The following is a 126,874-nucleotide window of genomic DNA, read 5'->3' as shown; positions in this document are numbered from 1 at the left end:
CAGGGTCAGACACAGCTACATCTCTAAGCTTCTAAACCCCGTGGGAAGAGCATGTTTTGACTACACAAACGTAGCTGGGGCTGCAGTGGAAGAAGCTCAGCTTGGTAAGGACAAACGCCAAATAAAATGTCACTGCTTGTCACACACAAATCCACCGAGCAGTGGCTTTCTCATTGCTCCTCAAATATTTTATTTGCTAATTGGTTCCTTATCGATGTTTCCCATAGCAACAAGGGAGATGTAAGCAGCATAAAGTGGGCTGGATGGCATTATGTCTGCATGTAAATGTAACTCGGATTTGTGCATGGAGGAGATGATCTGAGGGAGGTTAAGGTAATGTGAAACCTCCAGCAGGCTCAGAGGAGGAGGAAGCTTCTTCACGCTGCATGAATGGTGAAAGAGTGAGGCAGGAAAGCGTATCTCAGCAGGAAAGATTTTTGACTGAATCAAACTGAGATTCTATAGAAAATTAATTCATTTGATCTTTTTACCTGCTGAGACATATTCACTTTACAACAGACATTTGTCTTCAGCTCTTTTTTCAAAGAAGGTCAGGAGCTTACTGGGATTTTTAAAGGTGTGATGAATAAGCAAAGGAAATAAACATACTTTATGGCAAAATAAAAGCTATAGGGAGATAGGAGATAGACGTTCATTCCCCTCTGCCCCTGGCTATTCCTGACTTTTGTGTATCCCCAGGCGAATCAGGCTACCTCTCTGGGTCTTCCTAGCCTGTAAATCTGAGATAATTCCTTCTCTTCTGGCTATATTAAAAGGCTCATTCTCCAGCAAACAGTGCCATAGAAATACAAATTACACTGTGCATCCGCATCTAAGAGACATAGCTCTGGAAAAAGGCATTCTAATGAAATAAAGAGGCAAACAGAGAGACCACTGTAACACCTCAGAAAAAAACAGGGAAAACAGGGAATAAAGGGATTCATAAGGGTGGGATGGCATTGATTGAGAAACAGTTGGACTGGCTGGGTCAACTCATTGACCTAAGATGCATGATTTAATTTTGTATTAACAAGGATTTGGGTTGGTCCAGCTAGAGACAGCCGAGCATAGGCAGAGCCCCCGGAAAGGCACAGGAATCACTCAAGAGTCCCACTTTGAGGAAGGCCTCGAACTATGCTTTAGGAGCTTCCAGCAATCCTACCTGGATTAAACTGTTCAGAAGGGTGGGCTTGTTCAGCTGAAGGATTTGCGAAGACCTAGTGATCCTCTGAAATCTTGCCGCATCTCTTCAGCTGTCTGGGCTTACACAAGGACTGCTTGGTTTTCTTGGATATTGTGTTCTTCTAAAGATCTCCAAAGAGAGCTCTGAAAGGGACATGCTGCGAGTTAACAGTGGTTGGGTGAATAAAACACTCCAAAAAAAGCACTGCTGTTGAAGTCTTAACACAGAAATCTTTTGGCTACCCCATTTAATATGACACACAAGGGACAATGAATTTTATGGCACTTGCAACACTCCCTCCTTTTCTTGGCAAGTGGGCATTGCAATCACTAGAATTTATGGGATATCTGATCCGCTTATGCCTCAGAGGAAGAAAAGGGGATAAATGGCCCAATCTTGCAAATCCAACATGAGTCACCTTATCAATATAATTGAACTGGTTTTCTCAAGATCAAGAATGTATGAGATGCTACTGCTAACATGGTCTATTGTTTTTAAAAACACTACTATATGCACTACTCGCATGCAAAACAGCCTCAAAAAGCAGAACCCCCTATTGTTATTTTAGGTTTTCTTAAACAGAAGTATAATCACATGAACACAGTGAAAAACAAGAGAGTTCTTTCCAGGGTCCCGTTACCCTCGTTGTCCCTGCAGCTGGGTCGTGTTGGGCTTTACTGGGTGAGAGCTGATCAGTGTGTGGTGACCAACACGGCCCCTGCTGGTGCCTGATCCCCTTTCTTATAAAATTCTGCTCCAACAACAGAGCTGGCAGAAGGGACTGTGTGCATCCACACTTCAACGCCTGCAGTGCAAAGTCCAGCATCGCTGTTTTAATCAGTGAGGGAGGCAGATGTGGGCCAAAGCTGAGCACAACCCTGCAGTCTGTTCACTACCACAGACACCACTCACCTCTGACTCGAGGCAGAGCAGGTTAGAGGGCAACAGCAGTTTAAACAACCATGGGAAGGTTTGCTGGAATATTCACTGCACCCTTTTGAATCCTCCTCCCGTGTGGCTGCAGACAGAGGCAGATGACTTTGTTAACAGGAGTAGAGATGGTCTGAAATGGTTGTGGCACATTTTTAGATCTCCCAAGGAAGGAGCATGTAAGTACAAAGCTGTGTTGGTTTAGTGCCTCCCTGCAATGACAATTCTAACACAGTATTGCTGACTCTGCTCTTAATGTGGCCTTTGTTACGCATACAGAACGAGTTTCTGATTCTCCGGTTATTTTGGAGCAGGAAAAATTGTTTGGTTTCATGGTACATCACAATATTCGATGAGCTTGCCCCTCGGGAACCCAGAGAGCTTTCAGTTCTTAATATAGACATCTCTCAAATGAGATCATTAATGTGCATATAGTGAGATTTAGGGCCAAGGGAAGCACTTTGATTTTTGCCTGCCAAATTTTCATTTTTGGCTTCACTTGCTTCCCACAGACTCACAGAACGGTACCACATGGAATCCTTTAAACAATACATGGGATAACATAATTTTTCAATTGCTCTTGAAAAGGTTTTTAACCACACAAACTATTCCAGGGTTCGCTAAGAAGTTCAATTGCAAATAACGTAATTGTTCCAGACTGAATTCCTTGCATTCCAGAGTAACTTCTGAAGCAAAAAGCATGACTGATTTGGGATTTTTAACCAACCTCTTTATGGTAATACTTGGATGAATGTCAATTTTCTCCAAAAGCTTTGCATTAAAAAGAAAAGACCAAAGCCTACAAACATATCTGCAGAACTAATACTTACAGCTAATGACCCATCAGTCTCCACAAAAGGAAAATAAATGTTTAAACATTAGGAAACTCTGAACAACTTTTTTTATTTTAAACAATAAAAAAGTGACAATACCAGTAGACAAACTCTGGCCAACCTAGAAAGATATAAAGCGCAAATGATAAACTCTGTTTTTCTTCTTCTTTTTTGCCAGAAGGACAGGTCTGTTACTCACCTTTCGACTGAACCCAGGATTTGCTGCCATGAGCATCCGAGTTCCTCCTTAAGGATGTACACAGCTTCTGTTTCCCTGGGCTCCACCTGCAGATAAGAACACACAATTTTTTCTGCTCCTATGTTTACTTTCCACATTCAATCCACCCTTGCTGCGTTCTCCTAAAGCCAATGGTATCTCATTATTTGGCCCATGAAGGAGACTGTTTCCACATCCTCTCTGTGTAACATCTACAGGTGGAGTCACATCTGGGACAAGCGAACTGTGGCTCTTGAAATCAGTGCTCCCGCTTGCTCAGGCAGAAGGTCCTCACTTCTGCAATTTTCTTCCTCTGCAAATGCAGTGGAGCCTGGTCTTTGCACCCCACAAAACCGCCTCCCAAATCTACCTTGTTGCTCAGCTTTCTTGGATGAACTGAATTAAACAGTGGGTGGTTTACGAGATGAACGACACTGGGAGCAGGGTCTGTAATTCACTGCACACTCCTTCCACACAGGGCACAATGGAATCAAACGTCTTTGTGGCCAGCAGGCCAGGAGAGCAGCACAAATGGGAAACAGCACACTTCAGAGGGTCTTTTTGATCTCCACTTTGATTCTGAGCTACAGGCCAGCTTCTCATTTCCCACACGTCGGCCTGTTGCCACTGAATTCACACCAGATGTAGACTTGGCCTTGCAAGTCCAGAACTTTAGTTTATCTCTATAAAGACTCTGGGTTTTGTTAAATTGCCTTAGTTGTTAGATAAAACAACAGCACCTTGTACTACTCTAAATGAAAGAAATTAGCTCTGTATTTTATCATCCTCACTTCCTATGAGTATGAAGCTTTTGTGACTGTAGTGGTCATTGTCTGATCGTAGCCCTGGCCCTCTGATCCACATCAAGGGACCTGCTGAAGCGCGCAGGGACTTCCCCAAAGCTGAGTACTTTGTGCAATGTACGGAATGGGGTTTGTCCTGACATGCATCTGGGACACAGCCAGGGTAACTCAACCAGACTTAGGATCCAGGACCAGTTTCATAGATAAAGACAGCGATCATTATGTTGTTCAAAGCCTGATGAAAACAGATGCTTCAGTTGAGGTTAAAGCGCCCCGATTAAAGGGAGGAAAAAAATAAAAAAGCAAAGCCATTCAAAGAAAAAACTTTCTATGTGCTCAAAAAAATGCAGGAAAAGTTCCCTTTGGAACTTGAGCATTCACAAGCACTGAAGCCAGACAACCACAAGACAGATCTATTAGGAAAATACAGTTAATTAGTTCTTTTGCTACTTGTTTGTTTTATTTTCCTCAGGCAAAAAGAAAATATCTCTCTTCTAGATGTATTAAGTAAATCACTTCACTTTGCTCTTTGCAGCTAAACAACCAGTCGCCCTCAGTTTACACCCGGTCCCCAGACAACCGCCGCGTGTACACACTGACTGCTAGGTGCTGGATGTTACTGTTTAAACAAAAGCTGCAAATTTATCTTTTTCAGCAAGACTGCGAGATTACGTTTCAGGCAGAGTGCAAGGTGACAGCTACTCCTCCAACTGGCACTAACGCAGCACGCGCTTCCCAGGAAGATGCATCTTCCATTAACTTGTGTCTGCTGCTTGTGGTACTGATGCTGAGAGTACCCATGTTAGGCCTTCAGGCCAAATAGAATTGATAAAAACACACAGGATTCTAGAAGTGTTATTATTTCTGGAGAAGCCTGTTCCAGAAATAGTCTCTATCTATGTGAAGTTCTCTGGGTCTGACCCACGTCTCACTGGTTCAGCAATACTGTGCTTGTCTAACATTTACAGTGTGGGGATTGATATTAAGAACATTCATTCTCTGCTGGTTCTGCCCCTGCAACCAACCAGTTTCTGTGAATGCAAACTGCTGTTAAACCTTGCTTATCTTTTGTAAGGTTTAGCTGAGTCACAGTGGGAAATCATTTGAGATCAAGGTTGTTAGGAACTGCAAGTGATTAGAATTAAATGGGACATTTTGGGAGCCACATAGGAAGTTACCCAATCGTTCCAGTTTCCAAGACATAGTAACTAGACACTACATAAATCTTTGCCTCTGTCAAGTGCAATTGCTGTCCAGAAAAAGAAGGAAAGATTAAGAACCATACCTATAAAGTTAGTACAGCTTTAGATTGGTGAACAAGAAAAAAAAATAAAAGCATGAGCCCCTTGTTCTAACTACTGTACAAATGCATTTCACATGTACGCTGAGGAGTTCTGACACACAGTTTGAAATGTTGCAATAGTCGATGTTTTGGCTACGGAGGAGATGGAAGGGATGTGATATTCACCCCTTAATAATGGTTTGTAGGTACAAGAGATAACAAGCTTGATATTATCTTACTTTCTGTTTGCAGCATAAGGGTTTGATTCCGGATCATGGGAGTTTTGTCTAGATACGAAGAAGGCAAAAGCGGCTATTAAAATGGGTGGTTTGGGGTACTTGTATGAAGGCACATGAGGACAGAGTTTGAAGAGCTCAGTTCCCATACTTAGGAATAGATTTTCAGAAGGACTTAAGTACTGAAAGCTTGTAACATCCAGCTGCTTCTGAAAGGGCCTAAGCAGGAGTTAAGTAACCTGGAAATGTACCTCAAGTGATAGATACTTAATCTTTGTAACTAAGAATTCTGTCAGCCATGGGAAGCTCTGGGTTTTCCCAATACCCACAAAAAGAAAGCACTGCATGCTTTAAGGCTGCTTTTTATGACAACAAAGACTGACAAGATTTACCTCAACTGATCAAAACAGGCAAAATATTAAGGAATAATTTTTACTGACTCCCTATTACAAGTTTGTATTTGGCCTAACTGAGCAAAAATTTAATATTAACAATAGATTCTCTGAACTGTTTAGGTTGGAAAAGACCTTTATGATCATCAAGTCCAATCCTTACCCTGAGACGGGTTTTCAGCAGGGGTTACTGCCAGGCTGGGAGAGCTGGGGTTGTTCTAGCAACCAGGTTCTAGCGAGGTGGGTGCCGGCCTCTTTTTCCAAGCAACAAGGGATGAGAAGAAATGGCCTCAACTTGCGTCAGGGGAGGTTTAGATCAGCACAGGCAACTCGTGCTCACAGCCTAGAAGCCAACGGTGTCCTGGGGTTTATCGAGAGAAGCGTGGCCAGCAGGGACAGAGAGGATTCTGCCCCTCTGCTCCGCTCCCCTGAGACCCCACCTGGAGCCCTGCGTCCAGCTCTGAGTCCCCAGCGTAACTGGGACATGGAGCTGTTGGAGAGTCCAGAGGCCATGGAGATGATGCGAGGAATGGAGCATCTCTGCTGCGAGGATGGGCTGAGAGCTGGGGTTCAGCGTGGAGAACAGAAGGCTCTGGGAGACCTTAGAGCAGCTTCCAGTATGGGAAGGGGCTGCAGGAAAGCTGGGGAGGGGCTCTTGATGAGGGAGCGCAGGGAGAGGACGAGGGGAACGGTTTTGAGCTGAGAGAGAGGAGATTGAGATGAGGACTTAAGAGAGAAACGTTTTGCTGTGAGGGCGGGGAGGCCCTGGCCCAGGCTGCCCAGAGCAGGGGCGGCTGCCCCCTCCCTGGGGGTGTTCGAGGCCGGGCTGAGGGCTCTCGGGCCCCGCTCCATGGAGGTTTCCCCGCCCGCGGTCGGGCCCGGCCGCCCCTCTGCCCCAGGCCCCCCCCGGCCCCCCCCGGCCCCACCGCCCCTCGCACCCCGCCCCGCTCCCCGGGCGCCTGCGCGGCGCCGCCCCCGCCGGGCCCGGGTCGCTGTCGGGATGAGGCGGCGGAGGCGCAGGCCGCTCCGGGCCGCCCCCGCCCCCCGCCGGGCCGCGCTGCCCTAGCGGCGCCGCTGCCGGAGGAGCCGCCATGGCCCAGCGCGGGGCCGGCGCCGCGGCCGATGGTAACGGCGGCACCGGGGCCTGCGGGGGGGGGGGCACCGCCGGGGGCGCCCGGGGAACGGGATCGGGATCGGGGATGGGGCGGGGGGGAGGCACGAAGGGAGCCCCGGGGGGTGGGGTCAGCAGAAGGGGGAGCCCCGTGGGGGGCTGCGGGGCCGCGGGCGCCGGGCTCGCCGTGCCGGGGGCTGTGGGGTCGCAGGGGCCAAGGCCAGGGTGGTGGTTGCCGCCATGCGAGGGGTGAGGGGCTGGGAGGGGAGGGTCAGGAGGGGCTGCGAGGGCGAAGGGGGTGTCATGGGTGGTTGTAAGGCTGGAAATATCTCCATGGGGAGCAAGGGAGGCTCCCCGCTGCAGAAGGACTTGGGGAGCTGGTGGATGAGAAACATGGAATGGTTTGGATTGGAAGGGACACCTCCCACTGGATCAGGGGGCTCCAAGCCCCATCCAGCCTGGCCTTACAAGCCTCACATGAGCCGGCAAAGTGTGTTTGCAGCCCAGAAGCCAAACCTGTCCTGAGCCACATCTAAAGAAGCGTGGCCAGCAGAGCGAGGGAGGGGATTCTGCCTCTCTGCTCTGGTGAGACCTCACCTGGGTACTTGTGTCCAGTCCTGGAATCCCCAACATAAAAGGAAGATGGAACTGTTGGAGCCGGTCCAGAGGAGTCCACGGAGATGATCCGAGGAACGGAGCACCTCTGCTGAGGCCAGGCTGAGAGAGTTGGGGTTGTTAACCTTGGAGAAGAGGAGGCTCCAGAGAGACCTTAGAAAAGCTTCCAGTGCTGAAAGGGGCTCCAGGAAGGCTGGGAAGGGGCTGTGGATCAGGGAATGCAGGGATAGGTTTAGAGGGACTGCCTATAAATTGGAAAGGGGAAAAATTTTTGGATTGGACATTATTAAGAAATTCTTCACGAGGAGGTAGTGAGGCCCTGACCCAGGTTGCCCAGGGGAGGTGGTGGCTGCCCCATCCCTGGAGGTGTTCAGGCCGGGTTGGAAGGGGCTTGAAGCAACCTGATCCAGTAGGAGGTGTCCCTGCCCCTGGCAGGGGCATTGGAACGGGAAGGGCTTAAAGGTCCTTTCCAACCCCAACCATTCCATGGTTCTGTGATAATGCTGCTGCTGGGAAAGGGGCTCTGGCCCAATGGGGCAGCGAGATGGAGAAAGTGTCTCCGCCCTGAAATGGAGGAACAGGATGGTGATGCTGGGATCCAGGTATTACTGCTTCTTCACCATCAGACTGTCTACAGCAGGTGATGCAGGACTGTCTGTGCTCTGGGTGTGTGGCAAAAAGACCCTTTGAGAGGTTGAGGTCAGGGTGCTTGGTGTGAGGGCTCATCCTGGGCTGGGGAAGACAAAGGCAATGACAGCTTTTCCCTCAGGATGGTGCTTACCTGTGGGAGAGGAAGATGAGCTTTTCCTGGAGGTTTTTGTTATGGAAAGGTTATTTGTGTCTGGTTTGGGAGGAATTACAGACAAGGAAGTATGTTTTTCCCTTGGAATAGGTTACAGAACTGTCTGTGTATTGGAAAACCTGCAGGTAATGCTTAGCTTGGACGATGGGATTGAAGGGGCAGTGTTTAGTGTGTGGATGTGTGGGAAAGGGTGGGAGAGGCAGAAATTCAAGTGGGTGCCAGTCATGATGTAGAAAGAGAAGGAGCAGAGGGGTGTGCAGAATCCTGAACGATGGGTAGGGCTGTGCCAGAGCTCTCATTTTTAGAGAGCAGATGAGTTTCCCTTGGAAAGCACTCTGTTAGAAAAGGACAATGATGGATTCTTAATTATGCATATCTAGGGAATTGTGTGGGCTGGGTTTTTTTGTGCAGTTATATGAAAAAGTGTTTGTCCTTGGGGATTTCAACATTTTAGTCTGCCTTTTCCAAGTTTTACTGATGAGGGTGCTTAGATTGTGGGGTGTTTTCCTGCATTAAGGGCAATGATTGCATGCTTGTCCTTCGAGAGCAGTAAGGGGAGGGTGAATTTACTTGCTGTCATGCTTGTAAGCTCAGTGTTGGTGTGGGCTGCTCTTGTGTGCTTTCTGGTGAATAACCATTGTTTATTGTTCTTTAGCTTGTTCTTCTGAGAGTTACAGAACAACTTCCAATGGCTTTCCTTCTTGGCTCTTGCCGACTGCTTGGCTGCAGGTGTGCAGTGGAGTGGAGCGCCGTGCACATGCACGCTGCCTCTTGGGCAGGAAAGGTGGTTGGTTCTATGTTAGTGATGTGTTAGAAGTTGCCCAGAGAAGGGGTGGCTGCCCAGTCCCTGGAGGTGTTCAAGGCCAGGTTGGATGGGGCTTGGAGCAACCTGATCCAGTGGGAGGTGTCCCTGCCCATGGCGAGGGGGTGGAACTGGATGGGCTTTAAGGTCCCTTCCAACCCAGCCCATTCCATAATTCTAAGTTACGATTTGGATGGATTTTATTTTGTTTAAAAAGAAGGTGTAGGACATACAGGTTGCTGTCCTTATGCCTTCTAGCTGTGGGAAGATGAGGATGTTGTAGATAAGGCACATGACAGGGGGAACCGTCTGCAGGTTGGATGGATTCTGGAAGTGGTTGCTGGGTTCTCACACTGAAGAATTGTGGCTTCTAAAATGGCTTCTTTCCCCCATCCTCCTGAGGCAGCAATAGGACCACTTTGGGTTTTATCCACTTGGATTTCTGTACTATTGTTGTCATGCATGTCGGTTTTATTTTTAAATAACTTGCCAAGAGTGTGCCTTGAAACTTCTCCACTCTATTTCAATGTGGAGAAAATATGGAAGACAGGAATTATTTAATATTTGTAGTTTTCTGCACTGAATTTATTGCTTAGAGTCGTGTAACCTCTGATTTAAGACTACGTGTGACAAAATAGAACTGGATTAGTATGTTCCCCTAAGGAAAAATAATGGCTTTTCGTAATTGACTCATATTGATTATAAATACCTTAGGCATTCTATACTTGTGCAACACATCAGCTATGATATTTTTGTTGAAAGCAAGTACAAAAGAAGGACTGTTACTACTGTAGTAGAAATAACTTATAGGAAGCAGCATGAGAGTAATTTAATATAGAGTGTGTATTCTATTCTAATGCCCATACTGAAATAAAAACAGGACTAAGAGGAGGGGAAGAAATAGCACAAAGGAATGGGGGGAAAAATGGACGTTGGATCCTACCCTGTTTTTGTACTTTGGCTTAGTGTAGATGTTAATAACCCTCTCATTTTTCTGTGTGGAGTAATAGCGTTTCCACACGATAACAATCACAGAGAGGCTGAGAGCAGAGTCCTCTGGCTGCCAGGGCAGCATTGTGCCGTGTACCCGTGGCTGATGATGGTGCCCAGTGTTACAAGGAGGTGGATGCTGCTGATTGATGCTGATCAATCTGCTTTTTTTGATGTTTTAATTAAACTATGTGTTGTTTGGATTGTGTGACTGGAGCAGTAATGCCTAATTTTCAAAACAGTTTTTATTTTGAAGGTGATGTGCTCTCGGCCTTTATGGGTTTAGTTTCAATCTGGATCCTTGCCATCTCTGAGAATAAGGTTCCCAAACAGAGTAGTTTGGCATATTTTGCCGCTATCAGAATGCTTGAGCTTTAGTATTATTCTCTTTCTCATAGCTGGAAAATGCTTCCATGAAGAAGCTGCAGTTACAGAAAACACTAATTCTTCAAGACTAAAAAATTAATTGCAGTGATATGCAAATTCTTAAACTCTTCTTACTGCACCGGTACAGTTAAGCCATTGGTACAGTCAAACTGGTAAGTGGGGTGTCCGTTGCTATTACTCTGTGGCACAGGAAACCATCGATGGCACAGTCCATCAGATATTGTGGTAAGCGTTTGCCAGCAGAAAGAATTTGTACGGTGTTGGAGTAGCTTGTTCTTCCTTCTGTACTTAGGAGGAAGGCCAGTAAAAGTGGTGTCTGTGTGTTGCGTGTTGAAGATTGTGCCAGCTCCCAGTGGAGAGAACCGCTCGGCTGCATGCAGAGGGCTGGAGAACGTCGCCGTATCGATCTTAGTACCTCTAGCAGCACCCTGAGCAGCACTGTTTCCCTGTGGCAATAATACAGGATCCCAACAAGAGCCAAGACTCACTGTTGCCGTAATTCCACGTCTCCTAGAGGCTGGATACCGCTGGCGATGGGGGTCTGAATGTCACCTGGGAAATCAAGGAACAAAATTTCAGCCTTAAATGCTTTTACAAGTCTACTTATTTTCTTTAGAGGCATCACTTTTAAATGGAACTGAAGTATCTAAAAATGCAATTACTCATCTTAGGAGCTTGATGTGGTTGGTAGGGGACTGAGTTTGAGCACTGAAGCTCAGCTTCGTGTTGTTGATGTAACTGTCAAATATTAAACTCTCTTCTCTTGGGGGGTAACTTCAAAATTCTTGGTACTTTCCGAGAGCCAAAAAAATTCTTCCCTCGCTTACTTTCACTTTGTTTCGCCTTAGTTTTATTATGCTATTTAATAGTTATTAATATTATTAAACAAATATATTTTTAATTAAAAACCATGAGCATTTGCACTTTTTTTTAAGCTGGAGGGTTTTCCATATTGGTTCAATGAACAAATCTGGGATTTGGCTTCCTAAGCAAACCAGACATGTGCATGTTTCCACCTTTTGGAATTTCTAAGGAACTTATGATCCACTCAGCAGGTCAGTTTGCTCCTGAGTGGAACTATATCCGTTTAGGGGATCTGTTTTCCTTTTGAAGCCAAGTCCCAAATCTCGCTTTCTAATTTTGAAAAATACTGTGACCGTGTTCTTTATAATTAGTTGTTGGCTCGCCTGAAGGCACAGTGGATGTACTTTGATGCATGGACCCACTCTCTCCTTCACTTTGAAGACTGGAAAATACAAACTCTGTGCCCGTTTGTGCTGCATCTTGGCCACTTTGCCATTGTCACTGAGAAGATGCCCTTAGGAGATGCTTTCTGCCCTTCCTGGCCTGATCCCTCACAAGCTTCATTGCTTTCCCATAGCCCATTGTGGGTGAAGCAGATTCCCACAGCAGAACTAGGTTGTGTGCATTCCCTTGAAAATGATTGAAGAAAGAATTTTGTTTTAAAACTTTTAAGAAGCTAAAACAAACAGTGTCTCAGTGTGGGAGAAGATGAAATCCCATAGGGTCTGTAGTATCTGATGTGGAACGGCAGCTTCCTGAGCTTTTGCTCTGGGGACTTCATTAAAAAACACTTGTAAAATATGAAGTTTTCTATATTATATTTAAGTATTTTATTATTTTGAAGTGGTTTTTTTTTTCTTTTAAATAGAAATATGTAGTTGCAAAAGCACGTGGTCACGGCTTTACTCTGACTGAAGTCTTCCCAGATAAGAACCAGTAATGTTGATAAGCAGCACGTACTGAGCAGAGTTCTGAGCAGCCTCTGACAGGGAGGTTGCCTGGCCATAAATGCCATTGTGTGTTTAAGGGGAACATCTTTCACTCCAAAGGTCTGGTGCTTCTGAGTACTGGTAGTCTTTGCTCGCAGAGTCGTTTTGTGTGCCTGGTTCAGGGGTGTCTGGGTTGGTGGTAACCGGCCTCTGCATGTTGTGCTATAAATAGGGGGAGCATTGTGCAATTTCAGTCACAGTACAGTCAGTTAAGCATGATGATGAATTCTCTCTGGAAACATTTAAATCATTTGATAGCTTTATATAAATTGACATTGGAGGAACAAATGAGCAGCCTTCCACTAGCTGATGTTTCTGTGCCTTTTGGGAAGAAGAGCATTGGTTTTTAGCTCATCACAGCAATATACTTAGTGCTTGAGAGAACGTCTGGGCTGTCCTGTCGCTTTCTTAGCGGTGACTGTAGCACCTCAAGAATGAAGAACTGCAGGATTATTGCTAATATAATGTGGAATTCCTGTTTATTTTATTTACTTATTTTTCCATTCATGTCTCCTTCAGCCAGCTGCTACCCCAGTTGGTGTTCGTGGGGCTTCTCTCCTTCCTGTCCCCATCCTGTGCTTGTCTTCCCTGGCCAGACTCCTCCAAATATAATGAAGAGGAAAAATAAAAGCTTTCAAATCACCCTTCACATGAGTTTCCATCTCCCCTGGTAGTTTCTGCTTCTCCACAGTGAAGCAGCAGAAATGTGGCCTTGCTTGACCTTTGGTCCTGGATTTTTCTCTCCGGTCAAGCAGCCGGTCATTTGACCTTGTCTTGGGCAACTGCTGCTCTTCAGCTGATCCTCCAGCTTCCTCAGTCCTTCAGCCATCGCCTCATCTTTAACTACTGCTCTCCCCCTCGCAGGCCTCTGGCAGTTTTCGGTCTGGGCTGTCCCTGTACCGTGTCCCTGTAGTGGCTGCTGTGGGCTCTGCTCCCTGCAGCTCCACATTCCCTCCATCCCTCTGCTCTTCTTCTGGAGAAGATTGTGTGACCGGACAGACTTCCTCTGTGAAAAGTGTCTTGTCTTTTCCAAACAGCACTGCTCCCTGGCTGTGTTGAGTCTTAGCTTCGTTGCTCTTTATTTAAATATTTTTTCTTTATTTAATTTCTCTCCAGCCTCTTAATAAGAAGGGAAGAGCTTAAATTGGGCTCCGTTAGCTCAGATCGTCTGGCATGCTGGCATCTTTGTGTCAAACACTACATCTTTTAAATTCTCTTTTAAAGATGAGTTTTAAGTAAGATTTTCTTAATTGTCAGCTTGCAGTGTCTGTTTATATCTGCTTCCTTGTGCTGTGTCTAGAGGTGTGTGCTAAATTAATGGGAAGGCAATTAGCCAAACTCTGGATCCTGTGCTTGACTGATGCTTCTAGCTGTGACCACGCTCTCGCTGTCTGTCCGATCCTCACAGCCTCTGCTGGAGTTTTAGAGGAAGCTGGAGATACAGATACTAAGTATCTCACTGATGTAGAGACCCCTGATGTTACAGAAGTTGGATTTGTTTGGGGCACTGGGGTTATATTTAGCTGATGGTACTTTGGGAAGGTCGTACTGGCAGTTTCTGATCCAGCTGCAGTTCTGTAGTAGCATGTTTGCTTTCAAGTAAGAATAAATATGAGTCTAACCTTACTTTGGAACACGAATGTTTTCTGCTCTGTTTTCTACAGTTCTGAGTGTTGTCCCAGTGTAACTGCGGCTATGCTGGAGACAGCCCTTCAGTTGCGTTTGTTCAAACCTGTCTATATTCAAACACTGATGGGAATCTGAGCTTTGGAATTGGTTTTCTGGTACTGATTAAGTTTGTAAGCTTCCCCTAGAGATTCTGAATGGAAGCCGGGATTTGAGGAAGGTCGTTCATCACTTAAAAATGACAGTCAGTAAGTCTTCAAGTGAGTTCCGTTGCATGGCTGCCGTGATCCCTGTTGCCACAGGGGAGAGTGTGGGGCAGAGGGAAGGCCAGGCTATTTCTTTTGGCGTGAACTTTGATTTAAACTGATTATCAGACTGTATAGGCTGTGGTCTTGTGTTACAGCTGAGCAAGGCTGCTGCTGTTGGAAGAAGGCATCCTGCTCTCCTTCCTGCTCCCACGATCGCATTCCCGTCATTTCCTTTGTCCAAGCTCTGCCCATTGGACAGAGCCAGTTCCGCTCAGTCACCCAGCTGCTCCCTGCTGGGTTAATGAGTTTAATTGATTTGGTGAATGACCTGATGAGCTGGTATGAAGGAAGGGGTGGAGACCAGACAGTAGTAATATGACTGTCCAAGGATACAGTTCAGACTGTTATTTTCACAGTTCAAACCAGTGTATATCTGCACTGTCATGTGTGTGCTCAGCCAAATGATAAGCGTGATCAGGATCTGGTTTGGCTGAAAATGGCTTTGACTCCCTCCCCTCCCGCCCCAACCTCTTGCTGTGTCACTTCCCTGATCCCATCACTGTGCAGCCTCGAAGGCTCTTGCAGCACGATGGGGACAAAAGGCTCGTGTGCTCAGGGTGAGGTGGGAGTGCTGAGTTACCTTTTCGGATGGCCGCCAGTGCTTAAGTGCATTTAAAACGATCATAACTGCAAGATGGAGTAAAGCCCGAGATACGCGATATCCCTCAGGCGTGTTTAAATATTTTTGAAAACTTTGTGCTGGAGGAGGATTTTCTGCCTTTTTAACTGTTCAGGAATTCATTTGCTTGACAAGTGGTAGCAAAAAAAAAGTATATATGAAATGATGGCAGTGTTTTCTGTCAAGAAATAGGTGATTGAGGCTTGGGGGAGTCATAGTCTGTCATTCTCAGGGAAACTTACATTGCTGGAGAAGCCTTACTACAAATGATAGGAATTATATCTTGGTCCTTATCAGATAAAGATGTTAATTATCTTCTAATATTTGAAATACTACATTTATCACCCTGGTGTCTCCATAAATACATCTGGCACTATATTTTCCAGGCCATTTATTAAGATTGATATCCTTTCAGTGGTTACTCTGAGGCACCGTGTTTTCACGCCTGCAACCTGCTTTCCTGACCGCTAACGATTTTAAGTAACTCTTCCTTGAAAGTGAGTCTACACCTGTTCCCTTTCTTGATCTATTCTCTGTCTACCAATTTGGGTGGCCAAACTATATATATTTCTTGTGTTCTGTGTGAGTTGTTGCCATTTCTGGTACCTGTAAAAGAACAGTGATGCTGTCTGGTGGCTGCACACATGGAATCGGGTTTGCCTACTCTTATCGTTTATGTCTGCTTTTGAACATGTCCACAAAGATGTGGATTTGCTTTAAATGAGTGGTCACGTACCTGGGGCAATCGTGAAGCCCTTGCCTAGTGACTTGGTTTTGGTTTTCTCTTCATCGTTTTCTTGGACTAGCTCTACGCTGATCTCTTCAATTGAGTATCTCACTTTTGTCACCTTCCTTTGAATTTTTAAGTGTGTTAGGTCGTCATTCACTGTTTGTTCCGCTTGGCATTTGGGAAGCAGAGTCTGTGGGATGATCTGTAGCCTGAACGCTCTCAGGGTCACCCCTCAGTGACTCCCTATGGCAGCCAGAGATCTCGGACTAGTGGCATCGGGAGCAATTTTTGCATTAATGGAATGGATTTGTTTTATATATTAAATTACCTCATTGAAGAGAACAATGTAGGGTTGAGGGAATTTTTCTTTTTTTGAGAGCTGAGTCATACTTTGTTCTTCTTTTCCCCTAAAAGAGGACAGGTTTTAATAAGTGGTAGGCGAAGTGATAAACATATTATAACGAGTCAAAGGGATTTTTTTTTTCCTCTCCCACTGAAAGTGAGTCAGCAATTAAGTTATCTTGAAGGAAAACAGGTATGGAGTTTGTTGTCTGGGTTTAGCAAATGTTTACATTTTAATAATACATTTATGCTGCTGGTGTTCAGAGCAATAAATGGTGCAAATGGTCTCCTGCATAGCGAAGCACATGTCAGAATACTTCCCTGAGGTCTGTCAGTCTGAAATATTGAATCAGAACAGCAGATTTCTGATGGTTTACTGAAATGGGCAGTGTCCTCTGCTCAAGTTTTTTTTTTCTTGCAAGGCAAGACGCACTGAAAACTGCACTGTAACTGCCACGTGAAGTTTAATCCTGTTCTGGAATTTGTGGTTATATCATGAATGCTGAGATGTGGTAGTGTGGGAAAGTTTGGCAGAAGCATTCCTGCGTAAACGTGGAGATTCATTCATATTTTCAGTGTTGCTTTGGTCAGGAGAACGAAGGGACTCACCATTTTGGGGGGCTTGCTTTAAAGGTGCTGCCAGAGGGGAATGGGCAGCTCTGCCGCAGGTCATGTCACGGGCTGAGGGAGCATCCTCTGTCTGCTTCAAATCCCTCATCTTGTAGGTTTAACTTCCCTGATAATGAGGTGGGACAGACTGATGAAACTGGAGGAGTAGTGCAAGCGTGCGTGAGTGCTGACATGTTTGACAGATCCGTTGTTTAAGCTGAGATATTTGAAATGCTCAAAGAGCTTTGCCAAGCGTACGTGGACCTACCTGGGGTGGCTTGGAGCAGATAGCACTGTGATCATAGCAGCAATGACAGCACATGGTGTGAAGCCTTTAGAGAAATGGGACCCGTACTTGGATACTTAACCTTGCCTGCGTGCTCTGCTGCCATCACCACGCTCTTGTTTGCTCAAACAGTGACTGGTCTGAGTAAATGGACCCAGCCTGCAGAGTAAATAGAGTCTTCATAAACCTGGGAGTTATTGAGGGCTTTTCCTGCAGTCATCTTGAAAAATTGCTCCTCTGGTAAAGAGCAGTTATAAAAATGAGAAATTGTTAAAGCTAGTGGAATAAGGTGGAATCACTGAGGGAGCAGGGAAAGCGCTTGTGGTTGTGATGAGATTGGTAACTCGGTTCTCTCCATTTTGTGTCTCTATAGATGAATGCAAAGTGTCTGTGTTCACCAGACTGTAGCTTGCCGGCGACTTTTGAGATGCTCTGATATGCACTCAAGCTCACCAGCACCACGTTTGAGAGCGTTCACTGATGGCAGCAGCAGGATGCAGCCAAAATACTTTCCATAGGATGCTGCCTGTTGTGCCGGCTGGTTGGCTTTTCCAACACTGCGATTCATCCACTGCTGCCCTATTTAATTTATCACTGAACTGATGAGGCACAAGGCGTGGTTGGTTCTCTTGAAAAGATGCTAACAAATAATGTTTGCCTGAAACTTCATGAGGGGATTCCCCACCTGCCAAAACATCCACAGTAGAAATGAAATAGAGTAAAAACTAATGATGGCAAAATCCCTCATGCCTTGAATTGAGACTTCAGAGGAGAAAATTAAGTGTGTGCACAGACCCAAGAGGCCTCATGGCAGTGGCAGTTGAATGGTGAAGGAAAGACCCAGTCGTTACAATAAAGGATGAAGAGAAAGCCAGGTTCTCATTGGAGGTAGGAGACTGTCCTTGGGAAGAAAAGGTACTTTTGGCAAATGGAAGATAAATTGCTGGAGAAAAATGCAAACCCACTTCTGCCAGCGGGGACCTGTGTAGTGAGCTGTGTTCCCGTGATAGCTGATGTGGGTGAATGCTGTTCTGTTGCAGTCTGATATAAATAATGTTTAACTAAGGATAAATTTAAACTAGGCTTAAGTTACCTGGGGCCAGAATGACTGACTGTGTGGGAGAGGTGAGGAGCATTGCTGATCACATGAAGCGGGTTTACTGGAACCATGGAGTCAAAGCTGGCAGTCAGGTGTGGTTCCACTTCACAGCGTGAATGGAGTGTCAGGGGGGGAGGTTTGGACCTCAGAACAGCAACTGCTAGGTTTCGTGTCCATGAAAGAAGATGAGGGAGCCAATAATAAAGCAAGGAAGTAGCAAATCTGTGAGCACTGTGAAAAGAGTGAAAAAGTAGGAAGTGGAAAAAATGGGGAAGGAGAAACAGTGTGCTGGCTATTTTCCTTGTAATTCTGCATGAAGATATTTGCTGCATTAGCAACTTTGAGGAAGGTTTCAGTGAAAATGGTGGCACGTCAAAGATGCAGGACAACACATTGTCTTACTAACCAGCACTAAGTAATGTTTTTGGTAATCAGTGTTGGACCTGAGCCTGGGAATGCTCTTGGGTTCGTTTGCCTGCATACGCTTGCACATCTGTTGGCCCCAGCAGCACCAGGTGGGGCTTTGGCTGCTTGGTGCAGGGTGGCTGCCCCGGCTGGTGGGAGCAGGGCCGAGGCCTTTGGGGGCGATGCAGCTGTGGAAGGCTGTGCAGGCCATCACACAAAGGGCTGTGTGAGTTTTTACAGTATCATGCCAAACATAACTTAGTTGTTATTGCACACGGCCGTTCAACTGTGCAGGATTTATTAAACCATTTAAAGGACCATTGTTGTCTCTTCCCTTTGTTTTTGTTCTCTTCTTGATTGGCTTATAGAAAAGAATTTATTCAACCCCCTCCATTTCTTTGGATTTTAATTATTTTAATTCAGTGTTGGCTTATTTTCTTTTTCCTGAGATCCTTAATGTAGCAGGTGCTACAGTCTTTTACATGAAAAGAGAAGAAAAAGAGTAGGAATAGGCACTGCTGAACCTACCAGTTACAGTGGAAAGGTGAGTTTAAGTCATTCAACTTGAAGGAAAAAGTAAGATTGCTTTCACTATTAAATAATATATCGCAAGCTCCCACTTGATGTTACTGCGATATTTACAGTGTGGTTAGAATGTGTGTAACGTGTAGTGCTCAGTCAAATCTTTTTGATCCTGCAGTTATTGATTTACTGCACTAAATACAAAGAGAGCGTAACGGATCCGATGCAGCAGGGCTCAGTTCTGCATCCGAAGCGATATCTGCGTTTGTCGGCATCAGCAAGTTTCTGTGTGCCTAGGACTGGATTGTTTGCTTGTGAGTGTTGAGTCAATAGAGAACAAAATGTAGATGTCAAATCACCTTCAGCTGTACAGTGAGCTAGAAATGGCTGGTGAAGGCGATGGTGTGTGTGAAAGCCAAGCTGCGAAAATGGGGAACTGCCCGAAAGTCACTTCTGCAAAACTCCTTACGGGCAGCGATGCTGGCGGGGACGGGCAAGGGCATGGACCTGCATTCCACAGCACCGCTGCAGCTTGGAGTCTTCTTTTTCTCCCCCTGGTTTTGTTGTCCCCCTGCAACAGAGTGCTCTGGAATGGAGAGGTGTGCCAATCCTGAGGGATTTGTTGCAGTCGAGAACAAAGGTGGCGAATGGGAAGTCTGATGCAATTCTTTATCCTCAAATAAAACCAGAAGCGTGTGTGCTGCCCAGTGAGCTCCAGCCATTGTCCAAGGCAGAATAAGCCTGGGTGCTTCTAAGTACAAGTTTGGGAAAAGCAGATAATCCTGTTCTTTTTCCTCAGTTTGGGCTGCTGCTGAATTCTGTGTGTAAGGACGAATGTTCCTTGAAAGTAAAGCAACCTCCTTGCATAAGTCAGGAATTGTTTCTGTTCAACGTGCACCTTGCAAGAGCTGTAATCGACTCCTGTGCTTCTGGGCACCTCTTAGAACAGCTCCGTTGGATCGAAGGGCCTCTAGGTTTGTTGTTGTTGGGTTGTTTGGGTTTTTTTAAATCAGCCTGTTTGAAGGCAGTAAAAAAAAGATTTTCACAGTCTAAATGCACATCCTGATGGCAGATAAAAGATTTATATAGTAACATAATTGTGGCTTCAGTAGGATGTTGTGATAGGTGAAAATTAGTGCTCAGGAGGTAAGCACGAAGAAAAACGGTCAGCCATGTATTTTTATTTTTCCGTAGTTCAGTCTTGAGCAATCATGGAAGGAGAAGGAGGAGGCAGAAAATGGCAGAACGATGGCAGAAAAGATTTCCTTTTTTTTTCCTTCTCCATAAATTTATTCTGTGCATGGGGTTTTTCCACTCTTTTTCAGATTTCAGATCTCTAAGACTGAACTCTTGATGTCATGTTTGACGCTTTAAATATCAAGTAGAAAGCTTGGTGGCATTAATTTTATAAATAGACCCAGTACTCAAAAATAGCCTTATTGATAATCGGCTTTACCCGTCTTAGCTCTGGGATGGTCGCTACGTGTTTGTGTAACGGGGAACTTTGTCACTCAGTAGGTAATCCTTTTGGGAGCCAATTTAAGTATCCGGTCAATGAGCGATGTGGGTTTGTCCCTGTGTGTGCCTTGAATTGAATTTCTGCTGTGCAGTGGATTGAGAAGGCTGTATCTCTCACTACAGTTTCTCTGTGCACCCCAGTGGTTTCATGGTTCCCGTGTAAGCTGATGGGCCTGCTCCAAACTGAATTTTGCTGCCCTCCTCTTGAGTCCCCCTGCGTGGTTAAATCTCATAAAAGCCGGCACTGTACTCTGTTCTGATGTTGGTGTTGAGCAGGGAGATGGTGATCCCTCTGACCTGAAGTGTCTCTGCAAGATCATTGCTCATTAGAAGCAAAGCTGGTAATTAAATTGGCGTGTCTGACTCTGTCATCAGTCATCTGTTTGCCCCTATACTCTGCAATAAAAAAACACTATTTATGGCTAATAAGCTGTTGGCCAAAGGGACTTCTCGTTTGCCTGTTTGGTTTCCCGTTTGGCTTATGAATTTGAATTTAAATTCTTCATAGTGCTATTTCAGAAGTTAAGAAATTGAGTCTTTATGGTGGTTGGTTGGTTCTTGATGAGTTAGCCCCTAACTAGGGAGTCAGATTTTGCCCACCACTGCTTTTCTGGAGCACAGTGTGTCCCATGCCTGTTCCAGTCGCGTGTGTAGCACAAGATCCTGTTTCAGTCGGGGGTAGCTCCACCAGAGCTGACTACCTCCCAGGCTTTGGTGGCTCTGTGCTCCATCGGTGTTGTTAAACATTGATAGCTGCACTGCTGTGCACGGAAACGGGAGCACAGGGACAGCACCTCCAGCCAGTTAATGAATTCTGGCGTGGCTCTGTGTGTGTGTGTGTGTTGGTTTGGGATGATTTTTCTGGTCATTTTAAATTGACAGCCTCTGATGGTGAATACAGTTTTCTTTTTCAGCTCTGTTGCAGTCCTGGTGTGAGTTGGACCTAAATTCAGAGCATGAAGTCAGCTATACATGACAATTGAAAATCTGTCAGAGTCCCACTTCCTGTCATTGACTGCAGTGCGTTTCCAGGCAGGCTTTAATCCGTGTGGTAGCTGCAGTTACCTGCATCTGGCAGCTGGGATTTGGATTCAGGCTTTCGTTTTGGGAAGTGGAGTGTCTGTATGGCCGTCGTGCAAGTCATACCCCAAACAGAGAAGCTAACTTTAGTGTAAACCTGTGCAGAGTGGAAAGGAGGTAGTTGTCACGCTCTGTTAGAAAATAAACCTTCTTTTGCTTTTACTCTTTATGCAGGTGTATTCTGGGGGGGGTCACATATCACATGGCTTGTTGTCCTCAAGCTTAGTGCCTTGTGTCACTGCTGTGTGGACAACAGTGGTACAGGCGAAGTCCTTCCAGCATGGTGGATGCCAAGGTCTGTCCTGAGACCTGAGTTCTTGCACTTGGTGACCAAATTCCTGGTGTTTTGGAAAGAGGCACCAATAGAAATAATTCTGGTGCTATTTAGTTTTGGGGTTTTTTTCCGTGTCTTCCATCATTGTATGTAGAACATGGTGTTGTTCTTTGGGAGATGGGTTGTTTTCTGCAGAATTAGTTTGATGCTACAGTCTAAGAACCTTCCTTTGTTGCTCTAAGAACTGTGCCTGGTTATCCTGATGTCTCATGGGACAACAGTTGAGCTGATGAATACAGATATTTTAAAAAGACCCAAACCTCAAACTGGCAGAATGAGATGCCTTAACTGTTAGTGACATACCTTATCTTCTGTTCTATTTTTAGATGCTCTTCTGCAACGGGTGGCAGAGTTGGAAAAGGTCAATGCAGAATTTCTGCGTACAAAGCAGCAACTTGAGCAAGAATTTAATCAAAAGAGAGCAAAATTTAAGGAGTTATACTTGGCTAAGGAAGGTAAGTTCTCAGTTCTCGGAATTATTCTAAAGTTTGATTAAAAAGTTGAGCTTCATATAATCCCCATGTGAAGAATAACAATTGTTCTGCAGCTGCTACTCTCCATTTGCCTATGCACACCACATAGTGTTTGGGGTTTTCTTAGGTTGGTTAAGGATAATTGGGATTGTCAGCTGCGTGATTGTTATTTCTTATTTGCCAAAAATGGAAAAGTTACTGTAATCTTTTAAACGGGCACATAAGAAAATAAGGGACAAGCAGAGAGTTAGTGGTAAATGTCAGTGGTGGCTGGTTAGCTTCCTGGTATGAATTTTTAGAGTTAATGTTAAGGTTTGCCTGCATGGATAGGATGCAGCTGAGCAACTCGATGTGCCCACAGAAACACCACCACTGCATTTTAATACTGGCATTCTGCAGTCGTGGTGTGCTCGTTCTCTGAACAGCAGCTGATCTGGTAAGTGGAAAAGCATCATCTGGATGGTGCTCTGTTTGTGTTTGTGGCTAGAGCTTTATGTAGTATTAATTTGCCCTAAATTTCCATCTGAGGCAGAATGTAAGCAGACAAACATTATAAAAGTTTTAATACCAGCCAAGGGCATCTATTTCAATAACGTTTTATAGGAAAATTTGAACCATGTGAACTCAAATATCTGATGAGGAACTGCAGAGTAGAGGTAGCTGCTGTTCTGAGAGCCAAATTGATTTATTTCTAATCCTGATGATTTTCCTGTCCTTAACATATGAAAGCAAAGCCAAAAAAATAATGCATTAAGACTGGAGCTGCTTGTGTAAGCTTATGAGAACAGAAATACCGCAGGCATAATGAGGATCAGATCATACAGGAGGCCTATTTCTTTGTGTTTCTAGCAGCTGGTTGAAAGGAAATCTAAGATATGAGACATTACAGATGAGATCAGCAATAATTCCCTCTTTTTTAAGAACACTAAGAAAATAAAAACAAATTCTGATAAGCAGAAAAAAAGAATCCAATTTTCACAGGTCCTTAAGTGAAAGAATGCCAGAGGAGAATAGACCAGTCATTACTTGTCTTTTTTTTCCCCCTCAAAATGTTTTTCCCCTCTGTTTTTGAGGGCCCTCTCCTAAATGTAAATTGGGACTGTGGCAGCCTGTCCTTAACGTTGTTGTTGGAGACTTATGCAAGAGAAATGCTGCAAGACCTTGATTTTTTTATGCAAGGATTGATGTCCTTTTGAGTACCCATTCAGCTCAGTTTCCATAGGTGCTGCCACGGAATAAGGTGTTGGACACCAAACTGATGAAGCGTTTTGGTACTGAGGGAAATGCACAGAGCTAGCTGGCTTTTTACTGTACACTGGACAGGTGTTTCTGGTCACAGAGTGTTTCTGTTCAAGAAATATGAAGTGTTCTGTCCAAATTCAGGACCAAGCTGATGCCAAAAATGAGGAAAGAGCTGTCTTCCTGTCTGTTGTTCTTATCTTTTTCCAGATTCATGACCAGAATGCATTTAATAAGGAACTCATTAAAAGCACAGTTCACTTTCATCAGGTGTATCAATTCATAGTTTGTATCTATATTGTCTGCTTTGTGGCTGTGTCTGTGAGAAGGTAGCTTTTCAATAAAAGGCAAGGGCAAACAAAGTCAGGAAATTGTTCCCTAAGATACCTCCTAACATTTGCTGAGTCGTTAGGGGTAGATGCTTTAATAGCAAGCGCTTCCTTTGCCTTCTTGTTAGACCACTGTTCCTTGCCATGGCAGCTATAGGTACTCATCAGACTGAATTTATTATTCAAGCTAAATGTAAATAATGCTTCTTTTCAGAGGACCTGAAGAGACAAAATGCAGTGCTGCAGGCAGCCCAAGATGATCTGGGCCAGTTGCGGACCCAGCTGATGGAAGCTCATGCTGAAATGGAGAACATCAAAGCTATCGCTACAGTGTCTGAGAATACAAAACAAGAAGCTATTGACGAGGTGAAGAGGCAGTGGCAAGAAGAAGTCGCTTCACTACAAGCTATTATGAAAGGTAACAACCAGGCAAGCGGCTGCCGCAAAGATCAGACACCTCTTTAGTGTATATTGTGTGATTCATACCTGCTCTCGCACAGAGTATGGACAGAACTGGGCTGTGGCAGTGACAGGTGGGGCACACGCCCTGAGTTGGTGAGAAGGAGCTCGGTTCTTCTCTTTTGTTAATATGGGGCTAGAATGTAGAAAGAGATACAGCAGTGGGAACTCCCACACATATGCCAAGCTTTTTTTGAGGGACTATGAATGTGATTCTTCGACCTTCCGCAAAGATAAGTTTAACGCGTGTAATTTGACAAGGCTGAAAACGGCTTCAGGCTGCCAGCGTGATTCTCTTCTCTCTTTCTGTGTAAACACAGGCCTGCTGTCAGGCAGCTCAGTGTCCTCCAGGGCTCTCACATGGACTTTTCAGGCTAGGGACTGAACATGCTGCACTCTATCAGTTCTGGGTCATTTTTCTCTTGATACTTCTGGGCTGTTCTTTGTTCTGTTTGCCCGTTACACAGCTGTTGATGTTTCTGAGACAAACTGTGTACAGGGAACAAAATGCAGGATGTAAAATGGGGACAGACTGTTGCCATAACTGGCAGTTTTCTTAAAGGTTGACAAGCAGGATCAGAATATTCAAAGCCTGCAGCCTTTAGGCATTTTTTCCATCACCTGATTATGCTCTTCCCCTAGAGAAGACAAATATTCATGCATATTGAGTACACAAATTTCTGTTTGTTTATGATATGCATTGATACATATATATAGATCAAGGCTTAGTCCTGCCAGCTGCTGTACATATGTAAACAAAGATGGCTCTTCACCTGATGGGCTAATATTAATAACAGGGACGTGAAAGCTATGTGACAAGTTCTAGTTCTTTTGCATTTTGGAGTAAATAAGTAGGGGCTTGGTAGTTTGTTTGAAGGATGTGCTTGGAGGTACAAAAGGCACTGCTAAATAGATTGTTAGACACATACATTGCTTTGAAATTAGGAGTTAAACAGTTTTGGTGGCTTGTTTGTTTGTGTTCTAGTGATGATACAAATTGAGGTGCAGTTGTTTCGGATCTTTTGCTTATGTAGTTGGATTTTGGGGCAAGAGTCAAAGGGAAGAGAGGAAGAGAGAGTTCTCTGTGGTCCTAGTTTGATCAGTTATGATAAATCATTGACTGGTTGGAGATGGAGTTCCTAAAGCTCTGTTTTTTAACTTACATTGAAAGTAAGTTTTGAAAATCCTGTTTTATAGAGACGGTTCGTGACTATGAGCTCCAGTATCATCACAGGTTGGAGCAAGAGCGAGCTCAGTGGAATCAATATCGAGAAAATATGGAACGGGAAATAGCGGAGTTAAGGCGTCGACTTTCTGAAGGTCAAGAGGAAGAAAACCTAGAAAATGAAATGAAAAAGGTAGGTTGGAGTCCAGTTCTTCAGTACCCATTTCATGATACACTTATGTTGTTATGCATGGCTTCATTTCTACGCCCTGCCATAATTCCTTGGAAACACAGAGCTTCATTCTGCCAACTTTCAGCTCTTTGTGCATGGAAGTCATCATGACCTGATCCTGTGTTTGAATTTGTGAAAGTATTGTAACTGATTATGTGGATTTAGCTAGAGGATTGCGCCGGGGCAGTGTTTGGCCTTCTGCCTGTAAATGCAGGAAGCCTTGTTGTCTGTTGAGTTTGGATTTTTGTTTTTATTGAGTTTGAAGGCTTGGTTTATTTCTCTTTAAAGCAGGAAGGACATTGAACCACTTATCATAGACCGATGCTTTGGAATTTTTGTTTATTTTATTATAAAATCTTGTATTTAAGTGACTTTGTCTTAGCAGGCTTACAGTGGTCTTCAAGATATTCTAAGACAATTTTAATGTAATAAATGATCCTATATTCAATGAAGGAGTAGATGAACATCTGCTTATCTGCCACATGCCTGTATTCCCTTGATTCTGCTTGCGGTCAGGAGAAGAAACACAATATTGAATATCACAAACATTCCATGTAATAAGAATTTTAGCTATTTTTACTGTGTCATAGCAAGCAATTGGTACTAGTGTTCTAAAATGGAATTCTTTTTCTCAGACTGATCGAGATGCTTGAATATTGCTTGTTGTAGCTGCAGGGCTGCTGTCTGGTGTTCAGTGAGACTGCTCCTCATGTAGTCTTGATCTATGAAGTCCCATTTGCAAACATTCTGACTACAGAATTACTGCCACTGGAATTTTAAGACATCAGCATCTCTACCGCAAACCAGTTAGCATCTAAAAATGTAACATAGCAGATAAGTAGCATTTTCAACTCTACCCTTTTAAAAGGGAAATGCTTGTCCCTTGTCATCCTAAAGGAGAAGGTGATTGATTTCTTTATCTGTGATTGATATGAGCCGAGGAAGCTCCCCAGCTCTGCAAAGCAGAGGAACTTTATGTAATATGAGGGGGAGGGGTAAATCTGGTCTTCAGAGTGAAGCTTGGAATAATTGCTTAAACTGCTTTGCGTGGGTTTTTTAATCTTCTTTGTCATTAAACCTGTGAGTTTTTTCCTCAAGGAGTCTAATAATTAGATCAAAATTAGTAAAAGGACATTCAGTTTCACGTAAAAAGAACCAAGCAAATATGGAGCCCACAAGAAGGTGTTTGGCTGTTGAAATAACAAATATTCGTGCATCAGCAGTCCCTACAAAAGGGGTAATTTTCTTAATCACCTGGGATGTGCTATTTGAACACTCGTGATCAGTTCCTTATGCAAAAGTGCATTTCCAGCCAACACTGTTTTATTTGTTCTCAATCCTTATATATTCCATTTTAAGGCATAAACATGGATTTTTTTTCAAAAATACCTTCATCATATTCTGGCCGGTTCTAAGGAATCTCCAGACATCTCAAAGAAGTAAAAAACATACAAGTACTTTTCTCTCTGGGTTGTATGTAGATATTGGAGCTCATTATCTATATATCTCTATATAATAAATTGCATTTCATAAAACTCAGAGAACACCATACCCTTGCCTAGCATTCTCAATGAGAGATGAGGTGAGAAGAATGGACAGAGCAGAGACAAGATTACAACCATGTGTTTCAGTCCAGGACACCAACCTTCTTGGCTCTCGTGACTTTATGTTGTCTCGGTTCATTTGTGTTCCATTTGGCTATAAAATCAGTTTTAAACAAAAATAAAAAATATGACATTTAATGCTGCTTGCATATAATTACTAACAATGACGCTTGTTGTCTGTATACTATTTTCCTCTGAAGGAGATGGATAACAAATCTGGGAACTCTGGCCTCCATTTGGGAGTCTCAGTAACTGTACTTCACCTCCAAAAGCAGAACCAGGGATCAGCACTCGTTTTATTAGCAGATACAGGCTATTCTGAGGGTTCAGCTCACATCCCGCTGACCTTTAACATGGATCCTTCCCCCCGCCACCTTTTATTTAAATGAAACCATTGCAATCTTGTGAACACAGCATCAAACCTCAGCCCTGTTTACCAGGTAGTAAAAGCTGGAGTGATTTCTGTCCTCTGCAATTCAATGGCTTCCCAGTTGAGTGCTGTTAAACTCTGATTTTACTTCTGGGGAACTTCCTGACTCTTCCTCTGCATGGCTGGCTCCAGTGTGAGTGTGTGTTGCTCTGTATTCAGTGTCGAACCGTCTGAAATCAGGCTGCTGATGAAATGGTCCTGTGGTTACCATGAGTCATTAGGAAAAAGCTTGTTTAACAGCCCTAAAACACGGGGCTGTCTTTAGTTCCTAGGAGCCGGCTACAGGTAGCGTAGAGTTGGTCGAACACATGACATAGAGCAGTCTTTGAAGCTGAACTCTTGCTCCCGGCTGTTCAAAGGATGTGGCTGGCGAGTTGCTGGCTGCAGGCACCGGGATGTGTGTGTATGTGTGACACTGTCACGTGTCCCTGGTGTTGAATTCACTGCCTCACGTGATGTCCCTCGCTCTCCTCGCAGATTTTATCTGTACTGGTTGGACAAGCAAGCTGGCAGTGACAGACTGCAGCAGCAGTTGATGAAACATGAGGAAATGCAATTTTGGTTTGTCTATAGATTTTTGTTTAAAGCTTTTTAGAGCCCGAGGGCCTGTTGACTTTTGTATGATTGGAAGGCATTGCAGTATTATTTGATTTTATCTATTGATTTTTAGGTTTAGAAAACATCAGTGGTTAAAAATATTATGTGTTACTCTTTCTGAAAGTCCTGTTCAGAATACAGTTCTCAGTAAGCTTACAAGAACTGAAAATCAAATGAGCAGCCTCTGAAACTTGCTTTCTAGTCTAGATTTAAAACAAGACGCGAGTCTTATTCTGCATTCTAGCCTAGATTTTAACCAAGACATCTTTTAGCGGGTGCCTTTGCTGATCTGGCTAGAAGTGTTGCCTTCTGAAGGTTTGGCTTTGGGCCCCAGGGTAGTCAGGCCTCCCAGAACAGACAAGTGCACGTATTTTGAAACACATGACCTGTAAATTTTCTCCGAAGTATCAAAAGTGATAGATTTACTGACATTCTCTTTAAAAGCAGATATTCACGACCTAATCCATAAATGGATTTAAAATGTAGCAGCCTTCTTTGAATGCACCAACAGTGGCTGTTGACATCGAGGTGACTGCTGAACTGGATAAACAGCAGTAAGATGAGTGTTGAAAATGGAAGTTTTGCCAGTGGGTTTTGTTGACATAGAGATTTTCTCCAAATGTGTCTGATAATGGAAACTGTTGTCACAGAAAATAATGAGTTATTCGTAATTTATCGCTGTAACCTTTAGGCCCAGGAGGATGCAGAGAAGCTGCGCTCGGTTGTGATGCCAATGGAGAAAGAGATTGCAGCACTAAAGGAGAAACTCACAGGGGCTGAAGAAAAAATAAAAGAGTTAGAGGCATCAAAGGTGAGGTGGAGCTGTAACTGTGTCCTGATTTGTATCTTTGATGCCAATAAGTAAAGTTAAATTTTGTAAGGTGCGTTGTGAGGCTCTTCATGCGCAATACAGCTTTTTCTTCTGTAGCTCAAATAACCTGTTTGGGCTATATGTTTTCCCATCTTTCTGGTTTGAGAGTTGAAGTGTGTGTGATCTGTGCTTTGCTTGGAATTGCACGGCTCCAGGTCTGCTAGCAGTGAAAAAGAAAAAGCCCTGGAAACACAGCTGCTTTGCACTTCTCCAACAGCCACTGAGACGGTGGATTTCCCTCTTTTATTCAGGTTAAAGAGCTGAACCATTATTTGGAAGCAGAAAAGTCGTGTAGGACAGACCTAGAGATGTATGTGGCTGTTCTCAACACGCAAAAATCAGTCCTGCAAGAAGATGCAGAGAAGTTGCGGAAAGAACTGCATGAAGGTACCTATCTAGCGATGATCCTTTTGACTCTTCACACTAAGGGTGCAAAACCCACCATAGCTGTTCATTCTTTTCTTTTTTTTCTTATTTGAATTGGATTTAAATAAATTGTGGGGGGAGGAAGCAGCACTTTTAAATGTGAGAGCCCTTGAAATGTGTACAGAAGAGTTGAATGTGGAGTTCTGTGACCAAGAAAAACAACAGAATTATTATTCTCTTGAGGGATGCTATTGAATTTCTGTTAACTTCTTACAATATTGCAAGCTTCCTTCTTATCAAAGTGATTCTAGTGATGTCTTTGATTTGTGTACAGCTCTCAGCATTATCCACTATGTATCACTCAGTCTCCCTGAGGTGTGCCGATCTGAATGCCCGGTGCTGGAATGTTCCTGCAGCATCACTGTAGAGCAAGGAAAACCAGAACCTTCTGCTGAAGTAAATAGGGGTGGAGAAGAGAGTCTTTTGAACCAATACTGGAAATATAAACTATTAATACTCTTGAATGAAGTTAAGGCATTAGTCTTCGGATTGGGAAATCTTAAACTGTCAGCACTGCCTCCCTAATCACAGGCTGAGTCTGGGAATTAGGAAAATGCTTTCTTTCATCCTAAACAGTTGTTGAACAAAGCCTGACTGTTTTTCATTAGAACAATGACTTTCATTTGTGAAAATGCTTCTCTTTGGAAAAGAAGTGAAAAAATGGTGGTTGAGATCAACTCTTTCTGCTTTTGAATAGTCTGCCATCTCCTAGAGCAAGAGCGACAGCAGCACAACCAGTTGAAACACACATGGCAAAAAGCCAATGACCAGTTCCTGGAGTCTCAGCGTTTGCTGATGAGGGACATGCAGCGTATGGAGATTGTTCTGACCTCCGAGCAGCTCCGACAAGTGGAGGAACTGAAAAAAAAGGATCAGGTTACTTGCTGCTTTCCTCTTTTTTTTTCTTTTTTTTCATCTTGTACATTTAATGAGGTAAAAGGGACATAGAAATCACATGTTGGAGACAAGTTATTTAACTGTTAATAATGACAGCTGACAGCTTTAATAGATATTCTCTGAATGGCAGCCGACAGGTACAACAGAAACTCTGTGTGTGCCAACCTTTTTAACATTAGTGTACACAGTAACTTTAAAAGTAATATTGCCAGTATTGTTAAATGAAAAGGAAATAATATCCAAAAGTCAGTCTTGGAGGAAGAACCAGTCACCTGTGCCACAGAACATCTGGGTCAAGGATGTTAAGGTAGCAAGTTTGCATTCTCTCTAGGTTTTCCCAATGCAGTTCAGACATAATGCAGCTCAGGCATAAATTGGGAGCTTCATTTTAAATGAGCTTATGCAAGTGATTGTGTACGTGCTATGTGACTTATGAGTTCTACAATGTCTTTCTTTTGATTCTTTTTCCATATGTTATATTCTGTGGTTTGTAGTGATCAAGGCACTTCTCGATTTCACGTTTTAATGTTCATGCTTGTATAACGGCTGTTGATAAGGCCATGGATGATGCAAATCTGTTACCAGGTTTTGTACAACAGCCAGTGTAGCAGCTGTTTCTGTCACTCTTTTTGGTAATCCCTATGAAAGGATTTCTATCTGGGTGATATATTCTTCAAATGAAATTATTCTAAAACATTAATTAGCCACTGAACTTGCAAAGTTCTTGTTTAAGTCAGTTTGTGTGCTGTGTGAAACGCACACCAGATTTTTAACTAAGAGAATCCTTATGTGATACACACTGGATTTTTAACCAAAACAGTGTTTTCCAGTGCTGCCTTTGTAGCTTAGTGAAAGCTGATGTCATGACTGCTGCAGCAAAACTGAATGCTGCTTATGTGTGTTCTCTATTGACCACTAATTTCTAGGAAGAAGATGATCAGCAAAGGCTCAGCAAGGGCAAGGAGCAGACGCAAAAGGATTCTGATGATGAAACAAAAACTTCCTGTTCTCTAGCCCATGAGGAAACCCTTCCCCAACTCTCTAATGAAGAGGTAAAACAGTTGGACAATTCAAAGTGAATCTGAGCACTCGTGCATTCCTCGGGGTGATGATTACAAATACAAATGCAAACTTAGTGCTCTTTATTCCCTGTAGCTTGTAATTTTGATTAAGCAATGAAAAATCTTTGGAGCTGTACTTGAATATGTAAGTTCTAATAACAGTTAAAGGTGATACTTTACAGGTGCTGTTAAAAAATTTATTTACCTTTTTGTATTCTGGGTATTCACTGCTGTTAAATTCCCTTGGGATTTATAAACATGTTCTAACACATGTAAATGTTCAGAATTAAACCAATTCAGCACATTCAGCAAGTGTTGTAGCCGCTTGGTCAACCTACCTGTTGAATTGTGTGCTAAACTTAACCTGGTTTGAGACGTCTGCAATTGCTGGTGGTGGAGTTGGCCAGTCACTTTGCATGATGTGTGTGTCTGAAGGTGTTGAGCTCCCCCCAGCTGTGGCAGCAGAGGGTTTTGGCCACATCTGTTCAGCAACTCAAAATAAGCTGCTTTTTAGCCAAGCCAGTAGTTTGGGCACAGCACCCAGTTTTTATGGAAGCTGCTTGAGCTATATTAGTCAAGTCATTATTAACAGCCAGGGGAAGCAATGTTGCTGGCTGTCACTAGTGAGCAAGGCTTCTGGGTGTAGTAGATAGTCACACATTAGGGCAGGCTGAAATCGTCTTTGGAATTTGCCAAAGCTTTTCACTTGTGAGAAAAAGAGTCCAGAGCACACAGGTTGTACCAAAACGTAGCCGAGATACTTCTACCTGTTACCCCACAGTAAGGATGCAACTCTTTCTATTTCAAATCCTGTGTTGTATACCAAAACTTCTGTGTCCAGATCTGAAATGAAACCCATTTGATGGTGAACAGAAGTTCTGTCTTCTGATGTTTTCTTTAATCTCGGTTCCTGGAATGCTCTTTAGTCTTTAGCATGTCTTTAATCTGAGGAATTACACATACTGGAGAATTTCTCATTTTGAGTAGGAGTATACCTTCAGAGTGCTTTTGTTTTTTCTTATGGATTTATATTTTGTTGTGATTTGCGACTTTTTTAGCCTACACAATGTTTAGGAGTGGTTGTGTGTTGGATTATGACTCGTACCTCGTACCTTCTCATAACTGGACTTCTGAGCTCTTCCCTGTGAAGTGCTTTGCCGTACAGACAAGTGATTTATGACTGTATCACCACACAGTTCTTGTCTGAAGATGCAGTGATTAATATTAAGTCTGTATTCTATTGACTTTTTGTTATGAACTTGAACTCTATATAGACATCTTAAAGTAAATATAAATATTATGCCAAGGAATGCTTAAAACAAGGCATTTACAACAGTCATAAACCCAGTAATACATAATATATTGTTATAAGTTATAAACACCTGTATGGACGTACCGGCTGCCTGCTGTCTCTATTTCAGAGTTCATTGTCTTTCTCAAGAGGCTGGTTTTATGTTCTTGTTTTCTGTACATGCCTAATGGCAAAGCAGAAGTGCATAATAGGTGGGGAGATATTTTGAAAGCAGTCATGTGCTTTTTAAATAAAGCCTTACTGTTCTTTTTTCAGTGCTACAAATAAATAAAAATAGATATAGACGTACTGTGCCTAACGTGGCAGTTAGTGTGAGTTGGGTGTTGGCATTCCCTGGGCCATTCTGTTTAAGCTCAGCCTTTTCTCTTTGCATTTTTTTTTTATGTAAAAGTAACGGCTTAAAGAAAATATATCTATCTCTTATAATAGCTTGCAAGACATTCAGGGGAGAAGAAAGGAATAGAAGAATATTCACTTGTCAGTGTAGAGCAGATTTTAAGTATATAATTTTCTTGATTTTTATATTAATGTAAGTTTTTTGTTTTACGGAAGCCTTCTGAATATACTTGTGGAGTGGAATATTTGCCTTCTGTTGTGCAGATGATAGTTCTAGAAGCAATATTGCAAATGTATCTTCAGTGGAAGAAGCACCTTGTTTCAGATATTGGAGGATGCAAGGTGACGGTGTCCTTGCTTGCCTGGCAGGAAGACAAATTCTCACAGATGATCCTTTTTCTCTTGCTTGTTTTGTTGTTTAATTGTGTGTGAGACATTTCAGTTCTCTCTCCTTTTCTCTGCCATCTTAAGTTTAGTGACCAGAAGTCTTGCCAAAGCCAATTTAAACTTGCCTTTACCATGTCTGATCGTTAGTGTCCGGCATTCCTCTTGCACCATGCTTCTAGAATGCAGTATATAATTTTATATTCCTTGTTTTTCAATTACAGGTGCACGTAAATAGCACCCACGGCTCAGTCCATTCACTGGATGCTGACTTGCTTCTTTCTTCTGGCGAATCTTTCAACAAATCCGATAGTGATATGTTTAAAGATGGACTACGGAGAGCACAGTCAACAGACAGCTTAGGGACATCTGGATCCTTACAGTCCAAAGCTTTAGGATACAACAACAAAGCAAAATCTGCTGGGAATCTGGATGAGTCGGATTTTGGACCACTTGTTGGAGCAGATTCAGTGTCTGAGAACTTTGATACAGCTTCCCTGGGGTCTCTGCAAATGCCAAGTGGGTTCATGTTAACCAAAGATCAGGAAAAAGCAATCAAAGCAATGACACCAGAGCAAGAAGAGACTGCTTCGCTTCTCTCCAGTGTTACACAAGGGATGGAAAGCGCTTATGTGTCTCCTAGTGGTTATCGCCTGGTTAGCGAGACAGAGTGGAACCTGCTGCAGAAGGAGGTGAGTGCCCAGTGCGTCTGCTGTGCCTGCTGCCTGCACGCAGGCCGCCTGCCAGGGGAAAGCTCTTCCCAATTTGCTTTACACGGAGCCAGGTGTGGAAGCATCCGTAGCATCCTAATGGAGCTGTTTGCTTTTCTGCCATGGAGTATTTCTGTTGGTAAAGCACAGCTGATGTAAACCGTGTCAGCAGACTGTTCTCAGGAAAGCCAGCTTCACTAAATAAAAGGTGGTTTTGCACTCGAGAGAGGGTCTGGCAGAGGAAACAGTTGATCTTGCAAATACACGAGGCTGAAAAAAGATGGGAGAGCTGAAAAAAAAAGGAAAAAATAGGACACTAAGGAAATGGCGCTGTAGTGCAACTGTGGGTGACTAGGAAAAGTGCAAAGGTTAACACAAAATGAGGCTCACGGAGCCGGTTTGTACACCAAAATGCTCCTGGGTGATACTTTATTTCCTCAACTTGCTGGAGTTCAGCTTACCTGCACATCATTACTTGAGAGTCTCTCTAAACCTATCTGGCAAAGCTATGGCATCACAAGAGCTGAGTTAAACCCTCTACTCCTGAGTATTTCTTTTCCCAATGACAGTTTACTCCAACCCTTTCCTGGAACCAGGAAAGAAATGCCCTGCTTCCCACACGTTCCTGGAGGCAGGAGGGAACGTGAATGCTGATCATTGTGGGTGGGACATGGAGCAGTGAATACAGATTCTTGGCTCAAACCTGACTTACAGCTTTGATAAAGCTTTCATTTGTCCCCTTGGCCAAAATCAGTACCATTTCAGAATGGAAGCTGGTTTATTCTTAGTTTCCCTGCTGCACACCCTAACACTTCTCTCCCCTTTGATTTCTTTTTATTCAAATCTGTCTGTCTTCTACTTTATTCTTTCCCAGTTGTTCTTTAGTTGATTGTTCAGTCTCTGGTACTGAGCAATACCGAAGGAGGGTATTAAAAAGTAGGTGAAGCTTGATGGCTGTTGTAGAACCAAATGATTATGTTTCATTTCATTCACAGAGCTCAGTTACAGGAAGAAAAAGACTTAAGGGAGTCCTGACCTGATGAGCTGACTGGCTTTTTAATTAGTTTGTGTTGATTTTAAAACAAAACCCACAGACACACAGAGAAACCCAAACACCACAGTGTTCTGTTTATATTTGGTTCATAATATAAAATAGTTGCATGAAAAATATACTCCGGTCTGTTGAAAGCTTTTCTGGGAGCTGTCTGTTGCTGTACGGGTAATTAAGTAATAGACTTTGAAAGGACGCGCTGAATGACTTGCTGAACTCTCATAGGCCATGGCTTATTGCCTCTGTGCTAACAGTGGGACTTGTGCCAGGAAAAGCTGATATCCCACAGCTGATTTACATTATCCTTTACTTTTAGAGCAACTTAATCTTGCTTCTATCCGTAGTATTTTGAACTCACACAATACAAGTGCAAGCATGAAGCCCATCTGCCTTCCTTGAAGAATGTGGTGATGTTCATGCAGGTGATAACTCTGTGTTCTCCAGGTGCAGAACGCAGGGAACAAGCTGGGCAGACGCTGCGACATGTGCTCGAATTATGAGAAGCAGTTGCAAGGTATCCAGATCCAGGAGGCAGAGACAAGAGACCAGGTGGGATTGTTCTTCCAGCTTTAGCAAGTCATTGCAGTTGTTCATATGACTGAGGGTGCAACTGTGACCCATCTGCTGGCTTATTCGTTGGTTTTAATTGAACAATGTCAGCATGCTTAAAGTCTGGATAACTTCTGATATTTTATTGATGTAACCTGACTTTTTATGTGGTCATGAGCACCACATGTACCTATTTCTTAAGGATTTGCTTCGGAGAACCACTTTATCTGCTGCTGTAAGACCATGCAGTGCAGGCACTGTTCTATAAAAAAACATTATGCTCATGCTGAAGTTGCCATCTTTCATAATTTATATACTAAAATGCTTTTCATGCATTAAATTTTATTGTCTTTGGTAATGCAAGAATTGTTAACAGCAAAGGGAAAATTAGAGGACCTTATCCTAGCAGTATAGTGACTAAAGGATTGGAGGATGTTTGTTCCCTGCAATAAACTGAAGAACGGTTCCCAGATGAGTATAGAAGGCATGAGTCACATTGTGCTTGGAAATAGGTGACTGAAGTCATTACACAGCGGTGGCCCAGGGCAGCTTGATGGCGCAGGGCAGTTTGATGGCCTCTGTTTCCTTACAGGTGTAACCTGGGGCAGAGGGTGTTCCAGGAGGACAGCAAAAGAACATCTGGGTTGCATAGTGTTTTGAGGGGTTTTGGTTTGTGGTGTAGGGGTGCTGTAGGTTGGGTTATATTTGTGTTCAGGAAACATATGCTCCCCAAAGGAATGGAAAATGAAGTTATTTTGTTGTATCAACACAGGTGAAGAAGCTGCAGGTTATGCTGAGGCAGGCTAATGACCAGCTGGAAAAGACAATGAAAGATAAACAGGAGTTGGAGGAATACATGAAACAAAGTGCTGAAGACTCCTCTAATCAGGTACTAGCATCTTGTAATTGGGGTGATAGGAATCTTATTACTAAGGATTTATTGTTGTAGAATAACTGAATTGTAAAATTTTGGAGAATCCGTGCTTTTGGAGAGGTACAAATATTACTTTACCTTAAAAAAAATGCTGAAATCGTAGGTTATAGCTCTGCAGTTTCCCTTCGGTATCTCTGAACTGGCTTATGTTCAAGTTTGAGTAGGATTAACTTGTATTTTTGTTCTTTAGAGTTTGATAAATAGAATATAAGTGTATTATTTGTTTAAAAGCAGAGTGTGTTCTCACTGACTTGGGCTGCGTTGCTGCTTTACTGAGTAGGGAATTGGCAAAATAAACTTCAGAGAATTAGTTTGAAATTTTAAGGTATATGTTAGTAACCAGGGAAGAGAACTTCAGGGGTCATTTCTTCAGTATCCATTTCATACTATATATCTTTGGGGGGGGTGTTCTTTTTTAAGATCTCCCTGCTCATGGCTCAGTGTCAGAAGTCGGAGAACTTCCTCAGTGAACTGCAGCAGGCGTTTCTGCAAGCCAAGAGGAGCATCCAGGAGCAGATGGTAAGGAGCTTTGGCCTCAAGGGCACTCGAACAGCACCGTCGGTCTGACCTCGGGAGGGAGCTCGCCTCGTTTGTAGCAGACTTGGTGTGGCTGCCCAGCCAGGCTTACCTAGAGAGAGCTCTGCATCTTAACGTGTAAACTTACTGACTGACAGCGCTGAGAGCAGGGCTGGTCTTGTAACAGTTCATAAGGTCAGTCTGACACAGATTCCTTGTGTGCACATGTTGATTGATACGGTGATTGCTAGACAACTTCCCCCCTTATTCCTTATGTACATTCCATGCCCATTTACTATCTTATTTCACCTCAGACCTGAAGACTACTAGAATAGATTTTCTCAGGACAGTTTCTTAGGATTCATCCCAGCTACTGTCACGGTGACTGTTTTCTGGAGTTGGAGAGAAGAATGTTCTGTGTTTTTAGAGGTCAGACCTAAACTCTCAGCCCTAACACCAGGAAGAGATAAGCCTGGGAACTTACTTTTTCTAAGCTATTTTAAGCATCTTGTAGGAATGAAGCCAGAGAACAGGAATAGGCCCACATATCCTAGGCCAGAACAAAGTCTGAGTTCCTTAGAGGCATTCATTCCATTCTGTATTAAAATAAAGTCTCTTTTTAGCTCCCTTACGCAGCAGTGTGGGGACTAAGAGTGTTCCTTCTTGTTAATCTCAGTATGGCATTTCTGGGCCCTGGGATTGCCTGTAGGATATCGGGGCAGTGCTTGCAGGAATGTTGTCTGATATGTGGTGCGAGCAGCCTAATGGAGATGCAGGGGATTCAGAAGATGTATTGATCTGAATATGCTTCTCACACTGCCCACCCATAACAGGCAGGGCAGCCTCTGTCAGAGTTCAGGTCCCTGTTTCCCTGCGCTGAAGAGATCACTCCCCTTGCTGGATTTTTTTCTTTTGTAAAGCAAGTAAAACCGCCTCCATGAGCACAGCTAATGGATAAATACGGAGGAAAACTGGGAGTCTTAACAATGCTGTATTTATCCCTGGCTTCCTCCTCTCGGCCTGCACAGTTAAGGTTGATCTTGCCTTTATTTCTAGTGCACAGGCCAGGCAAGAGAGAACAGATTGTGTGGATCCATACAGGTTTTTTTTTCCCTTATTAACAAAGAATATCAATCCTCCAGACTTTTGAAAGCAGTGATGGTAAACGGGGCATGAAGAGATCTGAGCGTGACCCTGAGTAAAAAGTTGTGCTTTTCTTTACCTTGGAGGCTGTCCTGACGCAGTCACGGGAGCAGGTTTCAGAAGAGCTGGTGAGACTGCAGAAAGATAACGAGAGCCTTCAAGGAAAACATAGCCTGCATGTGTCTCTACAGCAAGCTGAGGATTTCATTCTGCCAGAAGCACCAGAGGTAAAATAGTTTTAAATCATTAACACAGGTACTTAATGCATGTCACTAGATCTCGCTGAAAAAAATCTTTATCCAGAGCTGACCATATCCATATATATCCATAGCACAGTGAACAATATTTAATAGTAGACAGGTACAGTTGGACTTGATGATCTCAACGGTCTTTTCCAACCAAGTGATCCTGTGATTCTATGAATAATCTGGATTTTAACCCATTCAGTGATATACAGAATCCACAGTCTGATCCCATTGTGCCATGAGCAAACTTCAGGGTGTGGGTAGATAAAAATAAACTCAGTTACCTGTGGTCTGACAGCTCTTCTGTTGTCAGTAGAGTGTGTGCTCAAGACAGTTGAGCACGGTTATCCTGAATTTTGTGGCTGGGCACACAATTGTTCAGTCACTGAGGGTCCAGTGTAACTCAGCTAAATCAGTCACTAATTTCTGCCAAGCATTAGGATTGATGATAATACTGAGCATTAAATAATGACAAGCATCGTCTTCGTGGCCACTTTCTTACACTCAAGTGCATTAAGCGCGAGAGATCGTTGGGGTGAAAGGCAGAGAGGGAGGACTGGGAGTCTGTGTGGACATGAACCTTCATTTACTATGGCCAAGCAAACTGCTTGTGCCTCTGTGTTAAGACCTTGCTGGGACAGACCTGGGGATGGGATAACGGTCTCTAGCCCATGTGCTGATAAATACACCTCTCTGTGTGTCTGAGGATCGTAACTCTTTGCTAATCGTTGATTCAGGAGCTCCGGGAGCTGATTTTAAAATATCGTGAGGACATAATTAGTGTGCGGACAGCAGCAGATCACCTGGAGGAGAAACTTAAGGCCGAGATTTTGTTCTTGAAAGAACAGATTCAAGCCGAACAATATTTGAAAGAAAATATAGAAGAAACTCTGCAGCTGGAAATAGAGAATTGCAAAGAGGAATTAGGTGAGTGGGGTAAAACAGTCTCATAATAGGAATATTAGAAATTAATAAGATAAATTAAGGCTTGCTTTTGTGATAAGTGGACTTCAAAAACTGACCATTTTTGATAGCCGATACACCAAAGCTGTACAGCTGAACACAGAAGTACCATCCGTTGTTTGCCTTTGATGTGGCGCATACTTAATTCTCCTTTACGTATTAACAGAAGTAAGCACAGTTTGTCCAGCTTACCGTGCATTTCTTGCATTTAGGCTTTAATTCTTGTTTTCCAGCTTCCACTTCCAGTTTAAAAGCTGAACTGGAAAGAATAAAAGTGGAAAAGGAACAGGTAAGGAACGCTTTCACTGCGGGGTGTTTAATTATGTGGGTTTTTTTTAAACAAAGAGAATAGGGTTCTTTTTTCCTGCTAGTTCTATCAGTGATGCTGTGTTGGTGTCTTTGCCATCACTCTCCTTATAGCAGAGAGAATTAACTCTTATCCCATCTGCCTTTAACAGATCACTAATCCATGTATATATCTATATATTTATATGATGTTTAGTATGCCCAGTACTGGGAGGGAGAGAACTGAAATAAAGAGAGAACTCTGAAACATTTAACATCATCATTTGAAGGACGGAAGAGCTGTATCGATTCCAGTGCAGGACGGGGACTTGTTCATAGTTCTGTTCCTGCTCCTTAGAAGCTGTTTTGTCTGTTGACTAATCTGTAACCTAAATATGGGGTTCACTAATTCCTAACTAATATTTTGTGTCCCTAGGAGAGACTATTTGGGTGTATTTTTTAATAGTCCTGGGAAAGATACTTAGGCTGTGCTTCCTGAGTGGAGGGACTGTGAGAAATTGAGATGTTGGGAATTCTAATTAATACTTATTTTATTATTGTAATGTAGTTGGAAAGTTCTTCACAGGAAAACCTGCAGCAGCTGGAGAGTCTGCAGGAAGCAAAAAACGCTCTAGAAGAGCAGCTGAAGAAGGAGACCGCAGCCAAGGTAGCTACGGTGCCTGAGTGTGAAGTATTTCTGCATCTTCTGTGATGGTCAAAGTGTGGTCAGAAACTGTATCTACTTAGGAATTAAAAAGGAAGCTTTTGAATGTGGTAAGATTCTAGCACCAAGATAGTGTCTGTTGGATGTGGTTTAAATCCTCATCCCAACCACTTTGCAGTTGGATTTATGAAGCAGTGAACTTGAATTGCTGCTGACGTGAACATCTCTTGGGTCGTCCTCCAAAGTCAGGCTTCATGTTTCTGCACGTGGAAGCTTCTTGACTGACCCAGCGTTGGTTTGGATGCTTTGATACTCAAATAAATGTCATTTGTTGTTGCTGTCCGAAGGAGCCCTACATCAGGTGTTGGATGAATTAATTGCAGGCTGATTTCTCTGGGGTTTTTTTTCTTCCCCAAAGACTATTTTTGACTAAAACACAAGACAGCACGATTGTTCTCTCCACCTGCAGATTGCTGCCCCTCATCTGTGGTCTCATGCCATTAAAACTCGCAAGTCCACTTCTTTCATTTTGAGATCCTTGGGCACAGTGCTGTTAAGACACGGGCCTTTTTCATGCTTTAACCCATCTGATGAGGGTGTTTGTCTGGTGGGTGTCAGCCCCTGATTCTGCAGTTAGGAAAACTGAGGTGTAGAAAGAGTGATAGGTTTAATTTCTTGTCAGGGCTGTTAGAATAATCACACTGCTTTGTTCTAGTATCATGCTTTAATCGGTTTATACAAGCTTCTCCTTCTTTATTGAGTTTGAGCATACCCTAAAGAGTCTCTCTCTCCTCAGGCAAACCTCGAACAGTTGGTGTTTGAAGAGAAAAACAAAGCGCAGCGGCTGCAAACTGAGTTAGATGTCAGCGAGCAAGTGCAGAGAGATTTTGTAAAGCTTTCTCAGACGCTTCAGGTAAGGGACGGGCAGTGGATTTGGGAGGGGCTCCAGCTGGCTCTTGCCTTCTCCAGAGCTCAATGAAGTAAGGAGCAGCAGCTGTAAATTTTCTTATGTTAGTATTAATGAACTATTTTAAAAGTTACTGGTCTAATAAATGGATCAGATATTCTTAAGAATATTGACAAGAGTCAGCAATGGAGAGGCAGAACGGTGCGATGATGGGGCCTTGCTTGAGCCCCCAGAAAATGGCTTTTGATTGTGAAAACACAACTGCCTTGTGTCTTCCTTCTCCCTGTTCTTGGTTCTGAATTAGGCTCGTGCCCCTTCACACCTTGCGTTCTCAGCCAGTGACAGAGCGGGCGCTCTCCTGCCTGCCCGGGCTCGGGGCTGGTCGTGGGTCTGTCTTGCTGCGGAGCCTTTTACCCGCTCATCGCCTCTCGGTTTCCTGTAGGTGCAGCTGGAGCGGATCCGGCAGGCAGATTCCCTGGAGAGAATCCGTGCAATCCTGAACGACACAAAACTGACGGACATTAATCAGCTTCCTGAAACATGACACCCTGATGGGCGGGCTCCACGGCTGCGTTTGGGGTTTTTAACTCATCTTTATAGCAACATTAATTATTATTTAACTCTAACAGAAAGAGCAGAAGACAACAGAGGGGAGCAATGACAAATACGTTTTGTTTCTAGAGGGAAAAAGGTTTCATACTGGGCAGGAAGAGAGCACAAGGGTGACTTGCAGTGTAGGAAGGAGAACTTTCTAATGGAAACACTAACGAGTGCGGTGTTTCGTGTTCCACTGAGTGGGATCAGTCCTTACATTCTGAAAACCTCCCCCTCTTTCAGCCGACTTCGTAACCTAGCCTAGAGTTTTGAAACATGTCCCCCCCGTCTTTCCCTCTTCCCTTTTCCCCCACTACTGTGATCAAAGTAGCTGCTGGAAACCATGTTGTCCCTCCAAACTGTTGAAGAGCAGAGTGGTTGAAGTTTTTCTGTTTGCCTAGTCAGTGACAGTATTCAGCTAGCAGAGAGGATGAGGTGTAGAGTACGCTGTATGAATATTTTATATTAAAATATGACTTTATTAGCAGGATACTGGATATTGATCTTATTTCATAACTCAGTACTTTGGTTTGGTTTTGGTTTTCCCATTGACTTTGTTTTGAAGACCTGGATGTTGCTGAACCGTGGTGGACACGAGTGAGCTGTGTGTCTCCTGAGCCGATAACCGCTAATCCGAAATGATGAAAAATGTACTGAGAACTTAGTTCCTTGAAGCTTTTCCGTTGAATTCTGATACTTAGAGAAGCACAAGAAATGCACTGTTTTGTAATCTCTTTTCACAAATGTAATTTAGGATATGGAGCTACGACTGGTTCTTCCTCCTCTCTGAAGCTGAGCAGTACCTGTAATCCCTTCTCCGTGTTTAAGAAAAGCCAGTGAAGCTCCCGTGCGCTGTCTGAGCGCTGGCACGGGGGCTCCGCAGGCCGGCTTTGCTCCAGGGAGGCACACTGGATGCGAAGGCGCCAGCTTTCTCTGGGAAGGGTCAAGGTAAGGTGCTGAACAAAGTGCTGGGCCTGACCTGCCTCTGCGGGGTCAGCTTAGGATACAAAACAGAGCACAGATGCGCTGGAGCTGCATTGTTCTGCTGGCTTGTGTTTGGAAGGTGCAGGACATCTCTTATTTGACGTGTGGTATCGTGGTATTGCTCAGAGCTGACCCTTGCACGGTCCCGTCTGTCTGGAACCGTGCATCTAACTCATGCTGTGTGATGCCAGCAGAGCTGAGGAATCCCTGCGGTCAGTCAGGTGCTGGGTCTGGGTTGTTTGGTCTGTAGATACGTGGCGGTGACGTGACAATTCCTGCTCTTTGTCCTCTTTCTGGAGTCGGATGCCCCCAGTTGGATAGTGAGGGTTTCGGGTAGGGTCGCAGGTGCTGATCGCAGGGGTGGAACCAGCTGTGATCTCGACCTGGACCCTACCTACAACTCCGCTGGAAGGGAGTCTGAAGGAGCAGCTCATCACTGTCCAAAATGTGTAACTTTAGACTTTCCTCCCTTGGTGGTTCTTTTTTCTTTATGTCCTTGAATGTAGATCTGAAGATGATGAAGAAAACCAGAAGTGACAGAAAACGCTCCCAGCTGTAATGCACGTTCCTGTGTTTTAAGTGCTTAAATCCTGTTTTTAGCAGTGTACATCCTGCTACTAATGTAAAGCTGAACGTTAGAGCCAGTGGTTTTGAAGAGGAATGCCTTAAAAACAGCTGGAAAAGCAGCAGATGAGCTCAATCCCTTGTCACTCATTGCAAGATTTAAAGCATATTCTTCCCCCTAGCAATTAATTCCTTTCATAATCCTGACACCCAAAAGCCATTTTCCCTACCTTAATAATGATGAGACTAGAAGAGGGCAGAGCTGTCGTCTTCCAGGCGATGCTTTATTTCACTTAGAGGTGAAACTGAGAGGTGGCTCAGGTTATTTCTGAATTGGCCGTTACCAGATTTGGCAGGGGTTAAACCTTTCTCACTATTTGCTGATCTGCGAGGTGACAGCAGACGCCTCCCACTGCAGAAATCCAAGGCCGGGTGGTTTCCATTCAGTTTTCCAGTGGTTTCGGGTCCTATCCTATTCAATAAGCTTTAGGGGAAACCCACCATTCTGTGGTAGTTGCTGCAGAAGGCAAAAGCTTTCAAGTGTTCCCGTCCATCCCCAGAACTCGCTCTTACCTGGCGACTGGTACTTACCCCGTGTGGCGTCGTCGTGAGGGAGCTGGTCGTGTGTGGTGAGGCTGCAGCAAACCCTGCAGGCGGCTGCACGCTCGCCCTGCGCCTGGGGAGCGGTGCGGAGGGTTTGTGCTGAGTTCCTAGATTGGCCTCACGCAGGAGAGCAAGAAAGCGGCTGCTCAGGGCCTCTCGGCATCTCTTTCTGGCCCACGTCCTGTGGGCGCCCCGGGCACAAGGACAGAGGTGGCTGTTGCAGAAGGGAGTTTGCGTGTCTGTGTGTGGTGTGCACGCTCGTGTGCTCCTCGGGGGCAGCGCTGGCGTTGGGGCTCGCGTTGGAGGCCGGAGGCGCGCGTGGCAGGGCAGGAGAGCGCCCAGGGCCGGTGCTGGCTGCCGGCTTCCTCGCTTCTAAACCAGGCAGCGGTGCGAGTCGGTGATGGAGCAGCCTCCTGGTTTGGAGAGGCCGGGTGTCCAGTTCCCAGGCGGTTGTTTCCTTTTCACCACCCGAGTCCGTCAGGCACCCAGTCGCCTTTGCTCTGGTTCCCGTGCAGCCGTCCCCATTGCAGAGCTGGATGCTGAGCAACCCTTTTCACCGACAGGGCAAATCTTCCTGTTAGTCAGACCCCGGCTGGTCACCGACGCGGCGGGAGCTGCGCTCACTGCACCCAGCGGGGCGTCCCAGGGCCAGAGAGCAGCTTCAGAGGCAGGAACTTGCGCTTCTGAACTTAACCTAAAGGGGCCTTTAAAAACAAACTGAGAGACTGTGCCAAACGCAGAACAAATTGAAAGCAGTGTAGGAAAAGCTGTTGGTGTAGATACTGGATGGTGGTATCGGAAACCAAATGCTCTTCCCCCAGTTCTTGGTGTTCTGGAGCTCGATGTGAGCTGGGTGGTGGGTTCTCCCGGCTTTGCAAGAGATTCCCAACAGGCATCGCTGTAACCGGGCAGCTACAGCCAGGGGTGAGCGGAACCCGGACTCTGCTCACATGGGCTGGGAAAGGGAGCTGGGTTTGTACGCATTCCTATACCTGTAGAGTCTTAATCTGTACAAAGTGTTCTTGCAGCATGTCCGGTAGCCCCAGTACCAGCCGGTACCTCCAGCCCCTTCCCTCCCGCCGTGCCGCTTGCCCAGCAGCGCAGTGCAGTGCGACTTCTCCCACGGAGCTTGGCTGGGGCGCCTTCCCGAGGGCTGGAGGGGCCAGGGACAATCCCTTATTGTCCTCTGAGGTTTGGCTCCAGCAGATCAGGAATCGGCCTTTCCGTGTCCAGACAGAGTGTTGGGAAGTCAGTGCTGCCTCCCAGCCAGCCTTGGTGTCCTGTGCAATTGTGGGTGTAGAGTTCCGCTGTCTCCAGGATTCCGTGTAACCCTTTGTTAACTGTATTGAAGGTGTGTCCTTATGGAGAGTGTTCCCAATTAAAAAACGCTGCTGAATCTGCGAGTGCTCTGGTCTTTCTGGTTCTGCTCGCGGGGACCGAGCTGTGGCCAGAGGGTGGGAGCTCCCACAGGGACCCTGGGCAGCAGCAATTCCCACCCCCGGAGCCTAGAATGGGCTTAGGGCTTAAAACACCCGGGGACAAGCGCCTTGCCAGGAGAAAAGCAAACTAGCTCGGCCTGTAAGGCAGCGTATCAAAAGTATTTTATTTCGGTTCTTCTTTACAAAATCATAAACAAAAGGGCAGTTGTTCAGCATAGAAATGTTAAATGTACAAGGGGAAAGGGCCAAGGGAAATTAAAGCTCATCTGGCCTCACGGGTGCGGGTTCCTCACTGTGGCCACATCAGAAGTTCACGTGGCTCCTGATGTCATTGAGCTGTTTCACCATCTCCCTGATGTGTTCCCCCCTTCAAGAGAAACGAATCCAAGTCAAGAGGCTGCAACTCGCTCCTGTTTGCGGCTGAAGAGGCGGGAGGGACGCAGCAGGCAGGGCAGGGACAGGGAGCACACCCCAGTGTCCAGGACAGGCCCGACAGGCTCCAGGAGATCCCGGGGCACAAGGGGGACTTAAGCTCAGTCACTGTAACAGCAGCACCCCAGAAACCCCCCAGCCCTGCTCCCCCCGTGCCCCACGGCCGCGCTAGGAGCCAAGCAGTGACTTACTCCTCCTTGAGGACGGTTTGGATGCACTTGCTCTGGTAGGCGCTGAGATTGATGCTGGGCTGCCGGGGGCTGCTGCCCTTCTCCATCTTCTGCTGCTGATACTCCTTCTTCATCTTAACCTGGAATCGCAGGCAGAGGGAAGACCCAGTCAGCGCTGGCCCCGCTGCCAGAGCCAAGGCTTGTCCTGGTGCCAGCTCGCTGTGTCCCACTGCAACACTCTCAGATTATTTATCCTGCTCGCTTCTGCACTTTCCCTCCCACCCAAAGAAGGGAAGGTTAGCGCAGGCGCTGCAGCCTCCTCGGGCTCACTGGGGCCTGCGGCGGCTCAGCAGTTCCTGTAGGGCATTGACACTGCCTCCCCTCGGCGCTATCATTAGGTGGTGTCAGTAACCTCTGGGCCGTTAATCCCCTCTCCCACCTGTCTGATCGCGTTGCTCAGGTGCTGCAGCTGGTCATGGATCATCTGCAATTCCTTCTTCATGTCTTTTTCGCTGTCTGATAGAACAGGAAGCAGAGAGTAGAAACTCCGGAGAACTTTCTTCATCCTTCATGTGCAAAGCAAGAAACGCTGCTGCGTGACCGGAGCCGCCCGACCAGGCAGTGTAAGCCTGACAGCCTCGAGGCTCTGCTCTCTCCTCAGTCCCGGGGCTCAAGCCTTTACTCCCGTCTCTCTCGCACACAGTTTCTACGTGGCGAGCTGGCTCAGTCTGGGCTAAGTAGCACCAACAATCACCCTGAGCTCTAACGGAGACGTCCAAAGCCCCATCTCCCACCAGCCCCGGGTTCCACCCCGCCTGCGGCGAGGCCTGCCCACTGCACTCACCTGTTCATGATGTCCTCTTGCTTCTCCTTGGCCTCCTCGTACTTGTCAGCCAAGCGCTCCGCCATTTCCCGCAAGCTTTTCCTTCATGGAAGCAAAAAATACTTGTTTACTCTCAGATTTACAGGCAAGGTGCTCTGCATGGGGAGCCTGGGGAAGCGAGGTGGAGGGGGAGTGAGCCTCCGCGCCCACCAGAGCTGGCACCACGTTCATTCCTCGCTCGTTCCACAGGGCCCTGCTCGAAGGGCCATCACTCCTGCTGTTTGGCAGGATAAAAGTAGACTGGCTGTACTCACCTTTCCTCTCGATAGTAATTAAGATCTTCCAGTTGTTTCTTCTTCTGTCCCCACAGCAGCTTCACCCTTAAAACACACAACACGCAGAAAATCAAAGCCCTCGCCACAGCAATCCCCTTGCGTCAGGAAAACAGGCCAGAAGTGATCAGTGCTCCTGGGAGCGTGAGAAATGAAAGCCACTGGAGAACAACCCCCTCTCCCTGGAAGCTGTCGTTCTCCTTTCAGCAGCGTTGTCGGGGTTATTGCAGAGTGGGAGGATGTTGCTGCCCACAGACACAGGCAGCCTGACCACACTGCCAGAGCTATTCCAGGTGTATGCGTTTATTTTTCCCTTTTCCTATGAGCCCCTGTGGAGATCGGGCATGACTCTCCCATCCCCTCTGCCTGCCCTGCTCATTCCACTTCCATTTCTGATGTTCCCTGACCTCAGAGTCACAGAACCCACTTTACTTATTTACCAGGGTTCCCAGCAGAGTTCAGGGCCGGGTCCTCGGGACGCAGTTGCACAGGGACAAGGCACAGCGGTTGGCTGCGAGGGGTCTCCTTCCTACCTTTGCTGGATTTCCTCCTTTGCCAGGTCTTGTTTCAGGATGTATTCTTCCCTGAACACCTGCGTGGCTCTGCTGAGAAGCTGGAGGCATTCTTCAGGGGGAGGAGCGGCATCCTTATCAGCAGACCTTAAGAATACCAGAGAGAGGGGTTTTTGCCATCTTACACTAAGATTCCTCACCGTACGGAGGGCACAGGTGGGCTGCGGGGGCTCAGTGAGGGGCCGGAATCAAATCCCTTTGCTAGGCCTCATTTTTCTTACACGAGGAAATCCCGAGATCCTCAAAACCCAATGGGACACGCAATGAGTGACCTGATGGGCTGCGGTCAGGGGACTGGAGGAAGACGATGCCCTCCCAGCCTATCGATGCCTTCCCTGTATGGAGAGGGCGGCACATGCCGGCCACGTCTGTGCTGTTCGATCAGGAGCTGATGAACACGCCGTATTCCTGAGAGTCGGCCCTCTTCTTCCCTTCCCCCACAAAACCACATTTACTCACTTCAGCAGCACGGGGTTGGCAGAACTGCGCTGCAGGATGTTTCGGATGTGCTTCTCAAAGGAATGCTTGGACTCAGCCAGGACGCGGAGAGGGGAAACGGCATCATCTTTGTCGTCTCTGGTGCAGAGCAGGGGAGGGGACGCAGGATGCACCGCACTTCTACCAAAGAACAACGCAGGGGAGAACACGATGTAAATCAGGAAAGTTTGAACTACATCAGAGTTTAAATGGTAGTTACAGTGAGGAACTCATCCGCTGTGATGAGTAAGACAGAAGTGCTCCGAGAGAAAATATTTTAACTGTGTGATAAATCCAGCTCTAGACAAGGTTGGTGGAGTTCACCTCCCCGCATCTTTCTGTTTGGTCACAGCTGAAGTTAGTAAGAACCATAAACGTCCTTTTACTTAAGGAGCACAAAGTTCCCTAACAAGGTGAGCAAGTACAGGAACAGCAGGAGCTGCTTCTCCAGGCAGCCTGCGGGGTCGCTGCCCACCTATGCAACTTCTCAGAGCGGGGTTTAAAAGAGCTGTGAGAAAAACCTATTTAAGAACACTGCAGAAATAGTCTCAATAAATAATTAAAGTGAAGTTGCTGTGGAAATGCGTGCTCAAACCCCACTACTTTAAAGCAATTTAAGAACCCACATTCCCCCTTCATGCAGATGTAACCTTGGTGTTCGCTAAGAATCTCCACTCCACTCTGTAAACAAGCTGCTGATTTGCAGAGTTCCTCACCATAATAATTAAAAACCACCAATACCATCAAGAACCTTCTGATGCAACTCTTGTCCTAACACCCGTTAAAAGTGATAGTTTAATGCCATCCCATCCCAACATCTTATCGGTAGCAAATAACTCCTACAATAAGGCTAAAGTGCTGAGCCAGGGACTGCTCAGGAAGCAGCCTCCTCTGTGAGCCTGAAGAGGTGCAGAAGTCGGGGGAGAAAGGATCAAGAGAATAATAACAAAAAGTAATCTCCCGAGACCCTTTTCATGCATCAGTCACAGATTTCAAACCAATTAAGAATTACGTACAAGAGAGGCCTCGTAATGCACTCGTAGGTGTTTGTGATGCAGATCATTGTGGGCCCCAGGATGTCAGAAACGATCCAAAATCCTCTGATGGGAGCAGGCTGCCTGAAGGGAAGAAAACACAAGAATCACCAAGTCAAAGAAGTTCTCTGTTTCAGCAGCTGTTGTGCCCAGCAAATGATGTCTCTTAATGCTGACTAAGCTCAAAAAAGCAAGATTTTTTTGAGGTACTGTTTGATACCTTCACAAGCAAATTAAAGGAACACGTCCGCATTCAAGACCCTGAGCCAAACCAAGACTCAGAGTTGCCCAGGGTGAAGTAAATGGAAGTGACGTTTCTGCTGGTCTGATAGATGATTTTCAGGCAGCACCACAGGAATTTAACCTGACTTCCCTAACTGTGCATTGAGAATCCTGATGCACAAATTGCTTATTTGTATCATTTGAATTCTTTTGAACGGCAAGAATTCATCAGAAAAGGGCGAATCGTTAAGTATTTTCCATAGCAACTCCCTGATTTGGAGTGCTAGAGAGGGTTTGTTTTTTACCTGCACGGCAATGGTTTTGTACACAGAATATGTTCAACAAAGCACTTCTGCTCTGCTCCCAACTCTTGTAAACTGTCTTTGTCTTCTTCATCTACAAAGAAAGAGATTTGTCACAACGTACAAGACCCACTTTGCAGTTGAGGGATTCTCAGTATTTGTTACCCACCCACCAAGCTGTTAGCAGCAAAACATGAGTGTCTGGATAGAGCTGGTCGCTCTGGGCTGGGGGAGTCTCGCCACGCACCTGAACCGAGGAATTTGTGCAGTTTGTCGATCCAGGTCAGCCCCACGCTATGGACTCCAGCTTCGTGGGTGCAGTGGTATCGAGAGTGGCATTTCGGATCTGGAATCAAAACAGCAAATGTGGGAGAAGGCACTGAACAGAGAAAACCTCACCCTCCAGACCTGCCTTGTTGAACACGTAACTCAACCCACTGCCCATCAGCATTAACATCCTGTTGCAAGTGCTAATTCATCCCCAAACTGCACTGGATGCGTTACCCACGTTATGGGGTTCTGCTTCAAATTAAATTACGCTTGAATTTGTAAACAGCTTGATCTTAAAAGCATGAAATAAAGCAATTAAAAATCCAACAACCTCAATGACAAGCCTACCTCGATGCAGTTTGATTGGGCAAGAGAAGTCAGACTCCAGAGGCTCCTCCTCATCTCCTGACGCCAGTTTCAGTGCAAGTTCCAGCTCAACACATTCGAACACGTACAGGGAAGGAATAAGATCAGCTCTTGGGTCCCATGACTTTTCTGACTGTAAAAAGCATTAAATTCTTCTGTGAGACATCATTTAAATAGGAAAGCCAACACAAAACATCAAGAAAGAGCTACGTAATACAGGCAAGAGCATTAATTGTCAAGGAAAGCAGTGCAAATCGCTTTTTTTTTCTTATTTAAGGGATTGATCTCAGAAACAAGGCTTCTTCTGAGAAGATCCTCTTTAAAATGCTTCATAAGTTTGATCAAAAATTGATCTACTATCAGAATACACAGAATTAAAATAAAACCACCATGGAATCAGAGAGACCGTCCGGGATAGCAGGAAAACTTGCTACCTCATTATAAAAGAACGTGGCTTTGGCACCTGGCATTAACTTTCAGGCATCCTGCCAGCTTGCAGCTGGGAGCTTTGACTCAAGAAACGAAAACAGATACAGAAAAAAACCCCAAGATAAGGTACCTGCTCATCATCCTCCTCCCCATCCAGTACCACACAGTGATAGAGCATTCCTGACTCGGTGGCGATCACAAGGATGTTAGGAACACAAGGCAGGCACAGGACAGCACAGGCGTCGTAGCCGTAGTTGTCCTCTGCCGCAGGGTGCATGGGCAGCGGGCCCAGCAGCTTGCCGAGGTTGCCGGTGCTGGAATACAGGAGATGAGTTCACAACACTAGGTGTGGAAGGAGAGCTCCCCATGGCAACGGTTCGGAGTTGTGTTGAGTTTCCACTAGGCAGCAGCAACACAGACATCTGCAGAGTACGGGTCTGCGCTACAGTCACTCTGTGGAGAGCTCAGAAAGGACACTGAGATAATGTTTTATGCTTTCGAGGCAACCAAACTACATTTCAACGTATTCAAGAAGAAACACTCCAGACACAAACCAGGCTGCAGTGCAATAAAACTCAGCTTGGCATCTGCTACAAAGTCCCAGCCACGCCGAGAGACGGCTCTCCAACCCGAACACTGCACAAACACACAAGCAGACCAGGAAACCCGACGGTGACCGTGATCCTACCTCTGAGGGAGGCTGATATAGGTAAGGAACGTCTCTCCATTTTCATACAGGATGTAGAGAGGAAAGGCCAGCACTTCTTCACACCCTCGCTGCCCAAGAATGCTCTTTGGGACCGGCACCAGTGGACCGAAGTCAAACGCCACGGCAGTCTCTCCCAGAGATGCTGTGTAGGCTCTCCTAGAGACACGTCGGAGCCAGAGCTGGAGTCAGCGGTGGCACGAGTGCTTACCCAGCTCCATCAGCACGGGCTGACAGCTCCCTGCCACAGCCCTGTCCATCCGTCTTTCCACATACACAGCAGCAAAAGCAGGGGAGAAGCACCCTTCCTACAGCACCTCATTTCTGCAGCACAGCCACCAGCCAGCCCAGTGCCACCAGAAAAGAGAGGAGGCTGTACTGGATTTCCCGTGTCACTCGCCACTCTGTGCCTTAGCTCACACAGACCCTCAAGTTTTCCCTTTTCAATTAGGACAAAAGGAAATAAAAAGATAATGTAGTTTTTGCATTCCTCCTTCAAAAAATCCCTGTATGTTTTTTCTCTGGTTTTCTTCTAGAAATATAAGGCACTTAAAGAAAAACATAACTAAAAAAACATGCAGCTGCTGTGCTAGAAAGAAGCCCTTGAACTAAGGAAGGCCAAAAGAAAATTCACATCAGATTTTGGGGTGAATTTTTCACTTATTGATTAAAAACATAACTAAGAATGCAGAGCTTATTCAATCAAAATCATTTAGAACTCCAAGAAGCCAGACAAACCCTTTTTTGATGGTTAGGGTCTCCTCCTCAGTGTCCGAAAGGGCAATCACTTTGATCGGTGTCTGAGGCACCTTCAGGTTGTAAAACCTAGAGGGAAGAAACAGCAGCAGCGTTCACTCGGCTAGCAGTGCTGCACGTGGCCTTGCTGATACAGGAACATCAGTCTAATGTTCCTCCCACCCCATTTTTCATTGGCAATCCTGGTAAGAAAGGCAGAAGACAAATATCTAGCAAAAAATCAGGCCAGCTATGACACAAAGATACTTGCATAGTCAAATGACAGACAGCTTTTACCTTATAGTGTTATCTGAAGTGAGGAGCACGATATGGGGCTCTGACGTCTCACAGGGATACCAGGCAGCATGCTTTAAAGTCAGAGATGTTGAGCTTGTGAAGAACCTTTCTGCAATAGGAACAGTCCTAAAATACAGAGCAGAAATACCCACAGTTACAACAAGCATGGAATGAGTAACTTTGAAAGGGAAGTGGGGGCAGGAGGGGCCAGGAATCCAGCTAAAAGGCTTCAAAGTCATTAGCTGTATTATTCTTAAAGTTGGAGGGGCAGCTTTAACTTCAAGCCCTTTATTATTTCCACCCATGTCCATGTGACCCCAAGGGAGGAGAGGCTGTGGAGGAGGTGACAGCAGGAGGAGAACAGCGTTACCCGCCGGGGGTCTCACCCACCTACAGTTCACCGTGGATTTCCCACCTTCAAACTCAGAATTCTTCCCCCAGCGTTTAGGCAGCTCCAGCACCATGAGCCCCTTGGTGCCGATGAGCGCCACATGGTGCTGCACGGGGCTTAACAGCGTCTGATAAACCTCAAATAGTGGGGGGTTGATGCACAGAAGGGTCTGAAAATACCAATATCATAGTTAGGCACAAGACACCAGAAGTGTTGATGAAAGCACATCTTTACTTTGGACACAGGTACTATTTGACCAACTTCATCCTCCTCAGCCCCTCATCCTCCTCATATCTTCATCCTCATCCCCATTCCCACCCCCTCATCCTCATCCGCCTCATTCCTTCACCCTCAGCCCCTCATCCTCATCCCCACCTCTTCACCCTCCTCCTCCTCATCTCTTCACCCCCTCATCCTCATCCCTATCACCTCCTCCTCATCTCTTCATCCTCACCCCCATACCCATCCCCTCCTCATCATCCCCGCCTCTTCATTCCCTCATCCCCATCCCCTCATTCTCCTCCTCCTCACCCCCATTCCCATCCCCTTCTCCTCCTCCTCATCTCTTCATCCCCACCCCCTCGTCATTATCTCCAGCTCTTCATCCCCTCATCCCCAACCCCATCTCCTCTTCCTCCTCCTCATCTCTTCATCCCCATCCCCTCATTCCCTTCATCCCCATCCCTATCCCCTCCTCCCCCTCCCCACCTCCTCCCCCCCACCCCCTCCTCTTCCCCCCCCCGCCCCGCACCTGGTACCGGCTGAGGGCGGCGGGGTCGCTGCCGCCGAGGCGGCGGAGGCCGATGGCGCGGAGGGCGCCCCTCTCCCCGTCCCAGAGCAGGAGGTCGGTCCCGAGCCCGCAGAGGAGCCCCCGGCTCAGGGGGGGCCCCTCCGTCCCCGCGGCGGGGGGCGCCAGGCGCTCGCGGAGGCGGCTCAGCACGGCGTGCTGCGGCAGCGCCGCGCGCCACTGCTCGGCCGGGCCCCACTCGCCCGCCATCGCCGCCGCGCGCGCCGCCGGACTCCTCCGCGCCGGGACTACGTTTCCCAGCGCTCCCCGCGGCACAGCCCGGACTACGCTTCCCATCGGTCTCCGCGGCGGCCCTGGACTACATTTCCCATCGATCCCCGCGGCACAGCCCAGACTACGCTTCCCATCGATCCCCGCGGCGCTGCCCGGACTACATTTCCCAGCGCTCCCCGCGGCGCCGCCCGGCGGCGATGGCGGCTCCGCAGCGGGCGCGCTGTAGGGGCCCGTGCCGCCGGGTGCGGGGGGCTCCGCCGCCGTGGAAGGAGGCCTATCGCCACGTGAGTGCGGCCGCGCCGCCGCGGGGCCCGAACCCCCGGTGGGAGCCGTCCCCCGCTCCCCAACCCCGGTCCCGACCCCTCTAGGCCCCGATGGGAGCTGTGTGTCCATCCCCATCCCGGTCCCGAACCCCCCAGGCCCCAGTGGGAGCTGTGTCCCCGTTCCGAACCCAGTCCCGAACCCCCCTAGGCCCCGCTGGAAGCCGTGTGTCCATCCCCATCCCTGTCCTGAACCCCTCAGGCCCCGCTGGGAGCTGTGTCCCCCTCCCCATCCCTGTCCTGAAGCCCTCAGGCCCCAGTGGGAGCCGTGTGTCCCTCCCCATCCTGATCCCGAACCCCCCACCCAGGCCCCGCTGGGAGCCGTGTCCCGGTCCCCCCGGGTCCGACCCCGTTCCCCCTGCCCCGGCCGGGGCGCTGACGGCGCTCGCTGCCCGCAGCGCTGCCTGGAGCGGCTGAGGAGCAGCCGGGCGCAGCTGCTGGAGCGGTACCGGCGCGGCGCAGAGGATGGCACGGCCCGCGGGGCGCTGCTGGTGCCCGAGGTGATGGAGCAGGAGTGGCAGGCGCTGCGGGCCGGCGGGGCAGCCGAGGGCCCGGCCCAGGTCAGTACCGGCAGCTCCGAACCCAGCCGAGCCCCCGGGTTCCCTTCTCCGCGCGCAGGGCGGGCAGTGGAAGCGCTCACCTGCAAGCCCGCGGGTGGCAGCATCCTCGGGCCCTTCACAAACCGCACGGGAATCCTGCCTCGTCTGCGGCTTTCGGGGCTGGTCGGTCATTGATCCCTCCTGAGACCGGGAGTAAAACCTCAGCGGTTTACAGAACAGCTTCTCAGAGAGGCTGTGGTCTTATCCGGAGCGGCTGAGGGTCCTGGGGCTGTTCAGCCTGGAGAAGAGGAGGCTAACGGGGACCTCATCGCTCTCAGCCTGAAAGGAGGTTGAATCCAAGCGGATGTTGCTCTTTTCTCCCAAGTTACAAGCGACAGGACAAGAGGAAATGGCCTAGGGGAGGTTTAGATTGAATATCAGAAGAAATACACAGTTCGGGGAGGTGGTGGAAGTGAGAAAATAGCCAGAGGGAGAGAATCACAAACTGATGCACCTTTCAGATGCTAGAAGACCCCGATGAGCTAGCAGTACTGGAAGAGATCCAACAAGAACTGATCTTGCAAGGTAATTTCTTTACGTGTTTCCCAACTCCTGTTTGATTTGTAGTATTCCTGACTTTCTAGTAATTTAAGCTAGTGGAGTCTGTGCTCCTTGGTGATGATGTGATGCAGAAGAGTCTCCTTGGAAGCTTCTGCAGCCTCTAATGCTTTGAGACCCTTTTTGACACTTCTCAGTGTTTAATTGGGATTTTAAGGTCTGTGAGAAGCTGTTAAGAGAGGAGAGCAGAGAAAGAGACTGAGGAGTTTGGGGGCTGTAGAAACCTGTAGAAATAAATTCAGAATGGACCTAAATTGCTGTCTGGAAAGTGGAAAGTCACCCACAGGAGACTGGCTAAAGACTGAGCTATGGGAAAAACTGGATTAAGAGGAATGACTTCATGAAATGTAGAAATCCAATCCAAAGAAATCCAAGTTCAGAAACGTGTGGCTGCCCCAGCCTCCACCTGCCCCACAGCTTCAGGTGTGCTGTTTCGTCCCCAGCTGGTAACAGCAGCCTGAGGGCGTTTTGCCATGTTATTGCAGAGCAGTCGGTTATAGAAGAGTACGAGCGAAGCCTGCAGTTTGATGAAGAATGTCTCAACGCGATGCTTGATGGCTTGGAGGCCAGCGACAAGGTCATCTGCCCTGTGTGCAGAAAGTAAGCAAGCCCTTGTTATTACAATGAGGTTCTCCACTGCCCTGCAGCAGTTTGGGCTTAGAAACGGGCTAAACAGGCTGCTGTTCTTGTTCATTGCAACACAATCATCTGAGCAATCATCTCCTAGATCTAAGAGGGTTTTTGCTGCAATCTGCCTCGGTCCGGGTTACTGCAATGATGCTCGTTGTCTGCTCTTTCTAGGAATAACCTGACTGTGAGGAATCACTTGGTTTTTTGCCAGTGTGGATTATACATCACCACGCAGGTGAGCTGCGCTGGGAGCGATGTAAACGTGACATCTTCAGGCTGCTGCAAAGAGGCAGTTCTAAGGTACCAGCAACCCAAGGGTCTGATCTCTGGTAACCCGGTGTCTCTCAGGGTATGACAGAGGGGAAGCTTCGGGCACTCCTAGAGAACACCGTGACGGAACACAGTCACCGGTGCTTCCACAACCCGGAGTTCACCGTGACCAGCGGAATGGAGGAAGAAACCAGTCTCCTCATGAGCTGCCCGGTGAGTCTCAGTGCCAGCTTCCTCAAAATGACCTCTGCCTGCATCCACTTCTCAATTACATGGGCAGAAAAGACAAGTTCATTGATCCCAGGGGGCTGTGGTGCTCTGTTCCCACAAACTTCCTTGGAAATGGCTCTACTTCTGACCCCCAGTAACTGTAAAAGCAAGAGCCACATCACACAACTTACCCTAACTGCTTGAGTAGAGAGCCTTTCAAGGACCTGTTAGACTTGGTGACTTCCCTTTCTCAAGCTTTAGCCAACAACTAACAAATTTTTTTGTGGGGCATGTGTTCAGACAAATTATTTGTGAAGAAATTTTAACAATTACTTTAGTCTCCTTTAAAGGCTCATCTGCACCTCCGGAAACACACGCCATCCCTTTGGCTGCAGCGAGGGTTGGTGTGTTCCTCACTCTGCTACTCAAGTAAAATCCCTGTCTGTACCAACAGTGAGGACAGCATCAGGAACAGAGCATTTCAAACAGTTCTGAACATCACTAATTCATTATATACTTTGCTGTAGCTTCTCTGTTTCACTTACCTTCTGTAAAGGTCTGCGACTCCTGGGCGATTCTCCTCTAAGTAGATTCTGCTGCTGCTTTTGTACTGGAAGGACTTCGAGACTAAGACTCCACCCAGAGCTGCTACTGTTTTTTATGTATATACTTGTCACTGCTGTGCCAAAAAGATACCTACAAAGGCAGTGGCCCTGCCTTGACCTGCACTTTTGATGGCACAGCCTGTTTTTTGAAATAAAGATACTTCGTTTATATCAGCCTTTCTGTTGTCTTCAGCAACGCAGCTCACACTGGACTTGAGCTTAAACTTAATGTGACCTTCAGGGAATGACTGGAGTCAGGGGTGGGAGCCGGAGATGGCAGCTGCCTAATCCAGCTTAGGGCAGCACATCCCTCTTTAAAAACAATGCATAGGACCCTGAATTCTGTTCCCCAGCACGAAGACAGACAGATAAGACAATGATAATTAGCACTGCTTGGCCCACAGACTTCCTCCTGCAGCCCCAATTCTGCTGCGCGTTTGGAGGGGCTGGAATAGCTCCCTCTGGAGAAAAGCCTGGGTTTCATCACTGCAGCTGTGTTAACCCTGGCTCAGGCACGAACACCAGTGTGGCTTTTGTAGCAGCTCTCTGGTCAGCTGTGGGGCAGCAGGAAGAAGAGAAACCATTTTTCAGTGCTATGTTGAACAGCAGACTTTATTCTTCACATTCATTCTTAATTGTACAAAACCCCCCCAGGCAGAGTGAGGCAATTCTGGACCATGATGTCAGGGGACTTCATCTGGGCTGCAACATAAATACCAATTCCCAAATTCAAGCTGTTATCCTCATTTCCAAATTCCAAGTTACTTATTCTCCGTTACCTGTTGTGAATCTATTTGGGCACTGCCGGCTGGCGCAGTGCTGTGGAATATCCACACATGCAGAGCTGTTTCTTAGGCTGACCTACTGACATTTCACAAAGCTTTTAAGGTCTTCGAGGAATTTAATGTACTCCTGGTGCTCCAGTGCAGTGCTGAGCTCTATTAACTCATCGGCAAACGTGTTGTCCACTCCTCGATCGGCCAAGAAATCCATTAAGTGATCGTACAAAGCCTGGAAGCAATAAACAGGGAACTCCTTAGCAGCGGGCACCTCCCCTCCCTTCGTTGGCTGGCCAGTAGTGCTTGTTGCAGTAGCACCAATACCTGTGCTTGGGTTTCTCTTCTTAGCATGTCAGCAGCACTTACCCAGTCCAGGGAATCCGTATTGAGGGTGTAGTTGGTGTCCTTCCAATCTGATTCTCCAGTGGGCTGAAAACTGACCTCCCGAATTGTGAAAATGTCACTTTCTTCCTCTCCCTCCTGTCCAATCTGAAACAGGAGATGAGAGGTGAGATATACCATCACCTCTAACTACAGGGACCCTTCAGCCACCTCATCCCAAAGCCAGGAATATTACATCGCAGGCAAACCCTGAGACTAGAGCTGCGACTCCCCCCTCACCACGTGAAGACACGCAGGAGAATGCAGAAATCCCCAAGGCGGGACCAGCAGCACCAGCCTGATGTGAGTCGGCAGCCTGGCTTCTACAAAGAGGTACCAACCTCTTCTGCCTGGTTCTAACTCCACCTGCTCAGGCCTGTCTAACCCTGGTCATTGGCACTGGCTGCACAAATCATCTGGGAGGGTTTACAAAATAAACCCCAAGATCAGTTAGAAGCAAAATTCTCTGGCTTATTCCCACCACCACGTTTTTTTTTAATACCTGCTTGTGACACCTCACAACAATGACATTTGCAGACTACGGACAGACTGTATTAAATCTGTCTTGCTTTGGCCATTTCCATTTACCCCTCTGACGCTGCTGCGCTGCTGAAATTAAGCCTCCCCCCTCTACTATAACTCAATAAACATGCCAATAAGCAGATGATCAAAAACACCAGGTCAGGATGTGAGGAATGCAATCAAACCTTTACCCTCAAGAATGTTCTAGCAAACACAAAGACTTTTTTTTTTGTGTTAAAAAAGGCAAGGAGGCTGCATTTTCTGAAGATTCAGAGCAGCAACAGACTATAAGGAGCTACAATTACACTACAGCCAGGCTAGAAACATGTAGCAAGGCACAGACAGTCCGACCAGTCCAATACCCACCTCATCTTCTGGATAATGGCAGTCGAGAACAAGGGTCTGCTTCGTGTCATCTTTTATTACTTCCACAACGAAGTTTGGAGTTGACGTAAGTTCAGGCTAAATAAGAGAAGAGTTACATCAGTGCTGGAATCCGACCAGAAGCCACAGTGGGAACAGCACAGTCCCTCCAGTGCAGGCTGTGCCCTGTCCCCCTCCTCCCGGAGTACCTGACCTGGCCAGGGCAACCCAGGCCTCCTTCCAGCTCCCAAGGGCCCTTGGATGGGCTCCTCCACAGCCACAGGGGCTGGGAACCGACCCTGGCTGCACCGAGAGCAGAAGCTGCTCGTGGGGAGGAACCAGGGCAGAGCCCAGACCGCCACACACACACAGACAGAACAAAACCAGACATGTGAAGCCACGCGAATCGCTCTGCATTTTATTAACGCTCCCCGCCCAGCGCTGTGAGCAATGGCAGCTCAGTGCACAAGGCAAAATTCAGTGCAGGGGGCTGCAAAGGCAGGAGATGCCAGAGTTCCTCTTGTTTCTCCTCACAGAGCCCTCTCACCCCACTCTGACTGCTGCTGCAGGGAGAAGGGCCACAGCCAAGAGACAGACAGCCCAGAAAAATATGCTCTTGGGGATTTATAGCTCCTAAACACCATGTGAGAGGGTAAAAAAGCCCTGAACACTTAAGGGCGAGGTTCTAGAACCCAACACTGAAGTGCTAAGTTTACCTCTTGCTCATCGGGTTTCTGCTCTTCCTGTGTTTCTTCTTCATCTGAGGGTGGGATGCTGTTGTTGATGTTGAAGGTAACCGTTATCCTTCAAAAGAAAGGGAAGCAGTTACTTTGAGAAAAAAAGCCTCCAAATTTGCTCCTCTGGAAGTCTCTGCTGTGGGGACTGTGTTCCTGGTGTTGGATTCACTGTCAGCAATGCTACGTATTGTAGTGCCTGAAGGAAGCTGGCGTCCTCCAACTGCTCCACAAACAAGTGATGAAAGTTTTTGTAGCCCAGACTATTCTTTTTAAGGCAAAACTGCCTGGAACATTGTAACACACAACACAGCAGCAAACTGAGCCTGTGGCCCCAGGCGGTGAAACAGGAACCCTGTACCTTCCAGTTTGCACGGAGTGGATGAACAGCAACACAAGGAACACGCACAGAACCTGAGAGCCGTTATTCCCCAGCTCTCTCGCACACGAGGGCTCCCAGCTGAGCCCCTCCCAAGCCCACACTTACTTCTCCCCCGCTATCTTCCGCACCAGCTTGGCCTCTGTGCCGTGCACTTCCAGCTCCCACCCGCCGGAGATCTTGGGCAGGGATTTGTGTTTCTGGATTTTCTTCTCCTCTTTGATCTCATCTGTCAGGAACTGCACGAAAGCTTTGTCGCCTGGTGGGAAAGGGCCAGGTAAGGAAAGGCCTCATCCCATCCCACCCCCTCCCCCCACCACGTGCTGCCCCACCCCCAGCATTCCCGCAGCCAAAGGGGCTGCCCCTCCACCCACCGTCTCCTCTCCTGCAGGTCCTCTAGCTCCCCTTCTTCCCATTCCAGCGGTCCCCTCGCACCAGGGGGCCCCTCGCTGCTCCCCTGCGGGGCTCCCTCAGGCCGAGGGTCCTCTCCCTGCTCCCTTTCATCCCCAGCTCCCTCACACCAGGGCCGCCCTTACCCTCCCTTCCTCTGCTTCCCAGGTGTCCTCTCCTGGCGGGTCTCCTCAGGTTGCCCCCCCCACCCCGCCCTGGGGTCCCCTCATCCCCCCCACTGCCCCTGGGTCCCCTCAGCCCGGGGTTCCCCTTACTGTCCCCCCCCGCCCCCCCACCAGGAGTTCCCTCTGACCCAAACTGGAGTCCCTCACCGGACCCACACGCCCCAGGGTCCCTTCAGATCAGGGGTCCCCTCCTCCCTCGGGACTCCCTCCCTCCAAACCGGGGTCCCCGCGGCCTACCCTCGGTGTGGAGGCCGCCGCAGCCGCAGGAGACGCCCCCGGCCGAGCCCCGCCGCGGGCGCAGCAGCGCCGTCCGCCCGCCGCCGCCGCCCAGCTGCCAGAGGGAGCGCGCGAGGGGCGGCGCGGCGGCGGCGGGCGGCGGCAGGAGGGCTCTCGGGGACGCGGAGGAGGAGAAGGGGGAGAAGAGGAGGCGGCGCGGCGGCGAGCGCAGGGCGCGGGCGGCGACCGAGCGCAGCGAGCGGGCGAGCAGCATGGCGAGGCGAGGCGGGGCGGCGCGGGCACACAACCGGAAACGGCCGGCACACTTCCGGTTCCGGCGGGCCCCGCGCCACGCTTCCGGTCTTCGCAGCGCAGAAGGAGCTGAAGACGCGAGTTCGAGGCCCGGCCCCGGCGGCGCAGGACGAGGCCAAAGACGCCGGTTCGAATCCCGGTCCGGCAGGAACAGTCGCAGCTGTTGAGGTGCCGCTAAAACAACGTCGCCTTTCACACTATAAACGGTGATTAAAGCTTCAGTTAATGGTCTTCGCGCAGTACAGCCTGGAAAGCCCAAAATCGTCTCAACCTAGTTACGCTGTGGGAGTGATGGATACTGAGCGATTCTAACAAGGCCTTGAAACAGAGAACTGGAAGATAAACAAACATCGTAGAATCGTAGAATCATAGAATAACCAGGTTGGAAGAGACCCACCGGATCATCGAGTCCAACCATTCCTATCAAACACTAACCCATGTCCCTCAGCGCCTCGTCCACCCGTCCCTTAAACCCCTCCAGGGAAGGGGACTCAACCACCTCCCTGGGCAGCCTCGGACAGGGACCAATCACCCTTTCTGTGAAGAATGTATTCCTGACGTCCAGCCTAAACCTCCCCTGGCAGAGCTTGAGGCCATTCCCTCTCGTCCTGTCCCCTGTCACTTGGGAGAAGAGGCCAGCTCCCTCCTCTCCACAACCTCCTTTCAGGTAGTTGGAGAGAGCAATGAGGTCTCCCCTCAGCCTCCTCTTCTCCAGGCTAAACCCCCCCAGCTCTCTCAGCCGTTCCTCATAAGGCCTGTTCTCCAGCCTCCTCACCAGCTTTGTTGCTCTTCTCTGGATTCGCACCAGAGCCTCAACATCCTTCTTGTGGTGAAGGGGCCCAGAACTGACCCCAGGATTCAAGGAGCGGTCTCACCAGTGCCGAGTACAGAGGGAGGATAACCTCCCTGGACCTGCTGGTCACACCGTTTCTGATACAAGCCAAGATGCCAAGGTCGCTCCGGTGAGAACAAGAGGCAGCCTTCTGATAAACAAAGGCCAGCTGAAAGGAATACAAGAGTCAGTTCGGTGGGAACCAGCGCCAACTGAAAGGAAAACAGCAGAAAAGAAATATCAACATAGTTAATTTTAGTGTGACTTGTTTTTTTAGCATGCCCGGTAGTTTAGCCAATAATATGTTAGTAATAGCTTTATGGGCAGCTACCTTTAGCCAATAATACACTGTAGATACCCTCGTGGGCACCCACTTATGTAACCGAAAAGGGTATATCAAGAAACAGCTAACTCAGTTAAAGGTCTTTGATCCATCAGATTGAAGTCCGTGTGTTTAATCCCCTCATGCTAAGGGCTTTAGTTTCCCCTCTTTGTTCTTTTTTTATATTACGCTGTCAAATTAAAGATGGAGAAAGGGCAAATTTGAGCAATTTTGTCGGCTTGGTCAGCTGTGGCTGAAGATGCACCAGCTCAAAAGCCAGGAGTGCAAGGAAAAGAATTGGAAAAGCCAGAAGCATTTGCTGAGGAATTACATGTCATAACAACAAAAGGGTAAACAAAAATGACACTAGACACACAGACCGCTGGAAACCCCTTCCAAGAAACAACCAGCAGCCCCCGAGGCTTAGACGCAGGTGGGGAAGACCTTGTCCAAGCAAACATTCCCACTACTGGCCTTTACTTTGGCCCCATAGCAGACGCTGAACACAACACGCAAGCAGAAAGACGTTTGATTGGGTAGAAGACAGAAGCACCTCCATTCTAGAAACAGTAAAAAGAGGCCTTTTTCCCCCCTCTATGTAGATATTTAAATTTTCTTCTGCTTTTATTTGTCAATAAAACCTGCTAAGGATACAAATACCACTATTAAAAATACCAAGTCTGCTCAGAATAGCTCTTAGGATTGAATTTCCTCACAAACAAGTCTGTTAAACTGCAGTAAGTGTTAGAACTGTAATCCGATACCATCTGTCCTTCCCCCTCCAATGGAGACACACACACACAGAGCACCTACTCTGTTCCCCTTTCACAGATTTACTGTTAAAACAGGTGGTTGTTCCAAGCCATGGGGACTTGTGAGGTTCTGGTTGGCACAGGGAAGCCATTTTCCTCTAAGGTTTTCACCTGATTTGCAAGGCAAAGCTCTACTGCTCCTGTAAATTCATTACAAACCAACACAATAGACTTTTAGAGTGAGCAGCAAAGCCCTGAAGCTGCTGGTGCCAGACCTGCAGGTCAGTTCCGGGCCGTTCGGAGCTTCCTGCGGAAATAGTCGGGCGCTGCGTCGTAGAGCCAGTCCGCGTCCACCACGCAGAGGTCCCGCATGTAGCGCTTGTTGGTGTGCAGCAGCCCGTTGAACACCACGCAGGCCGGCTGGCAGTGGAACAGCACGGAGGACGGGTGGATGGCCACCACCTGCTGAGAGTCCACGGTGCGGTAGGTGCCGTCCGGCTGCAGCTCGGCGGCGTTGGTGAAGAGGCTGTGAGCCAGGCAGCGGCGGATGTTCCCGGTATCCAAGCGGGAGGACTCGATGGGAATCGACAGCTGATCAGCAGTGAGAGAAACACGAGTAAGTGTGTGTGTGTGTGCATCTGCGTGGGGAAACACAGCCCCGCTGCAGCGGGATTCCGGGATCAGGGAGTATTGTGTCAGAAATTCTGCTAGCGTGGATCCTAGGAATTCAGTTCAAGTAGATGCTGGGAGAATCCAGACTAACAGCAAACAAAAGATAAGCTATAAAATGGATCACAACTCTCCTCCTGGGAGTGAGGTTTGGGCTAGCCGGCATTCCCAGCGAGACAGGGGTGCCAAGTGGAGTCTGCAAGCAATCCAGCAGCAGCTCCTGCGCTGCGCCTTACGCTGGGACTGGCAGGAACGGTGCTGATGTGAAAGCTGATGTGCACTCAGTGATCAGCACTGAGTGCTGATGTGCACTCAGTGGTGCACACAGCACAGCCACATCTACACCAGAGCAGTAAAACCGATCAGGGAGAACTGTCTTCTATCCAGATATCCCCCTTCTCTCTTCATCTCTCCTCAATTCTCTGAGCCCTGTAGCTCTGACACTCTGGCATGCATCTGCAGAGTCAGGAATTTTACCTAACTGCTCAGGAGACGCTGAACACAAAACCACATTTTTCTCACTCGTGGGACTCAGTGCATGGGAAAATCAGTTTGGGGACAAACAGGAAAACACCAACGGGTGAAAGAGAGGAATACAGTATAGCGACAAGTTACCTTCACACAGATGTCCCTGAGCTGAGCTCTGATGTCTGACGCAAGCATCATGTTCCTGCCGTTGACAAAGTTCTGTTTGCACCATGTCTGCAGCAGAGACACCAGCAGTTAGAAAGGAACATTTCTTCACCCAAGAAGTACAAGTCTTTGGATACTATGAAAAGCAAATCCTCCAAACAATCTTTCTCAGAGGAAAGGTCACGGCCCATTTCCTTTTCATATTTCTACCCCCAATTACTCCCTTCTGCCTACATTCCCTCCCACAGTGCCAAGAAATAGCACATTGTTGTTCTCTGCCCACTCAGAATTGCTCTGCAAGGTCACAGAGTGCTGCAAACCAGCACTTGTCTTCTCATACCTGGTGAAAACAAATCATGTTGAGAATGGCAGATGATGCAAGGAATAAGGTACGCTGCTCTACACATCAAACTGAGGAGTTTACAGGGTAGGATAAAACAAAACCTGCTTGTAAATACGTTCAGTGTTTTTGCAACAAAACCTGCCAAAAAGCATGTCCAGGTATTTATCAGCAAGTCTCACCACTCTCTCACTCCTTCCTGCTTCCCACTGGAACCAGGGAAGGAAGAGACCTGCCTCTGATTACAGCACTGACTTCATGAAGGGTTTGATAATCAGTTTTGCTGTGGCTTTCTGGGGGAACCTTTGAGACTTGAACACCTTTCTCCAGTTACCCAACTGTAAAGGATGAGCAAGTCCTCTCTATTCATTGCTTCAACCGTGAAGGATGCAGATGTCACCCTGCTGTACGCCGAAAGAGCTCCTCACCGCTGTAAGCGCCCGCATCCTCCTAGCATCCTACCTTGTTGCCATTGACTTTCCTGAAGGCCCTGTACAAGCTGAGCAGCGTAAGATGATCCCCCTCGCTGGAGATGAATTTCTTCCTGACGGCCTGCACTTCATCCCGCCGGGAGGGGGGATTGTAGAGGACGCTGTCCACTGAATACAGCGACACGATGGTCAGGATCTCCTCTGTGCAGCGGAACTTGGGGGACGCAAGGATGGTCTGCAAATCACAGAACAAAACTGATTGTAGGTTGACCAAATCCACTCCAGATAGGCAGATTTTTCTGCTCGCTTACAGCCCAGAAACTTTACCGAGCATTATCTTGGTCCATTTCAGAAACATTTCGGCTTAGAAACAACTGTAATTTCTCTTATGGGTCCACCAGGCACCTTTAACAGCAACTGTCACGCTCATCCCTCGACTGACCCATTCATACACGCTACATAACACTGCGACTAAAATCACCTGCAGCATCAGAGCTGCTGAGCAGTCCCACCTGCGACCCCAGAAACTATGAGGAAATGAGCCTTGTTTCAGCTTGAGGTGCCAGAGGAAAGATATTATCTTTTAAAAACCCTCTCTGAATTAAATGACCAGCAAATGATCACAACTACTGTCATTAAAGCTGTGCTTCATTAAGGTACTGCCCACAAACTCATGTAGCTGCAGGCGGCCCGACCTCCAGCCCCTGTTGAAGCAGTTTGAACAAGAAATGCCAATGGCGCTGGGGAGAGCGCAGGAGATATAAATGAGTTCATTTTTTTGTAGTTTTTACTTTAGAAAACTTTGGTTCCAGTGGAAAGGCTGCCATCTTCCTTCCTAGGGGCGTTAGGACAAGCTGACCTTCCCTTCGTTCCACAGCCCCCAGCACGTCCAGCTGCTCAATTGCTGCTTTAACAGCATCTGTCAAAACAAGAAGGTTCAGACTGTGAGGCCTGGCTGACACCGGCAGGGATGCCAAGGGTCAGCTGACACCATCACTATCTCTTTCCCCCAGCCAGAGGGACAAGTACTTGCCCGTTAGAGATACTAGAGCCCCATACTGTGGTTTATCTCCCTCTATCCAGTAGAACAATCACCTTTTCTGATTTAGAGTAGCAAAACCAGAGACAAATCTAGAGCTGCCATCTCTAGCTTTGAGCAGAGGCCGCATGAGACTCTCCATGGCTCTCCTTGGCAGCCAAGGCCACCTTTGTGTTCTCTCTGCCTCGGAATGCTCCCTGCTCGCTTTCGAAGCTGGACCCCCCCCAGATCTCTGCCATAACCTCGAGCACAAGCAATAAGCAGTGAACAAATCAGACTTCTGGACTACCACGGGTAGATGCAGCAGAGAGAAACAAGCTCCCCTTTCATGGCCCTGAACTCCCACACTCCACCTTCTCTGGCTGGCCTGAAGACTTGACTTGTAAGCAATTCCTCAGTGCCTACATTTGTCAATGCTCCCCAAAGCCGCCTTTGCAACCACTTACCAGGAGACGGTTTGGACATGAAGTCAAAGGTGAGCACATTGGGAATTCGCAGGGCCAGGAGCTGAAGCATCACACTGGCCAGGTTGCACCTGCACAGGCACATAACATAAGTAAGATCGGTCTCTTCTTGTTTTTAATCTCCTTTTTATCTTTTCTTTGCCTCTAAGCTGAGATGGAGTCCTTGGAACTGTGCTGGAACTCGACAGAGAGTAGCCCAATGCGGGCTAGTGAAGCCTTACTTCCTAAACTACAAAGGGTAGGAGGCAAGTCTGAGATTTGGAGGGAAGCCAAGAGAACTATTGTGTGTTTGGAGACTCAAGAGCACCCTGTCCACCCTGAGCAAATGCTTCTCAAATGCTGTTTAAAAAAAAATGAAGCCTAGAGACAAAAGTCAACCTGTCAGACCCTAGATCCAGTTTTGCTGCTCAGTTCTTTATACAGTTCCACCTGTAACTGCAAATAAATAGGTATGGCAAGAAGTGTGATGGTGTCAGGGTTCTTTTCTCACCTCTGTATCTCGGGTATTGTCATTTTGTCAAACCTCTCGAACTCAAGCTCTGTGTAGAGTCGGTAACAGAAGCCACTGTCCTCTCGCCCTGCTCTCCCTGTTCGTTGCCAAGCCTGGGCCTTCGACACTCGCTGCACTGCCAGCACTTCCAGACCAATTTCTACGTATGGAAAAGGATCAGTCAACGTCTGCATTGATGCACAGCTTTGAAACACAGGAAGGATCAACAATAAAAACTCCCAGGGTCTCCCATCCCCACCCACATACTGCTCACACCTCCCTTGGTTTGCTGAAGCTACGTGAACTATCACGCACTGTGTCCACAAAATGATTTGCGAGTGACAAATTTTTACCCCCACACGGCTGGTACTCAAAAAATACCCAACACCCAACCAAAAACCAACACCAAAACCCCCACCTAAAACCTGGGATATTAATTCAGACAGTGCAAAGGGTGGTTTAAACCAGCTCTCAAGAGGCCTCACTGCCTCAAACAACCTGCCAAGCTGAAAACAATCCGTGCCCTCCTCAGCCTCCTCACCAGGGCTGTACTTCTTTGCTTTGACCATGCCCGTGTCCACAACAAATTTTATTCCTGCAATGGTGACAGAGGTTTCTGCGATGTTGGTGGAAAGGATCACTTTGCGATGGCCCTGGAAGGAAGAGAGAACTAAAGTCAGTCAAGAGCCACCTGACCTTTGCTGCAGCAGAGACACGTTGCTGCTTTTGGCCAAGCCTCCCTCTCACTGCAGCGTGCTATGACCACACACCACGCTCTCGTACACTACGATGATCTCTAGCTCCTCATCTGTTTAAGGTATGTGCTTACATTCCTTCCAACAAAACACACCACCCAGGAAAGCTGTTACCAACACATCTTTAAATAATTTAAGTATCACTTTTGGCACAAGCACAAGACCTGAATTCCTGCTGAACAGGTACAAAAGAGCCCAAGGCGGCACAATTTCCTGCCAAACATGCCCAGGTTTTTAGCTTTCTTAACATTTGGCTGGCCCTTAACTGCTGTAGCTTTTTTATGATATGGACGTAGGATTCCTATGCAATAGGGCAAATTTCAATTAATCTGCCCTTTCCCCCAATCCCTTCTTCTTTTTATGATCCCAGATGTATCCATTAATACCACCACAGCTGCACCACCTGATATCACACTAGAACCACTCAGCCTCAGGTCAGTAGACAGCAGAGACTACTACAGACTACTTTAACCCCTTAAATTCCACAAGCTTCTTCCAAACATTCACGCAAGCAAACAGCCAAACTCATTGATTTTACCCATCGTATTATCTCACCTTGGGGGCAGGCTGAAAGACGCGGAGCTGCTGCGAGTAGGGCAGAGAAGCATAAAGAGGCATCACCACCATCTGCGGGAGGCCGTCAGGGAGCTGCTTGGAAATGTCTCGACAGGTTTTGGTCATGGCTTCAATTTCTTCCTGACCAGTCAGAAACACCAGCATGTCCTGAGAAGGGGGTGCTTCCTGGAGCCAGAGGGAAAAGCAAGTGAGAAGTTAAGGTTGTCTGGATGGGGAGGGAGAATTGCATTAAATGCAGGGTAACAAAGAATTTAATGAAACGATCTAATGACCTAGCAGTTTTCTATTCAAACTTTTAGTCGAGAAACGCCTATGAGTTATTTTAACAGCTCTCGACCTGCGCTGCAGTTACACTTGGCCAGTAAATCAGAATCATCTTCACCCTACTGCTGAAGGCTCTTCAGCCAAGGCTCTTTGCAGCTGACCATTTCCAATCCTTCCACTTTTGGAACACAATCGGAACTTGGCAACCCCTCCCTTGAGCCAACGGCGCTCACTGACCCAGCAGGCTCCCCGACTCTCCGCTTTTCCTGGAGGATGCAGTGAACACCGCAGCGACACCTGACTCGGCAGCAGCGAATCCAAGCCACCCCTCCTGCCACAGCGGCCTGGGAGGCCCCGATCCCAGCCCACGGTCCCAGGGAGGCACAATCCTTCTGCGACTGCCATACCTGGTGGATCTGGAAGATGGTCACCAGAGCTGCTTGGAGGTAATCGCTCTGCGGCTGTTTGGTGTAAAAGATCTGAATGGGGTGCTGCCTGCCTTGTAAATAGAGAACAGGAGCGTCATTGAAGTACTGGGAGAACTCATCAACATCCATCGTAGCTGACATGACGATCACCTGCAGCGTGGGAATAAAATGGGTTAGCACTGCAGCTGAGACCCAGCAGGATGCTTCCCAGCCAGGAGAGCCAAAAGGCAGCTTACCAAGACTGAGAGCTGTCTATAACAGACACCTAGAGGGCTCTGATGAAAAAAGACAGCGTGGACATAAACAGATACATTGTTCAGATCATAGAATCAATCATAGAATCATAGAATAACCAGGTTGGAAGATGAGCCATATCAGGCCCACACATCATAAATTGGCCACTCATAACTACTCAGATTTAAAGGGACTTTCCAGCCACAGGAAAATAGCCCAGGCTGAAATTTCAAACACGCTAAAAACCCCCAGGAGATCCTGATAAGACAGCGCTCAGGGTTCAAGCCCCACCCCTGCTCGTCACTGCCAGCCCAGCTGCACATACTTTGAGTGGCAGCTTGCCCAGACCCCTTCGTTTCTTCTGTGCAGCTTTCACCACTCCAAGAAGGACATCGGTGTGGATCGTCCTCTCGTGGGCTTCATCCAGGATGACAACGCTGTACTTCTGCATCATAGGGTCCCCAATAGCTTCGCGAAGCAGCATGCCATCTGTTAAAAACTTGATTCTGGTTTCATCAGACGTAAGATCATCAAAGCGCACGGTGTAGCCAACCTACAGAAATGAGCGTTACCGAAAGCAGGAGCACAGAGTTACTCACATTCCCTATTGCCATCGTACCATGAGGAAGGACAACAAAGCACCCTGGCCACTGCATGAGCCAGCGGGAAGTCAGAGGAGATGCTGGAAGCCTAATGGTGCCTTGGCAGTCCATGAGCAGTTACTCTGGCAAATCTAATCAGCCACCCAAAGAAGCTCCCAACTTTGTATCCCAATTAGCATTTTCCCAACTAGAAGTTCGTGACAAATACTCGAGGCTTCCTTTCCTTCCTCCCCTGCAAGAAACCACTAAGTGCTCTCCCAAGACTTTGTAAAAGGGAATTCTTTCTCCTCCGCTTTTCTCCCACAGACTCAGCACTCTGCTCTCCTTGGCGGTGACTTTCGCTACAGGGAGCGACGGCAGAGTGCGCAGTCTTTTCTGTTCTATACATTAACCAGCATTTTTTCAAAGACAGAGATAATAATCAAGAAGCAAAATACTGCAGAGGAAGAGTCAAATGTGACCCTCCTGAGCCACAGAAGCAGGTAAACAGCCATTTTTCTCCATTCTGGCCAGTTATTAAATAAAGACTGACTTGTACCCCTGTGGCTGCTTTATCTCTTGCCTATTAAGCCCTGACACAGTCCCATCAGAACTGCAGCACCAAACCTACTCTGTAAAGACTCCACAAAGCAACTTACCAGTTTCCCCAGCTCCGTCTTCTTCTCATCTGAGACTCTGGTAGCTAAGGATATCGCTGCCACTCTGCGAGGCTGTGTCACAGCAATGATGCCTTGGCGGCCAATACCTGCTTCGTAGAGGTACTGAGGGACCTGAGTGGTCTTCCCAGAGCCTGTTTCTCCTAAGGAACATCAAAGGAATATATTTTTGCCCTTCATCTTCAAAGGAAATATCCCAACTCACTTTTTAACATTAACTTTTAGCAATAGTTCAGGCTGAGGGGGCATCCACAGTTTCCCTAGGCAACCTGTTCCAGGGCCTCACCACCTTCATCATGCGGAATTTCTTTCTCATGTCCAATCTAAATCTTCCTCCTTCTGATATAAAGCCATTCCTCCTCATCCTATCACTACAAACCCTTGTAAAAAGTCCCTTGCCAGGTTTCCTGGAGCCCCTTTTCAGCACTGGAAGCTGCTCTAAGGTCTCCCCGCAGCCTTCTCTTCTCCAGGCTGAACACCCCCAGTTCCCTCAGCCGCTCCTAAGACTTGTGCTCCAGCCCATTCCCCGGCTCCGGTCGTGCTCCAGCCCCTCAACGTCTTTCTTGGAGTGAGGGGCCCGACCTGAGCCCAGGATTCGCGGGGCAGCCTCATCAACGCCGAGTGCGGGGGCACAATTCCTTCCCTGCTCCTGCTGGCCACGCTGTTCCTGACACAGGCCAAGATGTTAGTGGCCTTTTTGGCCACCTGGGCCGCCGCTGACACATCCCGCAGCACCTCGAGCCCTGCCCCACGGGGCCGCTGTCACCCCCCCCGCCCCGCATCCCGCCTTGGGCCCAGCGCGGCCCCGCTCACCGATGAGGATGGCGCAGTCCAGGCTGCGCAGCCGGCTCAGCAGCCGCCCCCGCGCCTGGAACACGGGCAGGCGGCGGCGCCGCTCGTCCAGGGCCGGCGGGGCCCGGCGGGGCGGCCCGGCCTTCAGCCGCTTGGCCGGCGGCTCCTCGGCCCCGTCCGCCCGCATCGCCCCGACGACAGAAACTTCCGGGCGCGGGGGCCGTGATGTCATCGCGCGGCGACGCCGCGGGGCACTGTGGGAAATGTAGTCCCGAAGGCTCCCCAGAGCCGCTAGGGAAAAGGCAGCATAGAGGTGCTAGGCTGGAAAAGAGCTTCGAGATCACAGAGTCCGACCGTAGCTGGTCGCTGCTAAACCACAGTCCCCAGCAACTCATCTGCCCGGCTTCTAAACACCTCCAGGGACTGGGACTCCATCATCACCGTGCACAGCCAGTGCCCGAGAACCCCTTCAGTGACAATACCATTCCTCATCTCCAATCTGAACCTGCCCTGGTGCAACTCGGAATGGTTTGGGTCACAAGGGACACATCCAGTTCCACCCTCAGGGACACCTCCCACTGCATCAGGGACTCCAAGCCCCATCCAGCCTGGCCTTACGATCTCCACAAGCTGGCAATGCACACTCACAGTCTGGCAGACAATCCTGTTTCCTAGCAGTTCTGAGACGCTTGCAGGGAAAAGCACATGTTAATGCTGTCTCTTCAGGGACTTGCTCTTCCCAAACTCCGCTTTTTCACCAAGACTACAGGGTTACACAAAAGATTAACAGAAAAGGATCCACAAGACATTTTATTCAACTCATTGTCTGAGATATTCGAGCAGTTCCGACTCCGGTTGTTTCCTTCACTAGTGCTCCAAGTCATTTGATGACTGCGAGGCGTGCGTAGGAGGGGGTGGCTTTTGTACTCCCCGTTCACACTAACTGGCCAGACTCACGTCTGGTCATCTGAACACACAGCCTTGAGGGGGAAAGCCAGGAAAACACGGTCTCCACCTGCAAGCATTTTCACACAGAAAGGCGTTCGAGAATCCCCACAGGCAAAGGAAAAGCCTGCGTTGTGCTGCATCCTGTATTCCTTACAAACAAGATGGGAGACAACAGCATCTCAGATTAAAAACCTTTTGCCATTGAAACGGGGACTTATGCTTTCAATTATCTTGTAGCGATTTTATCCAAGAATAAAAAATGAGTTAAAACCAAAAAAGTTGTGTTTGTCCCCTGTAGTCTCCCCGTATCAAATAACTTGAAAAAATGCTTTAGAAATCACTTTAAACAAGTACTTGTGGCCTCATTAACTGAAGTTGACAGAAAATGGTTTCCAGTTTTAAGTTTGTGGTGCCACTCGATTAGCATTTTCATTACACCAGCACAATCAAATCCCTGACTAGGAAAGATGCTGGTAGCCTAGAAGTGTCTTGGATCAGACTGCCATTTCATAAAGTGCTTATATTCAGAACCATAGAGCTGTCAGAAAGTGTCCCTTCTGCGACGGGGAACCAGACAGTCCCCGGTGTGGAACTTCACCCCGGTCAGTCTCTCCCAGTGCTTGCTGGGTTTTGGCACAGACACTTCTTATCCTCCGAGGCGCTGCCCTTCTCCCCAGGCAAATCCTCCCGGCCGTTCTTCTGGCAAGGGATTGTAATTGGGATCGTCTTCCGGGGTATCAAATATTGCTTTCCTGGAAGACAGAAACCAGAGCTCCCACTTACGCATCTGTAAGATCCTTCTCCCTTGTTCAGCAACAGAAGTTAAACCAAAGAGCAAGTACAGACACCCCACATTTTGTCTCACGCTGCCCGATTCACCAGAAGTTGATGCGACTGAATTATAAACAGTTTTCCACATAAGCACTTTTCCTCCACCCGTTCCAAACCAGACACCGATACTCACAGGAGAGCTGGTGTTCTCAGGAGCCTTCCACCACCAGGCTGATTGGGAAAGACATCCTCCAAGAAAAAATAAATGTGCCCAACGGCAATGCCTGGTGCACAAAGAAAAGGAAAATGGTGATTTTTTCAATAACACTTCTCCTTCACAACTTCCTAATGTTTCACTAGAGTTTTCAGGAAAAAAGCCCCACACATCGATTATTTCACAGAAAATATGGGAAGAGATACAGAACTACAAATGCCAGCAAAGCTCACTGACACCCGATGAAAAGATTAACTTATGCTACAAGCCATTAACACAAGGAAAACTGCTTTCATTATTAAATGTGCTGATATTATGGCTTTATTAGAGTTAATAAAAATAGTAATATAAGCTATTTTACTTCAACTGTGTACCCACAATCATTTTATGTACCTGGACTGATTCCAAGCAATAAAAAGCTGAAGGATCAGAAGCTCTTTATATCCCTGTTACCGCTCAAAATATGCCAAAATGTTTGGAAATCAGAAAAGCCTGGTATAAATACACCAGAGGCACTAATACTGAGGAAAACACAAGTAAAACTTCTGCAGAAACAGATCCTTGTGGTTCTTGTAATGGCTTACCCAGGAGATCCACAATGACGGAGTTCCCTAAAAGCAGGGAAAAGCCCATCAATACCCAGGGCAGAAACGGGGCTTGAAAGATGAGCAGACCAAAAAAGTTCATACGGACGTAGGGATTCCTGCGGCTCCAAATGTAAACAAGCATAATTGTGAATGCCTGACCCAAGAAAACCAAGTTCACCAACAGGCCAAAAAGCTGCAACGGGCAGTTAAAGAAAACAGTTTCCCAAGTAAGTGCTGTGAAGCCAAGAATGAGAAGAATTCTCCTGTAATCCTACATTTTCTACACAATTCCTATCACTGCTTCACCAGCCTCAAGTAAATCAAACCTAAAATTTGATCGAATTCATCACCCAGAGCGGGATTCAGGGTACCTGCAGCAGGAATAACCTCTTTAAAGTACAATTTTGCATGAAATCACTGAAGCACCAGTATTTCTTAGCCTGAGTACAATCACACAACTAAGCAGTCCCTTTCTATCCGATAATCTCATTTCCATAATCCTGCTAAGCAGCAAAACACTTGACAGTCCAGCCTAGTACTGAACAGCAGCAGTCACAGAGCATTCAAAAGCATTTTAACAAACACTGTTGTTCCTCTTAACTGTCCCCTAAAAATTAAGATAACATAACCTCACAGTTGCAGTCCTCAGTTGCATCTCTTTAGCACCACTAAAGCAGTATGGAATAGAAAAAAGGATACAGTCATTAAAAATCCTCCAAAAAGGAACATAAATACAAAATCTGCTGTCCGACCTCGGAAAGAGCCTTCTTCAAGCATGCGGCAGTAACGATATCTGAAGTCGCAGGTCAGGAAAATGCGGTTGCAAAGGAGTTAAAAGAAAGATCTAAGCAGAAAATAATACAAATATCTACTATAGGGGTAAGTTTTGTATCAATTTACTTCATCAACTGTCTCTCTCTGGCTGTCTCAACAGAGAGGGAGATCCAGGAGAAGAAAGTTACTTGGAATTATCTCCTGTATCAGAGCCAACCCAAAGGATCGGGCTTGTACAAGGATGTCTGCACACCACAAAACCAAATGACAAAATCTTTGACAACCCTCAAATGAGCTCCTGTTGATGGCCATGCGCAGCATCAGTGAGGTCAGCACTACAACACACCCAAGAACTTCAGCAAGGAGCAGAACTGAACCTCTGCCAACAGGCAACGCACAGTAACCCACCTGTACGCTGGAGCTCGGCTTTCCGAGGGAAAATAAACATAAGGAAGGATACAAAAAGATCATGTTAAATAAAAAATTAAAGCCAACTGGTCCAAAGAATAGGTAGTTTGTGATTAATCTCCATACCTGGAAACAAGAGAAACACAATGACTTTAAACATGACGGCTTATTCTTATTGTCTAAACGCAAAAGCAAGTAACACCACAACTGCAATCTCCTTCACAGTAAGCAAACCCAAGATCTGTACTGAGACACAGAAATCAGCACGGCAGCTTTATAGCCATTTTAAACGACAACATCAATGCTAAAAGTCACAGTCATTTGTAACACTTAGTTTGGAGAAGACAAGCATTTGCAAACTCTAATTGCCCTTAAAAATATCCCATACTTCAGAAAACACTTACTTGAAAGTGCTTAAATATTAATTCAGGGTTGAAATACAGTTGGAAGGGTGTGATCAGGTCTAATTGCTGAAAGAAAACATTTGATGCAGTTGATACACTCAGAAAAAGCCACACGCACCCAAATGAGCCACCCCCTTCCTCTGCACCAAAAAGAGCCCACGACGAACCAGCACAGCTGCCCTCCCACGGCTCCAGAGCCCCTTGTTGTGGGAATCCACACCGATACAGGAGGCCCCTTGCCACGGGGACCCCACTGCCACGGGAGCCCCAAGGCCGCGGCTGCCCCCTCGCCACGGGGGCCTCGCTTGAACAGGGCCTGTCCCCCCCAACACCGGAGCCCCTCCCCCTGGGAACCCACGGGGGCCCCTCCCGCTCACCACGGCGGCGGTGGTGAGGACGCAGGCGGTGGTGTAGGCCCGCGTCACGGGCGGCACCTGCAGGTACTCCTGCCGGAAGGTCTGGTACGCCATCTTGGCGACCCCCCCCCTCCCCCGCCCCGCGCCACTTCCGCTTCCGCCCCGGCCGCGCGCGCCGCGCCCCCCCCTTGCTGCGCTCTCATTGGCCGAGCGCCTTTCCCCGCTCCGCGCTCTTCACTTTCATTGGTCGAAAGGCTTTTTCCCGCCCCTCCCGCGCTGCCCTTTCATTAGTCGAGGGGCTTCCCCGCCCCCGCCCCTTTCTGCGCTCTCATTGGTCAAGCGCTTCTTCCCGCCCACCCAGCTCTGCGCTCTTATTGGCTGAACGCCTTTCCCCGCCCACTCGGCGCCGCGGCTCTCGCTGATTGGGCGGCGCGGGCCCCCTGGCGCTCGCTGATTGGCTGCGCGGGCGGGGCGCGCGGCGCGTTCGAACCAGGCGGGAAGCGGTGGGACCGGGGCCGCCTCAGCTCCAGGCCCGGCTCCCCTGAGGCTCCTCGCCGGCTCCAGGCCCCGCTCCCCCGAGCTCAGCCCCCGAGGCTCCTCGCCGGCTCCAGGCCCCGCTCCCCCGAGCTCAGCCCCCGAGGCTCCTCGCCAGCTCCAGGCCCGGCTCCCCTGAGGCTCCTCGCCGGCTGCAGGCCCCGCTCCCCCGAGCTCAGCCCCTGAGGCTCCTCGCCAGCTCCAGGCCCGGCTTCCTGGGACTCAGCTCCTGAGGCTCTGCGCTCCTCGCCAGCTCGCAGCCAGGTCAGCGTTCCCCAACGGGCCCAGCTCCCCAGGACTCGGTGCTCCCTACCAGTACCAGACCCAGCTCTCGAGGACTCAGCGCTTCCCACCAGCTCCAGGCCCAGCTCCGTGGGTTCAGCATTCCTCACCAGCTCCAGGCCTCTCTTCCTGGGACTCAGTGCTCCTCCCTCACCAGCACCAGGCCCAGCTCCCTGGGCTCAGAATTCCTCACCAATTCCAGGTCCAGTTCCCTGGGACTCAGCTCCCTGGACTCAGCGTTCCTCTCCAGCTCCAGGCCCGTCTCCCTGGGATTCAGCTCCTGAGGCTCAGCGCTCCCCACCGGCACCAGGCCCAGCTCTTCTCCTCATCCATTTCTGACCACCCTCTCCTCCGGCACCATGTCAGTCAACCCCATGGCCTACGAGGCACAGTTCTTCGGCTTCACCCCACAGACGTGTATGCTGCGCATCTACATCGCATTCCAGGACTACCTCTTTGAAGTGATGCTTGTGGTTGAGAGCGTGATCCTGAAGAAGCTGGACGGGGTTCCCGGCTGTAAAATCAGCCCCTCCCAAATCAGAAAAAGCACAGAGAAATTCCTCCTCTTCATGAAGGATCACTTTGACAAACTCTTCAGCAAAATGGAAGAAATGCTTCTGCAGCTGGTGTTAAACATCCCTGAGAATGTGCTCCTTCCCGAGGACAAGGTCCATGAGCAATATTCCTACAGCAAAGAGCAGTTTGAGGCTCTCCAGGATGAGACCCGCCAGCTGCAGGAGCAGTACCGAGCTGAGGTGTCCGCTGGGCAAGCTCTACAAGCGGAGCTGGAGGAGCAGAAGGCTGTGCAGGCTGAGCTCGAGAAGATCTTACAGTGGTTTGATGGGCTTGAGAACAGCTGTAGGGAGCACGGCACTGGCAACTTTAAGGAGAGCCTGGTGTTCTTGACACAGAACTCCAAGAAGCTGCAAGAGGTGCTGAAAGACGTTGAAGAGAAAAGCAAAAAAATAAAGAAGCACGATCAGTTATTGTAATGGAAATTCTGAAAAGGCCACAAAAATCATTTAGACAGGCTGCTTAAAATGATAGCAGCTTCTCTTCAGAAGCTTCTCCTTTGCTCCCTTATTCCTCTGCTCCTGACAGGATCTGGACAGGACACAGCTGCTGAGCTGTGTCAGTCTGCACCTATTTAGCACCTCCCGAGGGAAGTGGAGAAGAGGAAAAAGCCTGCAAAGTGTAAATGCAGCTGAAACTGGTGTCAGGGAGTGCATTTGGAGTTGGGTAACTTTGCTGCCTGGATCCCTAATACAATGCAGCATCTGTTTGTTTTGATTATTTTAAGACCAATCCTGTGAGAACGTCCGAGTGAGTTTCCAGTTAGATCCCAGTTCAGTCAATGTCTCTGTAGGCGAGGACATCGGGACTGGTACCCGCTTCCTTCCAGAGCCGATTTGCACAGGCAGGGCCCTGTGGAGGCCGAGGAGCTGTTCTGCATGTTCTAAAAGCGAATGGTGAGGAACTCCAGGGAAAAGAAAGAGTGAGGCTGTTGTCGAGGCTCTGATGAGAGAGATCTGTTTGCCTCAGTACTGAATTTCAACCCCATTTCTGAAATGCTGGGGTCTGTTCCCACTCCACCTGCATTCACGAAGAGGCAGCTGGTGCTTCCTTCCAGTGAGGAGAGCGACGGCTCAGAGCCCACTGCGGGAAAGGAGCCGCTCCAGCGCTTTTCTCTCATTTAACTCTTGTTGCTTTGTGTGTATTTTCTGGTTTATTTTTGTTGTCCAGTGGCTGCCTTTGCTGTTTGGCACAAGTTCATTTTATTTCTGTTTAATCAGATGTTGAAAGACTGGCAGCTATGCTGAGTTCTCTGGAGTCACTTAATTAAGCTAATTATCTCTGTACTTGATTCCAAATACATTCCAGCTTGCCTGCACCTTTCCTTTGGCCTCTGCAGGTTCGAGATCGCCTGTAGGGATGTATCATGAAAGATCAGCACTAACTTCTGCTTTACTGGCACAGATGTTTGAAAGACATTAAACCTGTGAATAATTAGAAGTTACTACAATAAAAAAAAGTATTAAAAGCATAAAATATGCGTTTCAATTCTTGCTTCTCTGGCTCTTGAAGGTTCCACACAGAGAGCTCACTGGGATTGAGGGAGAGGGGCTGCACCCCTGCACTGAATAAATGGGGTGCAGAATAGGGGCGTCCAGCTCACATTTTTTAAAGCAAATTGCACCTTTCTTTGGAAGGAAACATAATTAAAGCAAGAGAACTGGGTCACAGGTCCCATTACAGCGAGATGCTGTAGCAGTTGGTGACGTGGTTCGGAGGAGAGGTGGAAACGCTGTGAGCACCTCTTGGTGCAGCTAAAAGCGCAGAGAGGGCTTGAACAGCAGAGAGCACGCGAGAGCCAGCGGCACACGCTGTGCCAGGAACTGCACTTACACCCAATGTCATTTCTGTGGACTTTATTGTCATTTTCCCTTCGGTTCTAGAGTACAAAAGCATGCAAAAAATAGCCTCTCTATTCATGGTACATATTTACAGTGTAACGGCCCCGTGCCATTACAGCACTGAGTGCATATCCATCATGCTGGAGTCCTAGCAGAGTACGTACAGACTCGTATATTAACATCAAGTGTAACAAGAGACTCAAATACCAACAGAACAGGCCTATAAATCAGGAACAGCAGCAAAATTACGGCACAGAGGATCCCAATTGCATCCTCAGAAGCTGCAGTTTGTTTTTTTCTTGAATTTACACCTTTTTTGGACTGCTTTGCCTGATGGTTGTGGTTACTGCCTGAGGGCCTGGGCATCTGCTAGCAACAGCTCTGAGCATCCGTAGCTTTCCTCCAGGGAAGTGAACAAGAAAGGCAGCAACTCTTGAGCTCCTTTCTTTCCCTGGTCCCGTGGGAGGCTGCGTTCAGAATAAGAAGGTCGTGGGATAATCCGGGTTAATTCAGATTGGGAGGTTTTCTGTAGGAGCCTCTGGGCCAGAAAAGAAATCCCTTCCACTGCTTTGCTCTAACACCACTGTAAACACGCCCTGGGGAAGTTTGGTACCCAAACCAAGTTAGAGCTGCACACAAAGATACACGACTGGCAGAGGACAGGCCTGACTTACCCAACCCAAAATGAAGATAAAGAAAATATATTGAAATGTGGCACTTGATCTCTCAAGAAAACCTTTGCTGTGCGCTCGCTTCTAGTGTCTAAGGCACTGGAAAAATAAAAAGTAATCATAGAAATGAATGGTTTGGGTTGGAGGGACCTCAAAGCACATCCAGTTCCACCCCTTGCCTTGGCAGGGACACCTCCCACTGGATCAGGGGTCCCCAAGCCCCGTCCAACCCAACAGGAGTTGGAACTGGATGGGCTTTAAGGTCCCTCCCAATCCACTTGATGATTCCTTTCCTCAGAGCTGCAACTCAGGGTGCTTCTAGGAGCTGCGGAAACAGCTTCAGAGGGATTTCTTTCAGCTGAAAGGGCAAGCTTTTCCAAGTAGATTTTGGGATAATCATTAAAAACACACATTTTCCTCATCCCTCTCCAAAACTGAAGCGATGCTCCAACTTTCACAAAAGGAACATGACACAGAGCTGATTTCTGAATCATCATTTGTATGGTTGCATTAATTGAGGATGAGAACAGCCTTCCAGCAGCCTTGCCCTGCTGGTTCCCTCCCCTTTAGGCACCATCGGAATAACTAGATTGGCAAATCATTCCTACCGTACATTAAAAATACAATAAATAGCCCCATGTTTCCAGCCTGAGAGCTCTTTGAGCACCTCTCAAGTATTGCCTAGACCCCAGAAGAGCCACGAGAATGGGGGTTACTGGTACTCCCTTCTCTCCCAGGGCTAAGGTGGCTCCCCTAAGACGTGTCCTTTCCTGAGGTCACCTCTGCGCAGGCTGGGGGCTCACCCTGCACCACAACCTCCCTCCTTGCCGCCGCCGAGCTCTGGCACAGCCGGTCCCTTGGGCACCAGCTGGAGAAAACCCATTTCTCTGCAATCTGGATGACGGACAGTTTGCTCCTAACATTTCCCTGGGGCTGCTCAGCTCAGCCCCCGGTGCACAGCAGGACACAGAAACACCCCAACACTTTGTCCCCAGCACAGACCAGTTTCCATCCAGTGAACTGGATGCAGTTTCACTTCCATTCACCAACAATGCTCACACACGTATCCCCTTGCACAAAAAATTAGGGCATCGAAAGCCCCAAGCCCTCAGGATTAACCTAAACCAGACAGTAAGATGATTATGGAGGAACCAAATTGAATCGTGTCCTTCATTTAATGACTATAAAATAAGAACCCAACCTTGTTGGCTTCCCAGGGGCACCTTCGGGCCCCACCAAGACCAAGGGAAAATACTGGTGTATATTTTGGTGGGTTGATGTCACTGGTATTTCACTCTCTGAGTGCAAGAGTGAAATTCCTTATTACACACAGAGTCCACCACGAAGCAGTGGTGTTCGCCCTTTCCAGTGCAGCCTCTCACCTGCCTGTCCAATTGTAGAGATGAAGCTTCTAATCCCACGTTTAGAAGCTGTCTATGGATAAAATAGCAGCATCAGCACGTGCACAAAAATTACAGTCTTAAAATAAAGTTAAAAAATAAAGCCTTAAAAACCCAAAAGATCAAGTTTTGATCCTGTTTGTGTTCCATAGCTTTCCTTAGTCTAAAATCCCTCCACCAGCATTTCCCATCCTAGAAGTGCTCTCCCAGTCTGGGTCATTGATCAGGAAATTAAAGTTTAAAAGCATCAGGGTCATAATTTTAAAGAAGCTGAGAGATGAGTGAGGGGAAATAAAATAACCCCCAAACCTGCCACTTCTTTTCACCTTTGAGAACCAAGTCCACGAGCACAGGACCAGGTGTGATCCCAGCTCTCTGGGAGGAGCACGCTGGGTTGGCAACATCCTTGCCATGTAACAGCACATCCCAAACTTTCCAGATCTCTACGATGGCCAAAGGCTCATTGCGCATCACAGAGAGCACTGGGGAGTCGTTCTGTTTTACAACACTGCCCTAGAGCCATCGACACTGGCAGGATTTACACTGTGCAAAACTGAGGGGTAAGAAGAGAAGGGAAAAAAGGAGAAAGGACGGCATGCAGAGTGAGAGTGCTCACTCTGAAAGGAAGATCTCATCACCGTTTACCTGATAGCAATGGACATCTTGCCAGCAGCTCCAGCAGGAGCGGGACTGTGTCCTGATATACAGAAACGCTTTAACCGTGCATTAAATAAAACTGTTGTCCTCGCTGTTACCTGGCTCTGATGCGTTTGTTTTTCCCGGTGCTTGAAACAGAGGATGCAAAAAAGCAAGGAAAAAGTCTCCAGGGTGAACGACAACGTTTGGTTTGCTGCGTTACAAATAAAACCACATTCATTGGCCAAGACACTCAGCTACAAAGCCCACGCGTGAAGCACAAGTGGAGAGCAAGGCACGCACGGAGGGCGCTCGGACACCTCGCGTGAGGAACACAGCCAGCCCTCTGCCAGCCGCGCTGCCCGAGGACTCGCTCCTCTCCTCACTGCTGCTCCGTTCCTCCTTTCAGCTTTTCTGGGTTGGTCCGTTTCGGTGGGTTTTTTTGCTTTGCAGGCCCTGGACTTGGCGATGAGGGCAGATGTGTGCTAGACAACACCACGATGGGTACGACAGCAGCAGCGTGTGAGTGACCAGCTGGCACAGCCAGGCAGCTTCAGGATGTAGCTTCATCTTCACACACGTTGGGCAGCTCTGGGTCCCTGCCTCCTTCTCTGCTCCCTTGTTTTCTACATGAAAAGCAAGGAAATAAAAGAGATTAAAGGCACATAGCAACGCAAGAGCTAAAGTAGCTGAAGTTTTTTTCCAACAGGCAACTCAGTCAACAACATCAGAGGGAACAGCAAAGAACCAGCCCGAGAGCAGCAGTCCTTGAAGAGAGCCAAGGTAACTTACTTGCATTGTACACACACCACGATGCTTCCAGCCTGTTCCTCATTCCCACTTTTTGATGTCATCCTGCGCAGCAGGTTTGAGCATTGCTGGGATGGGCTGGGGTAGGATGGGACACTTTATCTCTGCCAGAGGGGAAGCAGGCTCAGAGCATGGCTCTAAGCAAGTCAGTCCCCATCCTCCTTCAGCCACCTTCTCCTGACTATTTTTGGAGAATCTGCAAGTCTTTCCTCTCTTGGACCAGGCACATCCTGGCTGTCTCATCCATTCAACTCCGAGCGAGAAAGCAGGCCAGCCAGAGCCTCCAGAGTGATAGAGCAGCTCCCAGAGCTGTTCAGAGGCGCGCGGTTGTTTCCTTGTCCCTCAGCCCAGAGCAGATGTTCTCCCCAAGCCTCTGCGAAGGCTGCGTCCTGCCTAAACATCAGATCCTGGGACTACGAGATGTTTGGAGACTGTCTGTCACAGTCTCCATTGGATGTTATTTCATTATTTAACAGAATTAATTGGATCATTTGCTGCCTAGAAGGGTCTGTGCAACTCATCAGTCAAATGATTGTGATTTAAATGGCTCCTGGATGAAGTGCAGTGGGTGGCTGCACAGAGCAGACAATTCTGGTCAGCCAGGAGCCTCCCCAGCGCTGTCGGAGGCACAAGCACAGAGGAGTGGCAGAGCGGCCAGAGCAGAGAAACCTCTGGCTCTATTTCTTTTGCAAAATCACTGAATATTAAACCCAAGCCTGAATCACAAAGTTCAGCCTCAGTCTTCCCCAGATCCTGTGGTTCTTTCTCTGCAAACATAGGGCTGAGCAGCAGCTCCTGCTAAAACCCAGCTGGCTTTTTCTACTCCTCCCTCCCAAAAGAAGGTCGAGATGCCAAAGGACCACAAATAATGATAATAAAAAAAAAGCATACATAAACATTAGTGTCACACACAGAGAATTACAGCAGTGGAATTGCTCCTACAGGAAGGAAGGATGGAGCCGAACGCTCTCACTACCACACAAATCACACAGGCTGAGGAGAGGACACACATTTCTACAGCACCCAAGGGAAACACAGACACTGAATTACCTTAAAGATGGATGCAAATACACAGATGTGTTTAAGAGGAACCTGTCCCTGAGAGCAAAACAACAAGACAAATGAAGAAAGTGATCATGAAGATGATGGCAGCAGGCAAAGGAGCTCGTATTTCTGTACCTAACGAGCCCAGCACATGGAGTGAAATGGAGAGCTCAGTCACGTCTACTTGCAGCCCAAAGGACAGACGAGTGCGGGCACCGGGAGCGCAGGATGATGCCGTAAACCTGGCTGCCCTGCAGGGATCTGGAGCCTGTCTTTGAGCAGCCCTGTGGCACCAAGCCCTGGGACCTTCTCAGCACAAAGACCCCGTGGGGCAGGTACCTCCAGGCTGCACCGGGAGAAACTGCTTCTTGTTGGAGACCTGGGCCAGCCACTTTCTTACATCCCTCTCCCTCCTGGCTTGCTGGTGCCCAGCCTACACGGACAGCACGGCCCCGAGGGCAGCGATGGCTCCTTCACTCTCTTTTTGGGAAGCAGGCTGGGCTTCCTAAATCCAGACTGATACCCCGTACAGGAGCTGACAACCACATTTCATCAATAGTTACAGCAGTCATAACAGGAAAGTAAATTTGGTCTGTCAAAGCACAGCAATTAATTTGATAGGTAGTAGCTGCAATAAATGAGAGCAATAAAATGCAGAGAAGCCAGCGCTGACTCAATTAGGAGAAGTCTGGAGCCGGCAGAAGAAATGTAGCGACCGCTGCTAACAAACCTAGAACAGTGCAAACTGAGAATTGCTAAATGGGGACATCTTCACGTGCGTTCCCTTCTATCTGGAGCGTGCCTGTCATCCTAACAGCTGCCTCGTAGCTTTTCAGCGCATTTCAACAAAGCAATTAGTAACACCCCGAGAGTACTGGCTCAGGAATGCTAAAAAAGCCCCCTCTTCTCACTGTCCTGATTGAAGAACTACTTCAAACTGGTGCCTTAGTGGTGTCCTCTGAAGGAACAAAGGCAGACACGGAAGAGCTCCTGCTGCCACAGAGACGCGTGCACACGCAGCTCCTGCACAAAGCGTTTCCCAGAGCAGAGCCCAGCCCGCTGCGCACGGTAACGCGGGGAGAAATTAAAACAAGATCCAACCACACAATTCACACTTGTCTCCTCTCCAAATCCCAAACAGGGGGCTGTTAGACGGGCTCCTTTCTCCTCCTATTTCCTTAAAGGACAGATCCATCTTAAGAGCCATCCATAAGGTATCCAACGGCAGGGAGCAGGCTCAGCTGCCAGAGGGTTTCCTGCAGAGTGTGACCTCAGCATGGGTTGATGTAAGATGCTTGAAGCAGCAGTGAGCGGAGCTCTGGCAGTTTCACATGCAGCCCAATTAAAAAAATTGAATGACAAACTGGAGTTGTCTAAATTGCTTTTCTTTTCTTCTTACATAGAAACACGACGTGTTCTTTTCTACCCATAACTGGAAGGAGATGCAATACTACAAGAGCAGTATTACCTCTCTCTATAGACTGGGGAGGAGAAGCTCTCTAGAAGAGCTGGGGAACGTGGCAAGAGGCTCATTTTTCTCTCAGCTCCTTGTGGGCAACAAGGCGAGTGGCAATGGCTCTGGGCACTGCCCTTCAGCAAGCCCCACTTTTGGGGTCCCCAGCCCAGTTACTGGGGAGGAAACGATGTCTGACAGGCAGGAACTCTCCAGAGCCAACAATTGCTACAACAATATTATCTGCTCCTGGGAGGTACTAGAAATTTATAGTCATCCAGGCTCACTCAAAAGGTATTTTAGCTACTATAACTAATATGGAAGGCAATGAGCCATGGGAAGCAAATGAGGACAAATCCATTGTGCTAAGCTGGCCGAGGAGCCGTGACGGCCGTGCTCATCCGACTGTTCCCCGCAGCAGCGCTCCGTCTGGGGGTGCTTGTTAAATCGCTGTCTGATACTACCTGGCCCTGGACTCAAAGACAAAGCCTTTACTGCAGTCTCCAATACACCGTTGGGCTCAAAAGCATCATTATCCTTAATTGAGCTGAGCCCGTAAATCCCCACACAGCCCTGAGTGAGACACACTCCTCTGTGTGCGTCGGCAACGGTGCAGGGAGACCCAGCACAGCCTCGTGGGAGTCTGCCAGGCACGGGGCTGGGATCTGGGGGGGGAAAGATCATTCTGGGATAACACAGCTTCGTTGTGAACTGCAGCTTTACAGATTCTGCAGGGTGAGAACACAAAAATAACTGTCCCAGGGCAGGCTAATGATCCATCTGTTGCTGGACTGATGGCCCAGAATCCTGGCTCTGAAAGGGATGGAAACCAACAGGAGGGAGAAGAATTAAGAGCTAAGTAAAGGAGAGAAAAATTCTCCCCTAGCCCCTACACAGCCAGACCATTGTTTTTAAAATTTGTTGATGAATCTAACAGTTGTTATTTTCTCTACTCCTTTTTTAATCCCAATATAGGCATTTATATCCAGCCTCCAAAATATCCTGTCCCACCGTTTCACAACTGGCTGTATGAAAAAACACTGCATGGTTTCTGAAATCAAAAAAAGCAATATCAGAGTGTTTTCTGTCTGCCCTTGGTGCCTCTGCCCACCTCGAGCTCCAGACAAACCACATCACCTCATTCTGAGTTTATAAAACACACAAACTGCTTATCTGGTGCCTTTTTCCATTGTTCATAAAGCAGGAGAGGAGATTCAAACCCTCCAACACATATCCAGACTAGACTAAGTAAACTTATTTTAGTTGGCCAATCTCTAATGGATCTTTGATCGCAGTGCGATATAAACTAACAGGTTAAAACCCAGACACGCATAACACCTAACATGTTTTTAGACCAAACACATCTTACGGAGAGAACCACACTTATTAAAAGAGTATTTTGGCTGTTTTACTGCACTGTTTTTTAACCCTGGAGGAGTTGAGGTAGAATTTAGCCTCAGTATTTGATTTTTGACCTTAAATGCTACAGAAAAGGTTTGTGAGCTGCTCCCCTCACCCTCTGCACGAACAAGGCTGTACATACGTACATCAGTAAGTTCCCTGGCGCAGACATGGACCTCTCCTCCCGTCTGGTCTGAGTCTCGAATGGATTTCCAAAGGAGCGTTTTCTTAGCATGGCCTTCACCAGGATCTTTGAGGAAGACGGCGAGAACAGACCAGTGAGAACAGCAGGACTGACATCACCCCCTTGAAGCTGGTTCAAAGGAGTCTAATAACAGCTTCTTTAATAATTAAACAGACATTTAGCAGAAATGCAGCTAGAGCAGGAACTAAAGAAACCCACGGAAGAGCTGTCTGACCTCCAGGCAGTGCCAACACCACCCTCCCGAGCTGTGAGCTCAGACCTCTGCACACAGATCATTGCTGGCAAGATGCAAAGCAGATGCTGCTGACCACTGCCTGCCACTCACAGGGGTCCAAGCCCAAGAGAAGGACGCACCGGAGCTCTCCTGGGCTGTCCTCCCAGGCAGGCACTGCCAGGGAAGGGCTGCCAGCTCCGGCAGGCTAGAACTCAAAGGTCAAGTGGAAAGGATGGTTTTCACTCCCTCAGCCAGCTGTTGGGGCAAGTATCTATCTTATTATCACACCACAAGAGCTGTGAAAACAGGTCCTCCCTGTGCCAGGTCCCCTCCAGGTGTGGTGCCTTCATTTTGAGGATCCAAACGAGGTGTCCTACACTCTCTAGACTAATGAAACAAAACACACTTAAGATGCTTCTGGAGTTCTAGAACGCCTGATGACATATGCTTTGAGGTGTGACCCTACAGGTCCTATGAAAGCAGCCAGGCAGATATAAACAGGACTGCCCCCTCGGTCAGGCTGCCGCAGTACTCGGAGGCACAAAAGTTTCCACTCACTTGAAAGATCAAGCTTCTCACGGCAGGAGCACACGCGTTCCCTCTCAAACCTCCCTCACCAGTTGAGAGCTTCAGCGCGGTATCACGCTCGCGATCAGGCAGAGGATGTGGTTGTGGTTCGTACATACCACAGCCGGCAAACTCGGGATCGTCTTCACGGAGTTCTTCACCTCCTCCTCTGTCACCTCCACCACGGTACAGTGCTCCTCCTCCAGCGGCAGGGGCTCCTCGCCACCCTTGGTCAGCCACGGGTGCACCTGCGTGGGGAGGAACAGAGGCAGCGGTAGCTCTCCCTCCTGCAGCAGAGTGCTGTGGCGTTGGTGAGGAGAGGGAAACGAGGGCACAGGGCTGATTACGGGGATAAGCCATCGCTACTGATCTTTTTCTGCTTCCAGCAGTGCGGTTAAACCAGCTCTCTTAGAAGCTGCTGTACTATGGTGCCCAGTCAGATGGCATCCCCTAACGCCCAGTGCTGTCAGACCCATCTCCACCAACTTAAGAAGCCACTTGGCCATCATTTTTCTTAGGGAAACAAGATAAGAAAGCTGCCCTTTTCCTACTGCCTCTCATGGGGTGTCTGCCTTGGTTGACAGCATGAGAAAAGCAGCGCCCTGGGCTGAACCTAGAGCCCAGCCTGGAGCAGGAGACAGCTTCAAACACAAGTCCTCAAGCACACCAAGCATCTTCACTCTATGCCAGGGATAAGATACAGCACCCCGCTCTGCTCTTCTCCCCAGAGCTCTTCAAGGGCTCAGGTTTTCACGTGAAGTGCCCGCAAGAGCTGCCAAGTGAAATCACTTAACACAGCTCCAAAGCGCTTCCCACCATCAGCAGCTGTGGCCTTGTGGGCATGATGGAGGGAAGAGACACCACGTTTCTTCTCCAAGTTCAACCTCCCCACCGTCAGGTGGCAAACGTGCTGGTGCTGGGCTGAGACAATGTGAAGAAGAGTTACGCGCCCCGCAGAGGGTGCTGATGGATCTCTGTGGAAATCTTGAGAGCCTCCAGCAGGTCCAGCAACTCGCTGAGGGGGTGACACGAGGACAGAAAGCCCGTGCTAAAACAGAACGAAGCCAAACTCTGCAAAGCATGGTGCTCTCCCAGTCCTAGTCACTGCCTGCGTTAACAAGCATCTCCCCAGTAAAGCTGATAGAAACAAACGTGCTGCCTTGAGGCTGTTGACCGCACGGGCACCAGAGGAGGAACACGATTCCAGACCCCGTAACGCAGGATCAACACCGACAGCACAGGCTCTGCAGCTCACAGGCCCCACGACAACGTCGATTCTCCTGGGGATTCACTGAGGATCAGTCAGCTTTGAGTAATTTTAATTTAAATAAGTAAACAAGAAAAGCTTTTGTCAATATTCCCCAAGCAAGCAGCAGCGACAGAGCTCTTCCACGCTGCAAAATGAGCAACCTCCCGTTCCGAGGCACCGTGCCAGAGAGAGCTCCCAAAACAAACACCGGGAACAGCTCTGCCTCATTAGGAGGTACCAAAGGAACAACAAAAATCAGCTGAGATAAAAGACTATAAAAGCAATATCCAGTTTACCTTAATTTCAGGGACTGTTATCCTTGTTTCAGGATTTTTATCAAGCATGCGTAGGATCAGATCCTTGAGTTCGTCACTTATCTGTGCTCTGAGGAAAGAAAATAGCAGCACAGAGAATGAGGGAACTGTAAGTGCTCAAAGCATGTATGGTCCTTACTGAGATTACTCAGCAGAGAATCTGCTCCGCTCAGAAAGCGTTTTCTCCGCAAACCTGACTGAGAAAGGAAGGTCTGGTTGCCACAGCTTTATTTAAAAAGCGAGAAACGGAACATATAATCAGCTAACATTTCTGGGCACCAGATTGATGTCTCCACAACACAGGATTAATGCCGTAAGGAAGAGCCCTGTGTGATGACAAAGTTCCAGGTGGGCTACGGCCAGGTAACAGATCCCATCAGCCCGTCTCCGTTCTCCCTTCTCTCCGTCCTGCCAGGGCGCACGCTGTCCCCGATGGCATTTCTCATCTGAAAAGCCTGCGCTAGCTGGAATTCCTCAGTCACAGCCCTGTAACTGCTTCCAGGAAAATGCCAAGCATTGCAGAGCTCAGGACCCATTTGGGAGGGCTGCCAGCACCATAAATCCTTTTCTAGGGTGACCCAGGTCAGAGAACAGTGTCCTGGACTTCAGCTCCTCACCAGGAGGGACAATGCAGAGCTTCTGGATCTTTTCATACATTTGGAGACACTTCTCCAGCTCATTTTTGAGTCATGCCAGGATCATCAGGGTACGAGCTATCCCTGCTTAGCTTGGGTCACGCCAAGGACTCACTGACATGAATGAGAACTGCAGAGGTAAATATTTACTCCAGCGTCTCTAAGGGAAGGGAAGGGACAATGCTGCCTACAGGCAGCTCCACCGCTGCCCTCGAGGTTGTCAGGAAACAGGCAAAGAGTTGCCATGGACTCTGCACACTCCGTCTTTTGTAGCCATGGTGAAATAAATTGAACCCAAAACATTCCTAACTGTAGCGAGAAGCTAATTCCGTGGGAGGTCAGGGTGAATCTAGTCCAGCGAACTCCAACTTTATGTGTGTCTCTCACTGCCTTTATCTAACACACAGATGTCGTCAGCAGCCACCGACTGCTCCTCCAACAGCCTAACGAGGGGCGCGGCGTTGTTTTTGATGGGGTGAGCAGGTCACTAAGAAATCCAAATCAATCGGGCAGCCAAATTATGGCTGAAGGAAGTGTCTGGATGAAGAAAAGGTTCTTAGCACAACCCAGTCAGCCCATTAAATGTTAATAATTTACTGCGGAGACAGATGGCAACAGTCGCTGTAAGCTGAGTGCTAACCCAAATAGACGAGGAGTGAGAGAGGACAGGCGTTCTGCCAGCCCCCCAGCAAGCACAGAGACCATGCCAGGGGAACATAAACAACTTTTTTTATTGCTGCAGTGCTGTCAAGGCAAAGTCCTGCCCCAATGCAGAGCGACCGGTGGCAACACGGCAACGCGACACGACCAGCTCCTGTGTTCTCAGCGCCCGATGCCTGGTTAGCTGTCAGACCTCACCAGCAGCACAGGGCAGCTTGCTGGAATTGCTCCACACCCACTGGCTTTGCTGCCAAACAAGTGGCTTGACCTTGTGGCCACAGGTCCTTGGGAGGTGGGGTCCGCTCGGTCCTTGCTGTGGGCTCCACCAGCCTGAGCGGAGACGGCTCCACCTGAGCTCTCTGCGGCAGCTTTGCCTCATAGCAGTGAATGAACCCAGCCCATGGAGCCTGGGGCATGAGTCATCCCCTCTAGAGATGTCTAAAATAGGAGAGAGCTTGGGCACTCACTGCTTTCTGCAGACTCCGAAGGAAGCGGAAAATGGTTTGGGTTGGAAGAAACCTCACAGTCCACCCAGTTCCACCTCCTGCCATGGGCAGGGACACCTCCCACTGGATCAGGTTGCTCAAAGCCTCATCTAACCTGGCCTTGAACCCCTCCAGGGACGGGACAGTCAGGACTCCCCAGGAAGCCAAGGACTGCTAAGGCAGAGGTCCAGCCCTTCGCTGTCGGTGTCTAAGAAATCCATGAGGATCTCACAAATAATCCATGGTGCATACGTGCACCTACTGCCTGACAACATCCCTGCCTTCCTCCCTTATACCAGCGGTGCCTTTCCTTAGAGTTTTAATTTCTTCATGCTTGTTTTAAGTCAAGTAATTTTATCTCTAAGTTTTTTATTAGAATGAACAACTGGGTCAAGGAGGTCAAAGATGCTTTAGCATAATTCCTGCGCTGATCTGGGAAGGAAGAGTGCTGATAGCAACCAGGAGGAACAAATTAATCACCAACAGAAGGTCACCAGAAGGAATGCTGTGGAGTGGCCAACACAGGAGGGGAAAGGTACGGGGCCTGGTGGCAGAGACTGAGCATGCATCAAGTATCATCACCTCCTGCCAGGCTCCTCTGACAAGACCACGAATGCTCATCACTCAGTGCCTTGATGCTGAACTCCTCCCTGGTCACAACACCCGCACAAAACCCGCGTGAAGATGTGGAGAACACAAAGCACCTCACCCACCCTCATCTGTCCCTCCGTGGTGACCTGCTGCTGTGCAGGGAACAATGCTGAGAGCTGAACTTTACTTTACAGTAGACAGGTAAAGTTTACTTACTCTTCTGGGAATTCTACAGGCTTGTTCTTGATCCTGTTATGAAGACCCAGAATATATTCATCTATAAAAGGGCACTGTAAAACAAACAGAAGATTTTCCAGATGTCAGATCTCAGCACCGCTCAGGCATTTGCCAGTCACACAACACAAGCACTCTCTGTGCACTCTCTTGATTTTCCACAGAGGTGCAAATAAACAAAACCTCCCCACACAAAATAAAACAATTTGTTCCCTATTAAGAAATAATTGCAGGACAGCAGCAAAGGCACCGAGGGAATACGGAACCAGATTGGGATAGCCCTCTCCATCCATCCTGCCAGCTGGCCATGAACTGCTCATTTTCCTTTTCTCTACCTGAAATAATGGAGATCTCGATACTGGCTGGCTTTGAGGTGTGTGCCAAGTGTTATTTGGAACTGAGTACTACTATTAAAACACCTGATTTTCTAACAGAGCTCTGGGGGAAGCAGAAGCAGCGTATTCACAGATCCTATGAATACCTCCATCCAAAGTGGAGAAGCAGGTCCACTTTTCCAGGGGACTATGGGTGGATCCTGTCTCAGCCTGCCTGGACAGATTAAATTATGAAATCTAAAGTAGGTACAGAATGTACAGTATTTACTCTACAGGGGCACATGGAACAGACAAACAAATCTTTGGATAACGACCCAGCAAACTGTTGTTGGTGCTACTGATGCTGCTCTGGGTTCGCAGCACAAAACTGCTCTGAGCAGAGGGGCCAAGCCTGGAAACCATCCTGTCCTTGGATCACAAAGTCAGCCCCTTCTCACCTGCGGGGCGATTTGGAAAGACAGCTTGCAGAAGGTCTTGGTTTCTAATATTTGCCTTTATTCGGAAAGGAATGAGCCAAAAGCCAGGCAGGCAGATGCTCCCATACTCAACGGTCTGAGAGCCAGCTTACCTTCCCGTAAACAAAGCAGTAGAGGGTGATTCCCATGGCCCATACGTCGAGCGCCTGAAAGAAAACACGTGCAGGCAGTAAATGAGATGTAACATAGATGATCTGAATGAGCTGGATTTTCCCACTGACTCACAGAATGTTATTTCTATGCATTTAACGTTTCCTATTGTGTTGTGCAGAGTCTCTCTGATGTTGGGCTCCTTCCTGTGGGATGCACTGACCAGCAAGCAGCCCCTCACTACAGGGAATGACACCGTTCAGGGCTGAACATCAAAGGTGATGCCTGAATTTTAAAAGTCTCCTTCCAGGCAAAACCCCTACACTAGACCCTATCCCACATCGGTATCAGTGCCCCTCACTTTTGGGGGATCAAAACATGATCCAGCAGCCCCCTGTGCCTCTTCATTATTTTGGAAGGGAACTGGGAATTTTATCCCTTCCTTTTGGGCACGGCAAGGGCTCTGACAGGGCAGAACCTGCAGTAAAACCTGTCTACTCACTGCACAGAGCAACCGATGTGAGTTTTGCCTGGACTGAACACAGAATTAGAGCTTCGGTTTCACTTAATAACAACCCCAATTTGTGCCATAGTTCCTGGGTGGGCAACATGCAAAGGATGCAGGGGGTGCTGCCCTTTGTACCACGCTGGGGGGGTCCCAGGAGACGTCAGTTCTGAGCAAAACTCTTACCTTTCCACTGAAACTCTTGCCAGACTCTGAGATGGCCTCGGGTGCCATGAAGGCGGGTGTCCCTGCCGTGCTGGACAGCTGCGCATCGTTCCCTTCAAATTGATTGCTGACTCCAAAATCAGCGATTTTGACGTGCCCATCGTCTCCTAAGAGCAAGTTGGAAGGCTTGATGTCCCGGTGGATGATCTTCTGGTAGTGCACTGTGAAAAAAAACACACACAAGAGCCTGGTCGGTCACAGCAGCCAACAAACCCAGGGGAAACCTTTCCAGGAAGGTGAAAATAGAGGTGTGAGCTCAGGCGCCCACTCAAAGCTGCTGTTGGATATTCAATACAAGGTAGCAGAAATCCCATTTCCTATAGCCATTCCTTTTTGGTGCCCCAGTGGGACGTACACTGGAGTGCAACACTGAGAAACGCATCTGCCACCAGTAATTACACAAAGAATGAACACAAACCCCGAAACAGCCCCACAGCAGGACTGAGCAGCGAAGGAAAGCTCACAAAGCTTGCAGATTTGTGTGGTCTCAGCTGATGGGCTGGGCAAGTTACTGCATTAAAACTTACGGGATCCAAATAAAGACGTTAATTTTTAATTTGTTTATTTTGAAGCTGCAAAATAAGGCCAAAAGGGGCAGAGCCACAGGCAGGATGAAAACAGGTCTAGAGGAGATATTTTAGCAGGTAGCAGCTGAGCACCAAGGCCAGCCAACAGCTCAGAAATCAGTGGGTATTTCCAACTCAAAAGATGCTTCTGACCATGGAGCAATCCCAGCTAGTTGGTGCCAGCACTCAGGATACCACACGCTCTCTCCAGCTTCGCAACGGAGCCCACAAAACCAGAAACCACCTCAACGTGGTTTGCATCCTCCTGAATCCCCACCACACTTGCAGATGTGCATGAGCGCGTGGCCACGCTGTGACAGGCAGGCTAGACAGCCAGGATAAACACTGAAACACCTGCAACAACATTAATTACATGGAGACATCTGCTCCGCAGGAAAACTGGTGGCTAGCTGGCATTTCATTATGGTAATCAAAGGAGACAAAAAAAAGTGAGGAGGGGAGTAAAGCTTCCCTTTGGGAGATGATGAGCTGCCTTGCATGCAGGTACCTGATACCACAGGGCTAAGATTGCTGATATTTCTAAAAAAGTAAAGGCCAAATAGACACAGGCCACACAAATCCATTCCTGGAGCTCAGTCAGTGAAAGCTGAGGGGGTTACATGAGGCAAGCAGGTACTCTGGGTTTTTTATTTCTTCCTACAGGACAGCAAAAAATCCCAAAGAACAAAGCCTTAAAACCAATTCCCATATCAAATAACTATTTATCTTGTTAAACACTCTCCCTGCCTTTGTGCAATCTAATAAAAGCAGAGGAAAAGCGCAGGCTGTTTGCCAGCTGCTCTGTTTGCTCAGTGCCCACCCCAGCCTGGCACCCAGCGGGTCTGAGCGCTGCTGCCCGTCAGCAACGTGGGTGTGGAACAAAAGTGAGAAGCACATCCTCTGCAAAAATCACGGCTAAACACTAGGGTCAATGAATATTTGTGCTTCCCAGACCATGCGCTCGATGTGAGCATTAGGCACAGCGACAGCCTGACCTCGACTGCTCGGAGGAGAGAATCCACAAAGCGCGGTTGGGGCAGAGGCTGAGCTTTCAGAAGTGAGCCTGACACGTCCCAGGGTTGGCAACGAGTGTGCTTCTACAGACCTGGCACGCTGCTCAAACAACAAACCGGGCTGGGAAGGAGATGGGCACAGAGAAGAAGCGCCTGGGCAGGGCAGGAGCAGCATCTGAGCCACCTCGGTGCTGCATTGCTGTGCTGTTTGCAGGGCAGCGAGCGAAGCCTCGTGCCAGCTGGCTTGGAAGACGTGGGCTATCTGCAGCTCCTCTCCCCTGCCCAGCCGCCTCCTGCAGATGCAATGCAGGGAGACGGCCAGGGAACAGGAATTGTGCACCGAGCACCAGCTGGTGTAAATGAACAAGGCTCCGTCACAGCTACACAAATTGTAAGAGCAAGAGCTCGCGTCTGCCAAGAAATGATCTGGTGTGGAGCTGCTAACCTGATAAAGGGAACCTGAAATCCCTTTTCTGCTCTGAAGAAACACAATTCTTGAAGTGCATGACTGCCAGCGGCTGTGGGCGTCCTCCCCTACCCAGCTATCCAAAATGGGCTTCAAAATACACGCTCTTACCCCTCCTGAGCTCTGTCTCGCCACTGGTACAGCTCAGTGCAACACAGGCTGCAGGAAAGAGAGGAAACAGGCTTTGCTTTTAATTCAGGAGCAAATGACTGGGAGCTGCCTGCCTGGATTAACAGCTAGTGAAGACCAAGAGGAAGCAGAGATAGAGGTGCTAGAAAAAGATTGTTCCTTGGTCCTTTTAAAAGAGGTGCTTTTCACTGCATTCCCGCCTGGGAACCTTAGAGCTCCAGCACATTAATACCAGCTTGTTAAAAGCTCGTTTGAAGATTATACATATAAAACTTCACGATGCACAGACACATCCTGCTATTTACCGAGGCCGATGCTGAATTATACTCGATTGAAAGCAGAATCCCATTGCCTTTCACGGGCAAAACCAATCCCTGTAGTGCTACTGCAGAGTCTGCTTAGTATTACTCTCACATCACCCCTGGAGCAAAGAAATGATTTAACACCCTCCCAGGGAAATTGCTGCACCACCATCTGAGAACTTAAAACAGAAAGATGCTTTTCGAAGTAAGTCTCTGTGCTCGTCTGCAGTGCTCCACTGGGAAGGAGCCAGAGGACGCTTCCCAGTGCTCAGCTCATTGCAGGGCTTCTGCATAGCAGCTCAGGTGAGGATCCCAGCTCCGCTTTCTCAGCTCTGTTCACTGTTTCCAACCCTCTTGCTGCACCCACCTGGCCTCTGCCACCTGCATCTGTTGCTTGAGGTCGGGTTTTACAAGTGAGGATCCCGACACCCAGCACTGCCCAGCGCTTTGGGAGAGCTCAGTTTCCATCTGTGCTCCATCGTGCTCCTGGCAGAAGGGATAAGGGATGGGATACTGCCAGGAGGAAGCGATGGGGAAGAGGAAGGAGAGGTGACCTCACCAAAGGCTGCTGTTCTAGACCCATCCTCCAACCTACACGAGCACATCATATATCACCAGTCACGGAGGACACGCAGAGCTTCCTACGACAGCTACGCAGTGTTCAAGGGATCACTGGGAAAAAGCAGGGAGCAGGCTACGTGCAGCAAGTGCTGCCGAAAACCCCTGCACAGCTTGTGCCATTGGCTGCTGCTAACCCCAGGCACAATCCCTTATCTAAATGCTTCAAACAACAGAAATCACATCGCCTGATCTTTGTTAAGAGGCTGTAGCACATCTCTCTGATCTGCTCCGCCAGCTAATTACTCTCACTCATATACAAAGCCCTCACTGATCACTATCAGCAACACTTGCAGCTACAGAAAAGCTTTTTTGTTTGATTTTATCATCTACGAAGAGCTTGTCTGCATGGGATAAAACACAAGGCAGCCCCTCTTCTTTTGGTGGTGTCATTTATATCACCCTGCACCTTCCAGCTCTAGTTGAGCCCCCACCTCAAGGAGCTCTGTTTTGAGGCCAGAGCAGAGAAGGAGCAGGTCTCCATGTCCCTCGAACGGAGGCACCGATGGATCAAGGAGCTGGCTGGGAGTCACAGCGCAGCCTGCAGCAGCTTCTGCCAAGAGCCAAATCAGATCAAACCCATCTACACCACTGATACCTCAAAGTGTTGAGCTCGAGTTTACGTTCCAGTAGGTTCTTCAGAAGGGACAAGCCTACGTCGACTCAGTTGTTGATTTATTTGCTTAAATTTCCTTCTAGGGTAATGGAAAAGGCACTTATGTATCGATGACCAGGTAGATTAAGGCTTATCTCAGAAAAGCCAGCTTCGATCTGCATCTCTTGGTCCATAAACCACGAGTGGCAGAGAGGGTGTGACTGTTCTCAGGCTCTCCTGGCATCAACTGAAACCTGCAGGATCAGACTCAGCCCCAAGCAGGAGCTGCTCCCTGTGGTGTGTAAATAGGATGTAGCAGATCCTGATGACTTACACAAGTTTACAAAGGGATTGGACCAAGGAATGGAGCTATATCAGAGGCCATCGAATCCAAACACATGACTCTGGCTGAGGAAACGCCTGACCTTCCAATATCAGGGTGCAGAGCCAGCCCCTCACCCTGCTGGGGAGTCCTGGCTGCGATGCACCCGGCTGACCCCCTGGGCAGCACTTTACTCACCTCATGGCTCTCAGGACAGCAGCCACAGCAGGAGTCAAACTCCTTCAGCGACTATCTGCTTCCCAGCACATCTATCTCTGCTGCGATCGTTGGGAAAGCAATGTTTGCCTTACTAGGAGGGAGACTGAAGCCTAAATAATCCCAGATAAGCACTACCAGAGGGGAGTTACAAGTGGAAGGAGAGGTAATTGCTCACATCCCCAGTTCAGAGATGCTTAAGCACATGCTTTAGTTAATAGTACTAATAATCCAGCAAAACTTTTCCATCCCAAGCACTTAAGCACACTCTTAAATCTCCACTCCAGCGGTTCTTACAACACGAGAGGACAGCCTGCTGCCCTGGCTCAGGAGTGCACAAGGCTGACAGTGCTGGGGGCATCTTGCAGACGGGAGAAAAAGCACTTTCCTTCCCAGGGACCATTTCACCAGGATGGGAATTAAAGTCTGCATGTGCTTAAACAACTCCAGACGCTTCTCCCCAGAGCCAGCCTTCCCACAGGAGGCCCCCACCGCAGGCAAGAGTCACAGGTAACTAGTCTGGTCCCCATGGGCACACGGTGGCCGTGGACCACCTGCCACCACCAGTAATTTAAAAGCTGAGGCCCCTTCTCCCATCACTTCGGCTCCTGTGGCCCCTTCCCCTCCCCACAGGCTGGATCAACACCTTGCAGGCTGCGATGGGAATCCAGCCTCCAACTCCTAATTTAACAAAGCCCAACCAGGAATGGTGCATCTGCTGCTGTGATGGCTGCAAGCTTCAAGCAGCTGCATGGTTATCGAGCCTCCCAAAATAAAGGATTACCTTGCAATCTCTAGATTGCCTGGCAACACTTTTCCTTCAGCGCGCAGGAACAGTGCACTTTCCCCCTATAATTACACAATAATTGCCATGCATTTACCCAGCGGTGCTGGGTGAACACAGTTTTTAACTTTCATTTGCTAATAAAATAAGTGGTTACTCAATAGCCCAAAATAAAGCATCCTACTGTCCCTGTTGTTGGGAGAGCCTGGGTTGTCAGGAGTGCCTGCACAATTTATTGTCCTGTTTCACTCCTTCTACTTAGGGTTACACACGCTTTCCTTTCTTTCTTTTTCCTTTCTTTTTGACTGTCTTCTAAACTTAAAGTTCCCTCTGAGCAGGAGCTGCTACACCAGCAGCATCCAGCACAGCAGAGCCTGGATCTTCCGGCTGAGCCGTACAGGTTCTGCTGTACCCTGAATGCTAATGAGAACATAAAACGCTGCAGTTTTCACCCATCAAACCCTGATGAAAAACAGCCTTGTGCTTCCCATTCATAGATACATTTCCAGCGACTGCCTGGGGTGACCTGATTAATCTTGGAAGCACTTGGAAGCTTCTGGACCATCACAGACTCACAAATATTGATTTCATTCCCACCTGCTGGTTTTAGACAAACCAAATGAGGTGGTGGTGGTGCTTTTCAAGCGTGGAGATGGACTGAGGCACCACAAACCACCTTCCGCCTTGGCAAGGTCCCTCATACTCAGAGACCCATCCTCTGCAGGTGCTTGAAACCAGCAGGGGCTCCAACAAAAGCACGGGGCTCGCTCTGGCTCCGAGGAGCAGCTGAGCTCGCAGGGGCTGCCAGGGGTGGATGAAATGAAGACAGACACGGCTCAAAGCACTAGAGCAGCACACTTGCTTGCTTGACCGGAGTCAAGAGGCTTCTCACTGACCAAGCAGGACAGCAACACACGCGCTCTGCAAAGCCGCCACCAGTGCTGGTGCTACTCACAGTACTCGATGCCCAAGACGATGTCTCGGAAGTAGAGCCGAGCCTGCTCCTCGCTGAAGGGCTGCTCGCTGGGCACCTCCATGACAGGCCTGTTGGGAAAAGGGGAGGTAACTCAGGACAGCAGAACAGCACTGATGCTCCTTGCTGGAGAAGTTCCGTGCTCTCCATCACCACGTCCCCAGCGCTGAGGGGCAGGCTCCCAGGAGGTTCCAGGACGGAGACACAGTCACCCTTTCTGTGGTGATGCCTCGGCTAGTGAGCTGGGAGCTTTGCACAGTCCCTGTGCCAATGGGAGCCACAGAGCCCTTGCCAAGACCAGGATTAACTGCTGCTTTCTGCACAAAATAAGGCAAACACTGACAGTCCTAGAATCATACAATCACCAGGTTGGAAAAGACCCACCGGATCATTGAGTCCAACCATTCCCATCAATCACTAACCCATGTCCCTCAGCGCCTCGTCCACCCGTCCCTTAAACCCCTCCAGGGAAGGGGACTCAACCCCTTCCCTGGGCAGCCTCTGCCAGGGACCAACGACCCTTTCTGTGAAAATTTTTTTTCCCAGTCCTAGTGGGAAAAGGTGTGGTGAAAGAACAGAACCGGATCTGGCCTTTGGTTTATTGGTAAAGCTGCTGATGGCTGTGAGAACCAGCATCCCCAGGAGGCACCAGGCAGCAACGGAGACAGAATCCCTGATGGGGCTCAGTCTTGAAGCAGCACTAGCGTGTGGGAGTCTAGACCAAGGCAGAACCCAGTCATGAACCACTGGCTCAAAGGTTAAGTGGGAATATTTCCAGTGCGCTGTGCTAAAATTCTTTGAAAACCTATTTTGGTGTTCAGGGTTCAGCCACCACCACAGATCAGTAATTCAGGCCTGTACAGCCAAGGTTAGCTGCTCAGCCTCACCTCGCCTCTGCATGCCAGCAACGGTGAGACGCACAATAATATCTAAAAGCCCCTCTTGCACCTCTCCCTGCTGAAAGCTAAGGGCGAAGAGGCTACAAGAGCCAGTCTGCATCTTCTGTTCCCCAGCACGAGCGGCAGGAGCCAAGGACTTCACTGCACTGGGGGTTGATGCTGCTTGTGCTCAGCAGCCTGCCCTTGCATTCGGACACACGTCCACTGACTTGGGCTGGATTTAAGCGAGTGCTCCTCAGACACCGTCCTTGCAAGCCCAACCCTGGCTGAGGAGAGTGTATCTCCAGAACAGGGCTCTGTGGCTCTTCCCCTCAGCCCCCAGCAGCAAAACCTTCCCGCAGCATTTCTTTCTTCTCCCTCGCTGCCAACTGATTTATGATCTCCATCTCCTACTCGCACTTTTCTGCCGCTGCCTTCCGCCCCTTCTTCACGCACGTTTTTCTGCTGCTGAAACCAGGGAGAAATAATGTGAGCGGCAGAACTGGCAGAGGCACTAATGGAGTCTAATTGCCTTCTGCTGGAGGCAGACAGGCTGCGCCCAGCCGAGCGCGTGTTCCCTGGCCACGGCTGATTACAGGAGCTTTTCTCATCCCCTCTCCTACAGGATAGCCAGCAGCCTGGTCACCAGGGAGACTGGGGAGGCTCTCACAAGCAACCTGCTGGAGCTGAAAGCCTACGAGAGGCTTGTTCATGGAGCCAGAGAGAGAGAAAAAAGCTCTTTGGGAATTTCTCCCATCCTGGGCACAGCTCTCCTGGCCTCTCTGCAGAGCTGCAGAATCAGCGCAGGCGTAAAAAGAAGCAGAGAGGAGACTCCCACCATCTTATCACTCTCCTGCTATGAAAAAACGTGCCACTAAGTGACTCCCACAGGGCATTAGTGCTGGGGCTAAATAAGGCAAGTAAATGTTGATGCAACCATGCACTCCTGGGGCAGAGGAAGCCACGATGCGGCTGTTACCCAAGACTATTCCTATTAAATCCTCTTCTTCCAGGCACCTGACGGGGAATTGGCAATAAATTTCTTTTCTGGATCAAAGCCTGGCACCAGGATGTGTTCTCCCAGCATGTTGCTGTTCTCCAGGCTGAAGAGTGCGAAGCCAACTCCCTCTGGATTGCGCCTCCTCCGTGCCTGCCTGCAGACAGCAGTTCGCCCCACCACTCGCGTCAAACCTCCGATTCACCTCGGAAGCTAATAACGAACACCAGAAATTTCAACAGAAGGCATCCCAGGAGAGCTACTTACCCTTTCCTCAGGAGGTCAAACACTGCAAGAAAAGGAAATCAAACCGTGAATCAATCAGCAGAGGGGCTGGGCTTATTTGACTTTTAGCACCTACAAACCCACATCCATTCCTATACCTGTAAATCAATTTATCTCCACTCCTTTCTCTTCCCTCACCCATGACAAGGACACCAGAGGGTGCAAAATGAAAATATTCATCTCTTCAGCAAAGACAAATACCCTCACCTCCCTCCAGCTCCACACAGGGAGACAGCAGGCACTAAGTTATCAGCCACATTCCTGGTGCTCCCGGTGTCAGCCTTTGCTGATTTGAGCCCCGTCTTATTCTGTACCTTCAAGGAGGGTGTTTGGTGTGAGATTTCTGCTAAACTGCTGATAGCAAACAAGATGCTGTAAGAACACGTTGCTCCATTTCTGCTGTGTCAATCAGCAGCACAGCTACAAGGCTGTCAGAGGCAAACGCTCGCTGGCAGAAGCAATCGGAGAGGATTTATTGGTGTGAGGTGATGTTCGTAGAGCACGTGGAGTTTGTGTCTGATTAGGGAGTCAGCAGCAGTGTGTTTTTCTGATCCTGTCACTGACCTGTTCTGCAAACAGGAGAAGGATCTGCCTTTATCTAGTAGAGCTTTCCTCATGAATTACTAAAGGATTTCTTGCACGTCTCAAGAAATCTGAGCCGATCGCCGTCCTAGAGCACCAGGGAGTCCTGTTCACAGCCGCGATGTTAGAGCAGCTGAAGGTAAACACAACAAGCCAGCCCGCATCGGCTCATCTCGCTCTCCAGGCTGCAGAGGCTGCAGCTTGAGGCAGCATTTCATTATTCAACCACCTTCTGGCACTGCAGGTCGCTCCATCTCTCCTGGCACCCTCCGTTCCCTGCTTTCTTCCCACTGCAGTTGGAGGGCTCGCAGCAGCAGGGAGGCAGAGCCTCTGCCGTGTCTTCCTAGTGCCCCCATGGCAAGGGGATGCACACAGCTCTACTTATCATAGAATCACCAGGTTGGAAAACACCCATCAGATCACAAGGCTGCCTTCCTCTTGCTGCAAGGGGCCCTTCCACCCCAGCTGCCTTTACAGACTGTTAACTTTTCAGGAAAAATAAGCCTCTGGAAGTTGGTCCAAGTCCCCTCCTAGTACTGACCCGATCCCTGGTCTGCGTTACTTGTGCGACTGGGTCTAAGCCCAGACAGTTCTGTTAGCGCACGACAGCTCACGTACCCATGTACAAGTTGTCCTCTGCAGGATCATCGAGGACCTGCAATTGATAACAGAGAGATAAGGAAAGGGGAGGGAGAAAAACAGGAAGAAAACATTTTTAATCACAATGTTTAACTGTTCTCTGTACACCATGCTGAGCTGCAGAGCACTTAGAACAACTTAGGCCAACATTTAGAGATTCCACAGAAAGGGGCCTTGAAGGACACAGATTTTCATGTCTCCAGACAAACCTGGGCTTCTGCCTGTATTTGGAGAAGCAGCCCACCAGTAAAGGCACAGCTTGTCCTCATCTGCCCTCAGCCAATACTGCCTGTGGCACCAAAGCCTGGCACTTGTGCCCCTTCCCAGCCCTGTCTACACACCAGTGTCACTGGTCAGAGCTCGCTGCTTTCCTACCAGCACGGCCAGCTGCCTTCCCTGAGGCACCAGCACAAATCCCGGGGTGAGACCGTCAGCTTGTCACACAGAACTGGTACGATCTGCCTTCAGAACAACTATTTTCAAACAATTTTGGCTGAAGCAGGAGCAGTCAAAGAAAGATCCTCTCATTGCAATACAAACCAGACTTGCTTCAGCGTAGCTCAGAGCAGAGAAGCAGCTCACCTCTATCAGCTTAACAATGTTGACGTGGTCCAGTTTCTTTAAGATGGCTATTTCCTGATAGACCCTGTCCAGTGGAGCCATGGGTTTGGGCTGCTCTCCGGAGGAAGCTTTGGACCCTCTGGGAGGAGGCCGACCTGCAATCGGGACAACACAGCGAGGAAGAACTCATTTCTTAGCAGCACCCGATGTGCAAGAGTGAGCAGCCACTGGCCCCTCTGTAGGATCCCTCCAGCTCTTCTAGAAGATCTCATCACCTTGTTATCACCCCAAAGCATTGCAGGCTCCACCCAGAGCAGAGATATTGAAGGTGCATCCAGACCACCTCCAGCCTGGTCTGTCTGCCAGGTCCCGTGGCTCGGCCACCAGAGCCATCGGAGGGATCAGAGAGACCCTGGGACGAGGTGATCTGCCCTGCCTAACATCCAGCACTAATTAGGCTCCATCCATGGTGGACAGGGAAGACACAGCACTTCAAAGAGACTAAGAAATTCAAAGCCAGGAAATTAATTACCAAGTGTGTAGAACTTCCTTGTGCCCTTTCACCACCCACTGTAATCTACCCAGCCCCCAGCTTTCAAGGGAGGCCACGTTCTGCAGTCCTTGCAGATGTTTCTAGAGGGACATTTGCCTAGCTGAGGACAATAGGCCACCTCTCAACGTGAGATACCCACGTGGAAATCCATACTGCTTCAAGAGCTTCTTTTTGGAGAGGACTTTCATAGCCTGAAGAAAGAAGGAAAAGCAGCGTTAGAGGTGAACAAGAGCCACGTGCTCCTCGCTGTGACCTGCGCGTACACTGGGTATCAGGGACCAGCTCAGGTCTGTCCTCAACCTAGAGAAGCACCTGCAGCGTGATACAGCACCGTGACCACAACCACAAATGAGACACTGCAGGCATCCATCCCTGCACCATCAGAAACTCTCTACATCAGTTGCTCTCCATAACTACGTGAAAGGAGGTTGTGGAGAGGAGGGAGCTGGGCTCTTCTCCCAAGGGACAGGACGAGAGGGAATGGCCTCAAGCTCCACCAGGGGAGGTTTAGGAACATTAGGAAAAAAATTTTCACAGAAAGGGTGATTGGTCCCTGGCAGAGGCTGCCCAGGGAGGGGGTTGAGTCCCCTTCCCTGGAGGGGTTTAAGGGACGGGTGGACGAGGCGCTGAGGGACATGGGTTAGTGATTGATGGGAATGGTTGGACTCGATGATCTGGTGTGTGTCTTCCAACCTGGTGATTCTAAGATTCTGTGAAACGGTGGAGTCAATCCTGTGCAGGAAGATGGTAAATACGTGGGGAGGGAAGGGGGTTTTTACCAACAGTTCCTTTCTGTACCCCGCTGTACGCTGGCACCGTTGCAAACCCAGGCAGCTGAGGAATCGGTGAGGGTCAGTAGAGCTTTTTCTGCCATCCAGTTGGCATTAGCATAATGGCAAAAGGCAATGAGAATTTAATAAACAGTCCCTGCCTGTCCATCTGCTCTGTGCATTAATAACCTTTCCGAGGGCCACTCCAGCCAGCCCCAAGCAGCCCAGTAGATAAATGTTTAATGAGAAACCAGCTTATGGTACAACTTGCTTAGGAATCCAGTCCATGCTCCCAGAAGATGGGACAGCCACTCACTCCTTCCCCTAGAACAGGGTAGTTACTCCTATTAATTAAGCATCCAAATCTGTCATTTACACTGGAGTGACCCCTGCAAAATATAATTAACCAAGGACTCCCACAGGACACAGCCAAATGCCATGGAATTTGACACGAATGCCATGGAGCCAGGCTCTGCATGCTACCTGCCTCTAACCCGCAGACCAGGAATAAGTCACTGGGACCTTTTTGGTGAGTTCCTTCCCAATCTGTTTTCCCTGGCAGCGATGCCACCGTGCATCCCCCGTCCCCTCACTGCTCCCACTGCAGCCGCGCTCACAGCTCGCTGGAAGGATTGTTGGCTTTGGTACAGACCCAGTGAAATCCTCTGGATTTGCACCCGTCTAATTGAGAAGAGACACCGTGTGGTTCTCAATCCTGCCTGACAGCTCCTGAACCAACTGTTGGGAACAACGGTGCTGAGAGACACTCAGAAGTGCTTATCTTTTACTTTCCACAGCACTGGGTCCAACGCAGCCAAATGAGTCATGTTCTGCTGAGAACAGATCCCAGACATGTGCAACCACCTCCCAGGATGGCCAGGACCAAGCCTGGAGGACTTCCTACGCTCCCCAATTTTATCTCTCCATGATGAATATTTATGGACAAAAATCAAAAGGAATTCATACCCCTATTTTTCTTTCAACCATCGCCAGCCCTTGCGCCATCCCAAATCCTCTGCCTTCTGGCAAGCAGCTTTAGATTAAAGGGAGAAATAAAAGATGCTATTTGGTGCTGAAAGCTCCCAAGTTCCATCACTGCTCCAGGGAATTCAGCCAGGGGAACTGAACCATCACCAAGAGCCGTGCCCACATCAGGCTGGTCCTGGGGAGAGGCTGGAGGGAGTGAGAAGGTGCAGAGAGGAGCGACAGCAAAGACAAGAAACAGAAGGAACAGAGCTACTGCTGCCACCCAAACTCTTTGAAGAATGCTACGAGGGGTGATGGGAGACAAGTAAGATCACTGTGCTGACTCTAAAGCCCCTCTGCTGCTGCAGAAGAAGCACCAGGACACACTCACAGCAACTTCAAAGCTCCCGTGTCCACTACTCCCCAAGCAGGGCTGGATCAGAGCAGCAGACCTGACCCTCTGCACTTTCAAATGGAAACGAGGGGATGAAGAACAACCTTTATCACGCAATAGGCCAGAGCCACTTAATTATCGCAAGAGCAGAGACAAGAGCACACGGCAGCGGTTGAAGCCGCACTAATTACAGCGAGAGCCGGCAGGATAAGGCTTCCTCGCTGAATCGTAGCTGTGCATAATGGGAGCGACCCAAGATTAATTCAGCACACTTCTCCTTCCAGGCTCACCTGCATGAAAGGGCCAGAGACATTTGTACTCACAGGTAGAGCGAATTACCCCGATAATGCCTCTCTGATAACGAATTAGCTCAGAGCCAAGGCGAGAGATTTTCCCTTTCCATTGGCGAGCGTGGCTGCAGCTTCCTCAGGAGAAGAGGGAGCCTGGAGGAGATTTCCTCCGCACACGCCCTGGCACCCACCTTCCTTTCAACTCCTCTCACATGGCCACGGGTTGTGACATTTTCCCGTGTGCGGCAGCAAGAACCGTGTGCTCCCTTTGATGCCCATTTACTAGCTAATTGGACAACCCTCCCCCTGGCAGCTGGAAGCCACTGGGAAGCTGCTCCGGGAGGAGACCTGAGGGAAAACAGATCCCACCTGAGTGGCAACCAAAGTGGATTCTCCAGGCACTAGGAAGGTCCAAGGCTGCTGGCCACCTCTCCCTCAGCAGCAGCATTTTATTCAGCTTTCTTTATGAATAAATTCAGAAGGAATTTCTCCCCATCACTGAGAGCTGGTAGCAAACAGCCCTCTGTACAAGGGCTGTTAGGTACAACAGAGGCAGAGAGCACATCCACAAGTCTCGTTTCTTAGGAAACCAGATTAAAAAAGAAAAAAAGAGAAATCCACTGACAACCTAGAAGGCTATTTCTTTTGTCCAGAAGTAGCATAAGAAATGTCTATCATCACCACTTCTCTGCACAAGCTGATTTAGCGATTGAAAATAGGAAGGAGACATGACCCGAGGCATCACAGAATCAAATTCCATCAGCACAATGAATCCAAACTGGATCTCTGCCTGGACACAGCTGCCTTTGCTTTTTATTTGTTGCTTTTTCACAGACCGTGGCTTTTGTATCTTTCCATCCCTCAGTCACTGTCAAAGCATCTCCTGAAGCTGAAACCCCCCAGCTGTAAAAGGTTCCTCGGCAGAGCCCCGCGAACGCTGCTCTAACAGCTCCATGTGGCCCAGCAGTGCGATGGGGTCTCCTCCTTGGAAGGAGCACTGGAAGTTCATTTTCCCTGGGATAATTCGTTCCCTGCATCCACTGATGTGAGTCAGTACCCTTTCACAGCGCTCCACAGCACTGTGGTTGTTCACACAAGGGATAAAGCTCTTGGAAGCACTCACTTATCTTTAACAGAAGGTAAAAACCCCACAAAGTAACTACAACCCATTTACATTTTTCCCAAATGTGGTAATGCAGTGATCAGCATTTTTTTTTAGAGTTTTTCCTAATTCTAGGCCAGATACAAAACTGCAAAAGCAAGAGAAATCTTTCCTAAATTCAGCTCCTGGTACCTATAAAATCCAGCTTTACAGAAAAAGCCAGCGAAGGGCCCCACGCCTCAACAAGAAACCACTGGATTATATGCCAAAATAAAAAATCTCCGCTTTCTTTAAAGTTTCGCTCCTTTTTATTGCAGCCCTCTAGCTTAAAGAAAATAAAGCAGGCAGCAACCCCCAGCCTCCAGCTAAAACACCGCACACGTGAATCGGTCACCAGGGGCTGCTCGCTGGGGGACAACCAAGGGCTGATTCCCTAAGACAAAACCCTGCCAGAGCTGAATTTGGGGGGCAGTAAACACCAACAAGGCCCTTCCACGCTGTCAGAACTGCAACTTTGCTTCTGCTAACTGCTGGTAACAGGTCATTGTGGTAGGAATCCCCTGGGGGTCAAGGTGCCTTGCTGTATCACAGCCTTGGACAGGAGCAACCGACAGAGCAGCATGGAATTTATCTCAGCGCTGGGAGAGCACACGGGTCGGACACCGAGAGGCACGGAGAGCTACACAACCATCAGGCAGTTACGCAGCTTGTGTGTCTTCTCTGAAGTTTTAAAGACCTGACAGCTCCTGGGTAGCCCCTTAGAAAAGCGGAGGCCCCTCCGTCACAGCCTCCCCTCCTGGAAACCACCAGCCCGGTCACCTGGAAGGATGAGGAGTGAGAGCCTGTCTGCATCTGACTGTGGCTGGGAAAGGGGGAAAGCTCCCACCCCAGGATCATCCCTTTCCTCTCCCATACGCTGCACCCGCTGCAATCGGTGCGGGGCAGACACCACCAGTGCTCTCGCTCTCATCCTGCCTCTCCATCCCGCTGCAGCACCCCACGATCAGCTTCACAGCCCCAGGGCCCTTGCCCAGACCTGGTTCAGGTCCTGCCTCGAGCCCTGCAGCAGGAGGATCGGATTGGGAAGAGCCAAAGAGCACAGCAACGCTGGCATCGAGGGGGCACGCACACCCCGTCCACCTTCATCATAGAATCATCATCAAGGAAAGGTTTGGGTTGGAAAGGACCTTAAAGCCCATCCAGTTCCCACCCTTGCCACGGACAGGAATGCCTCCCACTGGACCAGGGTGCTCAAACCTTCAGGCAGAGAGGCTGAAACAGAAGTGTCCTGGCATGGGGGCCACTCTCGGGCTGCAGGAGCTGCAGCGTTTGCTTAGATTAGAGAAGCAACGGAGATTAAGCGGGTATTAACTAACACACAGCAGGCTAACCTGGACATTGGCTTTCACTTTTGGCTCCGACTTGACCAGCTAAAGCTATGTCCACGTTGTTAAGCAGCATCCAAACGTGGGTAAGAACGAAGCAGGCAAAGCTAAATTAAACCCAGCTCCCTCCTGCCGAGCTGCGACAACCACCCTGGGCAGCACAGCCGCGGGATTCCCAGCAGGAAGGAGCTGAGCCAAAACAAAGGGTATGGCTTTCAAATAAAAAGATTTTCAGCTGGAAATAAATTCTGTGTGATGTGTTCCCACTCTGTACCACTGGCCCTGGATGGATCAGGAAAGGGACACAGCTCCGCAGAACCAAGGGGCCGGGGAGGACTCGGAGGGCAGCGGGGAGAGGGAGCTATCAGGAACACCGGCCGCTGCGCTGCGGTGGGTGAGTCAGCTTGGAAAGCACAGGGGATGGAAAGAATTGTGGTTCCTTCACTCGGCCAGCTCCAGGACACCTTGTCCAGTTTTTGATCTCATCTCTTCCATCCTTCCTTTCAGGACTTTTCTCCAGGCCCACTGGCAGCGTGGAAGGGCTAACAAATGCTAACAGGCACACGACTCCCACCCAATCCCTCCAACCTGGTACGGCCAGGAGGAGGGGAGGAAAACCTAGCTGGGAGTGAGCATAAAACCTCTGTGCCCTGGGACAGAAAACTGCGTGTGAGTCTGCCTGGGTGCTCCGATGGACCCATTTCCACCCACCACCCCATCACAGCAGTGAAAGCGGAATCCCTTTCACCAAACAGCACAGAGCAGCAGCTGAAGGGCTCGACTGGTAGGGCTGCGCGGAGGGCTGCTGGGTTCAGGCTCAACAGCAACACAACCAGCTCCTCTCAGCACATACTCACCCTGGGAGCCACCAAAACTCTGCTCAAGGCCGTTCCCACAAGCTTGCGGGCACAGCCTCGCACAGCAAGGCGGCTTCCTTTTCGCTGGCTCCTGCTCTCAGCCGGAGCAGAACGTGCCACGGGGCAAGCCCAGGGACATGAGCCCCTCTTCACAAGCACATTGTGCAGAAATCCCAGCTGGGATGTTTAGGATTCACCTGCCTCCGAAAGGCAAGGAGCCTTCAGGATAAGCAGCCTTTCCAAATGTGAAACGTGGCAGTTCTGGCTTCAGCTCAGCAAAGAATTTAAAAGCCCAGACTCTGCCTTCCACCCTGCATCCCGCACCTCAGGCCCTGACAGCGAGGTCCATTTGGTGCACGGGGAGACAACGCACGAGCAGATAAGATGCAAGGGAGCTGGGCAGTCCCAGCTGGGCTGTACTGCTCAGCATCACTCCCATCAACGCCCCCGCTCCCTTACAAAGCACGCCTGCTCCTTCCAAGCCCATCTTCCAACGCACAGCAGGGCCTGAATACCACCACCCACACGCCTCTAATTTCAGGTGACCTGCTTCAGAGCTAGAAAATGTCAAGACAAATCGGCGATACGCTCCTGCAGCCTCCCAGATGCCACCTGCTAGATCAAGCAGCCCATCCTCTCTCCCTCCCGCCCGGCACCGCACGCAAGCGAGCATGTTGCTCCCTGCCTAGCAGGGAGGTTTGATTCCTTGCATGCCACCCAAATCAGAAGTGTGTTTGCTAAAAGCAGAAAAGCAGAGAGGATCTGGCTCTTGGAGGTGCAGAAGGGAACGAGGAGCAGCAATGGCAGGGAGGAGCAGAGGAGACACTTACATAATACTTGTCATCATTCTCATTGTAGGCCAGTTTCACAACGCCATAGGAGCCCTAAAAATAAACACAAATTGCACAGTCAGTTCAGCAGCTTCATTTTGTTTCCTTGCTGCTCAAGGCCTTGCAACAAAAAAAACCCTCCGAGGCCACAGGCCATGCCTATCCTTGAGCGCAGCCTGAAGCCGACGTGACCCAGTGCGAGGTCGTACGTTTGGAGACACGGGTTGTTTGAGGATTAAAAATGTCTGGAGGTGTTGAGTCTTAGCCCATTACCTCCTGCCCTGAGCCAAAGCCACTGGGTCCATCTTAACTCAAATGTGGGCGGAGAGATGAAAAAACAATTTCCAAGCGGATTTTTTGGTGCAAGTTTGGGAATTCTTCATGGACACCCTTCCTGCACTTCCGTGCAAGATGACTTTCAGCAGGAAACCTCTGCATCTCTTGGCAGCAGATGGACTGCAGTGAAGACCAGCTGCCTGCTGTCCTCTGACAGCCTCTGCCCAGGCAGATGCAGGACTGGATCACTGCTGGATCCACAGCTCCACTGAAAGCCTGAAACCAAACTCCATGGGTATAAACACCTAAACTAGCCCTGATAGGGACCAAACCCCTGGCCTGATTTTTGGTTTTGGTTTTCTGTCCCTCCTGGGCTGCAGTAACGCAAAGACACTCAGTGTCACATTTGGCAAGCAAACACCTTGGAAAGGAGCCAGTTTAAGCACCTTCAGAGCGGAGGAAAAGGAATTTATATTTCAGAGGAAGGAGCTCCATGTTGACCTTGAACAAAACTTGCTCAAATTAATAAGGATTAAAAACAAACAAAAAAAACCCCAAACAAAGCACAAATCACAAGGAGTCTTGTCCTCTGAGATCCTGTGGGCTGGCACAGTCTTTCCAGCCGTAGTCGTGTGTGTGCCCGGGGGCTGCTGCGACAACCCGAGTCCTTGCCGTACCTTGCCTATTTCGCTCTGCAGCTTGTACTGGTTTAGTTGCACACAGTCCTGCGGATCGAAAGGAGACAGAGTTAGAGCACTGGTAGAAGGAAATGGCCGAGTTTGGATCTGTATCAAGCAGAAGATGAGTGCTGAATAGCAAAAGACCTAATCTTCTTTAAATTGGCATATTTTACACTATAAGCACTGCAATTTTTTGACAGCCCACAACAAAGCAATTGCAGGCTGAATCCCAGCTTTGGCTGTGCTGGTGTAACACCAGCAGCCCCCCAACCCTTATTCCTCAGCATCGCTCCAGGTTCTATGTTGGATGGGGCTTTGATCACCCTGCTGCAGTGGGAAGTGTCCCTGCCCATGGCAGGGGGGTTGAAACTGGATGGGTTCTAGGGTTCCTTCCAACCCAAACCACTCTGTGATTCAGCCCGGTGTACCCAACAGCTCTTTACATCGACCACCTACATCGCACTGTGTTCAGTATCAAACAGAAATCACCCATTCCCAGCTCCACGGGGCTCTCACGGGCCACCAGCCCCCAGCCCCCAGGCAACTGCACCAGCCCTGGGGCTGCAGCATGAGCCTGCACGCCTCCCACCATCCTGTTTCAAGCCAAGGTGGTATCTCTAAAGCACAGTTTGCAATTTCTCCTTGCAAACACACTCTCCAAGCAGCCACAGGGGCTTTTTGTCCCTTCCTCCTGAAGGAGCAGGTTCCGTTATGTGGGATGTAGTCCATCCAGCTGGGCAAACTCTCTTACAGAGCAGTTTTATTTAGTGCAACTGAGGAGGGGCTACACGCCTGCTCCTTCTGTGTCCAAGGCACCAGTTCCATTGACTCTGACCATAACCTTCCCACTACCCTTCTCACCCCTGGCTGGAAATTACCACTGCTACCCTATACCAACCCGATCCTCTGAAGCCCATTTGGTCTTCCACTGCTGCTAAATGGAGCTCATCAGCTATGCCAGGACAACTGTGCTTTTGGGGATCACTTTTTTTTTTTTTTTCAAAAGGAATGGATAAATACTAGGATAGGAACAGCCAGACAGGGTCTGAGGGAAGGGCGATACAACCGGTGAGAAGCATCATCATCCCAGCTTCCGCAGTGCTTCAAGCACTTGAGCTCAACGCAGCTGAATCAAACCAGACTATAGGTGCTTCTTACACCTATTTTTTCTCTGCAGGGAGACCACAACTCTCAGCTGAGGTGACTCCTGCCACATGTTGCTGCAGACTGGCAGAGCTGTTATTATATTACATTACTATTTGCTTTTCCCGCAGGAAGAGGAATAATTGTCCTATTCCTTTATCAGAGAGAAACGCCCATCTCTGGGGCAAGTGTTTCTCACAGATAACACTGTACAGCACTCTTGATTTCATCACGCCAATGTATTTGCAACTGCTGATAAATACGAACAGAGAAAAGCATTAATGAGATCCTTTAATGAAAAGCTGTCAGCAAAATCAACTGCTGTGTCCATCCGAGCATGCAATAATTGTTCTGCCTTAAAAAACAAGATGTTCTGTTTGTTAACAAATGCAAGGTATTTACTCAAGAGAGGAGGGCATGAATCAGTGTCACAGAAAATAAAAACTGGTCAAAAACCATAAAGCACAGTGAAGTCCATAGGGCAGGAAAAATTCCATAAATCCACTGCGCGACAGAAACCCCGAGAACTGAGAATTGAGGCTGGAGGGACAGCAGGATGGGAAGGCAGCTGTTTGGGCTGTCAGAGATGGGATGGCACAATTCACTGCCTGCTCCCAGCACCGCGTGAAGCCTCCTGCAGCATCGCAGCCTGCGCTTCGGCTCCTGGCCCTCTGATCCCTGAATACGAGTGTCCCTCCCAGGCTCTGAACTAGTATTAAACCAGCACCAACGAGCTCGGCAGCCTCTCTGACTGAACACGTGGTCCTTCCACAATTCAGCAGAGAACAACAGGGAATCCACCTCGGCCGTATCCCCAGATGCGGCCTCCCCACGGCACAGCTCTCCATCATTTCTGCAGGTCAGTGAGGGACGCAGAGCTGCTGGCAGCACAGCAGTGAGCGCCGCAAGGGAAAGCGGATTGAATCCTAGATCACTATCAGCATCGCGCAGGGTGTTTCGATACGCAGCCCCATCCATCTCTGCTCCTGACAGACGGCACCTGCACGCGGGCCACTGATAAAGCCCAAATGGTCGCGAACTTCGTCTTCATTTCTGCACAGACTGTAACTGGCTCGGGCAGCGGCTGCGAGGCAGAGTGATGGATGCCCTGCCACCCAAAGGCACCGACTGATGCCGCATACTCAAAAAAAGGAGCAAGGAGCAATTCTGAAATCACTTTAAGCAGCTAAGAGACACAGACTCAAGTACGAATGCGCAGCTTGACTCTTGTTAAAGAGTCACTTGCAGGGAGAGCAGGGGAGATGCTGTGACCAGTGAGCTGGATCCTGCCAGCTTGACCTCCCTGCTCAGCGAGGGTCTGCGCATCAAAGTGATCAACAGAAAGCGCCTGCTCAGTACACCGTGACTGTATTTCTCATCACAGGGTTATTTCAGTTCACATAAGACCAAAAGCCTCAACACAGAATTCCTTGTAGCTCTTAGAAGCTCTACCCTCACCTTCTGGCTCAGCTCAGTCCCCTCTGCCACAGGCAAGTCTCTGTTAATTGCAAGGCTCTGCTAATTGCTTACAGCAAACATACTGAGCAAATGCATGTAATGACATAAGATCTGTTCTCCGCTTCTCTTTGAGTTGCCTGCTGTGCCTCAATTAGCTGTACAGCTTTATTGGGACTACCAGCACCTCTCAGTCACGAACACAACCACCCTACAACCGCTGCCAGGTCACACGCAGGACATTGGAGTTGGGCTGCACTCTCACCTTACTGCCACACACCTAACGCTTGCTACTCATTGTTCAGCTGCCAGCCTCAAACTTCATCCTGTGAACAAGCGTGCATCTTCCCAGTGCTTTTGCTGTTCCTACAGGATACAGGTACCTCCCCTATAAGCTGGGAAGATGAAGCACGGCTCCAGGGAGCACGTCCAGCAGCCGTCGCCCCGCTGGGACAGGTCTGAGCCCAGGGCCAGGAGTGAGGGAGCCACGCAAGGGCAACCTCAGCCACCCTGAGACACAGCCCTCGGCCACCGCTGCTGCTAAACCCGTACAAATGCTTTAGAGACAAAGGAAAACCCTGACAGGAGTAGGAAACACCAGTGCGTTTAAGCTCTTTATAGAATTAAATCATGTCTTCAATAATGGCAAAATACAATAGCAGATACATAATCTCCAGAAGCTTAAATCCATAAAATACCAGCCGCAAAGCTGCTGTGACTGACAAACTCCCGAAGGGCACACACAGCGGGGACATGAGATCAAAGCCATTTGGCTACAGCCCTTGCTCTAAACAGCCTGACAGGCTTCTGCGTGCTCCCACCACAAAGTGAGGGTCCTGGTCCCTCAGCAGGACTCTCCCAGGCAGGGGACGGCTGGGGGAGCCGATGCCAGGGCCAGGGCTGCTCCTCGCTGAGGTCTAGGGGAGGGTTGCAAAGGTGTCCAGCCATTCCAAGCTAATAAAATCCCTGGTGTCAGGGAATTTCCCTCATCCCCTTACAAAAAACCCAGCACTTAGAGATAATTACTCCAAAAGACTGAAGACTCCCACTGCCAGTGAAGACAGACCTACCTCCCCTCGACACACAATCGCAGGGGAGAACATTCCTACCTCAGAATCCGATATGGAGACCCGATTGGACTCTATCGTCGGTCGCCTCATTATACGCGGCGATGGCCCTGTGGCATACGGACCATAGCCTGGAGTGTTGCTAGAAGCCAAATAACCTCCTGATGATTTTTCCTGAAGAGAGAATTTCCTACTTGACAGGACGGGCCTGGTGAGAGGTCTCTTGGGAACGTGCCTCCAGGGAGCATCTTCAGGCCGCTGAGGAGGCAGAAACGCATTCGTCCCCACGTCACTGCCGACTCCATTTCTCTGGATGTCTTTTATCTTATCAGTAAAGACCGTGTCGTTTTCTTCAGCGTTGTCTTCCCCGTTTTGGTCGCTTCTGTCTGGGCCAACAGCCACGTCAATAGCTGCCACCCGCTCGGCGAGCTCAGTCTGGGTGTCCTTGCAGCACGTGCCCACGCCTCCGTCCACCGCGGGTGTCGGAGAGTCCCCCATCGCTGGGTCCAGCCCACGCGGTCTCAGGCAGCGCTGCGGAGAGCTGCGGTGCTACTGCTCACAGACACCATGTGGCGTGAAGGAATCGCTCCATGAAACACCTAAAAGGGAACAAAACCAGGTAAACCGAACGATAATGTTCAAACGTAGCCAACACACCTGTAATCTGGCTGCTTCTAGAATAAAAGAAACTGAAGGTAAAGCACTGGCAGGCTGTAAATGAGTTGCAAACGCTCAGAAGGAAAGGCAAAGCTGAGCATCGCATTATGAAAGCGATAAACAAGAGGCTTTACCTGGTATGCAACAAGTGACACAGCTGAAGAGAACTTCTCCTTCTGGCCGAGATCGACAGTCAACCAGAGCTCACAGGAAAAGGAGAAGTACAACTTCTGAACCAGACAAGGTCAAAGGACTTTCACCCTCTTGAAGTCTTATTAATAGGGCAGAAGAGCTCCTGGTGTGTATCCAAATTTAAGGCACCTAACAACAACCCCACAGCCCTTCAGTGCTCCACGGGAGTCTCCCTGTTGCCTTGTAGAGCCCTAGAGAGTCAGGGTGTTCATGCTGGCAGCATTTAGCTTGGGTGAGGAAGGGTTGGCGAGCCCCATCCAGCATCACGGGAACGTGCTCAACACCCTCGCTGAGGAGCACGAAGCAAAGGTCGATCCTGGCTCAAAGGATCCTCAGTCAGACACACGACAGCTGAACTCTGCTGCAAAGAGAGGCGACCTCCCAAGACCCCCACAGCTGCACAGCAGCCAAGTTCAAGCAATCTGTTATATCAATAAGGAAACCAGAGAGAGATCTGGATGGGAGGCTTCACCCTGGGTCGCATGCCAGACACAGGGGGGACACATAGAGCACTCAGTGGCACAGAAAATAAACATCCAAATCCAACACATGCTCCTCAGAGCCCGCTCTTCACCTCCTTCCCCTCCTCCTCCATCCAGGTATCATCTTACTGCCTTCTCCTGCCTTTTCTGCAGGCTTGTTTGAAAAAAAAACCAACCCAACAGCAGCGTCACTTACTCAAACCAGTAATGAGATGGTGAGATCAGCTTTAAAACCTTCTATCAAAACACCAAGAGGGAAAAAAATCAACCTGGAGCTAAAGTCTGCGGCTCCCCCACCTTCTTTCTCCCTCCTGCCACGAGGTTTTTCCTACACATGGGAACAAGGGGAGGGAAGCATCTGCCGTGAAAGCCCACAAACCACCTACCTGGACTGAACACTCGGGCATCTCACACATATCCTCACTCTGCAGCCAACGGAAAAGTAGCCAAAACCACTGGGGAACAGCAGCCAGGTCCCAGCAAACAGTGATGCTCATGTCAGCTGCCTGCACAGCTCCTCACTGCCCAGCGGGCACCCCAGGCTCAGCCCCTCAAAAGCAGCAGCTCTGCTCTAACCCACGGCTCAGGCTGCAAAATAAATCTCCAGCCAACTGACAACCTCAATAGATAAACTGAAAATAAACCCCATAAATCAGTTCACCCCATCAAAACAGACACATACAGCATCACAACCAACAACACAGCGCTGCTAAATGTACGCTAAAAAAACCTCACAAGACTTAAAAGGCAATAAAGGTCTTCGTTTCAGGTTCTTCTGTTTTGAAGGATTCCTTTCCACCGATAAATCCTCCAAAAGCACATTGGAAAGCAATGGTTTCTGAATAAGCAGCTCGGTTACGCACAGACGGGTCTCACTGTGCATAAAACTCAGTACAAAGGGCGATTTATTTCTGCCAGGCAAAATCAGCGGTGGATTTGCAGTTTGTCAGGCTACAACAAATCCGCACCTTGTCGTGTTGGGAAATCCCAGCAGAACAGAGACCAGCGCTACCTTCCACGAGCGCCCGCGGGGCCGATGCTCTTCACGCAGACACCGCTCTGATCCCCACAGCACCCAACACCTGCTGCAGATCAGAGGATTACGCCGCAGACACCAACTAAAGCTGCAAACAAGCTTATATGAGCAAAATTAATTTACTTACACGTATCTTCTTTACCATTTTCCCCCGTAGCTGCTTCTCTGCTGCAGGCTGATTGCCACTTCAGAGGTGCTTTACGCAATATATTTATCAAACGGCTGCACATGTTTCCCAGGCAGGCGCTGAGCAGAGCGCAGCACAAAACATCATTTGAAAGGAACAGGATTGAGGAGGAAAGAAAGCAAATCTCCACAGCCCTTGCAAAGATAATGGAGGCAGACGTGCCCCAGACCGGCTGCTTGGACTGCGCCCTCGCTGGGAATCGTGTTTGGTACCAACTCCTGACCAGAAGTAGGAGATATTAACACAACCCAAATAATAAGAAAGAATATACTGACTGTGCTTTTTGCATACATGCCATACATTTGCTTTATCCCGTGGCTTATGAGGCTCTTCTCTGAGAGCACAGACAATCCTGTCTTGCTGAGAAACCACTCGATCCTGCTATAATGATTCGAGTCCTTTTCGCTCCTCTCCACAGTCCTTGGCTGGGAGCCTGGCGGCTGTGCCACAGCTGAAAATTAGATCGTAGAGGCGAGGCGCTGTGATTACTTCTGCAAAGCTCTTAGTGCAGCTTTAGAAGTAACCGCTGGACGACAAAGAGCAGCATTTTCTGCAATTCAAGCACCGTGCGAGGGATCTGAGGCGCAGGCTCGGGCCCCTGCCAGGTGTCTTGAATGATAACGAACACCTCCAGATCACAATCTGGAAAATCATAGAATCATAGAATCACCAGGTTGGAAGAGACCCACCAGATCATCGAGTCCAACCATTCCTATCAAACACTAAACCATGTTCCTCAGCGCCTCGTCCATCCCTGCCCCCTCTTCCTCACCAAGGCAAGGGGTTTTCAAAAGGGATTTGGGGGCCAATTTGCTCCCTGACCTACAGACAACGAGCACCTGGAGGACCCACGCTCATCCTGCTCTCCCTGCCCGCCCCGTGACAGACCTGGCTGCAGGCAGGATCCAGGAGTTGGGTCTGATGCAGGATTGATGCTTCCATAGCCCTGGGTGTAAAACGTGGCTGCAGACGTGAAGCAGCAGGGCTGAGCTCAGCACCGAGCTCTGAATAGTATCATGCAGAAAATAAGTTACAGGCCTTCCCACCATGAAGGCTGGGTAACCAATTTTAAGAGCAATTAGCAGCACATTTTAAATGTTTTGAAACTGCACAGGATGCTGAACTCAAACCTCCAGTCTCGCAGCCTACAGCACGAGATAACAACTACCTTGTGCACAGCACAGCGAGCTCGGGAGGTTTCACAAAAGATTTCCCAACTGCATTATATTTCATCCCTTCACGTTCTAATTATGTGATTAAATACATTTGCATAATCAGATGCAATTACACTAATTGCATATATAAGCAATAATCAACCAAAAATTACTCTGAAGGAAAAGTTTCTACTTAAGGAAATTCCTGTAACAAGAAAACATTGAGGAGTGCCAAATCCATCTAAGCGAGAGTGATATTAAACACTGCGGATAATGCCGATGAAATAGGAGTTGGTTTTGTTTAAAAAGCATCCACAACAAACCAAACAAGCCACCAGGCAGAACAAGTTCACTGTGGTCTGAGAAGTTTATCTTCCTCCCAGATCAGGAAAAAGCTTTCATCTGCCTTGGAGAGATGTGATGGCATTTCAGGGGGTATATCGAGCTGCATAGCTGTATAAGCCAGCTGCAGGGAAAAGCCTTCCCAGCACTTTAAAAACCATTAATTTCCAGCTGTTTCAGGATTGCAAATCTACAATAAAAACCTCCAGCACAGAACACAGCAGGCTTTCTTCTCCCCAGCAGCTCAGATACGGGTGGAATTTCCATTCAAGGTGATCTCTGCAGAGTTTAAAGAGGGAACTGACCCCCATGCCCACCTCCTAACGGCCCACGGGCTGATGGTCTCCAGCTCTGCACATCGAAGGCAAGAAGCAAAGCGAGGAAGAACCACACAGGGCAAGACAAAAAGCAGTGACCGCTATGGGAAGAGACAAATGCACTTGAAATTCAGAGCTCAAAGTATTTGCTCTATTTCCACATGGATAAATCCCATCTTCTGATAATCCTCACATCTTTTAGAAACCCCAGGACTTGAAAACACGGCCTCAGTTAACCTGCGCAAAATCAAAGGCGGCGGCAGAGAGGTGCTCTGTGCAGAGGGAACAGGCTCCAGGGCACGAGCCACAGATCCTGCAGGAGACACAACCAGGAAAACCACCCCTGCGATTACCCTTGGCCGTGCCCACATAACCCCACTGCTCGGAAATTTAAAGGGTAGGAGGCTTCCCGGTTCCTTTGAAGGCTTAAGCTTTAGCTCTTTAAGCCAAAATGCACTTTCAAAGCCCCAAGGTCAGCGACTGGAGATTATCCAGCGAGTCGCTAGGCAAAGGCTGCTGAGGAGAAAGCTGTTCTTCTGAGTCACTGCAAGGCCATTCCTGAAATTTAGGCTGAGGATATCTCAGAGCACGAAAAAGGCTTTGCAACACCAAAGGACCAAAAGTTTCCAGGCTCTGGTCCGTGTGCTGTGCTGCCCTGAGACACCAGAGTTCCCCCACTCTCCACGGCTCTGGACAAGGTACTGTGCATTGCACCTGACAAGCCAGACCTTTCCTGAAGCATTAGAAGTGATGCAGAGCCAACCCTGAGCTCTGTCACCTCTGCAGAGCTGCAACGAGAACAGCAGAAAGACACGGGCTTGGCCACCAAGTCAGCAGGCGCAGGAGGAAGATGGGGAGTAAATCCCTGCTGAGGGAGATGTTCCCTGCTGAGGGAGGTGTGGGTTTTGGCAGCAACACCAGATTTAGTCTTGCTTCACATGCCCAACGAGGCACACTGAGCTACAATAGGAGCTGCTCCAGCTGAAGACGCAGGGACAGAAGAGACACAGCTGAGAACAGCAGCACGTATACAGCCACCTCTTTGCAGAACCAGGCTCCTTCCCAGCCTCTGACCAGGGCTGCAGCACTTTTCTTCTGCACTCAGCAGGCAAAGCCAAAGAATAACGCCCTGAAAACCAGACAGCAGGTAGAAGCCGCCTCCTCCAGAGGATTTTTAGGCTCCTCTATCCCCTGCAGATGATGCCACTTCCAAATAAAATCTAAATTTGTCAACTCACCACCACCGTTTTCAAGGCAGGAGAAAGGTGAATACAGTCAAAGAGGAAAGGGGGGAATAAATAAGATCTATACAGTTTAAGAGCAAGCAAAGAGACGTGGGAAGACGGGATGTGGTTTACAACTGCAGTTGGAGCGTTGCTCATGCAGCCTGGTGAATGCAGAAGAGAAAACCTGAAGCTGGTTGGCTCAGGCAGCAGCAGCAATACCTGCTCAGGTGAGCTCTCCCACGTCCCACGGGACATCCCGGCTGTACAGGTCAGGGTATCGCTGGAGGGTGAATTACACTGCTCTGGCTGCTCACATAGCCTTCTCAAGTTGCCAAGGGAAAAGAAATCAAAGAACAAAGCTGGTAATGATGTAAAAAAAAAAAAAAATAATGGGCAAAGCATGTGTTTAAAAGCCTTGCTGGCTCCCAGCCAGGGTGCTCAGCACCCTCCAGGACACAGCTCCAAACAATTAGTCTGTATACAGCCCCCAAGTTTCCCAACACACTGCGATGGCAGCTCTACTCCAGCAAAGTACTTAAGCACATACCTGAACTTTTAACGATGGTCTCAGGCCGTCAGAAGGGATGACAGCCACGTGCCAAAGCATGAACGGCGCTAAAAATCTCACCCTCAAAAATGTGGAAATACTCACCTGAGTGCCTGGGTGAACATTTCACACGTGTCTATGAGCGCTGCCCAGTTACACGGGAGCCACCCAGGGCTCCTTTCCCAGGAGGTGAGGACGACGACAGCATTTTCTTCCACATCTGCATTTACAGTTCTTCCTAAGGCTCAGGTCAAGTCTTCCAAAATCGCAGCTCCCATCACTGGCTGGAAGCTCTCCAGCATCGCACTCGGATGAGGCTCCTGCTCGGTTCCTCTCGCATCGTCCCTCTCTGGCACTAAACCATGAGGCTGTTTGCTTCGCAGCCGCTCGAGGGCTGCACGTGGGACAGGGCGCTCGGTCCTCTCCCACGTTTCCCTAACTCCTCGTTGATGTCTGGGAGGCACACACACCACTCACAGAGAGATGCCAGAAACACCCAATATCCAAACAGCGAGCAGAAGCACAAATAAACGCACAGAGGTAGCACACTTGGAGGGAGCTTTATCATCTGAGCCAACCTCATCTGGAAAGTTTTCCGTGCAGTAACAACACCAAATTGCTAGCATTTGCCTGTATCATCATTACAATATTATTATCGTGTGTTAGCAGAATTCCTTTGCCTTTGAGGTTTAGCAACAATCTTGTAAATGAGTTACATTTTAATACAGAGAACACAAACCTCTAGGATACAAGAGGCAAAACAAACCAGAAGATTTCTTGAGAAAGCGATAAATTCCTCTTGAGTTGATTTCTCCAAAAGGGGCTGCTGGTACAATCCTCCACGCTGTGACCCACGAGATCCAGCGCAGACCATTACAGAGACCTTAAAACCTACAAGCCTGTGAATTATCCTCCTGTACCTGACAAAGGACACTAGTAAGAAAAGTATTTTTGGCTTGACTTTCACCAGTTCTCACCTGGAGTCCTGTGTCCAGCTCTGGAATCCCCAACATAGGATATGGAAGGATGTGGAACTGTTGGAACAGGTCCAGAGGAGGCCCTGGATCAGGATGCCCAGAGAAGCTGCAGCTGCCCCATCCCTGGAGGGTTCAAGGCCAGGTTGGATGGGGCTTGGAGCCCCTGATCCAGTGGGAGGTGTCCCTGCCCATGGCAGCGGTTGGAACTGGATGGGCTCTAAAGTTCCCTTCCCAACCAAAACATTCCATGATTCTGTGTTCTTTCCAAGGGCCCTAGATGTGACTGTTTTATCTCCTCTCCCACAGCCAATCTTTTTTTAGACGCTTTTTAAAAAATTATCAAAAGCGAGGTGGGAATTTTAAGCTCATCTCCACCCGAACCATTCTGGAGGCACCCAAAAAGGGAAGCACTTATTCCCAAAGTGACTAAGACGTGAGTCATCTGATGAGTAAGCGCATTGGCTCCAGAAATCTCATTCAATCCAGGACCAAATCCAAATCATTTAATAACCAAGACCACTTGTCCATTTTCTACATCAACGCAGCAGCACTCTGTGGTGAGGAAGGGGCTCCCATTTCCAATGTCAGTGTAATCACTGCTGACCTTGTCGTGCTAGGACAGCCCGAGCACTGCTAAGAAACCCTGGGCTGAACCAGCAGAGGAAAACCACATCCCAGGGTTGCATTTAAAGTGCTCTGAAAGTCAACTTTGGAGACACCTCCCAGCCTCCGCTGACACTCAGGTTAAGCATGTACAAACTGCAGGCACCAGCTGATTGTGCAGCAAACACAAACCCTGCTCCTGGCGTGGGATGCGCAGAGCCTGGCTCCGTGCAGGCTGGTGCTGGGACCACAGCCAAACTCCTTCGACATCGTTCTGTTACCCTCACAGAAACTCTTATACAAAGCTGCAAAAGTTAAACCACTTTTGATACTTGAAGACCCCTCCATCCCAGAGGAATAGAAGCAGCTCACAAACAATTGCGCTCAACTTCAAACATCCCAGGGGATACATTCACGGGAAGCAGGGCGCTGGGGAGCTGATGTAAATACTTTTGAACAGACCCCAGTAGATAACTTGATGCCTTTGAAACTCTAACTTAAGATCCGACAGTAGATCTGTGGCAGACTGACCCTAAAATCCAGGCGAGGACACCCCAGGAAGGATGAGAGGACAGCTCAGCTGTGTCCACAGCCCAGCTGCTGCAGGACGGCACGCGCACTCGCACACCCCTTCAGGCACTGCACACCAGTGTAAGCAAACAGCTCCCACCCCACCAGCACAGCATCATCATCTATCGCTCTCCACAGCGACGGCATCAGATGTGTGAACAAAGTCTCCAGGCCAAAGGAAAACCCGACAGCAGCTCCACTGTGAATCCACTTCACGCCGATAGAAACATCCCCTCTCCCACACCAAAGGAATCTTTAAAAATAAAGGTTAATTACCTACTCTACTGCTATGGTGATAACACCGTGAGATCTGCCTGCTCCCTACCCGGATAACGGCTCCATGCGTCTGTCTCCATCCAAACCACCATCCCAAGCACCAATGAGGCACCAAGACCGTGTGCCTCCAGCTCTCCTGCCCGTCGCACGCGGCGCTCACTGGCTGCTGGAAGATTACGGACCGGGACATCACCGGGCACTTTGAACTCACCCCTCTGGCAGCGCTGAGAAGTGACCCAAAGAGACAGATCCTCTCAGACAGACAGACAGCTGTACCTTGGGGAAAGGGGAGGCAGGCAGAAAGGAGCTTACTCCTGTCCTTAATCCCTTTCTCCAGAGCCCACTACAGAGACAAAAGGACAGGACAGTCTCTCCCCTGGAAACCCTCCCTCAGCCGTTTGCAGCCAACACAGCCAGGGCAGGTCTGCCTGGTAGCCGAGTTCAAAGGGAACTGTGGGGAGCAAAGGAGCAGTAGGAAAACCCCCAGAATAAAACACCTTCAAGACCCACCGGTCACAAGCTCCTGATTCCAGGCTAAGAGTTTCCTCCTGCTCCAGCTGGAAATCACTAGTGACATTTCATTCACCCTCTGCAACAGTGCAAATCCCAGAGGTTACGCACTTCATACTGAATTCCCAGCCCCTGGAACAGCTCCTTCCCACCATGCCATAAGCACCCCAGTAAAGCCAGTAATGAAGCAGCTCCCTGAGGCCGGAGCTGTGCGCAGCCACCACCGCGCCGTCCTGCTGCCGGCACCGGATCTGCTCCACGCTGGACTGCTGACTGCAGCCAAGGCAACTTCATCACCATTCTGATTTTAAACAACCAGAGCTCTCTGAAGTCATTAACTCACATAAACATCTCACATCTGTTTGGGGAGCTCCATTTTTACAAGCATTCATACATGAGACGCGATCACTGAGTGCGTTCGAGAACAAGTGAAAGCAAGAGAGGGAGAAACTTCTGCTGCGGATAGTGGGACATTTCTCCAAGTGCACATTGCATAGCCTTTTCCTTTCAGCTCTATGCCCCTGACTGTATTTTGTGTCACACAGCCTTTAAATCCTGTTACCTTCCACATCTGCATCTTCACCTGAAATACCTTGCTTCCTCTTGCTGCTGCTGCTGTGTTTTCCAGCAAGTCAAACCCAGGCAGAGCACTCGTGGTCTGCCCAGGAGAGACACTAGGCTAGTTAGAAATGTGTGCTCTCTCCCTGCTTCCCCACCTTTCCCTCCTCCCCTTGCTGTATCCTGACTTTAGACAGTAAGTTTTTGAGTCAGGGTCCTCCATCGACTCCCTGTACAGCCCCACAGCGCGAACCAGAAGCAATAGAAATGCAAACCTCTGCTTGTCCAGGCTCTGGTCCGAAGCTCATTGCAAAGATTTCTCTCTTCTATGGCATGTGGACCAGAGCCACGATACCGGCAGGAGCAGCAGAGAAGGATTTGCAAAGCTATTTAGGGAATAAAATCATGCAAAACCATGATCTTCCAGCAGAATGTCTTTGCACTTTCCAACAGACCAAAAAAAGTGTGCGCACACACCTATGCATGTTTTATTGAGCACTTTTGGCACAGGAAGCATCCTGATGCCATGGTGACAGGTGCTTTTGCAATCCCTTAACATAATACACACAGATAAATCTGAAACCCATTAGGAAAGCAACGCCGCCGCGCTTACACCATCCAGGGCCGCGATAAAAAGGACGAAAATCTAACTCTCATGAAAAAGATCAAAACAAACCCCCCAGATCCATTGTTAAACAGATTAATCAGACTCCTGGAAAGCTCATCAGGGATTGGGTTCAATCTCTGCTGTTGCTATTAGCACAAGCCCTGTACAGCAGTAACAAAAGACTCGCCCCAGCCCCATGCTCTCGGTTTACTTTGCAATGAGACTCCGCTCCGGCTCGCAGCACTTAAAATCCACATTCTTAACTAAGGGGACAGGGCCAAGAGGAAGAGCCTGGCTGAAATTCACACTGTAGCAACACAAAACTCTTCACGGGCTTTTTAATAAAGGTAGGACTGCCAGTCCCTCCTCTCCTGAACAAGGTCAGTAGGGAGAGAGAAAGGATCCCCAGTGCCAGCATCGCTTCCCCAGACTCAAGACACCCACCACGAGCTTGTCCTTCCCCAAAGGGATGGCAGGAGTGCTAGGGATGACCGTACGCAAGGAAAACCACGTCGCATGGGCAGGAGCAAGCCCAGAGCTGGTGGAGCACGACTGTGCCGCTCTTGGCTGTACCTGGAGCATCACCAACAAGTCCTGTGCGGGCTTCCAGCAGGAAGGCTCCTGCTCACCACAACAGGGAAGGTACAGCCAAGGAAAACAAGCCAAAGCACAGCCACAAAGTGGATCCCCACAGCTGCAGGACTGGACGGGGCCTCTCGTGCTCCTGGGAGAGGCTGCAGGGACACATTGTGGGAAATGGGTTAACGGCATCCAAAGAGAGAAGTCTCCGCGGGAGCGCTGACAGGTAAATGGAGCGCAGGAACGACAGCCCTGAGAAACAGCATCCCGCACCCCTCCTTGGGCGTCAATCACACACTCCCCAAATTAGAATTAAATACGATGCTGCCGCCTCTGC

General features: G+C 48.7%; 8 protein-coding genes across 12 annotated transcripts; 3 read left to right on the top strand and 5 right to left on the bottom strand.

The window, feature by feature from the left end:
* Positions 1-6,890: 6,890 nt before the first annotated feature.
* Positions 6,891-42,720, top strand: RABEP1 (rabaptin, RAB GTPase binding effector protein 1). 2 transcript variants are annotated; one of them, XM_069874343.1, is made up of 18 exons: positions 6,891-7,001; positions 22,181-22,309; positions 24,110-24,313; positions 25,552-25,712; positions 29,074-29,193; positions 29,505-29,640; positions 30,377-30,555; positions 31,503-31,628; positions 33,894-34,361; positions 35,875-35,979; positions 36,752-36,868; positions 37,334-37,432; positions 38,659-38,799; positions 39,555-39,744; positions 40,014-40,069; positions 40,634-40,732; positions 41,526-41,642; positions 42,079-42,720. In XM_069874343.1, the coding sequence occupies exons 1-18, from the start codon at positions 6,968-6,970 to the stop codon at positions 42,178-42,180; spliced, it is 2,583 nt and encodes an 860-aa protein (XP_069730444.1). In that variant the 5' UTR covers positions 6,891-6,967; the 3' UTR covers positions 42,181-42,720. The 2 variants fall into 2 exon arrangements, with proteins under 2 accessions (XP_069730444.1, XP_069730445.1); XM_069874344.1 differs by lacking the exon at positions 29,074-29,193.
* Positions 42,721-45,960: 3,240 nt separating this feature from the next.
* NUP88 (nucleoporin 88) lies at positions 45,961-54,380 on the bottom strand. The gene is made up of 17 exons (XM_069873889.1): positions 54,130-54,380; positions 53,378-53,547; positions 52,988-53,113; positions 52,694-52,780; positions 51,938-52,114; positions 51,380-51,563; positions 50,803-50,953; positions 50,432-50,530; positions 50,188-50,278; positions 49,643-49,744; positions 48,609-48,767; positions 48,111-48,236; positions 47,560-47,625; positions 47,267-47,347; positions 46,862-46,988; positions 46,444-46,562; positions 45,961-46,187 (listed from the first exon to the last, which is right to left on the bottom strand). Exons 1-17 carry the CDS (start codon positions 54,373-54,375, stop codon positions 46,124-46,126), a joined length of 2,175 nt encoding a protein of 724 aa, XP_069729990.1. The 5' UTR covers positions 54,376-54,380; the 3' UTR covers positions 45,961-46,123.
* Positions 54,381-54,586: 206 nt separating this feature from the next.
* On the top strand, positions 54,587-57,760 carry RPAIN (RPA interacting protein). 2 transcript variants are annotated; one of them, XM_069873751.1, is made up of 7 exons: positions 54,587-54,683; positions 55,118-55,279; positions 55,780-55,843; positions 56,362-56,476; positions 56,678-56,741; positions 56,855-56,989; positions 57,543-57,760. In XM_069873751.1, the coding sequence occupies exons 1-7, from the start codon at positions 54,597-54,599 to the stop codon at positions 57,570-57,572; spliced, it is 657 nt and encodes a 218-aa protein (XP_069729852.1). In that variant the 5' UTR covers positions 54,587-54,596; the 3' UTR covers positions 57,573-57,760. The 2 variants fall into 2 exon arrangements, with proteins under 2 accessions (XP_069729852.1, XP_069729851.1); XM_069873750.1 differs by having other exon boundaries at positions 56,845-56,989.
* Positions 57,761-58,174: 414 nt separating this feature from the next.
* C1QBP (complement C1q binding protein) lies at positions 58,175-61,829 on the bottom strand. The gene is made up of 6 exons (XM_069873724.1): positions 61,562-61,829; positions 60,858-61,008; positions 60,353-60,440; positions 59,640-59,735; positions 58,737-58,859; positions 58,175-58,602 (listed from the first exon to the last, which is right to left on the bottom strand). Exons 1-6 carry the CDS (start codon positions 61,812-61,814, stop codon positions 58,453-58,455), a joined length of 861 nt encoding a protein of 286 aa, XP_069729825.1. The 5' UTR covers positions 61,815-61,829; the 3' UTR covers positions 58,175-58,452.
* Positions 61,830-63,605: 1,776 nt separating this feature from the next.
* On the bottom strand, positions 63,606-72,324 carry DHX33 (DEAH-box helicase 33). 2 transcript variants are annotated; one of them, XM_069873827.1, is made up of 12 exons: positions 72,153-72,324; positions 71,322-71,482; positions 70,407-70,634; positions 69,827-69,997; positions 69,135-69,320; positions 68,366-68,477; positions 67,825-67,984; positions 67,317-67,405; positions 66,623-66,750; positions 65,863-66,066; positions 65,043-65,129; positions 63,606-64,349 (listed from the first exon to the last, which is right to left on the bottom strand). In XM_069873827.1, the coding sequence occupies exons 1-12, from the start codon at positions 72,316-72,318 to the stop codon at positions 64,041-64,043; spliced, it is 2,001 nt and encodes a 666-aa protein (XP_069729928.1). In that variant the 5' UTR covers positions 72,319-72,324; the 3' UTR covers positions 63,606-64,040. The 2 variants fall into 2 exon arrangements, with proteins under 2 accessions (XP_069729928.1, XP_069729929.1); XM_069873828.1 differs by lacking the exon at positions 71,322-71,482 and having other exon boundaries at positions 72,153-72,279.
* Positions 72,325-72,928: 604 nt separating this feature from the next.
* Positions 72,929-76,717, bottom strand: DERL2 (derlin 2). Its single transcript, XM_069874040.1, has 7 exons — positions 76,615-76,717; positions 76,238-76,303; positions 75,886-75,959; positions 75,351-75,444; positions 74,649-74,844; positions 74,044-74,134; positions 72,929-73,831 (listed from the first exon to the last, which is right to left on the bottom strand). The coding sequence occupies exons 1-7, from the start codon at positions 76,705-76,707 to the stop codon at positions 73,726-73,728; spliced, it is 720 nt and encodes a 239-aa protein (XP_069730141.1). The 5' UTR covers positions 76,708-76,717; the 3' UTR covers positions 72,929-73,725.
* A 1,042-nt stretch (positions 76,718-77,759) lies between these two features.
* On the top strand, positions 77,760-78,479 carry MIS12 (MIS12 kinetochore complex component). Its single transcript, XM_069873862.1, has one exon. It carries the CDS (start codon positions 77,769-77,771, stop codon positions 78,399-78,401), a length of 633 nt encoding a protein of 210 aa, XP_069729963.1. The 5' UTR covers positions 77,760-77,768; the 3' UTR covers positions 78,402-78,479.
* Positions 78,480-82,277: 3,798 nt separating this feature from the next.
* Positions 82,278-116,281, bottom strand: CAMKK1 (calcium/calmodulin dependent protein kinase kinase 1). 2 transcript variants are annotated; one of them, XM_069873810.1, is made up of 16 exons: positions 115,760-116,281; positions 112,050-112,097; positions 111,097-111,150; positions 104,642-104,693; positions 103,971-104,104; positions 103,368-103,404; positions 102,150-102,171; positions 99,990-100,078; positions 93,985-94,184; positions 93,296-93,349; positions 92,375-92,448; positions 89,770-89,857; positions 88,344-88,472; positions 87,385-87,488; positions 84,391-84,438; positions 82,278-83,156 (listed from the first exon to the last, which is right to left on the bottom strand). In XM_069873810.1, exons 1-16 carry the CDS (start codon positions 116,213-116,215, stop codon positions 83,084-83,086), a joined length of 1,662 nt encoding a protein of 553 aa, XP_069729911.1. In that variant the 5' UTR covers positions 116,216-116,281; the 3' UTR covers positions 82,278-83,083. The 2 variants fall into 2 exon arrangements, with proteins under 2 accessions (XP_069729911.1, XP_069729912.1); XM_069873811.1 differs by lacking the exon at positions 84,391-84,438 and having other exon boundaries at positions 115,760-116,279.
* Positions 116,282-126,874: the final 10,593 nt, after the last annotated feature.

This window comes from Phaenicophaeus curvirostris, chromosome 21 (assembly GCF_032191515.1).
Source record: "Phaenicophaeus curvirostris isolate KB17595 chromosome 21, BPBGC_Pcur_1.0, whole genome shotgun sequence".
Taxonomy (NCBI): Eukaryota; Metazoa; Chordata; class Aves; order Cuculiformes; family Cuculidae; genus Phaenicophaeus; species Phaenicophaeus curvirostris.
The sequence above is the reverse complement of the archived record's forward strand: the minus strand, read 5'-3'. Positions and strand labels throughout refer to the sequence as shown.

Bases quoted from the DNA above. Each gene is read 5' to 3' on its own strand.
- NUP88 (XM_069873889.1), bottom strand. From the start codon at position 54,375: ATGGCGGGCGAGTGGGGCCCGGCCGAGCAGTGGCGCGCGGCGCTGCCG. The intron at 52,781-52,987 runs GTAAAAGCTGTC...TCTTCCCTCTAG, and splicing joins ACTTCAGATAACACTATAAG to GTTTTACAACCTGAAGGTGC. The intron at 52,115-52,693 runs GTTTGTCTGGCT...ACGTGTCTCTAG, and splicing joins ACCCTAACCATCAAAAAAGG to GAGAGCCTACACAGCATCTC.
- CAMKK1 (XM_069873810.1), bottom strand. From the start codon at position 116,215: ATGGGGGACTCTCCGACACCCGCGGTGGACGGAGGCGTGGGCACGTGC. The intron at 104,105-104,641 runs GTGGGTATCTCA...TCCCGATTGCAG, and splicing joins GAAGCAGTATGGATTTCCAC to GTCGGCCTCCTCCCAGAGGG. The intron at 83,157-84,390 runs GTAATTCAGTGT...CTTTTCATGTAG, and splicing joins TATTTGCATCCATCTTTAAG to AAAACAAGGGAGCAGAGAAG.
- DHX33 (XM_069873827.1), bottom strand. From the start codon at position 72,318: ATGCGGGCGGACGGGGCCGAGGAGCCGCCGGCCAAGCGGCTGAAGGCC. The intron at 67,985-68,365 runs GTGAGGAGGCTG...TTCCATACGTAG, and splicing joins AGCAAAGAAGTACAGCCCTG to AAATTGGTCTGGAAGTGCTG. The intron at 66,751-67,316 runs GTAAGTGGTTGC...TTGTTTTGACAG, and splicing joins CATGTCCAAACCGTCTCCTG to ATGCTGTTAAAGCAGCAATT.
- DERL2 (XM_069874040.1), bottom strand. From the start codon at position 76,707: ATGGCGTACCAGACCTTCCGGCAGGAGTACCTGCAGGTGCCGCCCGTG. The intron at 75,960-76,237 runs GTAAGTGTTTTC...TCTTGTTTCCAG, and splicing joins TAATATTTAAGCACTTTCAA to GTATGGAGATTAATCACAAA. The intron at 74,845-75,350 runs GTATCCTTTTTT...TGCCCGTTGCAG, and splicing joins TTGGAGGATTTTTAATGACT to CTTTTTGGCCTGTTGGTGAA.
- C1QBP (XM_069873724.1), bottom strand. From the start codon at position 61,814: ATGCTGCTCGCCCGCTCGCTGCGCTCGGTCGCCGCCCGCGCCCTGCGC. The intron at 59,736-60,352 runs GTAAACTTAGCA...TCTCTTATTTAG, and splicing joins AGAAACCCGATGAGCAAGAG to CCTGAACTTACGTCAACTCC. The intron at 58,860-59,639 runs GTGGGTATTGGA...CTCCTGTTTCAG, and splicing joins GCCATTATCCAGAAGATGAG to ATTGGACAGGAGGGAGAGGA.
- MIS12 (XM_069873862.1), top strand. From the start codon at position 77,769: ATGTCAGTCAACCCCATGGCCTACGAGGCACAGTTCTTCGGCTTCACC.
- RPAIN (XM_069873750.1), top strand. From the start codon at position 54,597: ATGGCGGCTCCGCAGCGGGCGCGCTGTAGGGGCCCGTGCCGCCGGGTG. The intron at 56,477-56,677 runs GTAAGCAAGCCC...TGCTCTTTCTAG, and splicing joins ATCTGCCCTGTGTGCAGAAA to GAATAACCTGACTGTGAGGA. The intron at 56,990-57,542 runs GTGAGTCTCAGT...CCTTCTGTAAAG, and splicing joins GTCTCCTCATGAGCTGCCCG to GTCTGCGACTCCTGGGCGAT.
- RABEP1 (XM_069874343.1), top strand. From the start codon at position 6,968: ATGGCCCAGCGCGGGGCCGGCGCCGCGGCCGATG. The intron at 31,629-33,893 runs GTAAAACAGTTG...TTTCAATTACAG, and splicing joins CCCAACTCTCTAATGAAGAG to GTGCACGTAAATAGCACCCA. The intron at 37,433-38,658 runs GTAAGGAGCTTT...TTTACCTTGGAG, and splicing joins GGAGCATCCAGGAGCAGATG to GCTGTCCTGACGCAGTCACG.